The 144,179-nt window shown below is 40.1% G+C and overlaps 1 long non-coding RNA gene across 1 annotated transcript; it reads right to left on the bottom strand.

Moving 5' to 3' along the window:
- Positions 1 to 114,312: 114,312 nt before the first annotated feature.
- On the bottom strand, positions 114,313 to 117,198 carry LOC138746696 (uncharacterized). Its single transcript, XR_011347041.1, has 2 exons — positions 117,082 to 117,198; positions 114,313 to 114,605 (listed from the first exon to the last, which is right to left on the bottom strand). It is a non-coding gene; the product is annotated as an uncharacterized lncRNA (long non-coding RNA).
- Positions 117,199 to 144,179: the final 26,981 nt, after the last annotated feature.

Below are 144,179 nucleotides of genomic sequence, written 5' to 3' on the forward strand. Positions count from 1 at the left end.
TGTTCCAAACTCTTGCGTTTGGTCATCCTAAGGTTTGGATGATGTCTCTTACTGTTTTACAGCCTCATAATGGCTTCTTTGACTTTCATTGGTACAACTCTGCTCCTCGATGGCAACTACAGACTCCAAAGCTGATCAAAAGCTTAGAAGCAAGCCTAGCTCTCTTGTACCTGCACCAATGAAGCAATTAAACATACCTGAGTACTCACAAACACCTTTGAAGCCAAATGTTATGGTACCCTGAAGTGAGGGGACTTTGTATAAAAAGTGCTGTAATTTCGACATTGTCAAACCAAGATGTGTACAAATAACCTTGTACTAAATCTGGAATGTGCCCTTTAATTACATGCAAATTGTCTGATTTCAAATCTAGAACTGTGGACCACAGGGCAAATAAAGAAAAAAAGTGGGTTTGTTCTGAAAATTATAGGGGGGGGCACCGTAGCTACTAGCGTTAGTGTGGAACCTATTATATTGAGCAGTGCTCTTAAAAGGCAGCCTGCATCTCTTAAAGGAGAGAGGCCCAATGAAAAGGTCAGCTTGTTTTATGCAGTCGTGCTAGTGTAAATGTAGTTCTCAAGAATTCCAAGTGTGTCATTACAGTGTACCATTTCCACACATTGCTTAATGAGGAGCACAGGAGTCTACTGAGAATATCTAAAAGGAGACCTGTACTCTGATTACATGCTATTCAGGTGACTTGTTTTCCAAATAGGTTCCACTGAAAGCATCACAACATCATCAGCTGGGAGAAGTTTAACTGCAGTAATTTCTCAACTTGATCTGACACGAACCTCTGCATTTTACAGATCACTAAGAAATCAGTCTACTAAAGTACATTAGATATCAAGAATATTTTGATTTGAACTTTGCAGACACTCCTTTGCCATTAATCACAGAGGAACACCAAGTAATAGATAATCTAAACCTTTATGAAGCAGTGTCCCAAAAAAACCCAATGTTTTCCTACACTTTTGCTACCAAAATATTGTGCAGTCATAAAATCCAAAAGTTAGGCACATAGTTCCAAACTACTGTGGCTAATAGGAAACTCAGATGAGCATCTTATTTGCACACTGTAAGTCTTCTTTGTAAATATTTTGTATTTTACATTTATGCCAAATATAAATAAACCAATTCAAATAAAAAGAGAGAATGTAAAGAACTTTTCAATGGGTCTATACCTCCCGCCGATTCTACTTATTGTTGTATGGAAATTAATTTCTAGTAGATAGGGCTAAATATTCTTCTCATCTCTTTGGCTTGTTGTAGACTAGTTTTGACATCCATTCCATTGACTTAACAGAATGAATTTCAGAAGCAGAGTTCATGGGGTAGTCACGGCCAGATCACCTTTAGTCCTTCTGAGCAGTGATGAATTTCTCACCAGCCAGAGAGATTTACCAGATAATAATAAGTGGGTCTCACTTTAACATGGAGATAAATTGTTGTCAAGTCGTTGTGACTTGAGCACAAGAAGCTTAAGGATGAGAAGCTTGATTGAGAGTCCAACTCCAGACACTTGAAGACCGGCTGCATCACAGTCTGGCATGGGGAGACTAATGCACCTAGGCATAAAGCCCTGCAAAAGGTAGTGGACACAGCCTAGGACATCACAGGCAAAACCCTCCCCACCATTGAGACATCTATAGGGAACACTGCCGTCAGAGAGCAGAAGCAATCATCATGGATCCGTACCGCTCTCTTCTTGCTGCTGCCATCAGGAAAGAGGTCTAGGTGCCACAAGATTCTCACCACCAGGTTCAGGAACAGCTGCTACCCCTCTACCATCAGACTCCTCAACAACAAACTCAATCGGAGACTCATTTAAGGATTCTTACTTCTTCCCCTTATTGATTTTTTCTCTCTCTCTGTATTGAATAATCAATTTGTTTAGATTTCTTCATTTGTTTACATGTGCATGTTTAGTACAGTTTATTCGCCCTTCCAATAAGTGGTAATTCTGCCTCGCCCACAGTAAAAAGAATCTCAGCATTATATGTGTTGTCATGCAAGTATTCTAACAATAAGTCTGAAATCTGAATCTACTCATCATTTCCATCTCACAAAGGCAATATGAGCTGTGCCGGATTTACATATGGGTTGAGTGGGCCTCATAATCTAGGAAGGCCTTGGCCTCCTGGCAAAAAAAAAATTAAAAATTTACCATTAATTTTATTTCATTTGTAACAATTAAAATCAAGCGTGTGTCTAGGCCAAAATAAAGAGTAAACACACATTCAAAGTTCAGGAACATATTGATGGGAGTGCCAAACGCCCTTGCCCTTGATTTTACTTTCTAGGCCCAGTTGCTTAGTAACAGTAAACACATATGTATAACAGTTACACAAACTTTCTCGTGGGATTTTCCTGCATGGCCGATTCTCAACTTACTGGAATTCTGAACTCTTTGCGGGATTCCCACAATGGCACATGCTGGTAAGAGCTCTGATATTCATCATTATGGCGTGCATTTTGAGAACAAGTGAGGATTCTTATATATCATTGTGAATCGCAATCACTTAATTTATGGTCAACAATGTCCCAAGATCAGTTGTCTGATCTGAGCATTCTCTGCAGAGAAAATGATAAACTGCAACTTACTAATTTTAATGACATAATTGATAAGTTTGCATCCAAAATATCCTCGAAGGAAACTGTTCTGACTTGGTATATAGTGTACTGTTGAAACATAGCTACGAATATTCTGTGTGAACATCTTCATTAATTCCATAATTTTGTAAACTTAAAAATCTATGGACTATCTGTTTATCAATGGTAACATTTCATCAATGTTCTTCTTTCATTGAGTAGTAAAGAAGAGAACAAAGTTCTGTTTCTCATGATCAGATGCTATTAAGTTTGGGCCTCCCAAGGTCCCCTAGCCCAGGGCCTCCAGTTGCATTAATCCGGCACTGAATATAAGACCCAATTCGCTGAGAGGATTCAAAGTATATTCTTGGCTGCAAATAAAGCAGAGAGAAGAGGAAAGGTTCGGGATAGAAAACCTGGAATCAAGGATGCTAGATGCCCACTGAAATTAAAATAATCTGGATCGCTCAATAAATAGGGGAGCACCATGATGTACTTTTTCTTTTTTGGCCTCGATCACTGTTGTGTTAATGTATAAATTTTCATCTGTTTGATAAGAATGATCCTACCAACATCATTTGCTCCACTTAGTTCCCTATCTTGGATATGCCACTAACACTGATTTCCTGAAGCACATAAAGATTGATAAATCCTTGGGACATTAATATATCCGAAGACGATGTAGAAAGCCAAGAAAGAAATTGCTTGTGCTCTGGCAGAGATCTTTGTATTGTTGTAAGCCGGGAGTGAGGTACTGGAACACTGGGTCTTTCTGTGTCTGTCTGTCTGTGGCCCCCATCGGTCGTGGACGACCATAGATACTGCGCCTCTCGTAGTCACTTTGGAGTGATCTCATCAGAGCACAAGCCAGGCCAAAATGGTCTGTTCCCCATCCAGTGGGACCCCCCCCCCCTCACCCATGCTAATGACAGGTCCAAAAGTTGATACAGTTTGGTGCCGGCAGTTTTGCAGGAGTTGCTATGCTGGAGTTGGGTACAGCAGTCAGATGCCTGGATCACATGGATCCCAGGGTGAAGGAGCCAATTAGATACCACATTAGCTTAATGAAAAATTGCTATTTCCTCAAGGCTTACTCCCAAAGCCTTTCCCGTGAGTGGGTATAGCCACAAGGTTTGAAATCAGAGATTTCCCTCTCCTTACCATCTGTGGTTAATGAGCCCCCTCTGCCCGGAGCAACTGGTTTCAAGGTGCCAGTGGCCCGTCTTTGCCCCCTTCTCCTGACAGTGAGAATAGCTCCACTGGGCATAAGAACTAGGAGTTGGACTTGGTTGTCTGAGGCTCTTTTAGTTACACATCATGAAGAACATTTGTGCGGCAGTGGGAGCTAATGCACAGTACCATTCTTTAGCTATGACAACCTTTAGAACCAATTGTAGGTAATGTGCCTTTATTTAGGAAGGGCTGAAAGAACAAGCCAGGAAACTACAGACCAGTGAACCTAACATCAATGGTGGAGCGGATTATTAATGACAGGATCTATCTGCATTTGGAAAGGCAAGAACTGATTAGAATGGTTTTGTGCATGGGAAATTGTGCCTCAAGAATTTGATTTAGCTTTTTAAGGAGGTGGCCAAGATGATTAATGAGTGCAGACTGTTGGAGATGGACTTTGAGCCTTTAGATAAAGTGCAGGATGGTCGGTTTCTAGAAGGTTAGATCACATGGATCCCAGGGTGAAAGAGCCAATTTGATACAACATTAGCTTAATGAAAAATTGCTATAAATTACATTTGAAAAGAATAAATGAATTATTGAAAAATGAAGAGAAAGTGAGGTAGTGTCTATGTTTCATTGTCCATTCAGAAATCTGATGGCAGAGGGGAAAAAGCTATTCCTGTACCGTTGCGCATTCACCTTCAGGCTCCTGTACCTTCTTCCTGATGGTAGCAGTGAGAAGAGGGCATGGCCTGGATGCTGAGGATCTCTGAGGGTAGAGGATGCTTTCTTGAGACAGTGCTTCTTGTAGATGTCCTGAATGGAGTGAAGGCTGCTGTCCATGAGTGCGCTGGCCGAGTTCGCAACTCTCTGTTTCACTGTTCCAGTTATTTCCTCCATTGTGACAACGTACAAGATAACAGGTCTTTGACAACAACCAAACCCTACCATTGCCTCCCACAGCTTCACCCTGGACTGGTCTATTCTTTCATTCATCTACCTGTTTTAATGACCACATTTTAATTGTTTTAATTGTGGGACAGATAATTAACTGTTTCAAATATACACTCCATATATTTGATATTTTGTAGTGGCATTTCACTGAGACTGACAGAATATTCATAGCTGCAATTTGCCAGCTGATGGCCTTTGGAACCTACTTGTCACAAATTCTTCCAGATATGGAGATGACGGTGCAAAACAAATTGACAAATGTGCAGATCATAACAATATTTTATACGAGCAGTCCCATTTTTGTGAGTAATCTCCACAGTGATAAAATACAAAGCCTTGAACTTGAACCCAATGTGTCAGCTTTCTGAAGTATTTCAGATGGTACTAAAATAAAGCATAGAGCATGACATTTATAAACCTGAAAACATAATGGCCTGGATTTTGCTAGGTTTGTGGAAATGTCTGCATTTAATCTCATAAGTGCTGGCAAGCTCGAGACTCCCATGTGAATTTTTTAGCCCCAAACCTGTTGGCCGAACTCCACCGTTTATCACTGCTGGCTTTGTTCCACATGCTTTTGTGGGGATTTCCTCTATCCACCTTTACACTGGGAAAACTGTGCTTGGATCCTGGTTCATGCTTGTTTGGTCCAGGGTCTCCGAACCCATATTATATTTGTAGGGAAGAAATGTAAGATTAGTTAGTGTCTATACCTGTGTAATAGTCAATACGGAGCAAAAGTCAATTCCCCTATTTTTGGCCCCAGCTGTCCCTCACCACCCCACCTCCCCCACCCCCACACCAACCATGGACTTTCGCCTAGACCCCGGCCTCCCACCTTCCAGAGTCCCAATGTCCTGACCACGGACTCTCGCCTATGCCCCAGCCGCCCTCTCATCTGAGCTCCTGATGCCTCGAACGATGCAGATACTTAACGCAGTCAAAATAGTGTGCAGGTAACAGTCGACTCCCTAAATATTACCCAAAAAATTGGTCCACAAAATTATTACACGTGTACATATGGTACATTAAAAAAAGTGTTGGCAGAATAAATTATTTCCGTATTTTTAATTGTTCTTGGGTGATTGCTTCATTTGATATTTTTATATTTAAATTAGTTATTACATTTTATAATGTTTTGATGCTATATAACTCCATTGTAAAATGCATGACAACTTTGCCAGAGGAAGTAGCTGTGGATGGGAGGGCATTGCCCTGTCAAATATTTCAAGGATCTTTATAGGTGGGGCTTGTTCTGTTTCAAAATTGGGACAAGCTAAATATTAATCAGTGAAAAGTGTGAGTGACGGGCTGATTCTGAAATGTCCATGCCCAATGACATTAACTGGACAAGCAAAAGGTTCAGATGGGCACTCTGTAAGCCCGCCCTCACCTATATCATGCTTTCTTCAACAAATAATCTACAGAAATCAACAAAAGCACTGGGCTAAATAGTTCCTAAAGCATTAGGTACTGAAGAAAACAATGTTGGTTTCTATGATCCTTTCTATGTGAAACAAAAGCCATATATCTTCTAACTAAGTAGAGTTACAGCCTTGGATAATGCTTTTGTAGGGAACATTAAAGGTTTAGAGACAGATTAGCTCTGTAAAATTGCATCATATGGTCTCAATAATTTGTCCATAATTACTGACCCCCCCCCCCCAATGAACTATTTTTGTTATAAATGCTACTGAACTCTTGATTCTTACTGTTTCTCACTCATGAACAGAATAAAGACAGGTTATTTGCTGTTATTAAATCTTTGTTAGAAGCTTACACCATGTCCTGTGATGCCATGAAGTGAGCCATGATCCTTAGAGCAGCCAAGGCATTGGATGCTGTTAAAAGAACAGTATTGTTTTGTTTTGGAGACATTTAGCAATGCACCTGCTGGCCTGCAAATCTAGTGTTACAACAGCATATGAATAAGCTGTATTTATGAACAAAGTGAGCTCGTTTATAAAAGTCAGTGATATTGGTAATATATATATATATTTTTTTCCAAAAATAACTTTATTCACAATAAATAATTTACAAAATGGAATGCTGTCAAGTTATTTTCACATTGTAGTGTGAATAAAAGTTCTCATGACTGGAGGGAGAACAAACACTTTTATTAGCTTGTAACTAAGGATAGGGTTCAACAGTGGTCTTCAGGGTTCAGGCGGGAAACCAGGGTAATATGTGAACAGATGGAAGGCGGAGCCAGCCATCAGCACAAAACCCGACCAGTGAATCCCAGTTCACTCCACACATCCTTAGTGTTATATAATTTATTTCCATCAATGTACGTTGTTATATATGATCTCTAATTACACCATTACCAACCAACTGAAAAACCTCACAAAGATAAGCGTATACAGAGCCGTTGTCGTACCCACACTCCTGTTCGGCTCCGAATCATGGGTCCTCTACCGGCACCACCTACGGCTCCTAGAACGCTTCCACCAGCGTTGTCTCCGCTCCATCCTCAACATCCATTGGAGCGCTTACATCCCTAACGTCGAAGTACTCGAGATGGCAGAGGTCGACAGCATCGAGTCCACGCTGCTGAAGATCCAGCTGCGCTGGATGGGTCACGTCTCCAGAATGGAGGACCATCGCCTTCCCAAGATCGTGTTATATGGCGAGCTCTCCACTGGCCACCGTGACAGAGGTGCACCAAAGAAAAGGTACAAGGACTGCCTAAAGAAATCTCTTGGTGCCTGCCACATTGACCACCGCCAGTGGGCTGATATCGCCTCAAACCGTGCATCTTGGCGCCTCACAGTTTGGCGGGCAGCAACCTCCTTTGAAGAAGACCGCAGAGCCTACCTCACTGACAAAAGGCAAAGGAGGAAAAACCCAACACCCAACCCCAACCCACCAATTTTCCCCTGCAACCGCTGCAATCGTGTCTGCCTGTCCCGCATCGGACTTGTCAGCCACAAACGAGCCTGCAGCTGACGTGGACTTTTTACCCCCTCCATAAATCTTCGTCCGCGAAGCCAAGCCAAAGAAAAAATTACACCATTACCACCACTGCGGCACCTTGTCATTACACCCCTTCTGTTGTTACCTCTTCTGGTTATGGAAGAACTCTAGGCTGTTGTCCTTCCCCAGAGTGCCCTTATGTTGGCTGCACCGAGCCATAGTGCATTCCTCAGCACGTACTCGAACTGTTCCAGTCACAGCTTCTGAGGCCAAAGGTATTTCGTCTCTCCCGACTACAATTTCTCTCATTGTTGCTCCATTTTTGTTCTCACCTTAGAGTCCAACTGTAATATTTGATGGTAAATATTCAATATAATCTTTAATTGTTTGTGGTAAAAAATTAGAATCTAATGGATTTTTAACATTGCACAACAAAATGATTGCTGAAATTCTATTTAGTATTCCAAGATAATTGTTGCATTACGAAAGGCTAAGAGTTTACATAATTAAGAAGCGGGAACAGGTTCACATTTAATGACATTAATGTAAATATGAGCAAATGATGTAATTTTTGCATATTCACATTTAAAACACATTTACTCCATAGAGATGAACATTTTGAACAGAACGAGCCAGCTGCATTTTTTTTCTCAAGTAATTAAATCCGTTGTTTAGAGATCAACAAAGAGGTACTGGCACATTTAAAGCAACTTCTAACTCCCTTTTTACTTGGTGCTATTAAAGTTCTGTGTCAAAGTTTGCATCGTTTTGCAATTTATAAATACCAAAGTTCAGTGATACGGAAGCTGAGTATTTTCAATAAAGTAAAAATAAATATGCGAACTGTGAACTTAAAAAGGCAAACAAAAATTACTGTCAACATACTTGCAATTTAATTGGATGAATAGGCCTTAAAAACATAATCTGATACAGTAAAACCCCTGGTGTCCAGAATTCAAGCAATCAGCACCCTTAAGCAACGGTCAACAAATTGAGGAAAATAAATTAAAAAATAGAATAAAATAATAAATAAAAGTATATAAATTAAGCTAGTAAAAATCAAATGTAAAAAAAATTGAGAAAAGCAGCAATGTTCAATTCTACAAGCATTTTGAAGTTGTAATACCTTCATTTCAACACAAGGTGGTGATACAGGTACTGGAATATATTTAGGGAGAAAGTGGATTGTGTTGGAATAGCAATTTTACCTTGTCCCGGTACAGGTCATATATAAATTAACAACTAATCAGTGCCACCGATATTGATTCTTGTCTTATTGGTTATCAGTGGAGTGCCATCTTGAGAGTGGCCAGAACTCTGACTTTGGATGGAAATGACTGAAAATATTTCTGTGCATTTTAAAAGAAGGGGTGCTTCTAATGTAGAAATGCTGCTGGAAATTATTCTATGCTTATGAACGATGCAAAGGGATAGGTCAGACATGATGATTTTCTGTCAAGCCTCTGGGTTCCTGGTGGTGGATGAGCTGAGGAGCGTTCCAGGCACCTTCTTGGACAATAGCACTGAACAACAAAGATTTTGCTTTCTGAACACATTTGAGTGTATTTTATGGATTTTGAGCTGCTAATCACAAAAATCACCTTAAAATGTTCATATCACAGTACAATTTTTCTATATATAACCTAATTTTTGTGATTTCTATAATATTTTAAGTTGACTCGTATATTGCCTACAAAACGAGCTGTTTTGGTCTGTCCAAGCATGCCTGGATACCCACTCATTACAGGTGCTTTGCAAATGTTGTCTTAGGTCTTGACATGCTTAGTCAGGATAGATGCAGACAGGCTATAAAAGCTGCTGACATATACAGATGCTGTGCATTACATTGATATAGATGTTGATGTCTTCAAGCACAATAGCATTAATTGTATTCGCACTTGAACTTGCCTTCTGACCTTGGTGTAATCAGTGACGAACATGGTGAAAGATTTCACCAGGGCATTGCGACCTTGGAAAAGCGGTAGCGTAGCAACTGGAATCCATCAATACTATTGAGGGACAGTGACACGAGAGGCATCAGACATTGACTACAAACGAAAATCAGAAGCAAAACCTTTTTAAGTCAGTTGAACTAATGATATGTGCCAGCATCATTATGCGATTAAACATGCTAAGTTCAATTAAAGTTAATTTAATGTTTCTCCAAGTTGTTCCGTAATGCCGCACATCTGACATTATCTTTGTGTTCAGCTTGATGTTGCTTAGCATAATCCCCAATTTTGTTTCAGGAAGCACTTTTGGAAAAGAAAAATAGTTGTCCAGAGTAATAATTCAATAATAGGGGAAAGTCATACTTTTTTACCTGAAGTAAAGAATCCAGGTCTCAGATATTCCCATCTTCATATGTCTGTACTACTGCTTTGTGGACCACATCCTCATCACTCGTCGATTAGTGATGCCAATCCACCCAGTTGGCACAGCTGCAGATTTTTAACTCCAGCACCAGTCAGGCATCATGCCCCAGGCTGTCCCTTTAAGAGAACAGATTTAACAACCTTCCTGCAGGATTTGAAGTGACTGTGTTCCTAAATGGATATATTTGAAGAGAAGCAACACAGTGTCTCTAAAACCCAGGTGCAGAGACCATATGACTAACAGATTAAGACTGAATGCACAGGAGTGGCTTGAAGCCATTTTGAGGAAGCAGCTTAAGCGTCAACAACTCTTTGTGGGAATGAGAAACCCACTAGGCCTCATTGTGTGGTTGAAGATAGAATTGTCAGATTTCCTCCTTTTCATTACAGAGGAATGAGAGACCATTTCTACTGACCAACGAAAGGGGTTTTAAAGTTGCAGAAGGAATACTGCACTCAACTGACTCGCGAAAGGAGTTTTAAAGTTGCAGAAGAAACACTGCACTCTACTGATCCACAAAAAAGATTCTAATTCCTGAAAAAGGTACTCATCTAAAAAGGATACTTTTCTAAAGCACCTTAACCAGGGAGTCATGAGTAACTTCATCTTAAGGCCTGCGTGTCACCTCAATTTCAAGCCCAAGTTTGAAATTGAGGTGACACACAGGCCTTAAGATGAAGTTAACAGTTCCTGAAGTGAGTGAAAGAGACTGATGGGTGACAGAACATTGATTACTCATGGCTTGGATTAGGTAAAACTCAAATACCCTATTATGTGACTTTAAACATGTAAAGGATTAAAACATAATTGAATTGACATGTTTAAGATATTAATTAAAAGTTATTTTCTGTATTACTGTAATTTTGAATGATAAGCTTAATTAAGACATAAGCTTCATTTGGACTTCTTTCTTCTTTCTTTGGCTTGGCTTCGCGGACGAAGATTTATGGAGGGGGTAAAAAGTCCACGTCAGCTGCAGGCTCGTTTGTGGCTGACAAGTCCGATGCGGGACAGGCAGACACGATTGCAGCGGTTGCAAGGGAAAATTGGTTGGTTGGGGTTGGGTGTTGGGTTTTTCCTCCTTTGCCTTTTGTCAGTGAGGTGGGCTCTGCGGTCTTCTTCAAAGGAGGTTGCTGCCCGCCAAACTGTGAGGCGCCAAGATGCACGGTTTGAGGCGTTATCAGCCCACTGGCGGTGGTCAATGTGGCAGGCACCAAGAGATTTCTTTAGGCAGTCCTTGTACCTTTTCTTTGGTGCACCTCTGTCACGGTGGCCAGTGGAGAGCTCGCCATATAACACGATCTTGGGAAGGCGATGGTCCTCCATTCTGGAGACGTGACCCATCCAGCGCAGCTGGTCTTCAGCAGCGTGGACTCGATGCTGTCGACCTCTGCCATCTCGAGTACTTCGACGTTAGGGGTGTAAGCGCTCCAATGGATGTTGAGGATGGAGCGGAGACAACGCTGGTGGAAGCGTTCTAGGAGCCGTAGGTGGTGCCGGTAGAGGACCCATGATTCGGAGCCGAACAGGAGTGTGGGTATGACAACGGCTCTGTATACGCTTATCTTTGTGAGGTTTTTCAGTTGGTTGTTTTTCCAGACTCTTTTGTGTAGTCTTCCAAAGGCGCTATTTGCCTTGGCGAGTCTGTTGTCTATCTCATTGTCGATCCTTGCATCTGATGAAATGGTGCAGCCGAGATAGGTAAACTGGTTGACCGTTTTGAGTTTTGTGTGCCCGATGGAGATGTGGGGGGGCTGGTAGTCATGGTGGGGAGCTGGCTGATGGAGGACCTCAGTTTTCTTCAGGCTGACTTCCAGGCCAAACATTTTGGCAGTTTCCGCAAAGCAGGACGTCAAGCGCTGAAGAGCTGGCTCTGAATGGGCAACTAAAGCGGCATCGTCTGCAAAGAGTAGTTCACGGACAAGTTTCTCTTGTGTCTTGGTGTGAGCTTGCAGGCGCCTCAGATTGAAGAGACTGCCATCCGTGCGGTACCGGATGTAAACAGCGTCTTCATTGTTGGGGTCTTTCATGGCTTGGTTCAGCATCATGCTGAAGAAGATTGAAAAGAGGGTTGGTGCGAGAACACAGCCTTGCTTCACGCCATTGTTAATGGAGAAGGGTTCAGAGAGCTCATTGCTGTATCTGACCCGACCTTGTTGGTTTTCGTGCATTTGGATAATCATGTTGAGGAACTTTGGGGGACATCCGATGCGCTCTAGTATTTGCCAAAGCCCTTTCCTGCTCACGGTGTCGAAGGCTTTGGTGAGGTCAACAAAGGTGATGTAGAGTCCTTTGTTTTGTTCTCTGCACTTTTCTTGGAGCTGTCTGAGGGCAAAGACCATGTCAGTGGTTCCTCTGTTTGCGCGAAAGCCGCACTGTGATTCTGGGAGAATATTCTCGGCGACACTAGGTATTATTCTATTTAGTAGAATCCTAGCGAAGATTTTGCCTGCAATGGAGAGCAACGTGATTCCCCTGTAGTTTGAGCAGTCTGATTTCTCGCCTTTGTTTTTGTACAGGGTGATGATGGTGGCATCACGAAGATCCTGAGGCAGTTTACCTTGGTCCCAACAAAGCTTGAAAAACTCATGCAGTTTGGCATGCAGAGTTTTGCCGCCAGCCTTCCAGACTTCTGGGGGGATTCCATCCATACCTGCTGCTTTGCCACTTTTCAGTTGTTTGATTGCCTTATATGTCTCATCCAGGGTGGGAACCTCATCCAGCTCTAGCCTTAGGGGCTGTTGAGGGAGCTGGAGCAGGGCGGAATCTTGGACTGAGCGGTTGGCACTGAAAAGAGATTGGAAGTGTTCTGACCATCGGTTGAGGATGGAGATCTTGTCGCTGAGGAGGACTTTGCCGTCTGAGCTGCGCAGCGGGCTTTGGACTTGGGGTGAGGGGCCGTACACAGCCTTTGGACTATATAAATATTAAAAAAAACACAAAAAATTGAGGAAGCCAAAAATCCGCCCACAAAACTGTTAAATTCAATTAAAATGCCTAAACCAATTGATTTTTGTTTCAGAGAATGGTATAGAAATAGAAAAAATAGGAGCAGATGTAGACCGTACAGATTCTCACAGAAGCGCTGGAGTAACTCAGCACATCTCGCAGCGTGCTTGGGACTTCTGTGTTTTTACAACAGTCGCAGCTTCTGCAGACTTTTGAGTTGCACGCCATACAGATTCATTTCTTCCATCCAATATGATCATGGCTGATCACTGATCTCAATACTATATTCCTGCTCTCTCTTCATACACCTTGATGCTGTGGAGTCCATGAGTAAATGCAGATCAGTCAGGCCCTACTGAATGTGAAGGTCTAGCTGGCCTGCAACCTTTCTTTGTTGCTTTCTGCTCTTCACCCAAATAAAGCCAAATGTTTCAATAATTAAAAAAATTAAAATTCACCTTAAAGCCATAATTGTGGATTCTCTGTTTAAAAAAAAGGGCACTTTGATTCTCAGAGCAAATATGCATTTTTAAAGATTTAGTGAAATCTGAGCTTAAAATGTAAGGACAAAGCTATAAATGTGGAATCTGGCTTATTTCCTGTGTTCACTTGATCATTGATCCTTATTTTTTAATTGCTAACACTCCAAGCAGCAGATATGGTAAATCTACTTCCACCATACATGGTCTTGCCTTAAAGCAAATTGGAAAGAGATAATAGGCATTGTACTACCAGCTGAACTGAAGGAAATGTAATAGAAAGTTCAGAAATGCTCTATCAGCTGGTACCAATATACTTAGCTTCACAGATGAGAGAACAGGAGCGAAAAAAGATATGAATCACAGAATTTTGCCATTACTACAGAGAGGAGTAGCTCGGAGCATGATTTCCTGGAACTGCACCAATAATTGAGCACAACATGTGAGTATCTGTTCCCTCTTACATCAAGATTCACATCTCGAGATGGTATCAGATATTTTCTTCATTGCCTATCTAGTAAAAGGAGGAATCTGTTAGGTTTAAATGTATGTAAGAGTTGGGGTAAAATAACATTACTTCATGAATTATTTCCTCCTTATTCTAGTGAGGTACAATAATATTCAAGGATTACAGTGCAGTGTTAAGACCCCAGTTGAATTTTCTAATTGCACCATTGTGATCTAAACATTAATCAATTCTTATCAATATTACTTAATATTCATTCTACATAGTTGGACCATGCTAAAATGAATGTTTCATGAGATATTTTAGGTTCAGTGATGTCATGTGAAGGGATAAATCAGTAAAAATGCATGCAAGGCAGTCTAACATTGATAATGGGGAGTTATTGGAAACTATTGCCAAGAACATAATAGGCTCTTATTGTGGAAACATATATTCATCAAAATGGCGTTGGTACCGAGCAATTGCTCATCAAAAGGAGGTGTAAGGCACATCTTCCATCTGATAGCCTATAGATAACCCTTGGGAAAGATGTAGTACCTGTTTAGCTTCCAAATCAGGGTTACGTGAAGCTATGGATTGCAGATGGAGGATGATTTTTACAAGCAGATTCTACAAATTAGAATTTATGGTTGTAAAACTAAAAAAGCTGGACAGGAGAATCTGCTGATCAGTGGCCAGAGTTACCCATCCAGTATGGACACTGCAACTGAAGAAGGCAACGGGAAACCACTTCAGTATTTTCCCCTTGTATAATCATGAACATCGACTACGGTGTCAGCTCAAAGGTGGAGCCTTCACCGAAGGAGAACAGGGGAGGCAACAACTACAATACGAAGGGTCAGAGGTCGTGACAGATGGAGAGACGTGATTGCTCACGCCGAACGGCAAGGCACCTGAATGAATATTCGTCAAGGAGAACCAGGGTATCTTTGTGGTAGGGAAATCATGTTTCATTAGTTTGTACATTCTTTGATCGAATAAAAATGTTTATGAAGGTAGATAGCAATATGTAGGTGGCCAGAAGGCAAAATGACAATCAAACTATCTTTAAGAAGATGGGAGTTGGGATAAGAAAGGGCTTAACCAGCAAGACCAACTTTGTTTCTCTTTCAGCAGACAAAACTTCAAGTACAGCATTTTTATGTATTATTTTTATGTATTATTTTTATGTATTATTGCATGACAATAAAAGGAACCTTGAATATCCATCTTGAATTGTTCTTTTTAAATTGCCACACTGTTGTGCCAAGGTTTATATTTAGCAACATCATAGAAATGAAAATATATTCCAAATCAGAATATTGTGTGCCTTTGAGGAAAGCTTGTTGTTGATGGTGTTCATCTATATCTATTATAGATGATGGAAGACACGGATTGAAAGGTGCTGTCAAACTTTGAGTTGCTGAGTGCATATTGTAGATGGTACACATATTATCTAAGGTGAAACAACAGTGGAGGGACTGAATGTTTCGGATGCCAACTCTGGTTTTCATCAAATGGCTTGTTACGGTAGTTCTGAACATTGTTGATTTGCTCTGGCACTGTTAGAGCTCTGTCCTTTCAACTATGAGGAAACCATGTCATCATACTCATGGCTTTTGATTTCTTTATGGTGAAAACACTGAAGATTCAGGAGCCGAATCGTTTATCAAAGAAGACATATTCTCAAATATGCTCTTGTAACAACAGCAGAGCAAAAGCAAATATGTATTCTTAGCCTTGAAGAAGTCAGGCCCATAGTAAGTTTATGGTGAGAGGTGAGGTTGTCAGGAAAAGGTATTACAGCTAGTAAATCAGAAAACATCATGGATTAAAGTGGAAGTGGGAAGATCAGTTTAGATCTGGACATTTTCAGTGATTTCGACACCATTGCTACCCATGGCTAACAAGTGTTCCTTTAGGCTGCTAAGGAGCTGACTGAATTTCAGAAAAGGAAAACCAGAGGTGTTCGATCCAGTGATAATTGGGGGATCAGAGGTGGAGAGGGTGAGCAAATTTAAGTTCTTGGGAGCCACTATCTTGGAGGATCTTTCCTGGACCCAACACATTTATGGCAGCATGAAGTAAATGCATCAGCCCCTCTACTTCCTCAGGAGTTTACAGTGGTTTGGTGTGACGTCGGAAACCCTGGCAAATTTTGACAGATGTGTGGTGGAAAGTGTGCTGGCACTAATACCCCTGAGCGTGAAGCCCTGTACAGCCCAGGACATTACAGATAAAATCCTTCCCATCATCGAGAACATCCACAGGGAATGCAATGGAGAACAGCAGCAATCATCGAAGGTCCACACCACCCAGTGCACACTCTGTTCTCGCTGCTAACATCAGGAAAGAGGTATAGATGTCACAAGACTCGCACCACCAGGTTGAAGAACAGCTGCTACCCCTCCTCCATCAGGCTCCTCAACAACAATAAGTGATAATTCTGCCTTGCCCACAAGAAAAAGAATTTACTCAGACAATAAATCTCAACTTTGAACTTAAATGGACATGAACTTAGTCTCCTTCCAGTTTGCCACTGATGGCACTGATTGTGTCTGAATTTGGAAGAAAAGATGAGTGATGTTAGTGAACCATAATGTATTTAGATCAGTGGTTCTCAACCTTTTCTTCCCACTCACAGACCACCTTAAGCAACCCCTTACCAATCACAGAGCACTGATGGCGTAGGGAATTACTTAAAGAGGTAAATGAGTGGAAAGATAAAGGTTGAGAACCACAGATTTAGATGCTACGATTACTGTGGATGAATAACAATAATTATGAATATCTCAAGAAATGTTAAGAGTGCTTGATTAATGATAAGCGCAGAGGTATCTGGTGCAGAAATGCATTCATGTAGGCATTGGTGTAGATAGAGCTTTTTATTAGACACTTTGGATGTGATCCCAGTGTTTGGGATAGAATGTATTGATATTTTCTCTGACTTTGGCTGCATGTCCCAAAACCTCTTCTGGAGTTGCATCCCTAACCTGGAAGCTTTCCATTAACCAGTTAATGACAATCATCCATTTCAACATCATCCTGAACTCATCGTATAGATAATGCCGACGACTTCTGCAAGGTAATCTGCATCAAGATTTTAGGTAAATGAACCTTTAGGTTTTGCAGCAACACTCAATCGTGCAATAAAATTCAAGAATTGAAATTGACCAAAGAGTTTTTTATGAAACTGAGGTCAGATACATCTATACAACTTCAAAGACAACATAAATATAGGTTTGCATAAACCCAGTAACTGAAATGTTATGATAGCAAAGAAAAGGTCAGAATTTAAAGAAGTCTAAACATTTCATATCTTTGAACTGGTGGCTGTTTGATTAAAAAAAATAATTAATGCAGACCCTTGAAAATATCAAAGCAATACTTTGAGTTCACTGAGATTAAAAAAAAATCAAAAAGAGTACAAACACCAAAATAGGAGCGAACTGTCTGAGGATGAGCAACCCTATTTCTGGTGAAGGTCTGCGATGGGCTCTTTCACTGCTCCCCCCCACCTCACCCCCCCCACCCCGCCATCATTTCTCAATTCTGGACTTCCCAACAGAAAGACCACCATCTGTCTGGGTTAGTAGCAGAACGTCGAGCACTGGTGCTTCTTAGGGCTGTGTGCTCAGCCTGCTCCTGTTCATGCCATTGACCCTATCAGTTCTCATCTTGTTTCTCTTCTGCCCTCCCACCCACATCCACCAATGACCTCTTGTGTGTTGGTTTGTGCTCCTCCCTCTGAACCATCTTCCCTCCTCTCCCTGTGTATTATTCAGGTTCTGCTTGCTTTCTGTTCATACCTTGACAAAGGGCTCAGGGCCGAAATGTTGGTCATATTCCTTTGGCTCCTATGGGTGATGTGTGACCTACTGAGTTTCTCCAGCACTTCTGTGCACTGCTAGAATCACTGGGTCTGCAGACTTTCCTGTTTAACAGCTATTAGTGGTGGTCTTTCTCCATGCCTGCAGTATGTAACAATGAAGTGGGCATGCAAAATGCCGATCAGTGAGGTTCAGACAAGGCTAACAGCCACCATCATTCAACCTCCTCCAGGAGTTCTATCGAGAGTGTCCTTGCTGGCTGCGTCATAATGTGGAAAAGTTGCTGCAGAGAAGTGGATTGGAGGTTAATCCTCAGAAACATGAGTGGCGGAAAGGATCACTGGAGTCTCGGTGCACCACCAGGGGCAGTGAGAATGATGATCGACCAAAGGAACTACTCACATTAACCATCCGAGACTTTCATATTTATGAAACAATATTTATGTATCTGTATATATGAATACTGCATATATATTGTTTGGAAATATGTGTCTTATTCCTGGTTGTATGCCTGCATGCTTTGCACTGAGGACCAAAGAAGACTGTTTTTGTTGGGTTGTACTTGTGCAATCAGATGACAGTAAACTTGACTTGATTCCTGCCAGAATTTAAACTGCGTGAAGGAAGTTTATTTAGATCTTTGGTCTACAAGGGAGAATGAAGTTTACTTTTGCAATAAGTTTTCTAATTGTCTGGACAATTCTACCATTGCTTTGAAATGGAACTAGTCCCCTTTTGGACTTTGAGTTGGCACCAGGCACTCAGGACAAGCGTATACTGGCCATTTCAGGTATGGAGCTGTTAGCCAATATATATCCCTTCAAAAATAAATGAGTCTTGTCTGGGGGACAGGGAGAGGTAAAAGAGAGGAAGATAAAAGTTAAAAACTTCAAACCTGAGTGGAAAATGTTGAAATATGTAGAATATGGTTGCAATACAAGAAAGGCATGATTGTAATAAAACAGACAGAAACCGCATGTTGAGGGGGCAGGAGGATGAATACAAAAATTCAATTTTAAAATATAATTGTGTTTTAAGTGTTTTGTTCATGGCTGCTCTGATAATAAAGCAGACTTTTGATTTATGAGAATCTTTATTAAAGCAATTAGCTTTATTTCTATGTCACAATATGTGAATCATTAAGCAACAAATCTGCAGCTCAGGAATACAGTTTTATAGAAACTATTAACAATTTGTGGGTTAAATCATTGGGTTAGATAATATATGAATCAATCCAACACCTAAACTCGATCCCCATGCTAATCGCACAGCCACGTATCAACTCTGGCTTTACCAGGGGTGAACTGTGTTGGCGACATCAATCATAACTCTGTCTACAAGTCTAAGCTGGCTGCAAGCTGTGGTGGTGGAAACTGAGAACCAGCTCAAGCTTGCTGTTGTCAAAGGCATATTGCATTGATTTCAATGTCTTTAATATTGCAAAACATTAAAAAATGAATATAGTAATAAACATGTTAAAATATGGTTGGAAAAAATAATGAATCTAATTAAAATACCTTATGCTACTAATATTTATTTAATAGAAAAGTATACAAAAATAGCTAAATATAAGCAAACACCTTTTTAATGAAAGTAACAAAATGAATGGGGTCATCACATATACTTCGTCCATCTTTGTCATAAATCTGAGGGGCCAGGTGTGAAGTGCACCTGACCTCTCAACTCACAATGTTCTAGAGCTGCCTCCAGACTCTGTAGAGAGACTCGTGGCAGAGGCTAATTGCACCTGCACCTGACTCCATGTGTTCAATTTTTTGCACTGCGGTGGAGAATGGATGGCTGGTGATTCCCTATGATACCATTTTCCACAATCAATATGACCCAATTAATCTGTCAAGAAACAATTTTGAATAATGCCCAAGTTCAACAGTAACACTTTTTTCTCAGCTTGTTTTATATTTTAAACATTCAATGAATGGACACAAGTAAAATTACTAAATTTTGGATAATTCTGTCATTCTGAATTAATTGACTTGGAGAGAAATGTGTCTTGTTTCTGATCAGGGTGGTGAGTAGATTGACAATGGGGACATTGGTTTTTTTAAAAACAGACTGCTATAATTCTGATGTCAGCTATTACTTGGGTCAACCCACCCCTTTTCGTCAATGAACCCTTCAGGAATGAAGTAATACTGATCTGCAAAAATATATTATGATATTGCTATGTACACTTTGTCAAGACAATATTTTCTAGTTGTGTTCAAAATATAATCTTTTTCAAATTTCTCAGAAATTGATTGAACTGACCAGTAGATAAACTATGCTAGCCATTTAGAAGAAGAATTTTGGTGAGATGAAGTTAAAAAAAAATAGAAGTCACTGAGTAATAAAAAACTGGGAGCAATTCATCCCAGTAGAAGTGCAACATGAATGATATCACTTGAATTCACTGTTCTTTTCCCCGTGTGAAATTGAATTAAATTGCCATCAATGAATGAAAAAAAAGGTGTGTGCAATGGCCAGCTACGCTAATACAGTCAATTTTGCGCTATTGGGTGGATGATTTTCTACTCTTGGAATTCATAATATGAATACTTGCAAGCTATTGTAAGGGTTGTTAATTGCTTGGCAAGATGACTGACAGATTCCAACCTCTTCTATATGGCAACATTTTATATTGGACTTGCCTGTCATTCTGAATGAAGCATCAAATTACACATTGAGGCTGTCCCCAATCACTCTACAACAATCATTTATCTTGCAGTACAGTCACTATTGCTATCTGGACAAGTCCAACAGTTAATGTGCGAAAAGTCAGATACCACAAATAGTGGAGTGATCAAATAGGCTGTCTTGGTGATATTGATTGAGGTGAAAATAATGATGGGGCAGTGATCTCTCCTACTCCTCAGCAATTGCCTGAGAATAATAGCTGGTGCCTTATCTCATTCAAGTAGTGGAATGGAAGATGGAATTTAACTCGGACAAGTGCAAGATGTCGCATTTTATTACGTTAAAGCGGAGGTAGACTTGCGCAGTGAATGGTAAGACCCTGGAGAGTTGTAGAATAGAGAGACCCAGGGGTACAGGTTTGTATTCTCTGAAAGTGATTACAAGGTGGGCAGGGTGATGAAAAAAAACCAATTGATATGCCAGCCCTTCTGAACATGAGGTATCTCTTTATGCGGATGTCTGTTGCTCTTTATTTCAAATCCAGATGTTTCTATACTAAATATATTAACTATACTTGACCAATTTGACCAATTTTGGGGTTATAAATTAAATCTGTACAAAAATGTATTACCTTTAAAGGGATCTTTTTCAATGTATCCTAATCTTCCATTCAAAGTTGTGAAAGTAGCTATTAAAAAATGATTGAAAGAATGTCTTAGAATCACTTAATCAAATTAAAGTGTTATTATCGCGAGGGTCACATTGATTCGACGTATCAATTCAATTAAAATGTACATTTTACCTACATTTCATTCCCATATCTTCCTTTTACTTCATTAGATTTAGTTACGGAAAACAACCACTTATAAGTAAAGCCCATCTTCAAAAAAACTAAGAGGAACGGGGGATTATCACTTCCAAATTTTCGATTTTACTATTGGGCAATAAATATACGTAATTTACTTTTATTATTACCTTTTGATAAATTAGTGAATCACCCTTCTTGGGTAGAAATGGAACTGCAGTTTTCTAAAAAAATCATCCTTGTTGGCAATTTTAGGTTCCGTTTTACCCTTTTCCTTTTCCAAATTGACACATAATCCAATAATGAGAAATAGGTTGAGAATATGGACTCAATTTAGGAAATGTTTTGGTTATAACAGTTTATCTCTTGCTAGTCCCATTATAGATAACCATCTTTTTCAGCCATCTGTATTAGATACAGGCTTTTTATTCGAGATAACTTTACCTCTTCCGAACAACTGTCAGCTAAATTTAATCTTTCTTTCTTTTTAATATATTTTTATTGATTTGGAGGAGAGAAATATTACATGTTGCATATTAGCCACACATATAACACAGAATATGAATCAAAAGTAGTTTATATATTGTCTTATATAAAATGCTCGATACAGTGGAAATTCCCTTAGGAAAACTTCACCTCATACTCTAATATTGTATACTATGTATTCAAGGTAAATTATTATCTAATTAGAGTAATCTCGTCTACTTACAAAGAGAAAAAGAAGAAAAAAGAAAAAGGAAAGAAGTAAAAGAGAGAGAGGCAAAAAATACCCTCCCATTCTAATCCTACCCTGCCCATTAAACACAGTCACCAGCAAATACTATGTAAAGAATCAAGTTTTGGCTCCTGGACAACAGAGAGGAAACCCCCAGAGCACACCTGTCTATGTATTCAGTCCATAAATGCGCCCCATATCTTTTCAAATTCAACCATGAACTCTTTAATGTTATATCTAATTTTCTCCAACCTCAAGCAAGACATAATATCCTGTACCCCATTGCATAAGAGTTGGTGGTAAACTATCTTGCTACTTCATCATAATTGCTCGTCTGGCTATCAATGAAGTCAAGATTACAATTCTTTTTTTGAATTAAGTTCAAGGTATTTTTCTTTGTGTTGAGGATAACCAAACGAAGCAAAAAGCGGAAAGGTTCCACTTTAATCCTAAGAATCTCTGATAAAGTTTGGAAAAATTGTTCCCAAAAATCTTTTAGTTTTGGGCATTCCCAAAATATACATTTTACATTTATCACATAGTTGGATCAGCATCAGAATAAAAATGAGATAGTTTTGCTTTAGACCAGTGGTTCTCAACCTTTTTCTTTCCACTCACATCCCACCTGAAGTAATCCCTCTGCCATCGGGGCTCTGCGATTAGTAAGGGATTGCTTCAGGTGGTACGTGAGTGGGAAGGGAAGGTTGAGAATCACTGCTCTAGACCCAATTGTTACTGAGATATTTTCTTGAGAAAAATTGTCAATGGCCCATTTCCTTTGGAGTTATGAGATCGTGCACATAACGAGTCAATGAGGGATGAATAAAACAGTAGCTTTCAAACTTTTTATTTCCAACCGCATACCACCTTAAGCAATCCCTTACTAATCACAGAGCACCGACGGCATAGGGAATAGTTAAGGTGGTATGTGAATGGAAAGAAAAAGGTTGAGAACCACTGCTTTAGACATACGTATTCTATGTACCACTTTAAATTGTAATAAACAATGTCGCGCATGAAATGAGACATTGTTTGTCTCTCAACCGTAATATTCCAATCTTCATCTGGAATTGATCTATTCAAATCTTAGTTTGATTAATGATTCTTCATTTCGTGCAAGGCATGGTTTATTACAATTTAAAGTGTTACATAGAATACATATGCCCAAACTTACATGATCTCTTTTTTATGCAGATGTTGATCCATTATGCGAGAAGTGAAAAATTTTTGAAACTTCATTGATCCATATGTTTTGGGAGTGTCCCAATTTAAGAAAAATTGGGGAAAATATTTTTCAACCTTTATCAATAATTTTTAAGATATGCCAGCCATAGGAGTTGGGAAGTCATGTTATGCACTGTTCTGGTCACCCAGTTATCGGAAGCATTTCATTAAGCTGGAAGAGGGGAGAAAAGATTTCTGAGGATATTACTGGGGCTGGATGTCTTGTGTTTCTAGGAGAGATGGATAGGTTGGGACTAATTTCCCTGGTGTATAGAAGGCTGAGGTGTGATCTTATTGAAGTATATAAGATCATGATGGGAATGGATGAGGTGAACAGTGACAATATTTTTTCCAAGGTAGTGGAATCTAGAGAGAGAGAGAGATAGAGAGATTTAAAATAACTGAGGGGCATCCTTTTCATACAAAGGGTGGTGGGTTTGAGGGATGAACTCACAGCAGAAGTGGAAGATGTGGATACGATTGCAATGTTTGAAAGAAATGTAGATAGGTGTACAGTTAGGAAAGATTTAGAGAAATATGGTACAAAACCAGGCAAATATTATGAGCTTAGGTAGACCACTTGGTCAGCATGGACAAGGTGGGCTCAATAACTTGTTCCATGCAGTAAAGATCTATGACTGTGGGACTTGCTCAGATAGGCAACTGGTTGACATGAGCAAGTTGGGGAAAAGGGCTTGATTCCATTCTGCCTCACTCATGAATGGGGGTGTACCTGTAATTTGCACCTTTAATAGAAGAAAGCTACCAATTAAAAACATGCTGATATTCTTTTAAAAAAATCCTTCTACAGGTGCAAGCATACCATCATTAGGATGTAAAAATGAAGTTATTATCAAGATGTGCACTACATGAATATTTTGGCTGTGAAATTTTTTACATGGAATGAGTCAAGCCAACCAATAATAACAAAACAGTAATTTAGTGTTTCTGCAAAGTTGGTTTTAGTGCCAAACTAAGGGGCCATTAGATTTACTTTCAGAAGCAAATTTTGAGAAAATTTACACTTTTAATTTGGGCTCTGTAAAAAAATACCCCCACAAACACAAAACTTTACTAATGGGCACACATTTGAAAGCATAATTGCCAGGAACATATGTACATCAAAGCAACAAAATGACTTAGGAAATAGAATTTCTCCATATTATTCAGACATTTCACGTGGTTTCCCCTTAAGCAGTATGGGCTGTCAAATGCAATAGAAGACAAGAACTTTACAAGCAATAACACAAACATACATAAAGGTAAAAGAATAAAAAGAAGAAAGCTGCAGTATTGTTTGTGAATGACTTTCAGCTTTAGTTCAGAAGGTGAGCAAAGCAAAAAAAAAAACCCACCTTATTTGTCAAAGATTTTTGGACTCATTGCTAATTTTATTTTAAATAGCCAATGGCTACAAACAGAAGGTAGAGTAATGAGTGTTCAGTTGTGAATGCTGACCAGCGAGATTGCATGAAACTTTAATTGCTTTCATTAAAAATCACTTTAAGGTTCGTCTTTCAGCATTTTAAATATTTTACAGCAGGCCACATCAATTTCTCAAACTATATGGGCTATTTCTGTTCTGAAGCATGACTATCAGATGTTCCGTTGCCAGTCAGCTTATTAGTTCATCTTCCTTCATTAAGTCTTTCTGTAATCTTATTCCGCCAAATACTTGGATAAAAAAAAATCTGTGAAAATCCAGTGACAGGTGGACTCTGATGGACCTTCACCTAATCCGATTATCTGCTGCTTTTCTAACCTTGCACACATTTCTGTAAGCAATTACACCGTCAACTGCAGATTTTATCTTAGATTCCGTTTCCAAAGATTATGTGACTATATAATAGAAGGCTTTGTGAGAAGCGAGCTGTGTAACCAAGTGACTCTTGCTTAGAACTGATACCACATACAAGGATTAGAACTGTTGTAATTTCAATCACTTATATTAGTGGTATCAATATTAGGGTAAAAGATGCTTGATGAACAGTAGCCTGTGGAAACACAGAGAAATTGTGTGATTTTGTTCTTCAATTGAATCCCACTGCCAAAACCCAGTCATTGAAGTTGGACAAGATTTCCAGCTGTCATTTTCTAGCCTGCTATCTCAGCACATGGTACGATCCCACCTCTAGACACTCTGTAGTAAAAACACAAAATGCTGGAGAGGCTCAGCAAGTCAAACCGTGTCCTTTGATGTAGCGAAGGGAAAGATACATAAAGGACACGGTTTGACCAGCTGAGCCTCTCCAGCATTTTGTGTTTTTGTTTCAATCACGGTGTCTACGGATTTTTGTGATTTACGTTTCCACACACTGTGCTTTTCTAGATATATAAGCCTAGCATTATGTAGTCAGAGGGCTTGGGTGTCAAATCCTAAAGCTTCACCCTTGGAAATCCCTGAAACAAAAATTGTCTAGAATATATTAAAATAATTCAAAATATAATGTATTTTAAAAAAACACAGCTTAAAATGATACTATAAAACTATTAAAATGAAATTAAATGTGAACCATTTACCATCATGTAGATTTCTTACATCTCTCTGTGAATAGCATTAGCCAAAGAAATTAAAGTCTTGATGATAAATTCCTTTGGTTGCCAGAGTTACTAGGAGATTGATGTAGCTCTTCATCCTTGGTTACACTCTCTGACCTGCCATACAGGAGCCAATACATGCTGTACTCTGCTTCTAAAATTTGGTTTCATTGACCAAAGTCCCAAAGCACTTCACACCCTGTGAAGTATCTTCAAAGAGTTACTTCAATTCTAACATAAAACAAGAACAGTGAATCTAATCTGCATGTCTCCTTTTGTTTTAATATCCTTCCTACAAAGGAGTTCCCATGGACAATCTAAGATTGAAGAGAATTCAAAACCCAATTAATTGTTAAACCTGTGAAGTTGTAAAGGTACTTTTCACTCTTTTAAAGGGGAAATAAGTAACTGAAAAATGCAGTGACCTCCATAATGTATGGAACAGACACTTTTTCCCCTTTATTTGCCTCTGTGCTGCAGTTTTAAATTTGTAATTAAACAATTCAGATTTAATTAAACCCACATTCCAGAGTTATTTGTCGACATTTTGATTTGACCATGTAGAAATTACAGTACTTTTTATACATAGTCCCCTCTTTTCAGGGCATCATAATGTTTGGGACATTTGGCTTCACAGGTGTTTGTGCGTACCCAGCTTTGTTTAATTGCTTCATTGGTGCAGGTATAAGAGAGCTAGGCTTGCTTCTAGGCTTTTGATGACCTTTGGAGTCTGCAGTTACTATTTTTCAACATGAAGACCAGAGTTATTAAAAATTTTTTAGTTGTGTCAATGAAAGTCAAAGATGCCATTATGAGGCTGGAAAACAAGAATAAATGTGTAAGAGACAAATCCAAAACCTTAGGATTATCAAAATCACCTGCTTGGAACAACGTTAAGAAGAAAGGGCGCACTGATGAGCTCAGTTATCACCAAGGGACTGGTGAACCAAGGAAGACCTCCAGTGTTGATGACAGAAGAATTCTCATCATAATGAAGAAAAACCCCCAGACGTATATCCGACAGATCAAAAAAAAAGTCTCGAGGAGGTTGGTGTGGATATATCAATGACGACTGTACACAAAAGACTTTATGAACAGAAATACAGAGGTAGCACTGCAAAATGCAAACCATGGCAAAGGTGGCATGCTTTGGATCTTGAGTGGTTCCTTTACACCTCCACACTATGCTCTTGCCATCAGTCTGATACAGGTTAACTTTGGTCTCATCTGTCTACAAGCTCTTTTTCTAGAATTCTGTAGGCTATTGTAAATATTTCTTGGCAAATTGTAATCTGGCTAACTAATGGTTTGCTTCTTGCAGTCAAACCAAAATGTATACAAATAACGTTGAATAAAATATGGAATGTGCACTTTAATTATATGTGAATTGTTAGTTCACAGAGACAAATAAAGGAAAAAAGTGTCTTTGTCCCAAACCTTATGGAGGGCACATTATGTTTGGTATTTGTAGCATTGTGTGTACTTGTGAGAAAAAAAACGAGTCAAGACTTCCAGAACTGCAGGAAGACCATCAACGCCGCAAGGTGCACTTTGGTCTGTCCGAAACCTGTTGGTCCAGGAATGCTGTCAACTGGTACATCCAGGATACAGGAATACGTACCGAGGCTTGGTACAGCCAACACGAGGGCACTTGTGGGGAAGGGCCACAGTCCTCCCATTACTGGGCATTGAGGGGCTGAGACCGAGGGGAAGTTTTTCAAATAACGAGGGGAAGCCACAAAGTGTCACAGTGGTGTTAGTAGTGTAAATAGAATCAAATGTAACAATGCACAGTGATGGGAATGTATGGATGTGAAAGTAAGGGTGGGAATAGACTGGGAACTGTTTTCCTTTGGTAAACAATTTATTATGAATAAAGTCTATTTTTGATTTAAAAAACCCTCAAGAAACTAGAAACCTTTTGAGATTCTCTTTATTTCTCACACTTTACTATTTTACTGTATGTGGTTCCTCTTGGACCAGAAACCAACAGGAACACATATAACATTATGTTCTTCCAAGTGAAGAAATACTTGTGAATCTGCAGGGGATGTCTGTTGCATCCTGTAATTCTATTGTGGCCTCCTCCAATTTGGAGAGACTGTTTCATTAAAGCACCTTCATATTGCCGACTGTAATAACAGGGACCTCCCAGTGGCCAACTATTCCCACTCTGGTGTGTCTCTCCATGGGCGTCATGCACTGCCAAACTGAGGCCAGCTGCAAGTTGGAGGAATGATACTAATGTCGCACTCTCCCACCAGATGGGATTAACATCAACTGCTTCAGTTCCTGTTAAAACCTTCCCTCTCCTTCCCCGTCTCTCTGTCTCCCTTCCTCCAACTCTCCATCCCCTTCGCTTCCCTCTCCATTCAGACAGCCATCACCTCCTCCATCTCTTCTCAGCTTCTGCCTTCCCATTAACCTGTGCTCCTCCCTCCTCTCCTCTCCTCCCCTACCTTTTGATTCAGGTGCCTGGCCACTTTTTGGTTATCCCTTGACAAAGGACTCAGGCCCGAGATGCTGGGTGCCCTTTATTTCCTATAGATGGTGCGAGACCTGCTACGTTTCTCCAGCAGTTTTGTCCATTGCCCTATAAACCACAGTGTCTGCAGACTTTCCTGTTTAACTTCCTCAGGCAGCTACTCGGGATTGTAGATGACTTAATTCCACTCCAGTTCTGTGTGTTTAGATTTGGCAAAAGCCCAGAGTCTTCTACAGATGGGCTGCAATGTTCAATGTGGCAGTTGGGTAGATGATTTTTTGGCTCCTTTCACCACTTATGCAGGTGTCCTGTGTGCTCCCAGCTTATGAATTTGAATAGTACAATTCTGTGTAGTATAAGAATATATTATCGCATAAACAAATACCATGCACAGATGCACTAAAAAACAGTATAAATTAAATTACCATAATGTGCCATGAGATAGGAAAAAGATAATAAATATAAAAGAATAGATTCAAGATTCCTTCATTGTCATGCAACAAAGACAGAGCAATATTACACGGAATTTGCTTTTGTCTGCCATAAGGCAGACAGATTCGCCACCGACAGAAATTGCCTGAAGTGCCTCATAGCCAGAGAAAGAGAAGCAAAAGGAAGCCCCCTCAGGGACACCGAGTGTCTGCGAATTCGCCTCCAGCGCTGCTGCAGTCCCCTGCAGCCACACAGAGTCCAGTCCAAACCCTCGGCAGGTTGAGTTCCAGATTTGAACCTCTGACCTCCTCTCGCATCCTGCTTCTGACACCTGGTGCCCCTGGAGCCAGTCTGGAGCCAGTTCTCCAGTTGTCCACCACCTGGGCAGTCACCTGCAGTCTCTGCGGGTTCCTCGCCTCGAGTCACTGTCTGTGTTGTTCTTCATCCGTGGAACCCCTCACATTGATAGATAGATAAGTATTCACAGAATCTCAATAACGTCTTGATTGAACCTTCTTTACTTTAAACATTTACCATATGTGGCAAAGATTTTCCAGGATTTACCACCCACTGACCTGACTTCTGTTCAATTAAAAGCCAATATTACCTAATCTCAGGCATACCATGAGCTTCCTGGTTCAGTCGTTCTCAATGCATAATTGTGCTTTCAAAACTGATTACCAACTAAATGGTTCCCTTGAGAAACAAATCCCCTGTCTTATCAGGTTCAGGCAGAGAGGAGATGAAATGGCAGTGTGAGAACCCATTGACTCTCACCAGCTTCTGGGGGCAAAGAACAAGCTTAAAATTAAACAGCCACCTTCATGTCTTCAGAACATTGCAAAGACATGATTTAAATGTACAGTCAGTTGCAGGTATAATTTGAGCAATTAAGATATGAAAGAAAATGAATAAAAGCAGAAAATGTAGGAAATACAGTACATAGAAAGTAGAGAAATATCTTTGGTTAAAGCAAAAATGTTAACATTTTAAAACAATGATTTTTGTCAAAAGAAAAATATGATTTTTTCACTTTAGCCCTGTGGTGATAAACACACCCCTCTCACCCCGTATTTTCTGAATTTGGCCTTACCCCATGCAGTTAGGGATAAGCAGATTGAGGTTATTAAAATCCACAACTAACAGTTAATTTAATGGATTATTGCACTGGAAATAACTTGGAACCATGTACTCTTTCTGATTTAACATTATATTCCCTTTAACTTTAGATAATACCCACATATACACTTCCTTCCAATGATTTAAAACTAAACTCGTTCCAAAGAGATCACACATAGATCGTCAATGATGATCAATTCCATCTGCAGTTCCATTTGCAAGTCACTAAGGGTTGTCCCTATAAATATCCTCATAATACAAAATTTCAACCGAAAATCTTAACTGTGACATTTGATTGATGGAATCCCCCTTTTAAATGTATCATCTTAATCCTGTCTGTCTGCTGTATTTAGTGATTTTTTTTCTTTGTTGTCATCTTATAGAAATGTCATTGCTTGATGTATGAATATGACTTATCACACAAAGGTATTTTGATGGGAAAAGTTCTGCATTTTTCAGATCTGAAAGATTGGCGGGTTGGTTTTCTTCCAGCCACTACTCTGACATTAGCATGTTCAAAGGTTGTAGGTATCAATACTGTGGACACCGTGGTTGTGACTTCCTGCAAACCTCAGGACCAGCCTGACCACAGAGGTTTGATGGGCAGGACAAGGCTGTGAAGTTTACTGACTACTTTAGCCATTTTCCGATTTAATGTGCCCATTGGATCGGTAAATCATGCCTGAGCCTCTCAATGAAAGACTCTCTTTCCCTTCAGCTCACTTCTTGTTTTAATAGATCACTCAGAAGCCTATTGTTCTTTGTAATGGAGATGCGAATAAAGCTCAGTCGATTTTTTACGTGTGAGAGCCACCAAGCTGCCTTTGGAATATAATCACCAAAGTTCTTCAGCATTTGTTACTATAGGCTTCAAGGATTCAGCATCATTATTTAGTCAAGTCCACGTCAGATTAGGGTGTAACCAGGATAGACTCTTTTCACTTCTGGGCAGCAAGTATACATCTCTGGTCAGTACCTATCTAAAAATCATGGATGACAAGAGCTGTCTTGTTAAATTCAGATGCAAAACCCAAAAGTTTGTAAACACTGTGATTTTTGTAGTAAAAATACAGAAATGCTGGAGGAACGCATCAGGTCTTGAAGGTAAAGATATATTACTGACATTCCAGGCCTGAGCCCTTCTTCAAGTATGGAAAACTGAATAAAAGAAATGGCAAGGGGGAGGAGTGCAGACCATCAGACAAAAGGTGATAATTGGATATGGAGAGAAGGCCAGGAGAGAGAAAAGGTGAGAATTGATGGGGCAGGGGAGGTTTGGCTCTGTGCATGGAGACCTGAGGATAAGGAGACAGAGACAAAAGTGGGGGGGGGGGGGTGGGGTGGGGGAGAAAGGGAGGGAGAGAGAGAGAGAGAGAGAACTCCAGGAAAGGAGGCATGGGGGAGATGGTGGGGGGGGGGGGGGTGGGGGTGGTTTGGTGCCTGTTCAAATCACTCTCACCTGAATTTAACGGGTGCTTCAATCCAACAGTGATCAAACTCAAAGTTTACTGGGAAAAAAGCGGTAAATAAGCAGCTATATTTTAACTACTCAATATCTCCAATGATTTTGAGAAGTTGAGATTCATATGAATTAAGAGCATTTAGGGAATCTCAACCCCTCAACCCTTCTCTGAAATTTATTATAGATCATGTTGTGCTGACCTATGGAAACCTACTCCCAAATAATCTAATTGTTCCCTACTTCACACCAATAACCCTCTACATTTCTTATGGATATCTAATTCTGAGCTTTAGATAGGCACATGGATCTCCAAATTGGAATTAGAGTAATCTTACTACATTTATATATAAAAAAATAAAATGATAATAACAATGTGGTAAAGTATAATTATCTGGTCAAGTATGCCTATTGGCCGGTTGTACTTGTGACCCTTCCTCACAGGCTCCTGTATAAAGGTGGCTGTTCCACAGCCCCCTGCAACTCAGTGCAGGACAGTCGAACAGTTGGAACATGCTATGTTCTCAAGTGAATTAAAGCCTATTGGTTTCTCCACAATAATTTCCTGAGTGATTGATGGTCTCAAACAATAATAGTGTACAAAAAACAAGGCAGTGTCTTTGGTTAATTGATTATTCAGGAATCTGATGGCAGCGGGGAAGAAGCTGTTCCTGGGCCATCGAATGCACATCTTTAGGCTCCTGTACATTTTCCCCGATGTTATCAAGAGTGAAGAGGGCATGGCCTGGGTGGTGGAGGTCTTTGAGGATAGAGACTGTTTTTTTAAGGCACCACTTCGTATAGATATCCTCAATGGAGTGAAGTCTGGTGCCTGTGATGTCGCAGACCGAGTTAACAACCTTCTGGAGTTTTGTTTCGTCCTGAGAGTTGGCATCTCCATACCAGACATTGATGCAACCCTCCAATCCTCGGTGCAACACATGACAATGTGTTGGCACATAACCAGACAATACACACATATGGACAAACAATACATATGCAGGATAAATATTCATATATACCAGTGGTTCTCAACCTTTTTCTTTCCACTCACATAAGTATTTCCTATGCCATAGGTCCTCCATGATTAGTAAGGGATTGCTTAAGGTGGTAGGTGGGTGGAAAGAAAAAGGTTGAAAACCACTGTTTTAATCATAACTAATTAACTCATTATGTGCCAAGGAAAATGACAATTTTTCTCAAGCCAAATATTTCAGTAACAATTGGGTCTAGAGCAGTGATTCTCAACCTTCCCTTCCCACTCACATACCACCTTAAGCAATCCCTTACAAATGACAGAGCACCTATGGAATGGTGATCACTTAAAGTGGTATGTGAGTGGAAATAAAAAGGTTGAGAACCACTAATATATACAAATAAATATGTGAATATGAGTGTCTCGGAAGGAGTGTGTGAGCAGTTCCTTTGGTCGTTCAGCATTCACCCCGCCCATGGGAAGAGGCTGTTCATCAGCCTGGGCTGGTACTGATACACCTTTAACTCTTTACTGACGGGAGCAGCTGGAAAGAGATGCGTGAGGGGTGGAGACAGTCCTCAATGATTTTGTGTTCCTTCATCAGACAGCCATCCTGGTAGATCATGTTGGCGGAGGGGGTGGGGGGATGTGGTGGACCTTCTGGTCTAAACTTTGGGCCTCTCTAACAATGGTGCCTTACCTAAAATGGAAATAAAATCAAGCTGAGGACTCTACCCACTGATTTTTTTCCCTCACCTAAGCATAGTCAGCTATCTCAGGATTGTTTGGAGAACAAAGAATTTATTTGAATGGCTGTTAAATTTAACTGGTCTTTTATTTGGATACCTCACCACAGTTGTTTGCATTAGTGGCCTCTACTCTCTTCACATCTATGTATATACAAAGAACCTTTCCGCCACTTTTATCAGGTGCCTTTTACTGCATTATATATCTCCAGCTATTGCTCTTCAGCTCAGAATTTCAAGTTTCTGCTTGTCGTCTCTCTTCACCACGACAATGAATGCCTTGGTATATTAACGTTAGAAATTTTGCAGAAATAATCAATTGGATGTAATTTTGATTCATGGACTTTACAACATTGTCAAACCAATGTTGATAAATTCAAGAACTGTTGCAGAAAACATGTACAGACATTAACAAAGCATTGAATGGCATGGAAGAAAGAGGAGAAGAATCAAGCATGTACAGGGCATGAATTAGGGCTGTGCAGCTTCCATTTATTCGGTCCTACAAAGATGTATAACATGAAAATAGTAAAAGCACAGACATGCTGGAGGAGCTCAGCAGGTCTCACCGTGTCCATAGGAACTAAAGATATTTAACTGATGTTTCGGGCCTGAGCCCTTCTTCAAGGTATGAGTAAAAAGCTGGCAGGATCTGAAATAAAAGGCTGGGAGAGGGGGGAAAGAAAGGTCGGGTGGGGGGGATTGCAGGTCAACAGGCAAAATGCCTTAATTGGACAGAAGAGCAAAGGTGAGGAATTGATCATGGGAGGGGATCACTCTGTGATTGCAGGTAGGAAAGGAGACTAAGGGAAAGGGAAAGAGAGAGAGTGAGTCCCAGAGGAAAGGAGAAATAAGGATGGGGAGAGGTGAACAGAAACCAGAGGTCAATGTTAATTCCATCTGGTTCGAGGGTGCACAGATGGAGCCACTGTGTTATTTATGCATGTGATAAAGAGCTACATTTCCCAGCATGCAGTGCACACAGTTGTGCGAAAACCGGAAGTGACATATGATGGGGGTTGTCATCGGAAGTCGATTAGAAGCAGCTCAAGGAAAATAAGGTTGGTTAAGTGCTAAATCCATGTAAAGTCATTCTTCTTGAAAGAACAAACATAACATGGTGTCAGAAGTGTCTGAGTGAGTAAGAGAAGATAATAGTTTGTAAGCATGGATAAATTAAGTCCTCCCACACCGATGCAGTTTACCAGCAATCTAGCTAATAATTAGAAATGGTTCAAACAGCGATTCAGCATTCATTTAGAAGCTGGTGGAATGGGAGAGACCGATGAAAAACAAAAAGCATCTATGTTTCTGCACATGTTGGGTAAAGATGCCTTGGATATCTATAACAGTTTTCAAATTGATGAAACAGCTTTCACGTGGGACACTTTGATTACAAAATTTGAGGAGTATTTTGTTCCAAACAAAAACGTCATGTTTGAGAGATTCACGTTTTTTTCCTGTGACCAGAAACAAGGTATGAGCTTTGACCAATACTTAGCCGAACTTCACTCACTGAGTAAGTCCTGTGAATTTGGAGATTTGAAAAATTCACTCATCAAAGACAAAGTTTGTGGAATCCCAGATAATGGACTTAGAGAACAACTGTAGCATAAAAAAAAGATTTGACGGTAAGCTCAGACAGCAAATGCAACAGGTCGGGAGCTAGACATATTCCAAAGATGTGTCCTGCCTATGGAAAGTCCTGCTATAAATGTGGCAAGAAGAATCATTTTACAAAGTGATGCAAAGCAAGGGATACCAAGAGAAAGGTGCACACAGTGGACGAAAAAATGGAGGAATTCTTCATGGATTCACTACAAACTGCTGGTGTAAAAATGGAATGGATCGTCCAGTGACTGAATGAATCAGTAATTCCACTGAAGATGGACACTGGAGCCCAGGTGAATCTGTTATCTATGGATGATTACAAGACCTTCACTTTAAAAAGCAAGATTTATTCTGTGAGATTAAAAGTGACAGGCTAGACTGGAGAGAATGTTCCAGTAAAAGGAGGCTGTATGGTGACCTCCAAACACAAACGACGGCATCTAAAGTCACAGCTGGTGATTGTAGAAAAGAGAGTTCAGCCAATATTAAGTCTGCAGGCATGTGAAGAGCTCAACCTGATGAAAAGAGTTTTCATAGTGGCTTCACAGACTGAAGATAAGCACACAATACTCACGGAAGGAAGGATACCTACACCGGAGAAGCGATACCTTAATGTACAGAGAGAATAAACTTCATTACATGATATGAATGGCAAACTGGAAAATGAGTTGGCAAATAAGGATGCCTTCTTACGCCAGCCAGAAGACAAAAATAGAGTTAGGGGAACATCTGGAACTTGCTGAGCAGAAACTGCAGGAAATAATACAGTGAGCAGAAACATTACCAGAAGTAGAAACATAACTTGTTCAGCAAATTGTAGCTCTTACCACCTATGGGATGGTAAACATGGTGGTGGACCAGTGAGGAGCTCTGTGCCTGAAGAACACACAGGTGCCTGGCTATTGGCAACTTTTTCCATCAGTGATAGTGTTTGCTGGTCCCATATTGGCCTCATCAACCATCCCATGAACTTCTGGTGGAAGCTGATCCTAATGGATTAACACAAAAGGCGAAAGAATTACTTATTCAAGTTAAGTCAAGTCAAGTTTATTGTCACCTGATTGCACAAGTACAACTCGACGAAACAGCGTTCTCTGGTCCTCGGTGCAAAACACACAGACACACAAACAGACATAGCACACATGCAGATAAACAATACATATGCAGGACAAGTATTCATCTATACAAATAAATAAATATTGTTTTGAGAATAGGAGGGTTTCGGATGGTTTGCGTGAGGTGCTCCTTTGATTATTCAGCATCTTCCCTGCCCATGGGAAGAAGCTGTTTCTCAGCCTGGCGGTGATGGCTCTGATACTTTGAATCCCTTTCCCAACGGGAGCTGCTGAAAGATGCTGTGTGCAGGGTGGAAGGGGTTCTCAATGATTTTGCGTGCCCTCTCCAGACAATGATCCCGGTAGATCACGTCAGTGGGTGAGGGGGAGGTGGGTGGAGGGAGACTCCAGTGATCCTCTCTGGCACTCTTGTGGTCCTGTGGATTGGCCTCTGATCTATTTCTGTGCTGCAACCGTACCACATTGTGATGCAACAGCCAGGACACTCTCGATAGTGCTCTGCAGAAGGCTAAGATGATGGTGGCCGGTTCTCATCCCTCCAGAATTTTAATAACCAGCGATGAAAAGACATTATTGCTTCAGTGAATCAACACATTGTTAGATTTCATCTGTTGTCAGAATGAGACTATCAGCTCACAGTCCATACTAACTGGGTGAAATCAAGATTAAAAAATAGTCAATAATTTCATTAATAGTTGAAAAATTGAAATGAATGCTTTTTACTGTGAAGAGTCAGCTTATCAAAATATTATGTGAGCATATTATAAAGTAAAATTGTAAGCAAAAAAGTGAACAGAAGGGGCCTCACGATTAGCTTAGCGGTTAGCACAAGACCACTGCAGCACCAGCGTTTGGGACTGGGGTTTGAATCCCACATTGTCTATAAGGACAGTTCTCCCTGTGACTCCATTTTCCTCCCACCATTCAAAATATACCACTGTTGTGGGTCAATTGGGAGTAATTGGGTGGCATGGGCTGAAGGGCCTGTTGCCATACTGTATGTATGTCTGACTCTAAACAATAGAACATATCACAATTTTTCAAAAAATCAGAAGTAACTCAAATAGAGCCATGGTCTCGCGAGATATAAATACCAAACAACCTATTTTACAAGTACTCCTGCAATGTCTGTATCACTCAGGTGGCTTAAATCTGACTATTACGAGAGAGAATATAGCAGCTAGTTGGAAAAAGGAGGTTGCACATATACACTAATCTGTGTCTGAAGAGCACTTTGAGCCAACATTTTAAAAATGGGAATTTTGCTCTAAAGCTGCCTAGACCGCTTCCCAGCAGCATGGATTTATCTTGCAAATCACAAATGACATAAAAGGCATTCACAGCACCTGTTATTTAAATAAAATTTGGTGAGAACAATTTTTTTTGGTTCTATGAGAAACAAAGGGGTGGTGTCCCACAAATATAATTTTAATGTATAAATTAGGGAAACCTTGTCTCATGCAGATTATTAGTTGTATCCCTTGATCTTTTTTCCCAAGATTATGTTGCGTAATTGTGTTCAAATATGACAACATATGAGGAAAAAGTATGAGAATGGATTTGCTATCATTCAGAATAGCACAGTAATTAAACATAATCTGTTTTAATACCAGCTTGGTGCTGCATACTTATTCCACATGTGATTGTGTGTAAGCCAGTGCTCCCCACATTGTCAATTGTCTGTCATCAAGAACAACTGTCACAATATTGTGAGTTGTCTAACACTACATAAAGCTAGACTGCATTTTTTAAAGAGGAGGTGGCTGGAGGTCATGTTGAGATTGTTTGAATGTAAGACTTTCAATAATCTCTGGGAGAGAAGAAGACATAAAGCAATTTCAGACTTTCCATTATTACGTCCTGGTTATATATTTGGGGAGAGGATTGGGTGGGGTCAGGTTCCCGCACAAGCTCAGAAGATATTGTCAAGAGATAATGATGGTAATCAATGCCAGGCAAACAGCTTCGAGCACCTGGAGGCAGAGCATGATGTAGTTTAATGATTTCTCAGAATGGAAACATCAAAAGTGAATCTTTAAGTATATTACTCCCAACTCCACTATTTAGGCTAAGTCTTGCACCACCTCCAAACTATCCCCGATATTTACCAACCAGGACTCACACCAAGGTTTCAAGTTCTTTATCCCATTTTCAAATATCTCATACTACTGCAATCCTCGCGCCAAAATCTCACAGTTTGAACATATTCAACTTTGCAGCCAAAGCTAGCCAACTGGTAATTGTTCAACTTTGACAGCTGTATCATAGAACTATATTCATAACATTCGCTGATATACTTTCAGGTGAAGATGGCAGCAATGAGATACAGGTGGACAATAATAGGGAGGAAGGTATGGCTAGGCATCTTTACAAACACGGGAAAATTTTCAGGGCATCGTGGGAAAAAGTATTGCTGGGAGCCCTGTTTCTCTTCCTCCTTCATCTTTTGCAGTTTGATGGCCTTTCTGCTCATTTAATTATGCTCAGTGCCAGGAGAAAACCCTATTGAAACATTCAGATTTTGTAGAAACAACATTGTGTCACAAAGAAAGGCACTCTGGTAAGATATTAAAGCTTCAAATGATTATGGAAGTGTATCCAAAATGCATGGAATTCTAGCAACAACCAGAAGAATTAAGCCATCAGCTAACCTGAAAGTAATTGATTATCTCTTTAAATGGTTTGACTACTGGACAGGTAGAAGAATAGGCAGTAGGCATGGTTAGTGTAGTGGTTAGCACAACAGTTACTGCGGCACGGTCCCAGGTACGAATCCCAAGATGTCTTTAAGGAATTTGTACATTCTCCTCATGTCTGCATGGGTTTCCTCTGAGTGTTATGGTTTCCCCCATCCTTCAAAAACTATGGGGCTGTAAGTTAACGGTGTAATTGAGTGGCATGGGACTCATGGGACAGAAGGGGTCTGTTACCGTACTGGATGTCTAAATATAATTTTAAAAAAAATTTAGTCCTGTTTCTTTAATCATTGGGGTTACTGCACCTCAACGAAGTCAATAAACAGTTGAACCAGAGAGAGAGAGAATGAGGTGCTTCTTGTGTCCCATCAGACATCCTTGATGCAAGGTTTGTTTAGCATACATTCTCTCTGCATTTGGCCCACTTGAGCACAGGTGAGAGTCATGATATCTAACACAGAGGACATCATTAAATTCTGCTTTGACAATCCAGTGGACCATTCTATGTATTTTCTTTGAACAATCCTTGATCAGATTCAGACCAGGTGAGTACTTGCTTCCCATGGCCATCCTCCTTGGGATACCCATGCAGTAGGGTAACCATTCACAATGGGGGACACAGAACATTGGGGGGGGGGGGGGGAGGTGGCCATGTTGATAGGAGAGAAATACGGAAGAATCCAACTTTACTAATTGGTGAATCAGTGCTTCACATGGTATGGTGGCCATAAATCTTAAGCAGAGTCCTAAGAGGGCCTTAGCATAAAAAGCGGTAAAAATGGCTGCAGTAGAGAACCACCACTTTGACAATTCTCAGCAAGCTAGGAGACAGTTCAGGTAACTTTTCTCTAATCATGTGACTTCTGAAATCATCTAATTGCTGACAAGAGCACGCTGGGTTCCTTAAAACTATTCCACCAGAAGAAATTAGTGCAGGAACCCTGTGAGTGCCATTTTTGAAATATTTCTACAGGCAAATCAACTGAATGATGTTTATTGTCATATATACAAGTACAATGTACAGAGGCAATGAAATCTTCCTTGCTGCAGGTTCTCGGGTGCATGAAGCAGACAAAAAAAAGAGTAATATAAAAGAAAGAGAACCATAAATAATTAATATTCATAATTAATATTCAAAAATGTGCTGTCAGTAGTTCAGATAGCTCGTTGGTGGTCGTCAAGTAATATTATGGTTTCCAGTGCCATAGATGTTTCCCTCACCTGGAAATAATAGTTGGAAAAACTGTAATGCATCTGTATGCATGGTCAAAAGCTGTGCTTAGATAAGTCAGCCCAGAGGGCTTGTCTACAGATGCTATAAGGGTGGACCTGAGGAGCAGGAAAAGGGTGACCAAACTGAGAGAGAGATAGCAGACTGATGCAAGAAACAGAAAGTTGATTTTAACTTTCCAAATGTTGACTGGGACTCCCATACTGTGAAAGGGCTGGATGGCTTAGAGTTTGTGAAATGTGTTCAGGAACGTTTTCTAAATCAATATATAGATATATAAATCAATATATTGATTTTCTAAAACAATATATTTTCTAAATCAATATATATGAGAGAGGATGTAATGCTTGATCTCCTATTAGGAAACCAGACAGGTCAGGTGACAGAAGTATGGGTCCAGTGACCATAGTGTCATTCATTTCAAGTTAATTATGGGTAAGGTTACGTCTGGTCCTCAAGTTAAGGTTCCAAATGGGAGAAAGACCAATTTTGTGGAAATGAGAAAGGATCTGGGAAGAGTGGATTGGAATGTTGTTTTCTGGCAAGGATGTGTTCAGTAAGTAGAAGGCCTTCAAAGGTGAAATTTTGAGAGTACAGAATTTGCACGTTCCTGTCACAATTAAAGGTAAGGTTAACAGGCAGAGGGAACCTTGCTTTTCATAGGATATTAATAATCTGGTAAAGAGGAAGAGAGAGGTGTAGGCAACAAGGAGCAAATGAGGTACTAGAAAAGTATAGAAAATGTAAGAAAATACTTAAGAAAGAAATCAGGAAGACAAAAAGAAGACATGAGTTTGCTTTGGCAGATAATATGAAGGTAAACCCAAAGAGTTTCTACAAGTATGTTAAGAGTAAAAGGATAGTAAAGGACAAAATTAGTCCCCTAGAAGATAAGAATGGTCAACTATGTATGGAGCCTAATGAGATGGGGGAGATCTTAAACAGTTTTGTTGCATCAGTATTTACTCAGGAAACTGGCCTGGTGTATAACAGTAGTTCTCAACCTTTTTCTTTCCACTCATATACCACTTTAAGTGTTTCCTGTGCCATTCATGCTCTGTAAGGGATTGCTTAAATTGGTGGGTGAGTGGAAAGAAGTTTGAGAACCTCTGCTGTAGATGTTCTTGATGGTGGGGAGGGTTTCGCCTGTGATGCCCAAGGGTGTGTCCACTACCTTTGTGCAAGGCTTTCCACTCAGAGTTATTGGTGTGCTCAGACCATGATGCAATCAGTCAGCACACACAATGGATTGTTGCAACCTTTTTCAGTTTTGGTATAGGACAGAGGAATCTTGCAATGCCTGCAACATTCTGTTCAAGAAGCCAGTGAAACTGCTCCAAAGGGAAAGCATCAATAATTTGTATGCCCTGTGAATGACCCTAAATGGACTCTAGAAAGAAAGATGTAATATGGTAGGTTCTAAGTCATAAAGATCCTCATCAGGTTATCCTACATAATCATAGATGGCTGACTGAGAGATGGCATAAAGATCTTTGACTCCTGATTGAGGTCCTTGGGTTGTGGTTGTGGCTGCAGCAAACACATATTTTAGTGTGGACTTCCTTACTGAAGTTTGTTGTTCCTCACTGAGATGGTTCAAGAAGAGTTGATACTGAGCATCCTGGATGGAAATGGCCTCCTGCTAAGAACTGGATGGGCCAGGGTTATGCTCATTGGATATTGGAAGGGGATCTCATTGAAATATGTACATTCTGACAGGATTAGACAATTCAAATGCAGAAAGATGTTACCTAATGTTGGGTGAGCTCAGTACCAAAGATCAGAGCCAAAGAAGAAAGGATAAGCCATTTGGGGCAGAGATGAAGAGAAACCTCTTCACTCAGAGAGTTGTGAATTTGTGGAACTCACAACCACAGGAGGTTTTTTAATCTAGTTCTTTGGATATATTCCAAAGGGAGTTGGTTAAAGAGATCAAGGGATAGCAAGAATAGGAGGCTGAAGATGTGTGATCATCCATGATTGAACTAAACAGTGGTGCAGGCTCAAAGGGCTGAATAGCCTACTCCCGCATCTATCTTCTATGATTCTTTGAACTCAGCTCCTGCTCCTTCAGCTTCCAGCAGTTTGTTCCATCTAGCCTGATATCCTAGTCTGGATATATTCTGTGGGTAATACCAAACACACACACAAACCTAAGAGCTACTGGTTAATACAAAAGCCTCAAGGCCTACAAATTGTCTCATTGCGTCTGCCTCAGCACCCTCTACAGACATTTGTCACTTGCCATAAATATAAAAAGCAGTGATTATTTTGAAATTCTTTTTTAACAGCCAGAAGGAATCCACCAGGCACTAATATTTAAATATTGTAGGTGTTAATCCCTTTAAATTGTGCCAGTGAGGTTGCAGCGTTCCCTCTAATCTGTGCGCATGCCAGCATGCGCAAACAGTCTGTGGGTCGGCGAACACTCACACAAGGGGACAGTGTGCGCACGCACAAAGACAATCGAAGTGCGCACAGTTGAGCACGTGTGAGCACACACGGTCCATTTTGCACGTGCAGCGCACAGCCTAGGGGGAACACTGGCCCTGGTCCTGAACCACTGTCCTTTGGTGGGAGAGGGTGTTCACTGTAACATTGCAGGCTAAATTGGCATCAAATCACCTTTGCATGCTGATTCACATTGTGATAGCCTTGCTCTGCTTATTTTCAGTAGACAATCATTGTGAACTCCAACAAACTTTGTGATTGACTTAATTTCATTCTACAGATAAATGGATCTGCCAGAGAACATTTTTAGAATTCAAAGGCAACAAAACAATCGCAATTTCTTGCAGCACTTAACTCGCAAACAATTATTAATCATATCAATCAGACCACAAAGTTTCTCTGCTTTGCCACAATCTCATAACTTCTTATTTTTGCAAATAACTTTACGTAAAGCCCCCAGGAAGTCCAGACAGATAATATACACAAGCCTCGTCTTTTTCCTAGTAATAAAAATGGATCAATCAGTTATGATCTGTTTTTCTCAAATCAATGTCCATTCTCTTTGATTGGCCAATACATCAGGTATGTGCCCACTCTCTCTGAATATAGATTCTAGTTACATCCTCATATTAAGTTGGCAATCCTATTGCCACATGGTTTCTCACTCCATTCTCTAATCCCTGAATCAAGAGGCCTTTAGAACGTTATGACTAATGCATCTGCTGATTCCTCATTTATTTATTTTAATACCCTGCGGTGGAAACCATCAGTTCCTGGAGATTTGTCTATTTTAAGTTTCATTATTTTCACTAATGCCATTTTCTTTTTACAGGCTGGTTGCTTGGGGACAAAATTTACAAGAAAATGATTAAATTCCCCTGCACAATCGTGATTTCTGAGTTTGAAATTGCTCCACAAATGGTTTCTGTCAGAGATCATTGCCTTTCTGGAAAGAATGGCTCAGAGAGAGGGGCTGGCTCACAAGCCGTTTAAAGGAAAGCAAAGTTTTCTGAAAAGGCCAGAAAATGAGTATTGAGGAAGGACCGCTGTGGAAGTCAGGAGGCGTCATAATTTTCAAGGCAAAACACCAAAATAAAGAGAAGACAGAAAAGAGGAAAATTGACATTTTTAGGAGCAGAGTGACTGGTGGAAATCAGAAGATGAGGAGAAAACAGGAATACAGTGAGAGAGAGAGCAAAAATGAGAGAGGAATAGCAAGATGTCGATTTTGGGCATAAAAGCCAAAGCCAGATAATTAGTTGGGCTTGTTCGGTCGGTTTGATTCAATAATATTTTGCTCTGCAAATTGATGAAGGTGTGAGGTGGGAACAATGTGGGCCTTCTGTGCTGAACATTAGGGTGAGGGTTAGGGTCAGGCATCAGTGTTAACTTGGCAAAGAGCAACTTGAACTGGGAGCAGAAGCAAATTTATAAAGTTCAGCTGCTAAATGCATTGCACGTTTGATAATAAAAACTGAAGATAGATTTCATGTGCAAGACCAAAGGAAACTACTTGACCAATCATGTCATTATCACCTCCTTAAGCAAACAGCACAATTAGTATATTCTGAAACTAGAGGTGAAATTCTGGTAAGTATACAGCAAATGGAGCGGTTGCAATCAATGTTAGATTAGGCTCAGAAAGATAAATAAATTAACAAACAAACAAATAAAGATTGTATTAAAATAAGGCGGAAAATAAGTTATTAAGTTGTTAAACATATTGACTCAGAATCAGAATTAGAATTTATTGTCGTTAACATGTCACAAGATTTATTGTTTTACAGCAGTGCAAATATTGCTATAAATTACATTTCAAAAATAAATAAAGAGTGAACAAAAATAGGACAAAGTGAGTTGATGTCTGTGGTTCATTGTCCATTCAGAAATCTGCTGGCAGAGGGGAAGAAGCTGTCCTTTAGCCGCTGAGTGCTCGTCTTCAGGCCTCTGTACCTTTTCCCTGATGGTAGCAGTGTGAAGAGGGCATGGCCTGAGTGATGGGGCACCTTGAGGATAGAGGCTGATTTTTTAAGACACTCCCTCTTGTAGATGTCCTTGATGGAGTGAAGATGGGTGCCTGTGATGTCATTGGCCGAGTTAACAACTCTGGAGTGTTTTCCTGTCCTGTGCATTGGCGCTCCATACCATTCAGTGATGGAACCAGACAGAATGATCACCATGGTTCAAATTTTCGAGACTCTGGTGACATGCCAAATCTCCCCAAACCTCAACCCAGGAATTTGAAGTCTTTGATCATCTCCAGTGCTGACCCCTTGATGAGGACTGGTTCGTGTTCTCCTGATTTCCTCCTGAAGTCTACAACCATCTCCTTGGTTTTGCCAACCTTGAGCGCAAGGTTGTGGCACCACTCAACTAGCTGATCTACCTCCCTTTTGTAGGCTTCCTCATTGACAACTGAGATTCTGCCGATGATAGAGGTGTCATCGGCAAGTTTGTAGACAGCATTTGAAATGTGCCTAGCCACACTGCATCGGGTGTAGACTCAAGTGAGTAGAGCAGTGGTCTAAGCATGCTTCCTTGAGGTGTGCCTGTGTTGACTCCCAGTGAGCTCTGGCAGTTTTTGCTGTAATTTTGCAGTAAGCAATGAAAAAACAATGATGTATTTTACTACACTCATATCCATAAACTTCTCTTGGCTTTTAAACAGTGATTTAGAGTTAGGTACAGAATGATGCTTGTGAACTTAAGGTGTGACCAGGTTAAGCACATCGCTTAACTAGTCAGAATGCTGCAACTTTATTAGGGCAAACAGAAGTTAAACCTGAAGTACAAGTTAAAATACTTAGAGGCCTGGACACTGCAGACGCTGGAATCTGCAGCAAAAAGAAACCAATCTACGGGAGGAGGGACATTTAACTCATAAATCTGTAAAGACATATACAGAGAGAATAATAAAAATGAGATCAGATCAATGATGTTGAGAGGTAAAAGAGGATGAATAAAAAAGTCTAATAAAAATACTATTTTTCTATATTAAGGACTGAAAAAAAAGATTTCTAAACAAAATCTGTTTGAATAAAGATTCACATTTACAAAAACAAATCCCATTCCTTACTTTGGTCACTTTTTTTGGCTGCATGATTTACACAATGCTGTTACAGTACCAGAAACATGGGTTTGAATCCAGCTCTGACTGTAAGTGTTACATCACAGACCTTCTTCTTTGGCTTGGCTTCGCGGACGAAGATTTATGGAAGGGGTAGGTCCACGTCTGCTGCAGGCTCGTTGGTGACTGACAAGTCCGATGCGGGAGAGGCAGGCACGGTTGCAGCGGTTGCAAGGGAAAATTGGTGGGTTGGGGTTGGGTGTTGGGTTTTTCCTCCTTTGTCTTTTGTCAGTGAGGTGGGCTCTGCGGTCTTCTTCAAAGGAGGTTGCTGCCCGCCAAACTGTGAGGTGCCAAGAGGCACGGTTGGAGGCGATATCAGCCCACTGGCAGTGGTCAGCAGCAATAGAAATTCAAGAGCCTGTAATTGTTTTTCTTTTAAAACAAAATGTTTATTCATAACTACTAATAATATAGCATCTTACACAAGTTAATCCCAACTCTGTGTGTGTGTGTGTGTGTGTGTGTGTGTGTGTGTGTGTGTGTGTGTGTGTGTGTGTGTGTGAGAGAGAGAGAGGGAGAGAGATACCTAAACCATTACAGCTTAGGCACAATTTTGGGAAATCATTCCAAAATTCCAGTCTTAGAAATCCTGTGTTGAAACTCACACTTTTAAACTGATGCCCAGAATTAATCACGAAGGAGATGGGAGAGACTAAGTGATTGGATTGCTGAAAATTCACGAATCCTTGAGTTTCTTGCTGAGAAATATCCTTTCTGCCTAACAGTTGTCACATCACCCCTTTTCTTTGCGTGGGGGAAATGAACCGAATTCCACGATGCTTCCAAAATCCAGGCACAGGTCAGTTGAAATTACTATTACCTTGGTCACGATTCAATGCAGCAATTCTCCTTCTTCCTTTACCTAGATACGGGTCAATCAAAGTGACCTTTCCTTTGGTCACGGTGGTTCAATAATTCCTTTGACAGGGAGAATCATCTGAATTGACTATTTCATACCGAGCCATCCACTTCCGTGTTCGTCAGATGGCTGGAGGTTGAATTATAAAATTTTTGTTTCTTTAAGTGTCCTACTCGATGACTCTCTCACCACCTGTTTTCTTGAATGAACAACCATTGGTCTTTCTCTTCCTCGAGAGTGTTAACTTTGGGTATAGTCTGTATTTGATAGTGCCACCCAGCCTCTCCTCAACTGTGAATGGTTTCAGCCTGCACTAACCCTTAAAGTGATAGTTACACTAAATGAAATGGGAGCTCCTAATAGAAAGGAATTTGTACATTCTCCCTCCCATTGTCTGCATGTGTTACTTCCGGCTTCTCCAGTTTCCTCCGACCCTCTAAAATGTACATAGATTGTAGGTCAATTGGATGTAATTGATGGCATGGGTTCATGGGCCACAAGGACCTGCTACCATGCTGTATGTGTACATGAAAAAAACTTTTTTTGCAGCAATTAAGGTTGATTGTGCTGAGAAAAATAGATTCAGAATGGGCATGACCTGTTCAGGTATGGTATGGTTGCAGTAGGGTAGAGCGAATCTAGGAATGGGGATTGGAGTTGGGGTAGGATGAAGCCTGGCAGTTTACAGGCAGAACTAAATTCTGACTAGAAAATGGCTGAGAAATAATCGACAGCTGGATAAACGGTGTCTCAGACTTCACCTCATTGTTCTTTGTGCAAAGGCCCTAGTGTGTGCCCTGGAGAACTGAAACATAAATGTGTTCAGTAGCTGGAGTGTATGAAGAGTTTTATGTCAGAACGCAGTTAACAAGACTATATTTTTATTGTCCCATCTAATTCAGTTAAGTACTCTATACAGTAAAACTTCCGGTAAAATCAGGTACCTATGGGGACGGGTAGACGCCAGAAAAGATTGTGTGGCATAAATGGCGAACTAACCACGAGGGGGAGCCAATTTTAAACTTTTGTATTTTTTACCTATTTACTTTCTAGGATTTTTTTTGATGGTTGCTTGAGGCTGAATTCCGGATAACAGTAGTTTATTTTGAAAAAAGGTACCTGATTGGCTGAAGCAAGTAATGATATTCATGCATATGTAACTTTTACAATGTATTGTAAAAGTCCAGAGGACCCAAAAACCCAGCAGAAGTAGATATGCACCATGACAAGGGGTTACTTAAACTAAAGTTGCTTTTAATTATCTTTGAACATGAAAATAGAATCAAACTTTAACATCTCTATTGACTCACTTAATCCCCTTCTAATGCTAAGTGCATGTGTGTGTAATATGTGTGTAAGTTCAGCAAAGTTCTTTGGTTCACAGTTCAATCTCACTGATTGCAGGCAATGCTATACTGTGCACAGAAGTTAACATTAATGAAGTTCACCAGGCTTTGGTGCTTAACAGGTAAATGGTTATCATTCTGAAGGGTTCTTGTTGGTTTTCAGAGAGAGAATTTTTTTTGTTCCACGACATCCACAACTGATTCCTTTCTAATCAGTCACACCAGTGTCTTGCTGACAAAACTTTCCCACTTCAGGGTTCTCCAGATGATAACCTCTTTCTTTCAGGTCACCACAGAGTTCCTTTCTGATTCTCCTATTCCAAGGGAAACACTGGACATCCAGTCCTCTCCTTTGACCAGGCTGTCTTCCAAAGCTTGCCAGCTTGTCCATCTGGAACCGATGGATGTGTCTCTCCTCTCCCTCTCTCTCACTCCCTCCAATTCTGGGAGCAAAGCCTGTTTATTTCTGCTCTCTGCCTGCAAAGATCACATGACCTTCCAGACAGAAGTTCTGTTTCCAGACAAAGCTGTTGTTATATTTGTTGCCTTTTGCAAATGACAGTCCATCATGAGTCTGAGCATCTTGCAAAAGCTCCTGCAAAAAATCTGTGTTTTAAAGTGTTTGTGTGTGACCTTCTCTAACAAACCTTTCCCAATTTATCTCCCAAACACCTCTATATACTCTGTCACAGTATTTGACAATAAACTCATTCTCATTATCATCAAACACAAGCTAATAAAACTGGTGCACTCTCCTTCTTGGAGGAAATGTAATCATACTGGCTGGAACTGCCATAATTCTGAACAGGTTGTAGTTTAATGCTATCACCTCAGAGCTGAGAGATTTGAATTGACTTCAATTAATTTTTCATAGCATGCTTATTAGTTAATATTTCAAGCATATTTCACTTAGTACCACTTGAAGCATATTTTTAGTATTAGGAAGAATTGTGGTTACATTACCGGATTAGTAGGCAGACTTCTGCATCATTGATCCAGAAATCTGAACTTGAATCTCAATATGGCAGCTGAGGAGTTTAAATTCAATTGATGACATTGCAATGCAATTAATAAAAGTTTGTCTCCGCACTGATGATCAGATTATCATAAAGATCCATCTGGTTCGCTGACATCTATGAGAGGAAGAAATTTCCTGTCCTGATCTGACCTCGTCGACTTGTGGCTCCAACTCCATCTGGTGACTTCACCAAATTTGTGTCTCAGGGGCAAATAGGAATGGATAATATTGCATGTCCTATAAAGGTGTCAATATAATGCTGCTTTTGTCTAATTATTTATAGAAAGATGCATCTTGGATAGAAATTGTTGTTGCATAAGAATATAACTTGAAAATCAACGTGAAGTCTGCATATGTGTCCTTTGCATAAGCCTGTAGATGAGTTTTGGGATTACTTTATGGAGGCCAGAACATTGTTTCTCTATTTTATCTACTGTATATTTTGATCTATAAGTCACCTGCAGATAAGTCTACCCCACCCTCTATTTTAGCCTCATTTTATGATATATCTGGTGTATAAATATTCCCCCAATTTTTGGGCTGTCTATGCCTCCCAGCAACAACCCAATTTTTTTTTACAACACCATAATTGCCAAGGAACAAACCTGTAAGTTAAGCAAGTAAGTAAAAAAAAGGTTTTAAAAAACCCTTAGTTTCTGGCCAGGAAGATGGTGCTGGGTCTCCACGTCTTCAGCATTTGCTGCATCCGGAGAAGGCAGGAGCGGGAACCTTGGCCTACCGGGCAGAAGCAGCGATGGCTCACAGAGCAGGAGTGACAACATTGTTCTTCCGGCAGGAGCAAGAACCTCGACCCGTGGAGAAGGAGCGGCGACATCGTTCTACCAGTGGGAGCAGGAACCTCGGCCTACCTGGCAGGAGTGGTGACGGCCCACGGAACAGGAGCGGAACGGCAACTTCAGGTTCCCCGGTAGGAGTGGTGACCTCAGGCTCTTCAATTGTAGAATGTCTTGGGTGGGTTATGGCAAGCCCAGTGGTGGGGAGGTGTCAAGGAGCAGCTACACCAGTGGTGGGGAGGAGTTTCCAGCATCAACTTATGCATCGAATCCACCTCAATCTGTTTTTTTTTGTTGAATTTTTGGTCTCAAAATATATCCGGCATACAAGTCGATCCTCCCCTTTGGGAATTTTTTTTTAGGATTTCATGACTCCACTAATATGCCCAAATATAATTTCTTTATATCTAATGCTCTCTGTATTGGTATCATTTTCTGCTCTTCTATGTCTTTCTGACCAGTAAGCTCTCCATTTTTCTGTGACTTTCTTTGCATCCAACAACAATCCTTGTGACCATAACTTATTTTGCCTAAAATGGTCTTCTTTGCCATCCATTTACCTCATGATTCCCCAATTTTTTCCCTCTTCCTAACATTCCTCTTCCTTCTCAAATGCCATCATTCTGATTGGTGCCTTCTCACAAACTCGCTCTTCTCCTCCCAATATGATGCATGATGCACCACAACATCTTCCTGCATCTCCTCATCATGTTTTTTTTTCTTATGTATCAAATTTTGTATGATTACATTTCGAAGAGGCACTTTGGGATAATTTACTGCATTAAATCTGCTGCATTGCAGGAGGCTACAGCTGTTGTTCATGGTAAGATGAAATGAGAAAACTCTCTGAGATTTACAAATGCTTCCATGGCAAGCCTTCGAGGTCTTCTAATCGTTGCTAAATTACTCATTTCACCAGTGGTGGCTGCTTTTGATTAAGTTCTTTTCATTACTCCTAAAATCTCCCTGCCTCCTATCTTTCTGGAATAGTGTACGGTAAAACTCAAAGTATCCAGGGGAAAAAGTAAAATAAAAAAAAAAATCTAAGTTTGAATTTGTAAAAGTAAATGTTCTCTGTAGTAACACATAAACCTTTGGTTTAGATGGGACTCAATATTCAGCCACCGGAGTGACTTCATCATGCCTTATTCATTGCACTTAGATATTGTGACTATTTCCCTTTATAATCACTCAGACAGCATATGACAATATTGTTTTGGACATCCGTTCTAAAGTAGCATTGATAATTTCACTGACTCTTAAAAACAATTAATAAAAGAGACAATAAGGTTTAAAATGACTTAAGTGACTTGCAAACATATTTTTGGAAGAAACTAGCAGCTAGAATATTGTTTAAAATTTCATGGGTATATTACCTTAGTAACAGCCTTTACGCCAAGATATTTTCCTGTATGTTTGAGATAAACAATTGAGTTTAGAATTGTACTGTGTAGAACCAGAGCAAAATCAAGATGTCTGGACAATTCTCTTTGACCACTCCTTTGATGTATTAACATTTTATTGTCCATTTTATTAACTGTTTTACATATAGTTTAATTTTAAGAGTTCAAATAAATAGAAAAAACTCAATACTACTTTAGAACAGACTTCTCATTTAATGGGTCAAAACAACATCGTCTGTATGCTGTCTGAGCAACTATAAAGGGAGATAGTCACAATATTTAGTTAAAAAGAATTTGGATTATTGATTATTTAGTCAAAGAAACTTGACTATTGACTCGTTAGTCAATGGAAGATGGAATTGAAGACATAGAAGTTGGAAATTGGATTTGGAAGAAAAATCTGGATTGATTGGGCTCTGTTTAGAACAGATCGATAGGGAGACACAAACATCAACAACCAAAACCATTGAAGAAGCTGTAAGCCATTGGAAGTTCCTTCCGTGTGTTTATTACAAATTAGATTACAGTTAGGTGCAATTGCTGCTTGTCCTATGAGAAGTATTTTGGTTTTGGAGACATTGTTGTGCATGTTTGATGTCTGAGTGCAATAAATGACACAATGGAGGAAACAGCAGCGTCGAGAAGATGATGGCATCGGAACTTAAAGGTGAATGGCAAAGGCAGCAATTAGATACAAAGGGAATCAAAGCAATTTTTCGAGTAAGACTGAAGATTACAGTTGTGAGGGATACAGATCCCACAAAAAAATACTACAAAAACCATTAATAGAATTTGAGACCGACCTCTCAATAGTGGCTGAAGCTATACCACAAGATGGCAGTGTGGAGGTCGAACAATCCAAAATGAGACATGGTCAGAGATTAAAGCAACTCCTGATGTACAGGACCAAATAGGACCTAGCAATAAGCACATCAAATACTTCAAGCAGGAGGAGTAAGGGGAGCTCTAGAGAAAACTCCAGGGTTTCAAGTACTGAATCTATATGTTTAAAGATTCAAGCAGGTGCAGCGGCTTTTAAAGAAGAAAAAAAAACAAAGCTTCAGTTGATAAGGAGGAGTGGATGCGAATGACACAGACGCAGTGACAGAGAGGTGAAGAGCTACAGGAGGAGCAGCTAAGAATGGAGGAAGTGGACCCAATAAAGCAAAAGAAGCAAATGGAACTGGAGAGAAAAAAAAATTACTACTAATGAGGCACTAGATGGGTCAGTGGTATTTGGTGTTAGAAATAAATTATTAAATTATTGGTTGTTGATGTTAGAAACAAGCCTTAAAATAAAACAGTGGTACACAGAAATGAACAAGTACATTTTTCCATTAGAAAAAACTTACATACAATCTGAAAGACAAATATACATTGTTTGAACAACTTTGGGAATCATACATAAAATATGTCAGAGAATGCCGACCACAAACCTCCATCTCTTCAAACTATATGATTATGAGCACAAATAAAATTTAAACAAGTGAAAGTGGATGATACAACGTCTTTTGTTTTTTGTTATTTCTTTGTTTTATGTGTTTTATTATTCATTGGTTTTTGCAGGGGGGTGGAGAGGGGGTGAGGGATGAAAAGCGGGGGGGGAGAGGAAATGTCTCTGTGATGATCATTTGTGAATTTTGTTATTGATATAATTCATAGTGCAAGAAATTTAAAAAAGAAATAAATTATTGAAAGCATCACATTTTGATGGACTTCAGAAAAAGGAACTATTAAATACCAAAGTGAAAATCTCAGTGCTACTTTAGAAAGGAGTTCTCATTTAACAACAAAACAACACTGACTGTATGCCGTCTGAGTGATTATAAAGGGAGATAGTTGCAATATGCTGAGGTACAGGGGGAAAAAAAAAATCAGGAGAGGGGACTGAAGTCTTAATTGAGGAGGAGGGGGCGAGTAGTGAGCTAAGGGTCTGGAGGAAATTCCAGAGCTTCAGGCCAAAGTAAACGAGAGCCTAATGATCAGTGGTGCGATTAAAGTCAGGAGTACATAAGAAAGCAGAATTGGACCCAAAAAATCTTGTGGAGCTGGAGAAGATGGCAGCGAGGTTGTGTTGTAATGAGGCTGTGGAAGAGTTTTTGTATACAAGGGTGACAATCTGAAAACTGAGGTCTTGTCAGAGCAAGGGCCAAATGCATAAAGGAGCAACCTACACACGAGACGTGTCAAGAGTTAAGTCACAAGCACCAGAATTATGGACAAACACATATTTACGTAAAGCAGTATCGGGGAGGCCTGCCCTTTTACAACCCTATATTCGATTGAACAGTTGTTTCAATAGAACAGTCTGCTGTAGAGTATCAGTAAGATTTAGAGGGAATCGGCACATTTATATATTACTCTGTTGGCTAGAAATTGGACTAAATGTCAATAAAATACCAAACAGAGGCCCTCCAAGTCATCTAAATTCTTGCTTTAAACAACATTCATTTTAATGTTAAGAAACGTTAAAAGTCAGCTTGCAGTTTCACATCAGGCTATGACAGCGTCACCATCTCATTTTGTGCTGCCTTCAGGTCATGCTTAAATCAGCAGTATTAAAGTTATTGATCCATGGCAGCCCACACAGGTTGCTATAGAGATAAGTGAAACAGGAGGGTGGAATGCAGTGGGTTTAACGACACAGTCCTGCTGGGTTGCCTCTGCTACCGAGAAGTTTGATTGGGGCCCGGGCTGTTGTCAGGTTACATTTGAGTGCTGTCCCTTGTCTGCAGTTTCAAGAACAAAACTGCAGAGAAGTGTTGGGAAGCAGGAAGTGACAGCACATAGGAGACTCAACGTGACGCAGACAGCAGGCTAATCGTGCCCACGTTGTTGGTGGCCCAAACCACAGCAGACAGCACAGGCATTGGGGTCATAAATTGAGGCAGCTGTGACATGAGGGTATCAAATGGTGAGCTCAGGGAAAGGCCAACAGGAGGAACAGTACCTCAAATTCAGCATCGATAATCAACAAACCAATGGTATGAACATTGAATTCTCCAATTTCAGGTAATCTGCTCTCATTCTGTTCGAGTCCTCTCTCCTGCTGTCCCACCCAGGTCTTCTCACAGACACCTTTTGTAAAGAGACCCGCAGCCTCCGGTTCCCAGTTTTTTTCTAACCTGCCCCAACTGATTTCATCTGCCTATCGCCCAAACATTCCCCCCACTTGGTTTCCCTTTCCCCCTCTCCTGACTGTTCCCAAAAGCACACCATCCCTCCCTTTTCTTATTCCACTCATCACCTTTCTTTCTTTTTGGCTTCCATAATCTGCAATCTTTATCGCCTCCAGATCACCTTCCATGTGTCGCTGTTACTCCTGTCCTTCTCTTCTCTTCCTGCCTTCATTTGCCCGTCAAGTCTTCCTTACCTGGATCAACCTGTCACTTCCCACCGCCTGGTTCAATCCTTTCCATTATCTATCTTCCCTTTACACTCTCAGTCTTGATTCAGTCGCAACATGAAACGTCGACTTGTCCTCTGCCTCCACAGACGCTGCGTGGACCCACTGAGTTTCTCCATAAGCTAATTTTTTTTCCTTCATGTAACGCTAATTCCTAATTATGTTAGCTGAAAAGTGATCAAAAGCATTTATACGAAAAATATTTTGTCATTGAAATGTTAATTTTATTTCTGCACATGCTATTAAAATTGCATGAACTGCTTTCCTTTCTTAACAAATTTTGTTCAGTCTGTGACATTAACATTCCTACTAGTTCTGAAATTCCAGCATCTATTTTCTTGTAGGCTAATGAGAATAAATCACAGCAGAGATTTATTCAGGATTCAAGTTTGTGTATAATATACCAACTATGCGTATCGCCAGATCTTTAAATGATATGCTCTCGTCATAATGCACAACAGAATGTGTAGTACAATCAAGCAGTATGGTTTTTGGATCTGTGAATAGGAAATGTCCCTTTTGTCCAGCTGTTATTACATATTGAAAAAAGCAATATTGCATCTCTATTTCAGAATCAGAATTTATTGTCATGGACATGTCATGAAATTAGTTATTTTGCGGCACCATTTCAGTGCAAATATTGCTATAAATTACGTTTAAAAATAAACGAATTAGTGCAAAAAATAAGAGAAGGTGAAATTGTGTCTGTGGTTCATTTGTTTGCTGACTTTCACATGTTTTAATAAATAGTTGTTCAAATCCTCATTCTTTGTTATTTCTGTGAACACTGCATTGTTGATCAGTGTTATTTAATTGCCTACAAAGTGTGTGCAGAGGACTTTTTGGCACCATTTATTGCTTTAAAGACCTCTCTCTAATTATCTGTAGCTTTATTTGTTGGTAGTTTGACTCTGTCCACTGTGATCAAATCCTACCTCATCAGATCAAATCAGATTTACTTATCCTTAATGCCTGGCTTTCTGACGTGCTATCAATAACTCCAAAGACTAGAAGTTACCTGACTGACAGGGCTTTTATTACCATAAGCAGAAGGCACGTCCTATGTTGCTGACCTGAGATCCAAGCTTGTCTGGGGGAGGGGTATGGTGTTGCTGCCTTTATTAGGGGTATCAAGGGGGAGGAGCCACAGGTACAATCAACAAGGGGCGGGCCAGCCATACACATACAAACAGTATTAACAGTGGTTCCTCCACCCTCTCTTTTAAAACAAGTCTGGTGGGGTGGAGTAGGTTCCATGTCCATCACAGATTCAGGCTGTCCAGTGCTCTTGTCCACCATTGCGATCATCGTAGCACCGGCCATGGGTCAGCTGTTGACTCCTGGAAAGTCTGGTCCTTGTCAGTGGGTGGGGTGTCGGGCGACTGAACTGAGTTGGGGCGGAGGCTGGGGTAGGGTGATATGGTATGTACTTGTTGGTTGGCTGGAATCCTGTGGACTCCCGCGCAAGCCTGGTCTTGGATGGATACAGTGTCCTCACATCCTTCTGGGTAGGTCACATAGGCATATTGAGGGTTGGCTTGGAGGAGGTAGACCCTCTCAACCAGTGGGTCGGACTTATGGCTTCTCACATGGTTCCAGAGCAGGACTGGCCCTGGGGACATCAATCAGGATGCCAATGTGGTTCCCATTGAGGACTTCCTGGGGAAGGGAAACAACCTTTCATGTTGGGTGGCAGTGCACAGGAGAAATTTGATTGCGTGAAGTGCTTCAGGGTTGACCTCTTGCGAATGGAAGAGAGGCAGGCCTTTTGACCTCGTGGCTAAGAGGATGGCCTTCCAGACAGTGGCGTTCTCCCTTTCCACCTGGCCATTCCCCCGGTGGTTGTAACTGGTGGTCCTTCTCTTGGCGATACCTCTGGCCAGCTGGTATTGACGCAGCTCATCACTTATGAAAGAGAACCACCAATTGCTATGAATATAGCAGCGGTATCTGAACAGGGTGAATAGGTTGCGCAAGGCTTTTATGACGGCGGCAGCGGGTCAAGTCCAGGCAAAAATGGCAAAGGGGAAACATGGGTACTCATCAACGAAGTTGAGAAAGTACATGTTGCGGTTCGAAGAGGGCAAGGGCCCCTTAAAATCCATGCTCAGGTGCTCAAAGGGGTGGGGTGGTCTTCATCAGGTGCAATCTGTCTGTCAGGTAGAAGTGGGGTTTACATTCTGCACAGACATGGCAGTTTCTGGTCATCGTCCTGATGTCCTCTTGCAAAATGGAAAATCAATGACTAAAGTTAGAGGCTCCCTGGAGGTCCTTGTCAATAAACTTAGTGATCCCTTGTTCCAGTTATTATTTCACAAAAGGAGATATCCTGTCCTGTCAAATTTCATTACTTTAATTCAGATTTCATTGATAATTAAATGAAATGTTGTACTTCGGATACTTGTTTTGATTTATTTTGAAATTCCTGATTTTATTTGAAAAGCCCTGGAATGTAGCTCGAGCAATCACTGAAGCTAATGGGAAATACTTTTATAATTCACACATATATAGTGAAGGAGACTGTTTCCAGGAACGTAACCCTTTTCTAGGTCGAGGAAGCATTGAGACTGCTCCAGGTTTACATTGCAAACATCTCATGATCTTGCTTCTGTGGTGAGAAACCAGATGCACATCAACGGACTGGACCTCATTTCTATTTCCAACTGCTTCTATCTGAGGTCTGGGCATTTAAAAAGATTTGTAGAATTATAATGTTGGCCTATTAGAAGGAAGAAGTGAGCTTCATTAATAATGCACAAGGCGAAGGGCAGAAGTCAGAGATGGGGGAGGATTAAATTCACATTTTTGAAAAAAAAGAGTTGAGAAGTGACTTCACCATAATCAGAGAGAATACAAGAAGACAACACTTCTGCTAATCTTTTATGGGTTAAAATATTTTTACCCTAAAGTCTGTTACTTCAAAGATTAACAATATCCATTTTCCCCTAAGGAAGTAATCACCAAAAGAATTAAATACACTGCACAATTTTCCACTTAATGACTCTGTGACCATGCTGAACATTTTTTTAATTGCAAATAAATATGTTCAAAGCTATGCATTCTTAATCTACAATTAATTTATATATCCTTTCGTTTGCTTATTGCTAATCAATGCAATAGAAGAAATAAACTTCTGCTATGCCTGTATTAGATGGCACAGTGTCACTCAGGTTGTCCTTATCTGTGGCTGTATCAAGGACTGTAGATTTATCAGTGCAATGTCGTAGCAGAATTCTTTATATCCAAGAGTATTCGAGGATCACAATTTTTTAAAGGAACAGGACTGAATTATGCATGTGTGGGGTTTTTAGTTAAATTAGTAGCTATTTTGAGAAACAATCCTTGGTTGAGGATTTTCAATCAAACACCAGAATTTGCTAAAAAAAATTGAATATATTAATATCATATTCATGATGTACCAGTAAACTGTGGTGGACATTTTCAGGAAATTATGCTTAAACCATTATGTGTGTCATTCCAACACTTCTTGAATCAATTTTGAGGCAACAAGCTTCCAGACTATGTGGCGGAGGCAGGTTCGATATTAGAATTTAAGGATACGTTGGACAGGAAAGGAATGGAGGGTTATGGGTTGAGTGTAGGTCTGTGGGGTTAGTTTGGCATGGGCTAGAAGGGCCAAGTTGGCTTGTTTCTGTGCTGTAATTGTTATATGGTTATATCTGGTAACTCGACATGTTGATTCATATAACACGATTATGAGAATATTATGATTAAAATATAATTTAATTTTCATCATTAATACTCTTTTGTTTTTCCACTGTATTGCAGACAACCTTAAAATTATGGAGAGGAATGGCAGTGTGAGATTTAGGATTGTAAGCTTTAATTGGAAAAGGCACTGCCTTACTATCTTTATGGCAATTAACAGCACCAATTATATTTGTAGAATAAATGCAAATCAAGACATTGCTGTGCAGCTAACAGACCCAATGGAACAATAAATTTATTGGTCGAGTCAAATGGAATTTTGAACCTTTGCAAATAGGAAGGCCTTTAGCAATAACCTTAAAAAGATAATGATGGTTAATTCAGTTCAATGGTTCATGGCTTTATCTGGCAGCTGATTTCCAGACGGAGTTAAGCAAGAAAGTCTGCAGACTCTACAATTGTTGTTTAATACACAAAATGTTGGAAAAGCTCAGCAGGTCACACAGCATTCTTTATGGTAAAGATACCTAACCTGTGTTTTGGGCCTGAGACCTTTGTCAAGGTATGAGCATAAAGCAAGCAAGTGTCTGAATAAAACATTCAGTGGCGGGGGGGGGGGGGGGGGGGGGGAGGGGGGGAATCAGGGAGAGGAGCAGAGGCCCACAGGTGGATATGGGTGGGAGGGCAGAAGCTGAGGTGACATGGGGAGGGGGTAGCCGTCTGAATGGAGAGGGAACTGAGTGGAGAGCTGGAGGCAAGGAGAGAGAGGGAAAGAGAATGAGACAGGGGTGGGCACTGGTGTCACTAGCGGGGAGATGGACTGCACTGGGTGACACCATCAGTGGGGGTAACACCAAAATGACTGTCTATAAAATGTTCAGCAGACATCTATTTTTTAAAAATAAAAATATCCCTTTAGTTAGTTATATCAACAAAAGCGTTTTTTGTAAGCCCATCTTACATGTATCAATATACATACAAGGCTAAAACTCTATGCTAATTTATTTTTTGAACCTTCTTATCTGCTTCAGTCAGAGCTGTCATTATTACCCAATTACAATGATACTTTGAAGAAGCCAAATATTGGGCAATTTTAGACATTTTGACATTCATAACTGAATGGGACTTTGTAGGATTTCTCCCAACCCTTTCATTAAGCCTAAAATTATTTCTGACAATCTGTGTGTCTGTGGCTTCATGAGAGAGGAGCTTTTCAAAGCTGAAATTTATAAAAATTATTTGTGATCAACCATGTGACAGACAAGGCTTTTCTGATCTTGTGATATTATCAATAGAAAGTGAGTTGGCAAAAGGCATTGATTTCATTGAAGAGATTCACAAGTTCACAGCTTTGAAGGACAGGAAAGGAAAGTTCTGAATTAGTCAAGATGTTTACAAAGTGCTGAAATGCTTGTGCATTTGTTCCTGTTTATTTTTATGGTATTAATTACTTTGAGTTTATTTCCATAGGCATTTGTCTACAAGTTCTACATAATTTTGGTCATTATTCATTAAGAAGACCTAATCTATTAATGTATCTCATGTAACAATAAAGTTTAACATTAAAATCAACATATTTTTGATGTAGTTCTTAAACATTTTTATTTCAAATTCTATTGTTTTATTGCCAAATTTTCACTTTAACCACATGAAACTATATAAATGTAAATACATTTTTTTGAATATTTTATTAAAAATTTTACAAGACTCATTATTACATAGCTTTAGGCTGTGCATATGATATGGTAATTTAAAGGTGTAATTTTAATTTTGCTAGTTGTTTACCTCACTACTAGTGCCATTACGTTCAGTGATATACTGGAATTACGATTTACGAGTAGCATTATTACAAAAACCATTACTAAGGATTCTGTATGGCTTTGTATGGGAGGAGGTCCATGGGTGTGGGGTGACACCATGAGTTACTGCACTGGGTGACACCAATCCTAGTGACGCCACTGCGGGTGGGGCCTAATGGAAACCAGAGAAGTCGATGTTAATGCTATCTACTGTGAGAGTTTCCATAGGAATATTATATGTTGTTCTTACAATTTGCAGATGGCCTTGATTTGGCAATGCATGAGGTCATGGACATGCTGGTGTGGGTGTCAGTTGCTTAATTGAAATGGTTTTCCTGTGGGAGGCCCCTGCTATTGTAGCAAACAGAGTGAAGGTGCTCAACGAAATGATCTTCCAGTCTGCATCCAGTCTCTCTGATGTAGAGGAGACCACAATGGGTGCGCTGGATGTAGCAAATGACCGCTGCAGATTCACAAGTGAAATGTTGCTTTACTTGGAAGGTCTGTTGGGGCCCTGAAGGAGGAGGTGTGGACGCAAGTGTAGCATTTCCTGTGGTCACAGGGGTAGGTACTGAGGGGGTGATTAGTGGGAAGGGATGAGTGAATGAGCGAGCCATGGAGGGGGAAGTCCCTGCAGAAAGCGGAGATGGGAGGAGTGGAGAAAATGTGACTCCAGACATTGCCTGGTCATTTTCTCTCTCTTTTTTTTTTTTTTTTTTTTTTTTTTTTTTTTTTTTTTTTTTTTTACATTTTTTATTTTTCACACCATAAATCACAATAGCCATGATATACACTTTTTCTTTTCCACACATTTACAGTGACTTTGCCTGGTCATTTTCATTGGATCGGTGCTTTCCAGCAGATTATTTGTCAAGCTGACGCTATCCACATTGATCATATATTTGTGTTTCGCTTTGAATAAGCACCAAAATAATTCTTTGAAAACAGTGTGCTAATTGAAGATTGCTGCACCTCCTTAGTATTTATCTAGGAGGTTGATGGGACCAAAACGTTGCACATTGTCTCTCATCACTGTGCTATCTTTGAATAAACTCTCCAGCATATCCTGATCTAAATTTACATAACTGAAATCTTAGGATACACCATTGATTTGACTTACAGCAATTATTGGCCAACTTGACCATGAAACTCTAGGCCAAAGCCTCGATCTACTTCAATCATTATCCCTGCACAGAAGGAAAACGTGCATTTCTGCAATATCTGTCATTACCTTTGGATGTTGCACAGTGTTTCACGGCTGATTTTTGATGAGGACTCCTTTCCAAAATCTAGGCAATGCTGCAGCCACTTTGCATCCAGCAAGTATCACAAACGGAAGTGCAGTAGGACCTGTTACTTTAAGCGGTACTTTGAGAGTTAGGTATCCAAGCAAAGACACTGCAGTTCATTTCATTGCTTTGGATACCAGAATACCATGAAATTCCACCTGAGAGAGCAGGCAGGTACTGACTTCAATGACCTTTTGGAGAGACAGCACCTTTACCCCCTCAGTTATTGAATGCCAGACTAAAGTTGTGTTGCCCATGTCATTTCCTTGAGGAAATTAAATCTGATGTGAGAGTGAGACGGAATTCTCTAATAGATCAATGGTATTGCTCAGCACTTCATATTGTTCAGAAATCATTGGTTTGACGACACTGAAAAGCAATTTTAAGTTGGAAAGTAAATGGAAAATGAGCAGTGAAGGCCCACATTTTTGAGCTACCGCACAATTCATATGAATAGCATTAACATAATAAGGCGTGAAAACTAAAAAAAAACACGTGAAGAAACACGATAAAGCATAGCTTTCTTTTAATGTACATTTCCACAAATATTCTGTTGCTTTTTAGAGATTATAACACTGATATCCAGCAAGCTAAATGTTTGATTTAATTCCTAGCCAATTTGAAAGAATTTGACTAGTTATCTCTCAGTATGGAATGATTTATGGATGTGGGCAGGATTAACTATGACCCTTCAGTGAAAAATCGGTAGCCTTTCTCCGAACAAGTCAGCCAGTGCCTTAAAAAAAATTAAAGGAATAAATAAAAGTGACTTGCAACATCATTGAACTTTTAAAAGCTACAAGAAACAAATTGAGTAATTCATTCTTAAGAACAAAATAATGATCACCCAACAGAATTGTTTAGAAACATTGTTTATCAGGCAGTACTGATTTACTAGGGTGAACGAATGAGGCACACCCAAGGCACTGATGGATTGTAAAGTATATTAGGGGAGAAAGGATTCCTTTTCACTTTTTTCATTGGATTAACGGGACATATGTTTCACAGTAGCAATGAGATAGACAATGACAAACCCAATTTTCCACATTTTTCATAATGCATTGCAGTACCAGGGCTATGGAATCATAAAAAAATAATTCATTGGACAGCAGTTATTCATTTCAGCCACTATTTTAAGATTTGCACAGTCTAAGCAGGTAAATGATAAATGAACCCAGCTTTTCCCAATTTTCTAAGGAGCAGGAAAAAAAAATCCCTCCATGGTATTATCTTTTTTTTTAGTAAAAGATGAAAGGACCAGCAAAAAAGATAATTCACCTGAGTCGATAAATCACTTTGTCACCTTATTCTTTTATTGATCTCTGTAAAAATCATGTGCATTTCGTTATCAAAAGAAAAATTCTGCGGCATAAGATATTACTGACATACTATGGGGTGCTAGCTGGCAGAGGAAGTCTGCTTTCTATAATTAAAATGAATCACTTGTATTTGCAAAACTGAACCACAGAAATAAAGCCAATTCCAGCCATCTGCATGCTTTCTGGTTTTAATAGTAAATATAATATTATATTACCTGAAATGTAACACATGTGAAATAAATTATCAGTATGGTTGAGTTACTTTTAATTTGAAATACAATATTTTGGTACAAAATCTGACAACAGACTGCTGGATCATATTGCTTGGTTCATTTTGATATGGTGATTGCATTGAATTCTGCATCATTATTTGTTCAAACACTGAATCTTATTTGGCGGATGAAATACACTACTTAATTCACTGTTCTAATTCACTGCCAAGTTATACATGATGAAGATATTGTTTAAAAGTGGTAATAGGCAAGGAAAATAATTTTAAGGCGGTGGCGATAACAACCTTGACGAGAACAGCCTTAATACATTGGCAATATGCACTCATTCATATCTACAATTGCAATATCAGTATTCCCCTATAGGCTCTTATAAACTTTTTTTTTTAGCATTTATTTTGTAAATACAACACACTGCAGCACAGTTTTTGTTCAATAGCCATTATTTTAGCTACAAGCAGCCGCTGTTGGCACTTATGAGCAGAAGTTAGAATCAATTTCACGCGCATCAAGTAAATTATATGGTTACAATTGCAGCTTGGTAATTTTCCCTGCCAAAACATCAGGCATCTTTCATTTTTTTGGAGGAATAATAAATAAAGCCATCACAGTTCCAAATGGTTACATTTAGATGATATCGTATTCACCAGATGATGGAGAATGAAGTGAGAAAGGGGCAAGGAGATATTGATGAGAAAAATGAATTTATGAAATTTAAAGATCAGAGCATTTTCAGAATTGAACATTACATGAGTAAATCGTTTATCTTCATTGAATACTTAGGAGTTAATTTGAACCTTTCAGTCATATATATTTTCACAATTTCCAGGGGACACGAAATATCTTCAAGAAAAATATCTTCCAAACCAAAAATAACATTTGAGTTGAGTGGCAGGAAATTTAGAAAAAAGCAAACAACATATTTCGTTGAAAAGAATTTTAGATAACAAAATATCTTCAATCAAAATTAGAATCCTTCAATTTAACTATGAATGCACTGTAGACACACTAACAACTATTTTGAAATGATTTATAACTTGCTAAAACATAACATAACATAATTTACAGCATGGAAACAGGCCATTAGGCCCTTCTAGTCCGCACCGAACCAAACACCCCTTTCTAGTCCCACCTCCCTGCACAATGCCCATAACCCTAAAGTCAGATGAAAGTATAAAAATTATTTAGTCTGAATATAAACTGGTTATTGTAGCTCCTTTGGGATTTGGTTTTTCAAAGCCCACACAGAATTCAGCAGTCATCATGGTTTAATTGTTAGGGATGCCGATATTAAAATGATCTTAAGGTATGTGGAGATAGTGTAGAGAATAAAATGCATCCATAATTTGGCTTTATTAATGAGGTTCTGTCAAAATAAGAAAAATACACTGACGACAAAGGTGCCTCAAGCTTCCTATTGCTCAGTCAGTTACTTAAGCCTTAGATACCAGAATATGTAGATAACTGAATTATAGAGAATGCATCTCCATCACCGCCATCTCGTGATTACATACTGCTGTAGTGACTGAACTTTGAATAAAACAAAACAAACAGAATTTCTAACTGAATCATTTTATTTGTTCTCATTTTTTGTATCTGGCTAAAATAGGGCTGAAAAGGTCAGGATGTCAGCTCACCTCATCGGTCCAGAGGGTGGAAGACAGCATACTATACATGATTGACTTTCTTGTGTCACGTAACACCGTGGTGCGATCATGTTATTGTCAAACTGTGCTGTTATTTTATGCTCTTTTTCAAATGCTGCCTGTCTATTTCCTCTTCAAACATTGGAAATCTTGGGAAATTTCTATGTTCTGCAGATATGTGGTGGATCCTGGCTGTATCACGGTCTGGTATGAGGACACAAATTCCCCTGAGCATAAAACCCTGTAAAATTTAGTGGACACAGCCCAGGACATCACAAGCAAAAACCTCCCCACCATCGAGAACATCTTTAGGGAACGCTGCTGTCAGAGAGCAGCAGCACTCATCAAAGATCCACATCACCCAGCGCACCAACTTTTGAAAGAGGTAAATGTGCCACAAGATTCGCACCATCAGCTTCAGTAACAGCTGTGACCCCTCCACCATCACACAACTCAACACCAAACACAATCTGGGACTCATTGAAAGACTCTGCCTTTTGTTCTTTATTGATTTTGCTTCTCTCGCTCTGTATTGCAGTCAGTTCGTTTACATTTCTTTATTTGTTTAGATGTGTGCATTGAGGAAAGTTGGTTTACACTACCAATAAATGGTAATTTTGCTCGCCCACAGCAAAAAGAATCTCAGGGTGGTTTGTATGTGATGTCATGTATGCCTACCGACAATAAATCTGAAATCAGAAATCTCAATTCTGTTAATAGTTCTGAGCAGGCTTATATCTATTTGTCAGCAATAAAGAAAACAGCCATTGTTTATATAGTGGTCTAAAGTCAGTTGGCATAAGTGATAATTAATACGAGTTGAGAGAGACAAAGTTTTTTCCTGTTTCAGGGAATCTGTTACATTGGTCAGAGATCCTGTTGGGCATGGTCCTACTAGATGTAAAAGTCTCATGCAATGGAAGCCCAAATGGATGATAGGTGAGGATTGATCACTGGGTGATCTGATTTACTGCAGGGACCCTTATCCAAGTAGACAAATGAAGAAGGATTTTGAGGCTGTCAGGAACCAAGCAAATCAAACCAAGATTAGGAGTAGTTGCACTTATTGCCAGGATACATTTGAAACATCCTACCCAAAATATAGATGGTACACTTGATAAAGATAACACTGGACAACAAAGATTTTTTTCTCCCTGAACACTTTTGGGTGTATTTTATGGAGTTTGATCACGAAAATCATCTTATAATATTTCTATAGCGTACAGCTTTTTAAAATATAACCTATTTTTATGATTTCCTGTCATATTTTAAGTCTACTTCAAGCAGACAAAACCATGAATTGCAACGTGTCATGTAAAATACATTTTCGGCATTCGCACTTGGACTTCTTCCCTGCTGATCTTGGTGCAGTCAGTGATGAACATGGTGAAAGGTTTTACCAGGGTGTTGCAACCATGGAAAAGTGGGATCAGGGCAACTGGAATCTATTAATGTTGTTGGACACTGACATGAGAGGCATCAGATGCTGAGTACAAATGAAAATCAGCAGATAAACATTTTTAGGTTAATTGAACTAACGCAACGTGTCATCATCAATATGTGATTAAACATACTAAATTAAAAAAAATTATCCAGCTTCCTACCTAATACGGCAAATCTGAAATTATCTTTGTGTTCAATTTGAAGTTGTCTATCATAACCCTCAACTTTTTTTTTAGGAAGCAAATCTTTTGAAAAAATTTGTCATCTAGTGTAATGGGTTTATTGTCAATGTACATTTGCTGCTGCCAAACAGGTATTTCATGAAAAACATCAATAGTACACATTAAACACACAACGCTAGAGAAACTCAGCAGGTCAAACAGTGTACTTTATATAGCAAAGGGAAAGATACAGAACCAATATTTTGAACTTGAGCCCTTCATCATGTGAAAAAGACCCAAAATAAAAACATGTTAAATTAAAAATAGATAACCATAAAGATAAGATATTGTGATTTTTCAGCTCTGGTGATGTACTCTATATATGTAAGGAAAAAAACACAAAATGCTGGAGAAACTCAGTGTCTTTTATGTAGCAAAAGCAAAGATACATCACTGATGTTTTGGGCCTGAGCCGTTCATCAAAGTATGAGAACATGTCGGCAGGCATCCGAACAAAAGAGTGGGGGGGGGAGTGGAGGGGTTTGAGAAGGCAGGAGATGATAGGTGGAGAAAGGAAAGAGAGGACAGCAGCAATGAGAGGGAGGGGGGATGTCTGGGTGCGTAGAGGAACTGGAAGGACAGGAAAAGGGGGAGGGGAAAGAAAAGACAAGCAGGTTTACTGGAAGGCAGTAAAGACAATGTTAATGCCATCTGGCTGGAGAGGGCCCAGAGGGAAAATAAGGTGTTGTTCCTCCAATCTATGGGTGGACAGGGTGGGATTGTACACAAGGTCTTGGACAGACATGTGAGGGGGGAGTGTGACTTAGAATTGAACTTGTTGGCCACTGAGAGGTTGCAGTGGCTGCGAATGGAAAGGAGGTGCTGAGCGAAGCGATCTCCCAATCTGCGACCGGACTCTCCGATGTACAGAAGGCCACAAAGAGTGCACCTCGTGCAATAAATAAGTCCTCTGGATGTGCAAGTGAAGTGTTGCTTCACTTGAAAGGCCTGTTTGGGGCTCTGGACCTTGGTGAGGGAGAAGGTGTGGGCGCAAGTGTTGCACCTCCTGCAGGCACAGGGGAAGGTGCCGGGGGTGCGATGGGTGGGGAGGGATGAAAGCATGAGAGAATCGCAGAGGGACAGACGGAAAGATGGGGGAGAAGGAAAAATGTGTCTGGTGGGAGGATCCTGGAGTAGGTGCCAGAAATTCCAGCAGATAATGTGTTGGATGCAGAGGCTGGTGGGGAGGTAGGTGAGGATGAGGGGGAATTCTATGTCTGTTGTAGCTCAGCTGGTCAAACAGCATCCTCTATGCAACAAAGGCGCATAAAGGCACTGTGGACCTTCTGAGCTTCTCCAACATTGTGTGTTTTTTACTTGAACCGCGGCGTCTACAGAATTTTGTGATTTACTTTACTCTGTATCTGTCATTTGTTGGTAGAATCCCAAGAGCACTTCAAAGTATCATTTGCATTAATTCAGTGGTTCCCAACCTTTTTCTTCCAACTCACATACCACTTTAAGTATTCTCTATGTCATTGGTGCTCTGCGATTAGTAAGGGATTGCTTAAGGTGGTAGGTGAGTGGGAAGGTTGAGAACCACTGATCTAGACCCAATTGTTACCAAAATATTTTGCTTGAGAAAAATGGTCATGGGCCCATTTTCCTTTGGAGTTATGAAACCATGCACATAACGAGTCAATTAGGCACGATTAAAACAGTGGTTTTCAAATTTATTTCTTTCCACCCACATCCCACCTTAATCAATCCACCTTAAGCAATCACAAAGCACCTGTGGCATAGGGAATAGTTAAAGTGGGATGTGAATTGGAAGAAAAAGGATGGGAGCCACTGCATTAATTGATTAACCACCAATAAGGAATCACAAGAATTCTTATTGGTGGTTAAGTGGACCAATCAGAGTTTGCTGACACTGTCCCTTAAAATAGGAAGAAAATCCTATTTAACTCTGGATATGTGATCCAGATGTTCCTGTCAACTGTTTATTGCTAGGCTTGCAGTGGGGGCAGGAATGAACAAGACACCTGTCACTTAGGTTCCACAAATGGTGAAGAATCTTGTGCTAAATCAGGAGAAATTAATACCTATATCTTTTTTCTTCTTCATTTATAGAAAGGGAAAACAGGAAGAGCATCAGGAGGGTTGTTTCCATAAAATGAAGCATTCATACAGGTACTGATTGTAACTGCTCTCTTGATTTTCCAAGATACGTTTATATATTAAAAAATTATTTAGATTTTATGGCATTTATTGATGTTCATAAATATTTATAAGGGTTTCAAGTGTTCTTTAAGTTTTCCATTTCCCTGTTTAGTCAGAATTTCATTTGTAATGTTTTGTAAAGTTTTCATATTCTTAAATAATTTTGTGTGTTTTTCAATATCTCATGAACACTCATATTGAGCAAACTTTCTGACAACTGTGAATGGATTTTTCACTATTTTGCTGAGATGGGTTTGCTTTGGCTGCTTGCATGTAATCTGATTTACAGAGCAGAGGGTTCTTTAGATGCGGAAGACTTCATCTCCAGCGATTCCTGGAGGTTCGCCGAAAGGATGTGGCATTTAATTGGAGGTCAGCAGCAAGTATGGGCGGTCTGTTACTGACCACATTCCTGCTCTGATTAAACTCTGTTCAGAAGCTTAATGGATTGTTATAAGAGCAAACTCTTTCCATCCATGAAGATGAAGGAACTCTGGGGCCCATTTGGGTAAATTGAACTTAAAAAAATCTCTGCCATGTTGAGAGAACGGTGGGTTGTCATCTCCTCATCAATGTTAACCAAGATGCTATATACTAACCATTTGTTTTCTTCATGCGTCCACTACTGCCTCTCTAATGTGGCAGTCTTCTCTTTGATAGTTTGCAATCATTTCAATGGCAATGAAAGTTTTGCAATCTTTGTGGATATTGGAAGATTTCTCTCTCTGATCCAAACGCAAGCAATTTGCAAGTAATATAATGTGTGCGATGTGACATTTTGAAGCAAGAGAATTTGATGATAGATGTTTCCTATAAAACCTTCTACTTGGGGTGGGATCTTTAAAATATAGCAAGAAAAGATCTTGTAAGCAGTTGAAAAGTTTTCCTTGTAACAAAGGATAGTATCCAGTTTATGTCCTCTAAAGATCTTAATAACATGATGCATATTTTTGGTTATATAATAACCTGTTTTTCCTTTGCACATTGGTACGTCCTTCGTGCAGATGACGCTTTGCTTATAAATATCATACCTGACAGAAGGCTGTTCCATCGATCCTTTTAGCATTTCATTGCAGCACATTTGTGGATTTTATGCTTAAATTCATTGACGAAAATGACAGATAGCTTGCTTTCAGAGGATCATATTTTAAGATGCATTAGATGAGTAAGCTGAGACATGAAGGATGATAGTGGACTATATGGTGCGTTTGGGAGATAGAAAGCAACTTTGAATCTATAGTACCCAAAGCTCTCTGCTTCTTGGGGTTTTCTCATCTTATTTTTCTGTCAGTTGTCAACTAATTGATCGAGATTGATTGCTTGTGTTAGCCACAGCTGCACAGTACAATAGACCAGTTCCAGTATTGCTAGTTTCTCTGTATCTGAAGAAGTATTTTCATTCACAACTTCCTAATGTTACTGTGATTTCCTGGCAATGAGCTCAGGCCCAAAACACTGCTTGTCTCATCCTTCCCATGAAGGCTGTGTGACCTGCTAAGTTTCTCCAACGCTTTTGTGGATTGCACACGACACCAGCATCTGCAGATTTTCATAACTCAATTTGTTTGCACGAAAACAAGTTTTCTGCCTGGTCTCAGTTGAACAAATGAATACAGTATCTACTGAACTGATCCAACAAAGAATACTGCTGCGACCAAGAATCTTCCTCTATTTTTGTGTATTTCTCATTTATTTATGACAAAAAAAAAAGGAGGCCAGGCTACCTTTAAAATCCATGCTGGCTCACAAGGCAAATTCTATTATTACCAGAGGAATGTGAATAAAGGAAAAATCGCTAATCCAAAGTAAATAAAAAATGAAGGCTGATCAGTAAAAATCACCAATGAATAAAACAAGGTAGGTCAGACTTTAATTGAATATATATTTTCTGCTTCTACAATAAAATCTATCAGCTGCATTTGAAGATCCCATTTCAAAAAAAATCACCACCTCCTGAGTCATTCCAAACATGTTTCACTATGAGCCGAGATTTACCTGAAAACAGGAAATTTGTCAAGGGACCAAAGAGCAGACAAAACAAGAAATATTTGAATGAACTGGGAGCCAGACCTCGGCGGTTGCTGTTAAATTTGCCTGCTGATAATTGGTGCATGACAAATTGGTCTCATAAGGTTGGTGTTGGGCATTGGAATTTATCTCACTCCTTTAGGTTATCTATGAAAATTAGGGCTCAGAAGGCAACGATGCGTTATTTTGTAACAGACGATACAACATCAGTGTGAGGGACTTAGGTAACTCTTATAAAAGCAATTAAAATGGCGATCTTTCTTGCTGCCTTAAGTTTTTTTAAAAATGTTGATCAGGCTTCAATAAAATGACAAAGCTTAATAATGAGCATGTCACTTAAAAGAATGGCTATGATTTCATGCATATGACGACCTATTCAATTGCCTATAATTCAACAGTTTAACATTCATGCTTCTTTTGCGAGGAAGGGAGAACTGCAATTGATCAAGCAAGCTGAGTTAAAAGAAATAACTAAGTTTTTGATTAGCAACATGGTTAGAGGCTGAGGGAAGTCACACTAACAATGCAGAAGGTAATTTCACTTTTCTGATTACACTATAGTTAAAAGGGTGAGGGTACCGTTGTCAATATGCAGTTCATCAAGCAAAACCTGAATGATTGCCACAGGACCATAAAGAGAGGATCAAGATTGAATTTATTCTCATAATAATGAAACACTGACATATTACATGACATTTCTTTTTGCCTGCTGAAAGGTAGATAGATTTGCCACTGGTAGGAATTTCCTGAGTGCCTCTTACAGTCAGAGAGAGAGAAGCAAAAGAGCAGCCCCCCAGAGTCACCGAGGGTCCGAAGATTCACCTCCGGTGCTTCAGCAGCCCCCCTGCAGCCACACAGAGTCCAATCCAAACCATTGGCGACCCAAGCTCCAGATCCGAGACTCCGATGCGGTCAGGAAACCCTTGAGCACCCTCTGGCACCTCCTTGCATCCTGGTTCCGATATCTGGTACCCCTCCAACCAGTTCGAGCCGCTCTCCAGCAGTTGGCAGCCCGGCACGAGTCTCCCGGCAGCAGTCTCCAGCGGCCCGCAGCTTCCGCGGGTTCCTCGTCTCGAGTCACCAGCAGCCCACCGCATGCTCTGGTCCCGTCAGCCGCAGAACCTCCTCACTGGTCCGCTGCCGTGGCCGCCATCCCGGCGGGTTGTCTCCTCCACTTCTTCTCAGGGGCGGCATGATCCTCCCATCCTTTGTTTCCCTGCTCCAGACCTCCACTTCCCCAGTGTCTGCAACCCCTCATAGTTGCTGCCGATTAATAGGTGTCGCCATCCTGGGCGCAGACCCGCGGTTGTGAGATTTCAACTAATACCACTGTCGGCATCCCTCAATGAGCCATTCAAAGCTCAATTGGAGCCAATGGCAGTCAACTGGGCATCTCCGCTCCCTCATTCTCCTTGGGTCTGCACCAGTGGCAGTGCTGCCTTTACAGCGCTACAGTGGCTCTGTCATCATCTTTCCCGATCAGAATATATAGTCATGAACAATATATTGTTGTCTTGCAGCAGAATCACATTGCAAGCATTTCTATAAATCACTTTGCAAAATAAATAAAAGTTGTCCAAGAAAATGTCAAAGTAAGGCAGTGTCTGTGGTTCATCGTTCATTCAGGAATCTGAGATGGCACCGGGGAAGAAGCTGTCCTTGTGCCATTGAGTGCTCATCTTAAGGCTCCTGTACCTTTTCCCCGTGGCAGAGTGAAGTGAACATGGCCTGGGTGGTGAAGGTCCTTGAGGATAGGGACTGCTCTCTTAAGAATCTGCCTCCTCGATGGAATGAAGTCTGGTGCCCATAATATCGGAGCCAAGTTAACAACTGCCTGGAGTTTTTTTCTTGTCCTGAGCATTGGCACCTCTATAGCAGACAGTGATGCAACCAGCCAGAATGCTTTCCACAGTACACCTGTAGAAGTTTTCAAGAGTCATTGGTGACATACCGAATCTGCTCAAACATCTCACAAAGTATAGCCTTCTTCATGATTGCATCGACATGGAGACTCCAGGCCCGATCCTCGGAGATGTTGACACCCGGGAATTTGATCACTGGAGTCACATCACCACCACCTCTCCCCTCCCCTCAATCAACGTGATTTACCGGGATAGTTGTCTGAAGAGGGCACGCAAAATCATAGCAGACCCCTTCCACTCCACACACAGCATCTTTCAGCTGCTTCATCAAGAAAGAGATACAGGAGTATCAGGCACCAGGCTGAGGAACAGTTTCTTCCCAAGGGTAGTGAGATTGATGATCAATCAAAGGAAATGCTTACACTAACCATCTGAGACTCTTGTATTAACGAAGCAATATTTATTTATTTATTTGTATCTATGAATATTTGTCCTGCATAATTATTGTTTGTCTGCATGTGTGTTATGTCTGGTTGTGTGTCTGTGTGCTTTGTACCAAGAATGCTGTTTCATTGGGTTGCAACCAGATGACAATAAGCTTGGTTCGAATCCTGTACTGTCTTTTTGCTCTCCCCATGTCTGTATGGGTTTTCCCTGGGGGCTCCGGTTTCCTCCCACTAGTTGAAATGTACTGGGGATGTAAGTTAATTGAGTGTAAATAGGCCAGCACGGACTCGTGGGCCGAAATGGCCTGTTACCATGTTGTACGTCTAAATTTAAATTTAGAACTTGAAGCAAAAAGAGAAAATGGCAGGGATCTTTATCAGGACTGACTCTTGGTTCATGGGGTGTGGATTCTTTATCAGAATTGGAAGATTTCGCAGATGAATGACAGAACCAAAGGAAACCCAAGAACTTGAACAGCAGAACAAAGGAAATAGACTGGCATACAAAATATTTTGATGGAGACCTGTCAAATGTCCAGTTGTCCGTTGAAGATACAGAATGTGGTGGCTGGAACATATTGTAAAGGGAGCAGTGTGGGTGAGTCTAAAGGGTGCAGGAGGGGTTTGCTTTTGTAAAGTAGATTGCTAAGTGGCAATCAGTAGAAAGAATGTTGTCCATGGATGGGAAAGGAACTCCTGGCTAGTGATGGAAGAAGGTGGAGGGGAATCAAAATCAGGGAATCTATGGTGGAGGGGGAGGGGTAAACTGGTCGCCTTGGTAAGCAATTGGAAGCTCAGCAGCCCAGAATCAGAAGAGACATTGGTCACCAATGATTGGAAGGGAGATTTTCTGCCAGGGGTTGGTTGGGAGGCTGGTGATTGAGGATTGGTAGGAAGGACACTAGCCAGGGATTGGTAGGGAAATTGGCTGCTTGGGATTGGTTGGGAGATTGGCTGCCAAGGATTGGTTGGAAGATTGGCTGCCAGGGATTGGTAGGGAAATTGGCTGCTTGGGATTGGTTGGGAGATTGGCTGCCAAGGATTGGTTGGAAGATTGGCTGCCAGGGATTGGTAGGGAAATTGGCTGCTTGGGATTGGTTGGGAGATTGGCTGCCAAGGATTGGTTGGAAGATTGGCTGCCAAGGATTGGTTGGAAGATTGGCTGCCAAGGATTGGTTGGAAGATTGGCTGCCAGGGATTGGTAGGAGGGTTGGATGTTGGTAGTCAGGAATTTGTATGGAGATTATTAGCTTGAGATTATTGGGGAGGTTGGCAGCCAGAAATTTGTAGAGATATTGGTAGCTGAGGATTGGTTGGGAGGTCACTAACTGAGGATTGGTGAGGAGATTGGTGACTGACAATTGGTAGTGTGATGGCGGTTGGAATTAGTTGGAAGTGAAATATGTTTCTGGAGTCTAATATGGAAGGTAAAACCTCAGACGAGTTAAGGGAATATGCTAATAATTCACGTAGTTCCTCTTCATAATAATAATAATATATGCAAACTTCCAGTTTCCGTAAGTTCAACCTTTTTACAGAGGGAAGTTGAAAGGGAGCATTAAAAAAGATTGTCACCTGATTTCACTAAACTCTTAATCAGTTGTATTCATGAGCTTAGATTTATCTCCAAGCTCTCAAGTGTCCACTATAGTAAATTCCATGAATATTTTATGTTCAGGGAATTGGAGGTAGGGGTTACTTGTCCCGATTGTCTATACCATCTGTCAATTAGATCATGGATATTCTGTAATAATAATAATATATGCAAACTTCCAGTTTCCATAAGTTCAACCTTTTAACAGAGGGAAGTTGAAAGGGAGCATTAAAAAAGATTATCACCTGATTTCACTAAACTCTTAATCAGTTGTATTCATGAGCTTAGATTTATCTCCAAGCTCTCAAGTGTCCACTATAGTCAATTTCATGAATATTTTATGTTCAGGGAATTGGAGTAGGGGTTACTTGTCCCGATTGTCTATACCATCTGTCAATTAGATCATGGATATTCTGTATTTGAACTCATCTACCTGCTCTCTTTCCATATTACTTTGTTTGCTTACTTAACAAAATATACCAATCTTGGTTAGTCAAATTTTGTCGATTCCACTTCACCAGCTTTATTGAATAACATTTCCAATTTATGCAATCCTTGGGTGATGAAATGCTTCACATGGTAACATCAAGGAGAGACTGTAGCTCTGATGTTAACACGATATCTTTTGGATACTGTTACAAGCCCAGAGGACCCCTAAACCCAGCAGCAATAGATATTCATCGAGACAAATGGTTACTTTAACAAAAGTTGTTTTTAATTATCTTTCAACATGAAAACAGAATCACACTTTAACTTATCATTATTGACTTGCTTAACCTAACTTAACCCCCTTGTAATTCTAATCCCATGTGTATGTAATGTGTGTGTAAGTTCAGAAAAGTTCTTTGGTTCACAGTCCAATCTCACTTCTCATTCCTCCAAGTTCACCGGTTGCAGGCAATTCTTATACTGTGCTCAGAATTTAACATTTATAAAGTTCACCAGGCTTTGGTACTTGAAAGGTAAATGATTACTGCTCAGTAAGGTTCTTGTCGGTTTTTGGAGAGAGATTTGTTGATGAATGGACACCCAGCTACTTCAGTGTCTTACTGACGAAACTTGCCCCCTTCAGGTTTCTCCAGATGATAATCTCTTTCTTTCAGATCACCACAGAGTATCTTTTTGTTTCTCTTATTCCAAGTGAAATATTAGACAGTCAGTCCTCTCCTCTTGCATGAACCACGAGAGCTTTGACCAGCCTGAATCAAGTACTTACAACCTGTCTTCCAAATGGGGTTTTCCACAAGCTTGCCAGATGGTCCTGTTCCTGCTGAACTGTAGAACTGATCTCTCTCTCTCTCTCTCTCTCTCTCTCACTCTCTCTCTCTCTCTCTCTCTCTCTCTCTCTCTCTCTCTCTCCCTCTCTGAGAGAAAGCCTGTTTGACATTTTCTGCTTGCAAAACCACATGACCCTCTTAGAACAGGTCCAGAAAATCTGTGGCTCCAACAAGATCTTTCATCTGTTCCCTTTTTGTAAACAACATTCTATTGGTGAAGTCTCTTGGGCGCTCTCCAAAGCTCTTGCGAAAGCTGTGCAGCCAATACGTCTAGCATTAGCAGAGCTCCAGTATTTTAAATAAGATGCTTTAAAGTGTTTGTATGTGACCTACTCTAACAAACCCTTCCCAATTTATCTCTCAAAAAAATCTCTATATACTCTGTCACAGTACATTCCAGAATTATTCACTCTGTCCAGCCTGTTAGTTTTTTTTCCAAGGGAATATTAATTTAATTTAGGTATCCTGACCTCTTAACCTTGTAGTCCTGATATTATTCAGGTAAATCCTTATTGGACTTCTTCTCACTTCTTAGAGTTCCAACATCAAAAATCAGTACTCACAATGGGCAAACTCTACTGCTTTTCACTCAGCGTAACATTATTTCTTGCCTTTGGAATCCCAATCTCTTGGATTTTCATTTAATCATATCCTGCATTGTTGAAGATAAAGTTGTTCAGTTGTAATTTCAATGGCTATAAATATGAGACCCATATGACAGTTAGTCATCCTTTTACTTGGAATATATTTGGAGGAAAAACCCATAAATTTGACTTCATATTCTGTGCACGATTTATTTTCATAGTTCTTTTCTGCTCATTTTGACTCCATACTTGGTATCCATTAGTGGTCTTTTATATCTCTTCCAGTCAATGGTGTCTCTCTTGTTCTTTGTATTTCTATGTCCTTTCATTTACATTCACCCAGAAATCCATCCAGGTTTACCAGGACTGAATTTAAGATAGTATAATGGCTTCTGATTGCTTACATCATCCAAAATGGAAGCACCATTCCAAAAGAGTACAGCACACAGGCGCTAACAGAAAATTATTTTCTCGTGACTGAATCAATAATCAATTTTCGAGATGGATGTTATCTCTCACCTCTCTTTTTTTTAACCAAGGTTTTTTAATTCCGTAAGTATCACACTTATCTTTAAATATAAATAGTCTTGTATTTTGCAGTATCTTTTAGAAAATCACAAACTGTTCATCATTATTGTTAATATTTAATAGTTCTGCCTTGTGTGTCGTGTTCAGCTTCAACCTCATTTCTCCCAAAATCAGTTCTTGCTTCCATTTAAAAGTTATTTTGTGACTCATCGTTTTGTTTTGAAAACTGAACACCAAATCACATTATGCTTTGGTCAGTATTATCTTAGTGTTCTTTAATGTTTCCTAGCAGTATGACATTTGTCAAAATCAGACTTATTAATCCTCACTGCATTGAATAAGCCTTGTTAGTTCAGGAACATATTGTTCCATTAAACTGTCCTAGATTCATCTAGAAGTACTGACTGACTTGAGGGCGAGAAATGCTCAGCTTCCCACCGTCTGCATGAAAACATAAGCTTTCCGTTATAATTACTGATTTTGCATCAAGCTTCTGTCAGTTCAAGTTTATGTAATCCACTTTATGCTACTGGTACGAATGCCTAGAAGTTCAACTGAATGCATTTTGAGGTTTTCATTCCAGTTGTTTTACACATATTCATGCTCCTCTGTGTAAAATGCAATGAATGTCGAGGCACCCCTCAGTGGGAAGATGATACTTGGAGTTCTCAGGCATGGTGAAGAATGCTCCACTCATATATCCCAAGGTACCTGAGATTTACAGAATGAATCTATTTAATTTAATAAGGTAAAAGTCCTTTAATCTGGACTGCTCAGAAATTGGGTCCATCTGGATTTTCCGGATTCTGTGGTGCTTATGTAAGGCACACACACACGTATGTAATACACGCACACACACACAATGCATGCACTCACCCACACATGCAAAGTCTGGAGAAGTCCGGATTTCATGTGAGAGTTTTCAAGAAGTCTAGATTCTCAGATGGTCCAGAAAAATCTGGCATCCAGATTTTTGGACTTTTACTGTAGATATCATATCCATTGTCTCAAATATACACTCTCAAAATAGTGAAAAATATCATCAGTAACAATTTCTCCTAATTTCTGAAGAAAAATATTGTTATTATTGGGGTAATGCCCATGATTAGGCTGCCTTTATTTATTTTGTAATGTGCTTTATAGAAATGTTTTCACCGTGATGCCATTGCTGCTTTAAAGCTTTAGTGACCCTTAACTGAGAGGTACCTTTCCAACATTTAAGTGATCTCATTGTATTAGCTTCCAGTGTACATTGTACATCTACAGCGTGTAATGCTCTATGATGCAGACATTGGACACTGTTACATGGGTCATATGTAAACTGAACCATGGACAATAATTGTTCCATTACACAGAAGTGCTGAAGAAACACAGGTCACGCAGAATCCATGGGAAGTAAAAGGCATCAACATTTAGGGGCTGAATCCTCCGTCAGGATGTCACAACTCCTAGGGAGACTGGATGCAGACTGGGAGATGGTTTCGTTGAGCACCTTTACTCTTTTCGCTGCAACAGCAAGCCACCTTCCAGTGGCCAACTACTTAAATACTGCACACTATTGCCACACTGACATGTCTGTCCATGGCTTCATTGAGCCCATATGCAAATTGGATGAACAGCACTCCATATTCTGTCTCAGTAGTCGCCACCCAGATTTCCATGAACCCTCCTCCCTCACTCTCTTTTCCCTCTTCCCTCTGTCTCCCTTCCTTCAGCTCCCCACCTTTTTGCTTCCTTCTCTGAGCTGAGAGTAACCTTTCTTAGCTCTCTGCCCTCTCTCCCTCTAATCTCATCTTATTTCTCTTCTACCATCCCACCTGCATCCTTCTGTACCATTCCCCCTTCACCTTACCTCCTTCTCCACCTTTATATTGAGTCTGTCTGAATTTCAACACTCCTGTTGAAGGGCTCAGGCCCAAAACTTTGACTGCCTTTTATTTCCTATGGATGCTGTGTGAACTAACTGTTGAGCTTTACCTTTTTAAAATTATTTTTAAAGTTTAAATGTAGACATAGCACTTGTAACAGGCCAATTCGGCCCTACGAGTCTGTGCCACCCAATTTACACCCCATTAGTTTTTTGAAAGGTGGGAGGAAACCGGATCCCCCAAAGAAAACCCACACAGACACGGGGAGAACATACAAACTCCTTACAGACAGCACGGGATTCAAACCCAGGTCGGGTCCCGATCGCTGGCGCTGTAAAGGCATTGTGCTAACCGCTACACCATCCGTGGCTCCCAATTGATTATTAATTGATTATGATGAAGATTAATTAACACACATGTTTCTCCAGCACTTTTCTGAACAGCCCTTTACCCAGGCATCTTTTTACCACCTTTAATGTTGTCATCCCTTTGTCTCTGAATGAACTGCCGGGTGATTTTGCAACATAGTTCTGCTGAAAAAATTCTGTTTCCATTTCTTCTTTACCTATTCCTATATGTGCTCTTTTCCCTCTCTCTAACTTCTCTCCCCACCCTCCCCCCCCCCACCCCTAGCGATCACTGTCATTGCCTGTCCCTTCACCTCTCACACCTGCTATCCCAGTGGTTCTCATCCTTTTTCTTTCCACTCATACCCCACTTTAAGTAATCCCTATGCCATCGGTGCTCTGTGATTAGTCAGGGATTGCTTAAGGTGGTGGGATGTGGGTGGAAGGAAAAAGTTTGAAAACCACTAACTCCAAAGGAAATGGGCTAATGACAATTTTTCTCAAGCAAAATATTTCAGTAAAAATTGGGTCTAGAGCAGTGATTCTCAACCTTCCCTTGCTACTCACATCCCACCTTAATCAATCCCTTACTAATCACAGAACGCTGATGGCATAGGGATTACTTAAAATGTTATGTGAGTGGAAATTAAAAAGGTTGAGAACCACTGTTTTATCCTATACCCCATTACCTCTACGCTCCTCCTCCAGTATCTCTCCACCATTCTCTTTTTATCTTATCATAAAGGGTCCCAACCCGAAATATTTTCTACCCACAGATGCTGCCTGTCCTACTGAGTTCCTCCAGCAGTTCATTGCTTGCTCAAGATCCCAGCACCTGTAGTCTTGTTGCCTCTGTATTGTTCTGTACAGTTGTCTGTCTGGCTTCTAGAAAAATAAAACTGTTCAGCAGCTTGCTTAAGGAAATAGTACCTCTAAATCAATTTGAGAACTCAGAACAGTACACAAAAATGTGTCAGCTCATCCAGCAACTCCCTGGCGTGGTTTTACTGTTTGTACATTAATTGATTATAATGATGATTAATTAACAACACATATGGTCGAATGGGAGAGAATATGATACGAAGATACAAATGGAAGTTTGTGCCATTGAACTCCTTGATCATAACACTCAGTTGCATTATTTGCATAATTATGTGCTGAAGACATTGAACTGGCGCCTATCTCTCAAGAGTTTGATACTCCTCAACATTTGCTGAGATTAATTTTGTCTCTGCACTATATCAGAGGGTCCTCCGATTAAAATATGCCTTCCTGTTCTTATTTCCATTGGGCACATTGTTTCTCTGACAGTTGCAGGAAACCTTAGCTGTTCAGGTTTTAGTTAAAGTGGCAAGTAGCGACAAAACATTACACAAGACAGAATCATAGGCTTCTGCAGCCCTCGATTAACAGAGAATGAAATAAATTTCTGTTTAGTAGAGCTCCTGGGGTGAAGAGAATGACCTCTGACAAGATTTCTTCCGCAGCTTTAATTTTGTTGAGATGGCAATGTGCTGTTTATTGGCAGAAAGTTCTGCTTGGAGTAAATTACTTTTTCCATCCAATGTTATAAAATTGTTCCATTTCACTGATTCCGTGTGCACTGCACGTAAATGTTGAATGCTGTCTCCAGTTTGTGTCGTACTCTCCAGGGCTATTTGTGTTAATGAAGTAAACTGCACCCACAATTAACAGTACATTGGATCAATAGCTTCTGAACCTGGCTGTGTGTAATGGCATGTTATAAGTATCTAAATAATGTAGTTAATGTATGTGAGCAAAATAAAACAAAGAACATTTTAAAAAGGCTGAATTGCCTGCATATCAAGAAATTTGATAATATTGCTTTAATTGTTTTCTGTAAATACTCAGTACGTTTTAATCAAAAACCTGATTCTGAACAAAATTGATCATATTAAAAAATCCAAAAAAAGGAATCAAGCATTCTGTACTATTTTTAAATATTGCTTTATCCTAAGAGAAATACAAGAACCATCCTAGCAGATTTGTTATCTTGGGGCCAGATAAACGTTCTCTACCTGGAGGGCTGGTAATAATATATATATAAAAATATCTCTCTCTCTCTCTTTCTCTCTCTCTCTCTCTCTCTCTCTCTCTCTCTCTCTCTCTCTCTCTCTCTCTCTCTCTCTCTCTCTCTCTCTCTCTCTCTCTCTCTCTCTCTCTATATATATATATATATATATATATATATATATATATAAATAAATATATATATATCAATGAGGTCAGAATTGGTACAAAAACGCTCGTGTCTTGGAGTTTCTTTGCTAACCTTGAGATATTAGGTCTGCTCCCCAATCATTTCCAAAGCACAATATAATGTAAGTACAGTACCCAAAGATTGGGTCAGAATGTCATCAAACTTTCTTCTGCTGTATTGCCAGACCTTTTCACTGCAGTGAAATAATTAATTTCCATGTAGAAATCGAGTTTCAGCTGTGATGCAACTGAGGTGCTCAGCAACAGAGAGTTGATGGAAAATTTGGATCTTTGATTTTGGCTTTTAAAAAAAACCTAGTGTTAAGCAGATTCTTCTGTTCCCCACGGGCGAGTAGGGTTATGAAAAATAAATCTGTCTAAGCTGTACAGTTTTATTTGGAATAATAAAATCCAGGGGAGATTTAACAGAGAGGTCAGTGACTAGGGGGCACAGATTTACCTTAATTGATGGAAGAAGAAAAGCACAGATAAAAAAGAAAAAAAATATCAACTATCTGCTGAGGTCCAGAACTTTCTCCCTGGAAGGGCGGTGGAAAACAAAATCCTCTTCATGTTCAAAAACTAGCCAAAACCTCCAGCAAAGGCTAGGGAGTGATATCTACCTAAAGCCCATTTGTGGCCAGCATGTACACAGTTGTCAAATGCTGTCTCCTGTCACGAGTTATCTAAATATTCAAAGCAAAAACCAATAGACATCACTCCTTGGATTTGAATGATAATAGCCTTTGAAGCTTTCAGATCTATTGTCAGAGTACATACATGACATCACGTACAATCCTGAGATTCTTCTTCCTGTGAGTGAGGTAGAATTACTACTTATCGGAAGTGCAAAAACACTGTACTCAATGTACACATGTCAACAAACTGACTGTGAGAAAAGAGAATCAATAACGTGCAAACTTAAGAGTCCTTAAATGAGTCCATGACTGAGTTTGTTGTTGAGGAGTCTGATGGTGGAGGGGTAGCAGCTGTTCCTGAACCCGGGAGTGGAAGTCTGTGCCACCTACACCTCTTTCCTGATGGCAGCAGTGAGAACACAGCATGTGCTGGTTTGTGTAGATCCTTGATAATTGCTTCTGTCCTCTGTGGTGAAAGGGATTTGCTTAGATGCATGGACTCGCCAGTCCGAAGCTACCTGACCTTCCCTGACCTGCTCTAACCCCTCACTTGGCTCCTCTCCAGATTTCCCAATAAAGGCTGGCCCCCTCTTGCTCCTGTACCTGGAACCTGGCCAAGTTGTGCATCAGTAATGCTCAGGTTTTTGGTAATTAAACCCATTTAATCAGTCCACCATGTCGATGTGATTATCATGTGCACCACACTTTCCGACGGCAGCGTTCCTGTAGATCTTCTTGATGGTGGGGTGGGTTTTGCCTGTGATGTCCTGAGCTGTATCCGTTACTGTTTGTAGGGCTTTAATCTCAGGGGTATTGGTGTCTCCATAACAGACCATGATGCAGCTTGTCAACTCACATCTGTAGAAATTTGCACCAGGGCTTTTGGTGTCATACCAAATTTCCCCAAACTCCTGAGCAAGAGAGGCATTGCCATGTTTTCTTCATGATGCAATCAGTGTGTTGGGTCCAGGAAAGATCCTCCAAGATCGTGACTCCCTAGAGCTTAAATTTGTTCCCTCTCTCAACCTCTGATCCCCCAATGGATTGTACACCTCTGGTTTTCCCTTCCTGAAGTCAACAATCAGCTTCTTGGTTTTGGAGTGCAAGGTTGTTGTTGGTACACCTTTTCATCCTTATCAGCGATACCTAAAGTCAGATTAACAACTAATTCTGCAACTAGTAGAATAAACCATTGAAGTATAAATTAGCCATGACATTTTGTTTCATCATTCTGTTAAGCACACACACTCAATATTCTTTTAAAATACATCTGAGGTTTTTTTTTACAGAGACTGACCCAGTGCTTGACTGGAACGTATATTTGTTTTTAATATGAAAAACATGAGAAAGAAGAGAAGAGTAGGGTATCTGGCCTCTCGAACTTTCTTTGCCGTTCAATATCACCTGATCTGGCTGTGGGCTCAGCTCTACATATCTACCTGATCCCCATAACACTTAATTCCCCTCCTATTATATAAACCTATCTCTGTCTTGAATACATGCAATGAAGCAGCTTCCACTGCTTCCTTGGTCTCCCCTGAACCCTGTGGCTATGTCCTTTAGTTCTAGTCTCACCTGCCAGTGGAAACAACCTCCCTGCTTTAATCTTTTCATTTCATAATTTTATATATATCTATATCTCATCCTTTTCAACTTCAATGAGTGTAGTCACAGGTTACACAAAAATTCAAGATTCAATTTATTGCCATAGTAATAAAACAGTGTCGTATTACATGAAATTCTTTTTTGCCTGCTGCAAGGCAGACAGATTCGCCACCGGCAGGAATCTTACATTTCTTACTCCTTAGTGTATTACTCTCATATATACTAACCTCTTAACTTCCAGAATCAACCTGGTGAATCTCCTCTGAATCGCCTGCAACCCTAATCTATTGTTCCCTAAGTGAGGAGATATGAAATGCACACAATACATCAGGAGTAGCCTCACCAGTACCCTGTACAGCGGTAGCAGAACCTTCCTGCTCTAAAATCAATTCCCCGTAGCAAGGAAGGCCAACATTTCCATTTACCTCCTCAATTGCCTGCAAACTAACTTCTTGTGATTCATAACTAACCTTTTGCGATTATATATTTTGGTTACATTTTACAAACTGAAAGCAAAGTGCAGATGGGAATCCATGGTGTCCAAATGGCTGGGCCAATGGAAGGAAAATGAGAGGAAAGGAAAGGAACAAGTTTTACATTTGTAATGTTAGACATGTTTTATCTATCTTATATTTTAGGTCAATTTTTTTTCCCCCATTGACAATTTTATTATTTTCTACTGAGTGTCATTTTGCTTCCTACCCCCTTTATTGTTTTTACAAATTCAGTTCACCTTAAACCTTAGTTTGCCTGTTTTGTTCTCATAGAAAGTCAGCTTAATTCTTGCTGCCTGCATTATTGGTATTTGTGAGTAAATTGTATATTCCTGAGCTGTCTTTGTTGTTGGCAATTATAATGAATTCTCAAAGGCTTTGTTCCAATTGTTTCTCTCTTGTCAATGTCCTTTACCAGACATTCTTATGTTGAGTTTTACTTTGATAATTGTTCAGCTTTGTAAATCTTTCTTTGTTTCAAAAATCAGTATCTCTGCATTTTTGTGAGAAATCTTGTCTGTAATTTGTTAACCTTTGACTTCCATTTTTGTTTCTCAATTTAGGGATCAATGTTGCTTGATTGATTTTTTTTTGTGTGCTCAGTCTAACGCTGCTTTTGTTTAATGCTGTGGATCATGTTTTTGCTGATATGCAATTTTTAAAAATTATTTCATGGAGTCAAGAGTTGAAATTTTTTCATGCATTTTCATGGAAAATTATTTAACTCAAACAGAGGAACGCATTTGGAAAAGTATTTTATTTCGTAACTGCTCACGTATATCTATGTGGATTATGTGAAATAATAACTATGGCTTTGTCATGTGTCTATTTGGCCCATCGAGTCTGCTCTGCAACTCCACCCTGAGCTAAACTGTTCTCACATCCATTTCCAAATTCTGGCCTTTTCTCCATATCCCTTGTTACCCTGACTAATTAGATACCTATCAATCTCCCCCACCCCCCCTGAAACTCCCCCAATGATCAGGCCTTTGTAGGATCTGAAGAGAGTGTACCTTGCGACAAGGCTCTTTCTCAAATCAACTGCACCACTTCCAGTCGTTGCGTCAAGCATACGTTTGAATTCTTATTAACGGTTAGTGCAACACCTTTACAGCACCAGCGATTGGAACTGGGGCTCGAATCCTGCACTGTTTGTAAGGAGTTCGTATGCTCTTCCCATATCTGCGTGGGTTTCCTCCAGGGGCTCTGGTTTCCTCCCACCATTTGAAATGTACCAGGGGTTGTAGGTTAATTGGGTGTAAATTGGGCGGCATGGGCTCATGGGCTGAAATAGCCTGTTACCGTGCTGTTTGTCTATGAATGGATAAAGGCATGGAAAACGGCACAAAATATTTGAAACTATCGAATGAAGAGTTGCCTGGTTGATTGGATCCTTGTTATTGGACTCTACCTATCTACTCTATTATCATTAACATGTTATGATCAGACACTAACAAAATATACTTAATTATACTTTATAAAACAGAATCTTATTTCAGCAGAACTTCCAATTTTGTAACCAGAATGTAAGAGTAACGAACCAATGGAAATCCATCATGTAGTTTCCACTGCATGCCAGTGTGTTCCTCATCATCAGATCAAAACTGGGAACTTCATAATTATATCTCCTTGTGGGTGGGCCATTGCTGCAAGGAATACCACATTATGATCACATTGTGGTAAATGTTAATTACCAAATGTTAATTAGTCTGTACACGGAACCAGTCCGTTTTAGTTTGATAATGAACCAGGGGAATGCCTTGTAGGTTATGCCTCTTCAAACTTCCATTCAGGTAGACTTGACATTTTCGGTCCCATTTGTATTTCAGGGAAAGAGCTCCAGCTCTCTTCTCTTCAATTTCCTGTTCATCATTAACTGGGCACTCTCCTACCAGACGTTATTAAAATCGACTTCTCCAGTTTCGGTTAACCTCCTCACCCAAGTCTCTGTCTCTCCCTATTACTTTGTCTCTTTCCCTCCAGCTCTGCTCCCCACTCCCTTTCCTCCCTATCACTCAGCTTTTTTTCTCTTCTGCTCTCCTATCTCTATCCACCTCTTAGCTGTTAGGCTGTCCCCTTCCATCCTCCCCCCCCACCCCAATCCTACCTTTTAATTCAGACCCCTGCGTGATGTTTGCTCCTATCTTGACCAAGGGCTCATTGAAACATTGGTTACACTTTACTCTAATAGACACTGCATGACCTGCTGAGTTTCTCTTGCATGACAACCCCAGTATCTGCTTAACTCTTGGTTATCTTCTCCTTTGTGAAAAGGATTTGGTCATCCCCATTTACCCTTCTTAGAATTTTCATAATTTTATTTAAAAATAATTGAATCTCTTCTTGTTCTCATTTATTCCAAAATAAAGTAACCCTAGCCTACATAATCTCTCCATACATTAAAAAAAACTAAAAATGAGAAATTAGTTTAGTTTTCAAATCGTTGGGGTTTTTTTTCTCTTCATGTTTCTTTCTTTCCCTAACTCTGAAATTGGGTCTTTGAACTGAAACATAGATCCCACTATCGCTAACAATGTTATCTAACTCCATCTGAAATAAATTTAATGATCTGACTTCAGCTGCTTTCTATATGTTCTCTGCTTCATTTTCTACAAATCCTGCTGGACTCATTTGGACCAGCATTTTCTGTTCTTATTTCAGATTTTCATCATCTGCAGGAGGATATTGCTCTGGTAAAATTCATATAATTATCTTCTCAACTCTGTCCAACCCTTCCTAGTGCAATTTCTTCCACACACTTTTTGAAGGCATGGGAATTGGGAGAGCACTTCAATTCCACAAAGCATGAAAGGCTCCCTCACCCAATTGCTTCTCTATTTCCTTCTCACAAAAATTGATTTAAATGAATTGGCACTTGACCGTATTCCCAAGGTGGAGGTGGGTGGGAAGGATTGGTTTATTTTTCAGGTGGCGCACTTCAACATTTCAAGGATACACTCCAAAGAACAGATTTTATCCACTTATTGATTTAAGTGAATGACCTGGAGGTGATTTTCAAAACGATGCGTCACTTGGATACATGGCAAACAGTGGGAAGTGTAGCAGTTAGTGCGAGGCCATTGCAGCGTCAGTGACCTGGGTTCAAATGAGGTGTCATCTGTAATGTGTTGTACGTTGTCTTTGTGACCTGCGTAGGTTTTCCCAGAGTGCTTTGGATTTCTCCAACCCTCCAAAAAATGTAAGGGGTTTGTAGGTTAATTGGTGTATTTGAGAGGCACAGGTTCATGGGTCAGAAGGGCCTGCTACAGTACTGTAACTCTAAATTAAATTAAACAGGTGGGTGAATTGGAAGTGGCAACTTGTGAAGTGATATACTGTATTTCACCATGCAGAATTAGGATAGAAATAATGACACAACTTTAATGTGAATGTAAGAACTTGTAAACTATGTTACATGTGTAAACAAATCTTGTGGCACAGCAATTGCAGGGGCTGTTAAAACACATTTGAAATCTTTGGTTTTATAAAAACAGTAGAAAAGATTGAAACCTGCAAGAGTTTCACAAATAACTATTTTAGCTATGACATTTCATGACAGATGTCAAAGGCCGAGAGAAGATAACGCAGTGGTTGTCAACCTTTTTCTTTCCACTCACATACCACTTTAAGTAATCCCTACGCCATCGGTGCTCTGTGATGAGTAAGGGATTGCTTAAGGTGGAATGTGAGTGGGAAGGGAAGGATGAGAATCACTGCTCTAGACCCAGTTGATACTGAAATATTTTGCTTGAGAAAAATTGTCATTGGCCCATTTCCTTTGGAGTTCTGAAATCATGCACGTAACGAGTCAATTAGGTACGATTAAAACAGTGGTTTTCAAAATTTTTCTTTCCACCTACATACCACCTTAAGCAATCCTTTACACCTATGGCATAGGGAATACTTAAAGTGGTATGTGAGTGGAAAGAAAATGGTTGAGAACCACTGAGATGAAGGGTTATTTTCTCAACCATGACTCCTGTTCATATTTATTCAAAACAAAATGACCCAACCTCTTCATTCTCTCCTTACATCAAAAATTCAAAATGAAAATGAGAAACATAGTCAAGGTTTCAAATCTCTTGTTTTCTTGCAAATGATTTAAATGTAGAAAAATCAAAGAAGCGGGAGTTGTTCTCTTAAGAGTAGGATAGATTAAAAGCATATTTTAAAAGAGTTGCTGGTCATTTCAGTGAAAGTCAGTAATGAAAGGGCAGAGATTTATTTTAGCTGACTAAAGAACCCAGGAGATAATGAGAGAAACATTTCAATGATGCATGATTCTATTTTACACCCACTAATGTAGCCAGATTAGTTTCAAGAATTCATCTGCAGTGTTCTGCATTTGCACTGGACTATCATCTTCATAACATCATGGACAAATGACCAAACCAGCAAAACACACGCACAACAGAGATAACCAGATATCACATTTTCTGAAGAGCTGTGAAGCTAATGACTGTGCGTCACCTACAGACGGAAACCGTGATTGACCTGTGATTCTCTGGAAGTATCAAGATACTCTTAAACACAAATCTGCCATGGCATTATTGCTCGCAACAGATTATACATTACGAGCAAAGCGACTTTCTTCGAAGCTAGGAGGAATCTGCGCATGGATTCCTACATTACCTGTCAGCATATTAAATATCCATTTTTAAACTTGTGTAAGCATGGCACAAATGAGCCCTGCTCGCGTCGTAATCCTGGAAAGGCTCGGGTCCAGCCCAGCGTGGGGTAAGGATCTCAGAAGAGAACTTCAGCAAGCACTTCTCATACTTCTCCTAAAGCTCGCGCCAGCCTTTACTATTGTAATGCTATGGGAAAGCATTTATGACAGTTGGTTACACAAATTGAAAAAAACAACTTAAAGCCAGCTTTGGCAGGATTCTGACTGAGTTAGATCATTAAGAAAATAATTTGAACCCTGGACTGAAATGATGCATGAATAGGACTGCTGCCAATGTGCGACAATTTAATTTGGCAGAGAGTACCAATCAGAGTGATTTTGAAGGATTTCCAATTCTTTTCCCTCTATAAACAATGGCGCTTTGAACAGCATCTAATTTCACAAATTCGTATTGGTGTGGGAAAATTCTTCTTGCAATCTGCCAGCATATCTTCAATATTTCAACAAGTGCAAACATTGATTTCTCAAAGAGAAAGGTCCATAGGAATGATATTCAAACTCATACTGCATTGCCTCTCATATTCGGAATAAACAAAATTTAAATATAATTTAGTTATTAGCACTGGGGACATTTCTATGCTTCTATACAATGTTCCATCATTATTTGGAACTTGGCCTCACTCACAAATACACTGTTTATTGCCAATCTCTAATTGTCTTGGGAAGATAATGGTGGGCCACCATCTTCAAACATTGACGAACCTTACTCCCTCTGTGCTGTTGGATATGGAGTCCCACGATTGGGACCAAATGCAATGAGGAGCCCGTGATATACTTTTAAGTCAGTAGCAGTGTGATTTGAATGGGCATCCATAAGTTCCCATACATCTTCTGCCTTTTTCCTTCTTGGTCATGGTGTCAGGTTTGGTGGCTGTTGTTGGAGTATTGTGATGAAGTAAAAGATGAACACAGGAGCATCTGTGTGCTGGTGGAGGGAATGGATATGTAGAATAATAGATGAAGTACCTGTCAACAGGCTACTTTGTCCAGATGGTATCAAGCATTTTGAGTGTTATTGCACTTGAACTCATCAAGAAATATAAAGAGTATTTCATAGAGGAAGGGTGTTGGTGTGTCAGAAGAAGAGTGACTCACTACAGGACATCCAGTCTCTGCCCAGCTCCTATAGCTGGTATTTATGTGGACTGGCTTTTAGCTTCTGGTCAATGGTGCCCTCTGGGATGTCATTGGTGGAGCACTTGGTGATGCTTCTCCATGGATTGTCACCTTATCATAGGGGAGAAGCTTGTGTGGTCCTGTGATCCTGAGAGCGATGCTGTCTGGAGCGATGCTCCTGGTAGGGCCACCCATGGCAGTAAAGTCGAGAGTGAGCTCCCTGACATAGAACCATCCAACCAAGACCTAAACGGTGGAACAGGCGGAAGAAGTTACTTCAAATTCAATGGCTGTGATGGCGGATGAAGGCTGCAACAAATCCATAATCTCCAATCATCCCAGGTTTCATGCCATTGGAATTAGTTGGTTGATTGTGCTTCTTGGAATGCAACGTCAAGTACACGTTAAACAAAACACGCACAGGTGTCTTCGCTCAGTGGGCTACTTTCCAAGATTAGACTCATAAGCCACTTGAGAGCGTATAGGAATGAAGACCATCATCCTTGACCTTGAGGGATAGCCATGACGACAAAGACTTGGTGATGTCATAGTTGGTGGTTAAACTCTCATTTGCTGGGAATGGTCATTTATGGTGGAAATGTTACATGCCACTCTCCAGCCTATGACTGAATATGGTCTTCAGATGGTCAGAAATGCATTGCTTCATCTGAAATAGTTTTCTGAATAGGATTAAACTTTGTGCAATCATCAGTGAATATCCACCTTCTGATTTTATAGTGGAAAAAAGATAATTGATGAAGCAACTGAAAATGGTTGAGTTTGGGGCACATCCTTTTTTTTTAAAATTTTTTATTTTTCACACCATAAATCACAATAGCCATGATATACACTTTTTCTTTTTCACACATTTACAGTGACTTTTTCTCCCCCCCCTCCCTCCTCCCAAGCCACCCCCCCACCCCCCCCTCCCATCCATTTTAGGTATACAATCTAGGTTGCATTAATTCAGTCAGACAATGTTGTCATTCAACAAAAATACTTGATGAACGTCTCCAGTGTTGTTCACAGAACTTGGGTGACTGGACTCTAAACCTCACACCCACCATCAAAACTTGCTTTACTCCTTGATTTCAACCCCCTTTAGCAAACAAGTGATTTTGCCACACTTCTTCAAATATTCCCCTCGATGTCAAGGACAGTCATTCTTACTTCTCTTCTGGAATGTAACTATTTTGTTTATGTTTGGGCAACAAGGGCTGCACGGGAAGTGTAGCAGTTAGCTCAATGCTGTTACAGCGCCAGCGACCTGGGTTCGAATCCCGCGCTGTCTGTAAGGAATCTATACGTTCTCCCCATGTCTGCATGGGTTTCTTCCCACCCTTCAAAACATTCCAGAATTGTAGGTCAATTGGGTGGCAAGGGCTCATGGGCCAAAAGAGCCTGTTACCGTGCTGTATGTCTAAATTTAAATTCAGAAGTTTTACATTGTGATGGAACCAAATGATTCTTATGAAATCCAAACTAGACATTTGTGAGCAAATCCTAGATGACTGATTGAAAATCAAAGTAAACTGCAGATCCTGAAAACCTGAAACAAAAACAGAAAACGCTGGAAAAACTCAGCAAATCAGGAGGCATCTGTGGAAAGAGACACCATCAATGTTTCAGGTCTGCAACACTTTTTCAGAACTAACTGCAAGTTAGTTTCCAGCAGGAGAGAAGTAAAGGCATGGATGGGTAGAACAAAGGAGGTGTGTGAAAGGATGAGTAAGGATAGCTTAGTTACCAGAACATTAAGCTTCTTGGTCTGTGTAATGAGTTTGTTAATGGCAAACTGATTGAAATACGAAGTAGGTCAGGCAACATCTGTGGAAAGAGAATCTATGGATGGATGATGATGTGCCATCTGGTATTTAATGACACCTTCCATTACCACCTAGTGATCGAGAGCAGACTGACTGTGTAATAAATTATTGGATTGGGTTCAGGCTATCACAGGGAAATATTCCACATGGATGAGTAGATGCCAGTTTTTAAACTATGCTAGAAAAGTGTGGCTGAAATACAATCCTATCATTTGGGCCATCAGCAAGATAACAAGATTCAAGATTCAATTTATTGTCATGTAATAAAACAGTGTCATGTTACACAGAATTGCATTTGCCTGCTGTAAGGCAGACAGATTCGCCATCGGCTGGAATTGCCTAAAGTGCCTCTTACAGTCAGATAAAGAAAAGCAAAAAAGAGTTTTCCCCCTCAGAGTCACTGTATGTCATGGATTCGCCTCCAGCACTTCCTGCAGCCATGTAGAGTCCAGTTCAAAGCTGAGCTCCCGATCCGAACCTGCAAAACGATCAGGATCCCTTCAGCTCCCCCTCGCATCCCAGTTCCAGTACCTGGTACCCCTTCAGCCAGTTTTGAGCCAGTCTCCAGCAGTTCACAGCCTGGCGTGAGCCCCCCCGACAGCACTCTGCAGCCACCCATGGATTCCTCACCTCGAGTTCCCTGCAGCCTGCCGCATGCATGGGTCTTTCAACCTCAGATCCCCTCGCTGCTGTCACCGTCCCATGGGGTATCTCCTCTGTTTCTCTAACAGGGGTGGTCTCCCTGTTTTCTGGTGTCCTGAGCCAGTCCTCCACACCCCTAGAGCCTGCAACCCCTCATGGCTGATAAGAGGCACCGCCATCTTGGGCGTAGATCCCGCATCAGAGGATTTTATATTATAACTACTGTCAGCTCCTTTAACAGGCAATTCAAAGCCTGTTCAGAGCTGACAGCAGTTGACTAGGTGATTGGACCCCCATGGGGGTCTCTGCTCCTCGTTCACCATGTGTCTGTACCAGCGGTTCTAGCTGCTCTGCCATTTTCAATAACCCATTTCTTTGTATGAAGACACTCATTTTGAAAACTGCCTGACTATGCATGAACCTGATCAAGTTGGTCTTTATAGCTTCTGGCTTTGAAAAGCTTCAAGAACTTCTTTAATATCTTGGATAGGAAAGGTGGAGTCCATTTCATAGAGCATTACATCCAAAGAAATTCATCTCATGAATTAAATTTTAGTAATTTGTTTGGTGTTGGCATTTATCTTGATTTTGACTTTGGAAGTACTTTCAGTTTATTAGTCAAAAATCAACAAGATGCAAATGTAGCATTGATTAGGCCAGCTGTAGTTGGCTGTTGAAGATCCAACTGCGCTGGGTAGGTCACATCTCCAGAATGGAGGACCATCACCTTCCCAAGATCGTGTTATATGACCAGCTCTCCACTGGCCACCGAGACAGAGGTGCGCCAAAGAAGAGGTACAAGGACTGCCTAAAGAAATCTCTTGGTGCCTGCCACATTGACCACCGCCAGTGGGCTGATATCACCTCAAACCGTGCATCTTGGCGCCTCACAGTTCGGCGGGCAGCAACCTCCTTTGAAGAAGACCTCAGAGCCCACCTCACTAATAAAAGACAAAGGAGGAAAAACCCAACACCCAACCCCAACCCACCAATTTTCCCCTGCAACCGCTGCAATCGTGTCTGCCTGTCCCGCATCGGACTTGTCAGCCACAAACGAGCCTGCAGCTGACGTGGACATTACCCCTCCATAAATCTTCGTCCGCGAAGCCAAGCCAAAGAAAAAAAGTTGGTTACCCCACTATTACTGTCAGAGAAGCTGATTCAGATCTTTTGCAGTTTTAACAGAATAAATGCAAGACATACATAAATAGCATGGAGTTGTAGTTCCATAAAATGCAAAACATGTGATCTTGTTCAGTGGAGGATTTAAGTGTGAAGAAGTGTTGTGTTATGTTCTGCAGGTCAACAGGTGACTGTGAATGTTTATTCCCTCATCTATCATATAAAATACTTAATTATACTGACTTAACCATTTATAGCTCATCCAGAATAATATTTCAGAACATTGCGAAGAGCTGGGGTCCAAGTCCATTGTTGCCAACACTGGTCTACAGGAGGTGAAAAAGGTTTCTGCATGCTTGCCTTTATAAGTCAATGCTTATGGTTCAGAGTTTATGTTGCAAGTTTGCAAAATACTGGTAAGATCACACATGGAATATTGAGTGTGGTTATTGGAAGGGTATGATGGTGGTAGAAAGTATGCAAAAGAGACTTACCAGAATGTAGTGAAACAAGCAGGTCTGCTGAAGCTGTAATTGTAGTAAGTGCACAAAAATGCTGGAGGAACTCAGCAGGTCACACGACGACCTGAGCAAAAGGTAGACAACATCTGAATAAAAAGGTGGGGAAAGGAGGGAAGAAAGGGCAGTGGAAGAATGCAGGCCACAGCCTAAAGGCCATAATTGGACACTAATAAGTGGGCAAGAGAGGAAAGGTGAGAAACGCCTCCTATTCCATCTGGGAACCCTCCTAGCAGATGACATTGACTTCTCTGGTTTCCATTAGCTCCTCCCTCCTATCTCTCTTTCTCTTCTCCCCCTCCCCTATCCCTATGTCTCTTTTCCTCTCGCTCTCTTCTCACTCTCTTTCCCTCTGTTTCCTTTTACCCAGCTCTGCATCTACAAAGCTCCTCCTTCCCTCGATCATTTCTCAGTTTTCCACTCCTATTCTCTTACCCATGTCCAGTTATGGCCTTTTGCCTGTCCCCTGTCCTTTCTTCCGTTCTCCCCCTGCCTTTCATTCAGCGCAATCAAAACAAGAGGGCAAAAATTTAAGATGCGGGGAAGGAATACTCTAGGGGATCTGATGGTATTTATTTTACACAGAGTGTAATCGGGAACATGATGCCAGAGGAGTTGGTGGATTCAACCAAGACCTCAATGGTGGAACAGGGAGATGAAGATAAATTACTATGTTTAAGATGCATTTAGACAGACACTTAAATAGGCAAGGCATAGAAGTATATGGTCCTAACGTGGACAAATAATGATGATGGTCCTCCAACACTGCTGTTGAGTAATGAGCTGAAGTATTTAGGTCCAGTGGCAATGAAGGAACAATGATTTATTTTCAAATCATGGTGTGTAAGTAGGAGGAAAAATTACCTATGACAGGCTTCCTGCCTGTGTGTTTTACTATGAATATCTCTTTTGTTGGAAGAGGTTGTGAATTTAGGAGATATAGTTAGAAAAAAATTAGAAGAACAATTGAAATACACGAGGGCACTGCTGTGCGAATAATTCTGACGCAAAGTCCACAGGTTTTCATTAGCTTAAACTTGTATACACCAATCTCAGTATCTTTGCTGGCTCCATGCGTCTGATTGTCCCCGAACGGGCTGGCTCAAGTCTTTATACAGGCAGGTGATTGACAGCCGGCAGATGGGGCCAGCCTTCCAAATTGCCTACCTGCAGGTACAGTGTTTTCCCTCTGCAGTAGGCGGGGAGGAGTGCGGCCGGTGTAGTGGTTGTATCGCCACAATGCATTTAATATCTATATATTCTGATATATGCCTCAACATTGGTTAGGGTAATGAATGGGAAACAAATCAAGTTGACTGCTTTGTTCTGGATAGTATAAAGATTCTTCCATTAAAAAAAACTTTAACAAACTTAATAAATAAAGGAAAGCCGTTTTAAGATATGAATGCCAGATTGTGCTTGGACCCATATGGGAGCACTTGTGCAAGGCCAAGCTGTTCTGTGCAAACATATCTGTTGAAAATCTCTCCAGTTTGCAGGGTGATGTGACTGCCAAGGAGCTGGATACAGCAAATACTCAAAAGATTGAGAAATAGACCACGATGCAGTCCAACAGGTACAATGTACTCACAGCCAGGTTTTGGCCTGCATGGCACAGGAATATGTCAAAGGTTTTGTGGACCTGAATAGAAATGTGAAAGTGATGGCGAAATTATATAATTCAGCAGGTGTACGTGCTGGGGAGGAGTAGGTGGGATGGAGGAGGATAATGGGGTTCTCTGCAAGAACAATGATCCTTGACATCCATCACATCAATCACAGTGAGACCATGAGTACAAAATATGTTTTAATTACTCATTTAGGACATTCTAACATTCTAACACCACTGCCAGCAAAGATCAGGGCAGCAAATAATTTAATAACGTCTATCACCCAACAAATACCAAGGCAAGTGAACTCGGACAGGAAGGACTTAGTCTTGTTGTTACCCTAATTGAAATTCATTCTAGTGGTAGGATCAGAGAGGTTCAACTGAAAAAAAAGTATCAGGAGAATTGAAGGATAATAATCTCTGGATAAGTGCAAATTGTAGATAAGGTGAATCAAAAGAATTTAATGTGCAGTTAAAGGATGGATCTGGGAAACAGAACACTAGCACTAGTTCTGGAACTTGAAGGAGTTATTCACATAAAATGGTATCCTCCTCAATCAGGATGAGACTTGTGTAGGAGATGAAGGAGAAAATTATGAACTGACAAAGTCTTTAAACTAGAAAGAAGAGGGGAAGTATCTACAAGAAACATAATCAGCTGAAATAGAGAAGGGACAAAAGGGAGTATGGGAAGAATAGAGTAAGCAATGACTTTGACAGCAAGGTAGCAAAAAGAGTTAAACAAGAGGAGCCTATAAAGATGATGTACCATAAAATTGGAAACTGTCTTTTTAAAGACGAGTTAAAGTGCCTTGATAATAAAGTACATATCACACTCACAGTCAGTCTGTAATAAAGCAGGTGAGCTGGAGAAAACTATACATTGGGAGGGATTGAGACACAGTAGGAATAACTGAGCCATCAGCACTAGGAATTAAACATTAGAGAGTCCAACTTATTTCAAAACAAGGTGGATGTAAAAAGGAAAGATAGACAAGTAAAAATGATTGGAAATAACACAATGACAGAAGAAATGAGGAACACAATTGTAAGGAAGATGGAATTCATATGAATCAAAATAAAACATAATATAAAATCACCTGCACTAATAGGCATGGTGTACAGGGGACAAAGCAGAAAATGAGATGGAGAAAAGAGCATGTAGACAAATTAGGGAAATTAGTAATAAAAAAAAGTGAGAAGAATGGACATTTCAATGGCTAGTAATAATTGGATCAAAGTGTTAGCTAAAGGGAATAAAGAATGTTATTTCTTCAATGTGCTCCTTTCTATATACCAAAGGGCAGACATGGTTAGCATAGCGTTAGCACAACTCATTTACAGTACCAGTAACCCTGGGTTCGAATCCTGCACTATCTCTAAGGAGTATGTATGTTCTCCCCTTGTCTGTGTACATTTCCACTGAGTGCTCTGGTTTCCTCATACCCTTCAAAAATGTATGGGGTGTGGGGGTGGGACAGGCATGTGAGCCAGAAGGGCTTGTTTCTGTGCTATATGTTTACATTTGATTTTAAATTAAAAAAAAATTCACTATTGGATCCAATAATGAGGATAAACCACAAAGAGGAGGGATTAAACAAAAGGAAGTGTTAGGCATTAATGATGAAGTAGTGAGACAGATTCAGCAATGGTTGGATGGGAGATGCCAGAGAGTAGTGGTTAGTGGTTGAAAATTGTTTGTCGATTTGAAGGCTGGTGTCGAGTGAAATGCCTCAGGGATCAGTACTGGGTCCACTGCTATTTGTCATATTTATTAGCAATCTAGATGATAGGGTGGCAAATTGGATTAGTAAATTTGCAGATGATTGGGAGTGTAATGAACAGTGAGGAAGATTATCAAAGCGTACAGGATGATATAGGACAGTTAGAAGAGTGGGCTGAAAGATGGCAGATGGAGTTTAATACTGATAAATGTGAGATGCGACAGTTTGGTAGGACTAATCAAAATAGGACATGCTTGTTAAATGGTAGACAATTGAGGAGTGCAGTGGAACAAAGGGATTTGGGAGTTATGGTGCACAGTTCTCTGAAAGTTGAATCACATGTGAATAGGGTGGTGAAAACGGCATTTAGTATGTTGGCTTTCATAAATCAAAGTATAGAACACAGGAGTTGGGATGTTATGTTGAAATTGTATAAGGCATTGGTGAGGCCAAATTTGGAATATTGTGTGCAGTTTTGGTCACCAAATTACAGGAAGGATATAAACACTATAGAGAGAGTGCAGAGGAGATTTATGAGAATGTTGCTGGGGTTTCAGGGTTTGAGTTACAGGGAACGGTTGAGCAGTCTGGGACTTTATTCTTTGGAGCGTAGAGGTTGAGGGGTGATTTGATATTCAAAATTATAAGGGGGACGGATAGAGTCAATGTGGATAGACTTTTTCCACTGAGAGTGGGGGAGATTCAAACAAGAGGGCATGGATTGAGAGTAAAAGGGGAAAAGTTTAAAGGAAACATAAGGGGAAATTTCTTCATGCAGCAGGTGGTGGGAGTATGAAATGAACATCCGGCAGTGGTGGTAGAAGCGACATTGATGTTAATATTCAAGGATAGGTTGGATAGGTATATGGACGGGAGAGGTGTGGAGGGTTATGGGCTAAATGAGGGACAGTGGGACTAGATTGCAGATGATGTTCGGCATGACTAGTAGGGCCAAACTGGCCTGCTTTTGTGCTGTAAATGGTTATATGATTATATGGCTATCTACACAATGGTGATCATAGTTCAACATGTTTTAAGGTAAAAACAAAGGATATATAAGATGATAACTAATGAAGGACATCAGATTTTAAAATTAGATACATAGCGCAGTAACAGGTCCTTTCTATGAGCCAGTGCTGCTCAATTACACCCAATTGACCTACAATCCCCATACGTTTTGAAAGGTGGGAGAGAACCAGAGCGCCTGGGTCACTGAGAATATAATTTGGGATAATAAAATGTGGAATAATTTTGCAAATGATGAAGTTGACAATACTAAATATTTAAAGCAGGAAATGATCTCTATAACAAGAAAGGGAAAGCAATGGAAGAATACACAATGGATGAATAAAGTCAAGAAGGGTAAAATTACAAGAAAAGAAAAGGCAAGCATTATCAAAGGCGTGTGCATAATTGGAAAAAGTATGAAAGATCAGAAATATAAACAAAATAATCATAAAAGCCACAGGGAAATTAAATCTATTCATTCAATTACTTACACTGACCTTGGTCAGTTTATCCTTTGCAATCAGTTCTCAAGGGCTGTCAAGACTAAAGATTTCACACTGTGAGTTTGGGTAAATTGTTGTTTCCGACTGAAGAAAAAAATCTGTTTATGTTTAGTTCTCCGGAATGCAACACTTAAGTCACCCCGGGGACCCCTTTCTATATCAAAATAGGATGAATAGATTGAGTTAAATTATTCTTGAGGAAAAGCCAAAAATGACCTAACACATATCTTTAAAAAATGATGAAGGTTTTGATGGAAAGAGGGAGGGAAAAAAGTTTCTGTTTGCAGAGAAGAGATTAACTTGTGGCCATCAATGTGAGATTACATCAAGAACTCCCATCAGTAATTCAGAAGAAACATGTTGACCAAAACTGGGATGAAAATAAGGAACTCACCATAACAAGTGGATACTTAGTGAAGGATTTGAAGTAGGTCTGGACATACACATGAGGGAGGAGGGAATCGAGTGGTATGCTGATAGGTAAAGGTAAGAGAAGATATAGGCAGAGAAGACTTGAGGGAGCATAAATACTTTTGGAATGCTGAGGATGAATAGTTTGTTTCTGTACCATGTATAACAAATAACCCAGTGTAAATCACCTTCAGGTAGTTAATAAAACCTCTTTCCTATTCCATAAAACATCCCTTGTTGAGAGAGAATTAAAAAAAAAAAAAAAATGAAATATAAGTATGTAATGTAGAATAGAAACAAAAATAAAGTTTAAAATGAAAAATGCATGAGTGGTAAAAGGAAAAAGAGAAATATATTTTCAGTCTTTATTTGAGCTCATGATACAAATAAATTTACTAATGGGGTTTGATTTGTATTTTTATTAAAACATCAGTGATTTTCAGGATAAGGGCTATGAATTGAAAATAAGTGGGCATTTTGTTTTGCCCTGAAGCTGCCATCAAACAATAAGCATAAATGAGAATTCAAATCCTAATTTATGTCCCAAATTACTAATTTTACATCAAGTCCAGGAATCTGCAGCTACACTGAACAAAATAGTCTACCACATCTCTTAAAAAAGCTCCAACGTGAAAATACAGATTCCAATGCCTTGAGAGATGCGGGAATACAATTTAGGATGTGATGTCTACGCAGCATTCCTGCTATCGTTCCTTGGGATTTTCCCCAGAGACTTACAATGTGTCCAGGGATTTCCATCTCACACAGTGGCAATGGCTGCATTATCAGTACATCTAAAAGCATAATATTTATCGGGCATTGCCATGACAAATTTAGAAGTGGAATGATGGATGCTTCTAGGGCTGGCGAGGAACACTTTGATGTACATGGGTTACTTTGATTTATGAGGGATTCTGTTTTGAACCTGAATAAGGAGTAAATTATTCTTCATAAAACGTCCGTTTTGCACTATTGTACTAATTATTTCACAATTCCAGGGTCAGAATATGCGCTACCCAGTGTTCGTCACACACCCAACTTTGGGAATAATAAATTAAACATGGACTGGAAGAAAAATGACAAATCTAAGAGGGTTTGATCTATTTCCTTGCTCCCTGTTACCTATGCAGCGGATATTGACCTGATACAGGATGTGTTATTGGAAAATACATGGCTTTAATTGATTGGAGACTTTGCAGCTTTATAATAACATCACTGTACTATCAGCTTCTGTAAATTGATTTGCTGATAAAATGGTAACAACGGCTCTACCTTTCCTTGTCTTCCACATGCGTCGTTTTGAAGGGAAAGTATACTGAAATATAGATAATCTGTCTACTTGACAGAATTATTACTCCCAAATGTCATCAAAACCCCCCACCTTTGATCATTTCTCAAACCTTTAATGTCAATTTGCTTCACAAAAAAAAGGAAATTGATAGTATATGTGAATAAAAAAATAATCATGGCAAAGTCATTACCTTTTAATTTCACATGTTTTATGGTAAAACTGACTGTCAAAATACATTCGTGTTAGGAAAGGTTCTGAAAGAACAAAGAATGCACTGATTTATTTTATCTAAGCAAGCTAGGAATCCTTCTTTAATTCTTTGAAATATTTGAGAGTTTAAAAAACAGATGAATCCACAAAAATCGCATTACAGATGAATGAGACAGATGTTTGAGGAAAGAGACTGGAATCACTCAATTCAAACGGAACTAGAGAATGGTGCAATTATAGAATTCCACAGCAGAGAAGAGGTTCTGCAATTGTGTCCTTCCCCATAATTCTGTGAATTATTTCTTGGCAAGTGCATATCAAATTGCCTTTTGAAATCCCTTATGGAATCTGCTTCTACTATCTTTTCAAGCAGCAGATTTGAAAATGTACTCGTTCTGAATGGAGAAAATCTCTTTATTTCTCCTCTGCTCTTTGGACAATTATTTTGTTTTATTCAATCAAGTTTCTGAATACTGGCTCATTTTACTCCATGCATACCCTATCAAATCCCATATTTGATTTGCTGCCAGTGTAGAGTATTCCCCTATCCAGGATCATCATTATTCTGTTCGATGGCTTTTTTTTCCTGTTTTTATATCTGAAATGTCTCCACTACAAAAACACATTTTCTGTTTTGCCAACTAATTCATGATTCTAATCTATCTAGACCAGACCCCCTTTCAACTTACGGAAACTGTTCACTTGTGTAAAATTTTGAATTTGGTTAACCCGTGACTTATTCTATATTTCTGTATTTTTTATGATATTGTGATCACTTTTTACATTTGATTTATTTTATTCCCCAGAGCTAAACCCAAGTGTGCCTCCTTCTTCAAAGTATACTGATCAGGAATGGTTTCTAGTGCATTTATTTTTAAATTTGGGCACCCTGTTTATCCATTTTTGCTGATACTTTCAGTCTGTACTGACATAATTGATGATTTCCAGTATCATCTCTAAAATTGGTCTTTGTTCTTCAATTTGCCAATAGGTTTTCATTTCTAGTTCTCTCCCTCCTACTATGTAATAGCCTTTTAATTAGAATGGAGATACTTCATTTATTCATATGTTTTGGACATGCCAGAGTCTTGAGAAATACTTGGATCAAAGTATTTCAAACTTTCTCTGCAGTTTTTTAAGTAAATCCCTTAACTGCTTTATTTGGTATTGTTGGAGAGAGTGACATAAAGTTAACAACATCTGAACTACATGTATTAGCTTTTATTTCTCTTATGGCTAGGCGAGCAGTGTTGCTCAGATGGAAGGATGTTACCCCGCCTCATCACGCTCAATGATTACGGGACATCACATCATGTTTAAACTTAGAGAAGATTAGATGCTCAATTTCTGATTTGAATGCAAATCTTCAAACACTGTGGAGACACTTTTTGAATTATTTTTATAATCTTTGATTTGTCATGTATCTTTTTGAATTAGAACATATATCCAGATGCACTCTATAATTTTGGATGTGAGACCTTCATGTTAATAAAATATTGAAAAGAATCAAATGGATCCTCAGTTAGCGTAGCAGTTAGCGCAACATTAATACAATCCCAGCGACCCAGGTTTGAATCCAGCGCTGTCTGTACGTTCTCCATGTGTCTGCATGTGTTTTGTGTGGGTTCTCCAGTCTCCTCCCACTCTCCAAAAAATGTACGGGGGTTTGTAGGTTAATTAGGGTATTTGTAGGTTAATTAGGGTATTTGGGTGGCACGGGCTGCAAGGGCCTGTTACTGTGTTGCATCTCTCCATTAAAAAAAACAGATCAATACTTTAAATATGTGATTCCTTTATCAGCTTTTGATCAAAATTGCTATCTTACCCCTCGCTTTACCATCCTCTTTTCTGAATATACTTCCTTTTTACCAGCCTGATTTTTACCAATACTTTTTCTTTTTATCTGTTGATAGAAAAATTGTGTTAAGTTACCAGCAGATTTTCTTTTGATGCTTCACCCCATGTCCTCTTTCTTTCTGATTTGCTGTTGTGAGAACTTGATATTTGTTGCTTCTTTTTTTTCCTTGATTGTTTTGAATTTTTAAATTTAATTTAAGACAGTAACAGGCAGTTCCAGCCCAAAAGCACATGCCTCCCAAATACCCAAATTGAACCTACGACCCCTCATACATTTTTGAAGGGTGGACGGAAACCGGAGCACCTGGAGGAAACCCACGCAGATATGGGGATAAAATACAAACTCATTACAGACCCAGGTAATAGCGAGGCGCTATTTTATAGATAGTTGGAGCTTTTGATATTATATTGTTATGCGAACGTGTTGATTCATTTTGAAACTAGCTCTGCTTTCTAGTCTGTTCCTGAACATACTTGTTTTCTTGAACAGTCTTTGTACTTCATACACCTGCATTAGATACTTTCTTAACATTCTAAAGTGGGCTCTCTTCAAGTTGTAGACTTTTCATTTATAATTTATGTGACTCCTTTCTACAATAACTTTATATGCCCAGCTACACTACCATTACTATTACCTATCTGCTATATTGAAACATAATCCTTTATGCCAAGAAATTACAATCCCCAGTGCTATATTACTGCAGTACAAGTTTAATAAAATACAATTTAAAATCAAGAACTTCATACAAGTTGCATGAATTTTGTTTAACGTCTTCCTTGCATCTGTCCCTATGAGATACAAAAGACTTGGGGCATGCATTGTAGAAGAGCTCTCAAGGGCAGAGGAGTTTGCCTTGGGCAAAAAAAAATATAGCAAGCAATGCAGACACATTGCTTTGACATGGCAAACTTCTACTGTCCTTGAGGTCGGGATGAATGATTTAATCTATGTAACTTTAAGGTTCCACACTCAAAAATGTTCAGGATCAATACAATGGAAGTTCAGATGCTTCATTTTATAATGTGGCACTCAGCTGTTCCTGCCATGTTGTACTCTTCCCCAGTCACCATTTTAGCTCAAAAGCTATCCGTTAAATACCTTTTTCCTGACATCAATCAAGATTGAACACACAATACCAGGTTCATTCTTAAATGATATCGATGCAACCACAAGAAATATAGTGGAAGTTTGCTCAATCAAAGATTTAGTTGCCTGGATGGATCTGAAGGCATACCCATAACCATGACACAGAAGGTGTAATACTGCATTATGGTTAACTGTACTTAATGATCATTGAATCATGGATTCATATGGTGCAGACATAAGCCCTTCAGCTCGTGGGGTTTGTGCTAATCTTCAAGCTCCTGCTTATGTAAATCATACACCAATGCCCACATTCCCATCAACTCCCCCCAGACTCTACCACTTGCACTACGCACATGCAGTGAACAAATTGACAGCCAACATCTCTTTGGGATGTGGGAAGAAACCAGAGCAAACGGGACAAGGATGTGTGGTCACAAGACAAACCTACAAATTGCACAGAGGTTGATTCAGTTGGAAACTTGTTCTGCTAGTGGAGGACAGGATTGAAAATGGACTGATTTAGCTGTGAAGCAGCAGCTTTACTTACTGCACTTGACTCAGCTATCAATGGGAGGAAGCGGAAGGGAGGACACATCTATGAGTGGCCTTTTTGAAGCATGGGTGTATGCACCTAAAGTTGCCATTTAATTCCACGTAAGTATCCGAACACTTTCAACCGGTCTCAGAAACAGCTCCATGCCCATTTAAAGAAAAAGCTGAAAAAATATTCATGCAAAGGCTGAAAATGTCATACAAACCTTGTACCACTCAAATGCCAGGCAATGATTTTCTCCAGTATTATAGGTGTTAGATGTATTGTTGGAGTTTTAATCTGGAGACTTTGTAGTTTGGTGGGTGTGGTGAGTTAAGCTCCTTTGAGAAATGGGATTTGATGATGTCTATTCCCCAACCCTGGCCACATTTGTGAGATCACGGAAGTTATTGAAGCCCTCTTGAATGCCTCGCCACTGTGTTTTATCTTCAACGTAATTTCTTCTCTCTGACATTTCACTATGGATCTAGATAGGTGTCTAAACCTTTCCACATGGAGGATCTCTTTATGTTCATCACCAAGAGCTGCTTCTGAAAGTTGCAGGCAACTCCTAAACATGGAACAGACCCTGAATAATGAGAGGAAAAGAGCAGCTCTTTTTAAGATGGACAATCCATGTTGCCTAACTTCACCTGATACAAGATACTCAGGAAATTACAACCTGCAGTTTTGAATTGAGCTGGTGTCGGTTAAACACTGTAATCTTTAGCTTGGAAGGAAAAATTAATGTTTGTGTGCAACCGGTATGGAGTTCCACAGTCATGAGTAATCTCGTATCAGGATTGCAGTGCACACTTTCCAGCACGATCTCAGCTCTGCCCCGGAGAATTTTCCACTTACCACCCACTTCAACTCCACTGCAGTTCCAACGTGATAAGATGGCCAGTAATTGAACATTGGGTAGTATTGATGGACTAGAAAAATTGTAACCAATACTCATTTGGTTTCACAATTTATAACCATAAAGTTCTAACACATGGAATTTTCTCTTCACTGTACACCAGCATTTTTGCTACTTAGCTGTGACTCTTTAAAATGAAAATTGATAGCATTCATAAAGACAGCAAGATATCTGCTCCCTTTACCTCTGGAACCATAAATGTGTTCAATAGAGAGTGTGTATCCTTCAAATGAAATAATAAACATGATGAATGATATGTACTTCTATTTACTCTGTTTTCACCATATATTTCATACATCATTAAAGAACAGCTGTATTCTAAGTTCTTTTACAGATAAATTGCAAACAAACTTTCTGATTACACGGGAGTGGCCAAAGTCGCAGATGTCTCACCTGCAGCTGCAGGTTCCCTTTTTGATTTTGGATTGTCCTTGATTCACATTGCACCCTATTTAATGCTGAAGTAGAACTTTAACATTTGCGAACCCTGGCATCAATTCCATTTTGTACCTTGACTGGTGAGCTAGTGGCCGGAAAAAAAAAGCTGGGGAAAAAAACTCAGTCGACGAGGCAGCTTTTAAGGAAAGATAAAAACAGAGTTAATATTTTAGGTTGATGATTCCTGGGTCAGAACTGTTATTTTCTGCTGTCCTTGAAAGCCTTCCCACCACCCACCCCTCACCCCCCACCCCCCTCCCTCCCTTCCCCTGTGCTTGAACATCCGAAAAGGAAGTTACTGATTAGATAACCATTCCTGAATTATTTATGGGTTTTCTATTTCTTCACACATTAGCCTAGATGATGCCCAGAAACATAGGTTTTGTGACTACAGTTGGCATAACTTGGCTTAAAATTGAATCTTTATAGTGATGTTAAAACTAGTTCGATTTATATTATACATTTGTCAAAATACCCTTGACAACTTGAAAGCTCGGAAATGTTTTCAAGAAATCAAATGCATGCTGGATGATCTAATTTCTCTCCTTCATTGATAAAAATATATTAACTTTGATAATGAAGTGATTTGAAGCATTGGCTACTTTCTTTCTGGATGTCTGCCATGGGGCAGTGATTTAATCTGCTTTGATCCCAGGACATAATTGTGATTAGTACAGATTCTATCACCAATGTGTATATATACATATGTACAGATGGTCGTGTAGGTTGACTGTGATTGGCTGAGAGTGTAGCCACACCTAGATTCTATCACCAATGTGTCTATGTAGAGATGGTAGTGTAGGATGACTGTGATTGGCTGAGAGTGTAGCCACACCTAGATTCTATCACCAATGTGTCTATGTACAGATGGTAGTGTAGGATGACTGTGATTGGCTGAGAGTGTAGCCACACCTACTGGCAGGTCTTAAAGGATTGCTCCTAGCCAGACCAGGTCATTCTGGACCGGTTGACCTACTTGTGATAGGCTCCAGTCTTTTAGTTAATAAAAGCCTTGGTTTGGATCAACAAGCCTTTGGTTCTTTCGACGTGCATTACAATAATATAATGTCAAACTTCTCACAGGAAACTCACTTTCAATTATCAAGTTGGGAGAGACAAACTAAATGTGAAACGTCGGTAGTAGCACCTTGAAGATCAAATTAGTGTTATAAGTGGAGTAAAAGCAGCATGTTAAAATAAGGAACACCTTGGGTTTGGAACCTTCTCACCAAGATCATTACACTGGAAGTCATAAGAACCACGTTGCTATTGCAATGTCTCACTGATCTTTATCAAACTTTGATGGGAGGGCTGAGTACTATCTTAATGGTATCCAATTAGGAAAAGGGGAGATGCAAAAAGACCTGGGTGTCGCTGTGCATCAGTCATTAAAAGTGGGCATGCAGGTTGTAAGGTAAAAACATCATGAGATGGGACCGGAGAAGGAGTCACCCAGTACTAAGGAGTAACAGAATGCAGATGTGACCTTGTACACTCAAGATAAGCTTGGCACTAACAAGAATGATGTGCAGCAGACTAAGAGAAGGATAGCAATAGTTTATTCATTGGACAATGTCATGGTATGATCATTTACTAAGTACGTATCCTGAGGTATAAAAAAAACACCACTTGCTGATAACGGCAGAATGCGCCTTCTCCAACTAACACTGTTAGTTGCAAGTGTTACAATCCGGTAATAAAGAACAAAGAACCTTCATTTCGACTCAGTCTGGTGTCTGACTCACTCATTCATGAACAAAGCAGACCTAACAAGGTGCAGCAAGCAGTAAAAAGGGCGAATGGTATGTTGGCGTTCATATCAAGAGGATTCGAGTACAGGAGCAGAGAGGTATTGATGCAGTTGTATTGGGCCTTGGTGAGACCTCACCTGGAGTATTGTGTTCAGTTTTGGTCTCCTTATCTGAGGAAGGACATCATTGCCATGGAGAGAGTGCAGAAAAGGTTTACCAGATTGATACCAGGGATGGCGGGACTTGCATATGAAGAAAGGCTAGAACGACTGGGCTTGTACTCGCTGGAGTTTAGACGATTAAGAGGAGATTTAATAGAAATATTCAAAATTCTTAAGGGATTTGACAGGCTAGATGCAGGAAGATTGTTCCCAATGTTGAGCAAGTCTAGAACCAGCGGTCACAGTTTAAGAATAAAGGGGAAGTCCTTTAGGACTGAGATGAGGAAGAATTTTTTCACTCAAAGGGTGGTGAATTTCTGGAATTCTCTGCCACAGGAAGTGATTGAGGCCAGTTCCATAGCTATATTTAAAAGAGAGTTAGATTTTGTACTTGTGACTAGGGGGATCAGGGGGTATGGAGAGAGAGCTGGAACAGGGTATGATCAGCCATGATCAAAATGAATGGCTGTGTAGGCTTGAAGGGCCAAATGGCCTCCTCCTACACCTATGTTCTATGTTTTCTCTGTTTTCCTCAACTGAAGCTGGCGGTGTGTTAAATTCTTACCTGGGGGCAGATGATGGTTGGACAGGGACAGAAACTGGTAGCATTCACATGCACCAAGATGCAAATATATTTTTAGGTTCCTGTTGTGCTTTCTGGGTTAAATTAGCATTTATATATGGCCTTTCAGTCTTCTGTGTGGGGGCATGTAAAAACATTGCAAAGGCTGGCAATTCAGTAAAAACCACTGCTCTGACTTTGGTTCCACAACCTCCATTTTTAATAATTGTGGCTAGGATGGCAAAGACATAAAAATGATTCCTGCAGAATCTGGGCACATTCTTAATGCAAGCATTTGCTGGCATGATTTTGAATTGATAAATAAAAAAACTCACTGTATGCAAAAGAAAGTATGCCAGCTGGGAAATGTATTCACATCTGTAATTATTTAAATTGTGTGCAATTTTAGTAGATTAAGGGGAAAAAAATGTTAATGGAAGATCTTTCAGGGGATAATGTGCAAAGGATGATATTTTCCAAGATTAGTTGTTTCAGGTCAACCTGAGTGTTTGAAAATGAAAAAAGAAACATTGAAATTGACAGATAAGGAACAAAGCAAAACATGTGGAACATCTTCCTGATTCAATGTCAGAAGCATTATTTTGATGAATTGCTATCCATGAAGAGTTCACTGCCTTTGATATTAAATGTAAGTTAGATTTTACCTGCTCTTATTTGACACAAAATATATACAGTATTAGCTTTTCATTGTAGATTTGTTAGCCATATAATATAACCAATTAGATTTTCATTCAAAAGCTATTTCACTGACAGCTAAATATTGGTGCATCTTAAACAATAAGGATGTAGAAATTTTATGTGATTTTTTTTACACACATATACATATATATGTATACATATATATATATATATATATATATATATATATATAAAACATACTTTTACTGAACAACATTTTTAAGGTCAAAATGAATTCTTGTATACAAGAGAAGCATGAGTTACTTTTAAAATAGGTCACCTACATTGCAGTACAATTGATCTATGAGTTCAAATACAGTGAAACCTCTGGAATCCAGCATCTATGGGGATTGGTAGATTTCTGGTTGCTTGGGACTTATTTTACAATGCCTGACTAATACATCTGCATTAAGAATAAACAGTTTAAAAGGCAAAAAAAAAAGAGATTATATTGTACAAACTTCACTTGCATGAATATATAGACGTTAAAGCATTTTACTTTATTTTCAGTCACGTTCTTTGAAAACTGTCGCTTCATCTGCAAGGTTTCTCCTCATCCACAGAGCCACCAAAAAACGAACAATATATAATTAACCCCCCCCCCACCGCCAAAGTTTTATAGATAAAGCCTCTGACTGGGAGGACTGGGTAGCAGGGATAAGTAGACACTTTAAGAGAGTCGCCCCAACGGTGAGTAACATCAACCAAGCTCTTCATCCTGGGCAACACCATTATTCAACCAGCTAAGACAAGGAAAGCACGACCAAGACACTCCGCTGGCTGAAATATTTGCTCCCATCTTCACCAAAGATGTTACCATATGTTACTTCAGAGAGCATTTACTTTTACAATTTTAAATTTGCATATTTTATTAATATATATTTTAATTTTTTAAAGTTATTTTCCTTGATTATTTTTCCGGTTGTTTGAGACTGCCATTTTCTTGAATTCCAGACACCGGAGGTTTAACCTCTGTCGTTGAATCATCCAGCATGGAAAGAACTTGAGCTGATGAAAATTTCCCACTCATACTCGTTTCACCTGCCCACATTTGGCCCCTATTCCTCTAACCCTATCGTATCCATATAATCTATCCATTTTTTTCTTGACCTGATTGAGGTCACCAATAATGACTGAGGAGGCATCGGGATATACCACCATATTTGCTAAGTGGATGGATGCCGACTCCATTCAGGAGAACAGAGGTGAATTGTCTCAGGAGGAAAAACGATCAGGACATCAGCTCCAGATCTTCCAGATGAGGAGAGAAACTGGACGACAGAATCTACGTGCCCTGATCAAAAAAGATTGTTGGCTTCTCCTCGAAGAGTTAACCATGAAGCAGACACCACCTGAGGACACCATCCAGTCCATACGTTGTAGGGAGAAACCTTCAGGATGAAGAGATGAGTTCTGAGAGTTGGTGGGGTGGGGGGCGGGGTGGGGGGGTGAGCATCTCTCTGTGAAACAGTAAGCGGAAATTCCTCGTGTTCCTCTGATAGAACAAAACTGCCCTTAGGTCCTCAATTTCCCTCCCAGAATAAACAACAGTGCATATTTTGTTTGCATTATTCTTCATTTCCGCTTATGCTATTATGGACTCCTTATGTCCTCCACACAAACTTACTTTCCTGTATGTCTTATAAATGGCAAATAATGCTTCACCTTGATGTTGCTGGACAATTCCATGAATATAAGTATTCAGCTGAACTGCGCAATTTTTTATTAACTGACAGCTCAGGAAGCGGTGGATGTGAGAAAGGATTTGCCAATTCTAAAAATGTTAGAATCAATGCACAAGTTAAATATGAGAAGAATCATAACAATTTTAATTTCAAGCTTGCATCTGATATGTATTGTTTAAGGGGAAAAAAAATCCTCTTCTACTTGAATTGCTAATAAGCTAAAATTTTCCAGTCTTCACCTTGTCAAAGTTAATCGTCATGACATCAAAGGAAGATGTGCAAATTCAGCAAATTAAAAATTAAAATAGAAAGCATACTGTACAGGCTAAAGTACTGAAGAGAAAAAAACCAGAATGTGGAATGTGGCGCCTCTTTACAATGAGAAAGCCTGCCTGAGATATTAACCTGTCTTTCGGTCAGATGCTGGCAGACTTGGGTCTGTAACTCCAACAACATTCAGAGTATATTTGAGTTTTACATTTTTAGGCTCAGAGGTCTGGGTCATTATTAAACTTTTCTGAGCAATAAAACAGATGACTGGACCAACTTATTTTATCCTTTTACTCCTTCGAGTTAAGTGCTCATGGTTGCAGGAAATGTGACAGCCAAAACTGCAGATAATAAAAAATATCCAGCCTTCCTGACATTTAGATGGTGATTTGATGGCTGGTGATTAGTTGTTGTGTTTCAAAGCAGGAATTCTTGTCAGGCTGTATAATAGCCAGGTGTCTGGCAGTCTGTCATAAGTAAAGGTAGACTGCAAAAAATCAATTTTGTTGAACATTCTTTGCCTGTAATGTCAACTGCCACTTTATTGCAAAAGTAGGATCACATATCACTCTTTGCAAACAGCATCCAAGAAAATATTATCAGTATAATAAATCAATGACAAGGAGTAGTTATGAAGAGTTTCCTTACCTTTATATAACAGGCTGAAAATCCATTAGAATTGGCAGACCTTTTGAACTTCCTTGAAACTCTAGTTTGATGTTCAACACTCACAGAACCCACAGTTATCATTGAATGTTAACCGGTTTATAATAAACCGTAAACATCACAATTGTGCAGATTTCCCATTTTGCAAGACAATTATGCCTTTATTTAAAGCATATAAATTGCTCATCTACTTAGGCAGACTGTGGAATCTGAGCAAAGGCTAAATTCTGTTGGTTGGTGCAGTATCTGATCAATGTTTCCCATGCTTAATGAGTTGATAAAATGACTCAGCCCGTGTCCTCTGCCCATTATATTTCAACCAGGTTAACAACTCCAAGGATCTAATTTGCACATATTTTAAAAGTTTCTGCTTGACTGTCTTATTTACAAATAAATTGGAGGATCTTTATAATTTCCGTGAGCAGCAGAACTGACGTGTGCCAACGTTTCTCTGGGATCATCTGCAAAACTTGTACACTTACAGTATTAACTACTGTCACCTAAAATACATAGTTGCCTGGCAGGAGGTTATCTGCCCTGTTCTAAAGATTTCATTTTCTAATTAAGTTTTAATTTTATTTTATGGATTTAACAGAAACATAACAACTTACTTCTATTCATTCTTGTCCACTCATTTATCTCTTTTGGATCATTTTGATGAAGAACTAGTCTTTCCCTCAAGAAATCAAATTGAAGATCAAAACATTTTTAAAATTGAATTGACAATAATGGATTTTTTTTGGTCAAATGATAACATCATTAATATTTGTGTGAACAATTATTACACTTAGCTATCAGCAGAAATATGGCTGGTTCATTTCAAACACTAAACAGGTTTCTTACAATGTAGGTCATGGTTAACAGGATGATACTCTGTTATACAGCACAGTGTATCATGCTTACTGGGACTGACCTTGTGATTCCAGTGTGTGCCTCATCATTGCTACCCATGTTAGCCCTGTGGCTAAACAAAATCTTTTGCAACTACACAGCTCCTAATATTTGCTGGTGTTGCTATGGTGGCCCTGTCACAAGGCACAGGAACCACAATTTGTGGAAAGTAAATTTAGCCCATGGATTAATTGCCTTGAGGTCTTCCGATACTCCTTCCACCAAATGGCTTTTCACTCTCTCCAAAGGTCAGAGACATTTGAAACGTTAATAAAAAGTAAATTATTTAAAACAAAAACTAAACGCACAGAAATTATAAAACATGAAAAGCTCTACTGATGATTTAAGTATTTTAATTTAAAATATATGACCACTTTACCTTTTCGACAAGCGTTGGCGATTTATATAACACAATTGCAGCCTTGCTTGATATTCCAGCTATGGTTGATGGTGAGTTGAGGGACAAATATGGAGTGTTTCCAGTTTTTGAGGTCAATGGCGTCTAGTCAGAAGAGGGTAATAAAAGGAAGGGCTCAAGTGGTAAGGTGTGCCAGAAAGCTCAAAGAAGAGAGGGGAGGGAGAAGGAATGAGGATGAATTTTGTTTTTGATGACTTTGCTACTACAATAAAAGATTGTATTTTTAACATAAAGAAAATCGTTAAAGTATTTAATGGAAGACCTTTTTCATGTAATTCTCATCAGTTGAGTAATGTTCATGCACATCACAAGATGCGCACCAATTTGATCATGTCAGGGTTACCATTTCATTCTTGATAGGAAGTAAACAATGTAACCTCTTAGTAGGATGTATTACCAAATAGGAATTTCACTATGAGATATGTCAACTCTGGAATGGATTGCACACAACTACTTGAATTCATTATATTAGTTTCTTCCCCAGGTACAACAAAATAATTTGTTTTTCAGAACATTGTGCTCCAAGTTAAAAAGCTTTGTAATTTTCTAGTCCTTCCATTTTGTAGAAGTGCTGTCCCTAAAATATTACCAAGTGTATACTGTGAATTGGAGGTGGAGATCTTTCAAAGCTTTGTCTAGTTACATAGGTACCACTGAGTACAATGCTGATAAGAATTCAAACAATGTTAACGGGAGTGATTGGCAGGTAGGGTGGGAATGGAGATTGTCCTGATCAAGCCTAACATGCCACACTCTTCTGGAAACCTCTGACAAATGGCACAACTTTGCCTGCACCTTACCATTTGTCAAAGCTGTTAACTTCCTTCCATAGCTGTGAAATGTCAGATATTCTAATCTAATAAAAATGAACAATGTTTTATTTATTTTAATTTCATTAAAAAATACCAAATTAATAAAATTATCATTCATTTTTTTAAATACACCTCACATTATGTAGGAAGAGGTAGTTGCAGCAGGGTCAATTTTGTCATTTAAGAGAAGGTTGGATGAATGCATGGATGTGAGGAGTCTGGTGGGTTATGGAGATGGAGCAGGTAGGTGGGACTAGTGGAGTTCACTTAAATCGGTGCGGACTAGAGGGGCCGAGATGGCCTGCTTCCGTACTGTAATTGTTAGATGGTTATTCTTCTGCCTTCACCAATCTGACACAAGTCATTTTGAAGTAACTGGTCTAAGTGTGCCAAGCCTCACATTCTCAATGTAAAAGCCAACGAAGCTCTGCAAACTCTTGTTTTGCTGCCAGGCTCCTGAAAGGGTAGCTGTTAAATATCCAATGTACCTTGGCCAATTCTGAGCTTAGGTCCTGAAACCTGGCAGTAATTTGGCCAAAAACTGGTCGAATTAATTGCTTACAAAATCTTGACCACCTCCGTGATGAGAATCACACTGCTATGGTGCCTTTCTTAGAGCATTTTGCTGAGAGTGATACCTTCATAGAAAAGTAAGGAATTGCTATTTTTATGTTATATTTGGGTTTGGCCTTTGATGTGGGAGCTGAGAACTTTATTCTCATTGGCAAAAAATATGTAGAAAAATGATTCGGGAGAATCAAGAACTGACCACGCTGGATATTGACATATAATTCTTGATTCATGTGTTACAAGGATCCATTGGTTTAGATTCATGATTTGGAAAAATGAGTTAAAATTCCACTGTGAAAGATGTTGTGATTAATAATTGACAAAGAGAAAGATAAGTACATTCCTTAAAGAGAATCCATCCCTGTTGAGTCCCCAATGCCGGCAGGTACTTTAAAGTCACTCTGAAACTGTCCTGATGGCCACTATTTCTGAATAAGTGAACTGCACATACCTGAATGAAAATTACAGATACCTGTATATCATCCAATTGTGTATTGAATGTGGTTGGGTGGCACTACATCATACTGGGGTCTTCTATGTTTTCTAAGAACTCAAGATGAAAATTAGACACATGATTCATGTTGTAAGTTCCTGCTAACTTGTTTTCCTTAAATATTGGATTGATTTTAAAAAAAAAATAGATATACATTGCGGTAACAGGCCATTTTGGCCGATGAGTCCGTGCTGCCAAATTTACACCCAATTAACTTACACCCTTGGTACACTTCAAATGGTGGGAGGAAACCAGAGCCCCTGGGGAAAACCCACACAGACACTGGGAGGACGTACAAACTCCTTACAGACAGCGCGGGATATGAACCCCAGTCCTAATCACTGGCACTGTAAAGGCGTTGCGCTAACCGCTTCGCCCACCGTGCCGACCCAATTTTCCTTAAATATTGGATTGATTAACACACAAAATGGTGGAATAAAATACATCAACTTCTTGGCACAAGTGTGTTGAGCGGTGGAAGTTAGAGGGAAAGGGTAAGCTACAGAAGTCCTTGGACCCAAGAGTTGGTAATTTGTTGACAGGGATTTAATGGCTTGGATGCTGTTATCACTAAAAGTAAAACCCCTGGTATCTCGGGATTGGTAGATGCCAGATAAATGAATATTCCGATTGCTTGAGACTGTGTGTTGGATGATTGGTGAGAATTAATGGCAAGGGGCACCAATGTTAAACTTCCGTATTTTTATTTATTTATTTATTTTTGTCTGTCTGCTTGAGGCTGCTGGTTACTTGAATTCTAGATAGCAAGGGTTTTACTGGATTTGTTTGCCATCAATGAACAAACTCCTTACGGACAGAGCCAGATTTGAATCTGGGTCGCTGGCGCTGTAATGGGATTGTATTAACCGTGCCGCCCATTGCACCGGCATTTCCAGATCCAGGGTGAAAATTTAAGTCTTCAGGCAAGATATGGTTCAGAATCTCTGACAGGAGCTCTCCTTGTGATCACCCTACGAAGCCTGCAAACAAACTCACAAAATAAAGAAGTCACAACAATTGTGAATGACAGGAGCAAGCAAAAAAAATCAAAACAATTATTTTACCTTTGGAACAGAGCACCAATGGGTGCTGGATGTTTTTTGTTTAAATCTATGTCTATTAGTTGCCAGAAAATATTGTATTTTTTTTAAATCACTGGAACGGATGCCTTTGAATGTACAGCATGTAAAATTAAATGTACTGCATTAAAGCATAATTTAGATAAACAGTATTTGTTAACTGCGGAATAGCTAATGCAATGAGTCAGCCAGTAACAATCTGTAAGCTTAATCGATAATTCCTTTGAAAACAGAACTTGATCTAATGCAATCAAAACACCATTAGCCTCAAAAAGGCAAAAGAATATTTCTTCTGCTCTGTAGAATCATCTTTTTTTTTGGTGTTGCATTAGTATGTTCTTAGTTCAGATGCTGCTGTTCTTTGTTTCTATGGCAACACTTAATGTGGTTACCAAAATTCTGCCATCTTCCACTATCACGATCCTAATACTTTGTAAGCTGTAGTGGGGGTGGGGTGGGATTGGAAGTATTTTGAATTTGCCACCTAATCATAGATGATAAAAGTTGCAGAAAATGAAAGAATATAATTTTTTCGTTCACATTAAAAATTAAGTACATTTGCAGTCAAGATTAAAAATGAGCTTGTATGGTAGTTTGTGTCGCTCTGGGGTTTGGCTGCTCATGCTGGGTACTGAAGTCTCTGCTAGAAAAGCACATCAAACACTCGGGAGCTTCAGAGCCACCAGCAGGGTTCTGCTGCCTCAGTACATTGGCCTTGAGTAGCAGATTTTCAATATTCCATCCTGTCTCTCTGGTGGTTTCGGAGAACAGTGAGAAATACTGAAACACTGCAGATGAAAAAAAAGTGCTGAGTACTGACCACAAAAGAAAATGGACCATCTGCTCATTCTCTAAGTTTGTTGTAGGCAGTTTCTCATACATACTCATCATTTTTATGCTGTTCAGTAAATTTAATGTGGCATTTTCATTTAAACACCATTGTAAACTAATTTGATGGGTACTCGCAATATAGGTAATTGAAATTTGGGAGTAAGCCTGCACTTTGGTTCCAAAATTGGCATGCACCTCAAGAATGGCAAGTGAAACAATGGCCCAAAAATGGTGTCCAATGTGCCAAATTCATTCCGAAGGTCATTTTAGTGGAGGTCTGAATCACTGACAAAACTAAGAAGTCAGAGGATTTTATTGCACATTAACAGCCTCTTCAATCCAACTTGGCATTTGTCAACCTATTCTATTTATGCACCTGCCTCAATGTCCTTGGTTCATTGCAATGGTACTGCCCCCCTCTACCACTTCCTCTGCCTGAAAAATGTGCTCCACAGATCCCCGTCAAATTTTTCCCATCTCACCTTATCTCTGTCCCTTTTGAGTTTATGTATATCCTTGGGCATCTCCAATACTTCAGGGGAAATAGTCTGGTCTATCCAGTCTCTCCTTATAACTCAAGCCCTCCAGTTCCAGTATATCTTTGTGAATCTGTGTATCAACACTCTTTCCAGCTGAAGGATTTATTTCTTACAACTGCACATGATACCCCAAATGTAGTCTCACCAACATTTTGTAACATGTCATCTCGACTCCTCCATCCAGTACCCTGACTGATGAATGCAAGCATGCATCCTGTCTTGCCACTTTCAGGGAAAAAAGTGCTTGTACCCCTTCATCTCTCTGTACCACAATCTCCAAGGTCCTATCATCTACTGGGTAACTCCAGATCTACCTTGACTTACCAAGATGCATCATGCATTAATTTTGAATTAAATTCCATCTGGCATTCTTTGGCAGCTCCCCCAATTACTCTATATCCTATTGTAAACTGATCAATCTTCCTCGCTGCCCACAATACCAGAGTCATCCGTAAACGTACTAATCAGTTCCACCAGGTTGTCATCCAAATTGTTCATATAAACTGCTTTCACACCACCAATTCTGTGTGGGTTAACCGGCTAATTTATCGGGTCGATTTCCGATAATCATGTGGTGTGAAATGTCCCAAACCTGGCAGGGGTGAATTAAATACAACTGGGCTCTGACACTTGGTGTGGGCAAGTGTCAGAGCCCGGCCAAGTTAACTCACTAATCGCCTTCTGGCGGTGTGAAAGCACAACCTGCTTTCGCATTGTCACCACTGGAGGTGGCACCCCCCCCCTTAAAATGCCAGGTTGCCAATTGACTAGGTAAATCATGGTTCAGTGGGAATGATTCCCGGGTGCAGCATGGCCGGTATGTTCTCCTGCTTCCAAGAAGGATTGGCTGTGTGAAAGGGACTATAGATGACAAATAGTGGATCGAGCAGAGATCCTTGCAGCACCACAAAGGTGACTGGTCTCCTATTAAAAAAAAAAACCAATCCTTTGCTACCACTCTCTGATCCTTCCACCAAGTCAATTTTGAATCCATTTGGCTAGCTCACCTTTGATAATACTTTCTATACTTGTTTACCATGTTGAACCTTGTGAGAATTCAATGAAAACTGCTCTGTCCTGTCAACAGTATTTTGCAGTATAAACACATTGCTGGAGAAACTCAGCAGGTTACACTTTACATAGCAAGGATTAAGATACATAACCGATGTTTCGAGTTTGAGCCCTTTGTTACATCGCAGAGCAGCAGCAATGGAAATTCACAAAGGCAGTTTTTTTTTCTTTTAAACCACTCAATAACTACTAATAATATAACACATTAGTCAAATCAAACCAACTATGTGTGTGTGTGAGAGAGAGAGAGAGAGAGAGAGAGAGAGAGAGAGATACCAAAACCATTACAGATTAGGCACAATTCTGGAAAGTCATTCCATATCTCACTATTAGAAATCCATTGTCAAAATGCAGACTTTTAAACTGATGCACAGGCCTAATTATGAAGGAGATGGGGAGACTGAGTGATTGGACTGCCGAAAATTCACAAATCTTTGTCGAGTTTCTTCAAAAGAATTATCCTTTCACAACTCCCCTTTTCCTTGCATTGGGGAAATGAAACGTGTGACTTCAATGGTGCTTCCAAAACCCAGGTATGGATCAATTGAAGAAACCTTTCCTTTGGTCATGGTGGAGTTCCCCTGACAAAGAGAATCAGTCAAATTGTCCATTATCACACAGAGTCATTCCTGCTCCGTGTTTGATGAGATGGCTGCTGGTCATAAAGTGTGGTTCCTTCAGTGTTCCACCCATGTGACTCTCTCACCACCTGTGTCCCTGGAAAAAGCAACAAATGTTCTTCCTCCTCTCCAAAGTATTGAATTTGAGTACAGCCTGTACTAGCTGTTGCCACCCAATCTCTCCACAGCTGTAAATGGTTGCAGCCTGTACTAGCCCTTTAAAGTGATATTCACACTAAATGAAATGGGAGCTCGTAATACCTTCATCAAGGAATGCATTAACAGGTTTAGGTAATATTTTATCAAGATAATCTGTACATCAACAGTTTTATGTACAGCACTCATTCATGAAAGAAAGAGTGGCCAGATTAATGGAACCTACTATCAGAAATATAATTCAAGCACCTAGTACTGGAAATGTAGTAAATCTACAAGAACCAATCTCGAACCATTGGCTCAAACATATGCAATTTAAATCTTCATCCCCAATGTGAAGACATTTCCTCATTTGATGGTTGTGAATCTTTGGAATTCTCTAGTCCTGTGGGCCATGAATTCTCAATAGGTGAGTACATTCAAGGTGAAATTTGATATATTATTTTGTACTGAGGGAATAAATGGAAATGTTGCAGGTTTAGTTAAGTGATGCTAAGTAGAAAATCAATCGTATTCTTATGGAAGAGTGCAACATAGGGAAGAGACTGCAAGCCACATTCCTGCTTCAACTGCGTCAAACAGGAAAGTCTGCCGATGCTTTGATTGTAGTGCAATGCACAAAAGTGCTGGGGAAACTTAGCAGTTCACGCAGCATCTATAGGAAGTAAAGGATAACCAAAGTTTTGGGCACAAGCCCTTGGTCCAGATATGCTTCAGTTTCTTATTTTATGTAAGCCTTTTCATAGTGGGGAAAAAAAAACGAGTGTAAAGGTGGATATTCTCCACCCTTACCTCAATTAACCCTCCCGCATAAAACCTCTGAGGGCAGATCCAGCATGCCCTCTCCGATCCACCCTGAGGTCAATCTCAAAGGTGGAGCGGCTCACTCCACCTCTCTCCATAAAGGCACTGCCACTGCAAGCGGCTGTAAAGGGGCGGGCTGATGGCTTCGCGATGATGTCATCAGCTCGCAGTCCAGGAGCGAGATTTTTAAAACCTCATATGCGCGCATGGCCCTAATTACGGTGGACAAGATAGCTGCCTGCATACTAAGTCTGCCTGCACACATCGTAACCATTGTTCTTACCCAGCTTTACCTCTCGGCGCATATGCATGATGTCATGTTGACAGGCGGCACCACAGTAGCAGCCACCCAGCGCCACTCTCCATAAAAGCAATCCTGGATCAGCCTTACAGGCCTTGTCTATAAAAAGGCAAGTCCATTTTTCCCCCCAATGGAGGTGCCTCAATGCGGCATTACTCCATTAAAAACACCTTCCGATACTTACATTTTCCTTCATATTTGATCCCTGCTCTGGTTTCTTCCCATGAAAGCTGAATATCCCATGAAAGCCAGATATCCTTCCAGTCCAATTTCTTTCCTTAAACCTTTTGCCTCCCCTTCCCTTCAGAGCTGTATTATAATCTATCTCCTTTCAAGCGACTTTAAGTTCTCTTAATATTTATCTTAATTACTTATCTGTGAACTACATTGGGCCAATGTTCTGCATTATAGTTACAATATAAATTCAGCCTCTAATTTATTTGTCTTAATTCTTCAACATGTGTGTTCTATGAAAATTATTTTAAATTCCTATATCTTTTTGCTTTTCAATATTTTCCAAGGGTCGACGTCAAACCATTTAGTTTTCGTTATTTACCCATGATTAAAATTCAGAATTCAATACCATTCACTGAGAATTAGAACCGATTTTGGTGGAAACTTTACTAAATAAATCAAGTTGCTCAGAGTCATCCCGGCAACAATATTTCATCTGACAAATTTAATTTACTTTTCTGCACCTTTATTAATTAATTTTCACTAGTATTATTTAATAATGAAGAAAATGTTGGACAGCTGTGGTTGAGAAGACATCTCTTTTGGTTGTCTACATTATGTGTAGGGCTGAGTGGGATATGACCAAGCTTCATATTATCTAAGCTCACTGATCTAAATGTCTTTCTCAACAACTGTTCGATGCATATTCCTCTTGTTCTTGCATGGATTCCATTATAACCATGGACATTTACAATTAACACACATAAAAATTTACTAAAAAATACAGTTACCTTCCATCTTAAAAAGATCCACCACTGTCAATCTTCACACAGTTCTTCATGTCTACAGGGATCATTTCCAGAAATACTTTAGGTCGTCTTAACGGATGCCCGACCTTTCAATTTAAAATCATTTTGAGGCTCGGTTTAAATGTACATGGGTCAGGTGAACACTCAAAATGCAATAGCACACATGACTAGAACATCAGAGAGCAGTTCTTTAATTCAAACGATAGCCTCACTTTTCCTGACATTGCTCATCACAAATCCGCCACCCAGGAGAGTTTGACTTCTGACACTCTCCACAATTACTGTCAGAGCTATTTCTTGACTGACCAGCAGGAGGCATGAGCCAAGTGAGGCGAAGTGGACAATTTAAATTGTTTCATTCGTGAAATGGAATCCTTTGCTTCCCCGTGGAGTTCCATCCAGTAGCCCTGCTGAGAATTGATCAAAATCACCCAAGTGAGACAAGTTAACACAAATCACTTCCAACACTGGGTCTCAAGCCCATGACCTGACGACTGGTATCTGCAACAGGACGACAAACTCTGGGCCACCCATGGAAAAATATATTTCATTCATTTAGCTGGACTGTTAGCATGACTGACTGAGTCACAAAATGGTCAATTTTTATTTTGCTGAAGGGAATTTTCTCAGTGTAACCGAGTGAACATAAGTGGAAATAATGTTGTGGTGGCTTAACATTTTTTTGATCTTTGTTACGGTGGACAGTTCAAGTTCCAATTGTGTTAAGATTGGAATGGATGCATGTGCTCCTGTGTATAATGCATGGCATGAAAGCATTTACAGCAGTTAAAATATACCTGAAGAGGAGAAAATGCTTTTAGTTTTAAGAACTATTTGACAGAACTCATTCATTTCCTTTGCACAGTTTTCAAAGCAGTGGACGTTTAAAGTTTGAGTAGTTCTTGTTACCACAAATTGCTACTTCAGTAAATCTAAAACTGGATCTACATCCTACCTAGAAATATTCCTCACATCAGATCAAAAATAATAAAATGCATTTCAGATGCGGTAGAAAACATCAGCTATGAGAATTTTTTCCCTGATTAAAAATGAGACCGATAAAGAGAGTGGCACATACATAGCTGGGGTTAAAGATAGAGGAATTCTGCTCTCCCTCCAATTAATGGCTATCTCCCATTTCATCTACCTGAATACTCTGATACCGCTGACATTTAATGAAAAACTGGCTTCCTTAAAGTAGAAATTGTTTGATTTCATCCTAACAAACACCACAAGGAGAGGGAGAGGTCTTTGCCACACAAAACTGGAGTGGAGCTGAGACTGAAAAGATAGCATATATGTCAGGTCACCGAAGGGCAAGATGATCTACAGAGTTCTCTTTACATGCTGTAAAACTGAGCTTAACACTGACCTGGAGCTTTGCTGTGGTCACAAATACTTGGAAATCCTTTAGGTTGAGAAAGATATCAGACATACTTGAGGAATGATAATGGCAATAGTCAAGGTACAATTTAGTGACATCTTGCACTCTGGGGAAGCTTCCAATTTGGTCAGTGCAGGAGCTCTTAAATCTTGCTTTGTTCTGACCAGAGACAAAATGAAGTCAGATGCTTGCCAGCTTGGTGTGAATTGGTTCTGAATTCTGAATACAAACTGTGAACTGGTGCAGCATGAATAAACTCTGACATACAAGTTAATGGCCAATGTGGCCAAAAGATTTAAATGTAGACATACAGTACAGTAAAAGGCCCTCCGGCTCACAAGCCTGTGCCGCCCAATTACTCCCAATTGACCTACCACCCCAAGACATTTTGAATAGTTGGAGGAAACCCATGAAGATACAAGGAGAACGTACAAACTCCTTACAGACAGTGCCGGATATGAACCCCGGTCACTGGCATTGTAACAGCATTGCACTAAACACTGCTCTGACATACAAGTTAATGAACAATAAGATAAATTTAAACTTATACATACAGCACAGTAACAGGCCTTCCAGCTCAAGAGATCCTGCCACCCAGTAGTATTGGACTCCACACTCTGGTGAGAGATTATAGTTGGGCAGCCACAGAAAATGATGATCACCGAAACCTTTCTTTGGGAACACGTGCATCTTCAAATAGTGTGTAGAGAAAGGGGATGGTGCCATCTTTCTGTTCCAGATTATCACTGCTCCCTGATCTCTTAGCACTTCCACCATTCTGTAAAAGTAAAGTGAAATTAAATTGCTGCTCTCAGAAACCTGAATAAAAATTGTCCAGAGGTTAAAGAGCAATCCAAAAGAACGAACCGATATCTAAGTTGCACTGGAAATACTCCCTTTTAAAAAAAACACTAGGAAATGGACCTCGTCGTCACTTAGAGATCTGCAGTTATTTTTAATTTCATTTACTGCATAAATATATTTCTTCTCTTTTTACTTTTCTCATCCTTCTATGTTCTTCCGTATGTTATTTGTGATTCAAATTATTGGCCATAAGTAATATTCCTCAACCATTTAAGGTTCCCTATAAAATTGGTTCCACCTTTTGTCTGACAGAAATATCCATGTCAGAAAGCTGCCCAGAACTCAAGAGTGTATTTGATAAAGGAGGTCATGGAAGGTTCTACAAATGGGAAAGGGTGTAAATTTTCACCTGTGGCTCTTCTTGGAGTGACAATATCTATGTCGGTTATGTCTGTATGTGTTTTATTACTCTTTGCATTCCAAAATCGCTGTCTCTGGTCTCGACTTTAGCTGGTATCATTTGCCCACATATCAGAGCACCCATGAGATCTTGCTCCAGTTGACCCATTGTAACCAACAACTACTCTCTATCTCCCTTCCCACCTCTTCTCCTTTTCCCCCATATTACCTTCTCCCTTCCTCCACTTGCCCTTCATATTCTCTAATTCTCTTCTACTCTCCCCTCACCTCCCCATTAACCTCATTCTTCTCCCTATCTCTTTTTCTTTTATCTGAATCCCTTACACCTCCTCCCCTTCCCTCCCTGTCCATTTCTCCTCCCTGTCCTTCTTGACAATGTCTCCTTTCTCTGCCTCCTTATCCCACAAGGATCACCTCCAAGACTTTTGTTCTTTCCAGTCATCTGGCACCGAATGGTACTTGAAACTGGATGAGTCCTTTAACTAACAGCAACCAATTAAGTTTTGAATTTCTCTCCATCTCAGGAGCAACGACTCTATGAGGATTGTTATTATAGCCTCAAACCCACTCTGCATCTCTAATTATGGAGGAAGTCTACTGTGGGCAGTAGAGGATTCACAGGGCCAGGCTATATCTTATTCTCTCACTAACTGTGTGTGTGTGTGTGTGTGTGTGTGTGTGTGTGTGTGTGTGTGTGTGTGTGTGTGTGTGTGTGTGTGTGTGTGTGTGTGTGTGTGTGTGTGTGTGTGTGTGTGTGTGTGTGTGTAATTGCTGGGGTTCAGTGGACAATCTTGCATTGCAGCATTTATGTCAATAACCCTAAATTTGATAATCCTGCAAAAGATTTATGATGCTCTTAACATTGTACATCACACTATTTACTGAACTTGCAATAGATTTGAAACTGCCCATTGCTGCTAAGAAGCAAAACCTTCAATTTTATTTGCATCCTAATGATCCCGCATTGAGCCGACACCCTGAGCTGGCTTGTAAGGTACTGGAGCGGCCCGAAGTGGCCCGATGAGGTGGCGGAGCGACTGTGATTTCATTCTTGACAAAAATGGAGTTCATAGTTATTTTCTCATTCAAATGCTGATTAAATTATAGTTAGACACCAGTTCAGACTCTTATATGTATCTATTAATTTTCTCTCACCATTTAAAATAAAATTTTGGTTTCTAAGGATAATTTTGTTTCCAATGACACGATCTAGAATCGCATGATAACAATTTCCACAAGCACATTGTCTTACAACAGAAGTGCCCACAGAATAATTTGTGTGTCACAACTGAAGGGTTTCCACACATTTGCTCTTTACTTTTTTCCACAGATATTTCCAAAAGATTGGAAATAGTGCAACATACTGCAATCTCCAATTGTCTCTAATTTTCACTCTTCCATCTTGGAATAGAAAAATATCTAATTCAAAACAAAATCACTTCCATGCAACGATATATACAGGTATACCCAGCTTTACGAATACTCGAATAAGGAAGATTTGCTTTTACGAAGAAAGCTGTGTTCGCTTTTACAAAAGGATTTGAATGAGTTTTTGTTTTTACAAAAATAGCCTTCAATAGTGGTGAATGGGTCTTCACTTTATATTGTTTTGGCTTCATAAGAATGCTCTAGTTTCATAAAATGGAGTATACCCATATCTGTTATTTGTGATTAAATGTACAATGTAGTAAAATATGAACAAGAAATTTTGCCAGGATTTGTAGCCTGCTTTAAATGTTTAATTCCAATGAAGTCATTCCAAAGAAACATTTAAGCAGATACATGGATAGAATAAGTTTAGAGCGGTGGTTCTCAACCTTTTGTTTCCCCTCACCTACCACCTTAAGTAATCTCTTATTAACCACAAAGCACAGTTAGTAAGGGATTATTTAAGATGGTAGGTGAGTGGGAAAAAAAAGTTGAGAATCCCTGCTGTAGAGGGATAAGCAAGCAAATGGGGCTAATGTGGGTGGGACATTTTTGGTTGGGATAGGAAGATTGGGCAGAAGGATCTGTTTCTGCCCAGTATGACTTTCTAACTCTAAGTTAATAAAACCAATGGGTTGAATTTTGAAAGAATCCAATGTGCAGGAGTCACCTTATTTCACGTTTAATTACAGTACAACCCCAATTAATTCAATAGATTATCCAAAATCCTCATTTATCCAAAAAATCTTTTGACCCAGAAGTGGATAAATTAGGATATCTGAAAGAATCAAAAATCCTTAGTTATCCTAAACTTTTTCAGAGCCGAACTGACTTCACAGGTTAAAAACAAAATTCATTCGACATGAAATTAGAGTGACGATTGTCCTCGTTTCAGGCAACTCCCTCCCCTCTCTCTTTCCATTTATACTTTACCTTCCCCTTTTCTCTCCAACTTTCCCTCTCAAACTGTGGCCACCTGTCTCCCAGCCGCAAGCGGTCGAAAGAATCCCTTGTCCCTGCGCCGTCAAGGAGAGTGGCCTCCCGGGCAGAAGCAGGACAGGCATTTATGTTTCCCTGGTGCTGGCACTGGCAGAGCAGTTCCAGCTACTTGGGGGATTATGGGTAAAGAAGACAGCCATTGATCCCTGAGCTGGCTTGTGAGGTACTGGAGCGGCTCAAAGTGGCCCGATGAGGTGGCGGAGCGGCAGATGCACAGCCAGAACAGCCCCGATGGAAGGAGCCCATGGGGAGGCAGGAGCACCGCGACTCGCCAGTGAGTGTTCCATCTGCCCAGGGGATCGGCGGCAGTGTTGGGGAGGTGTCAGGAATTGGCAGTGGCCAGCATATTTTTGGTGAGAATTAAACATTATTTTAATGCTTAAAAAGCCTTCCCTGTTGTTTGTTGTTGCTTAAACACTGTTATAAGCGATTTACCGTTGCTACTGGGCTGTTTAAAAAAAAAAGACCAGTTATCTGAAAAATTCAGTCATCCGAAATAGGTTCGGTCCTGACCATTTTGGATAATCAGAGTTGTAATAATGTGACTGAGGACAAGTTTTCAAGATTGAAGATTTCTTTAATGTCATGAAATAGTACAGAACATGAAATTGCCTTCTCCCTGCCATAAGGCAGTCAAAGTGTTGCCCAGAATCCCTTAGTGTACAAGAAAAGAAGAAGCAAAAGGGAGTCCGTTCACAGACTCCTGCTCGATCCATGGGCAACCCGGGCTCCAAATCCAAACCTCTGATACAATGAAGAAACCTACAGCGCCCGAGGACCTTTGAGAACTCTTCCTGCCCTCAGCTCCCTCTTGAATCCCAACTCCAATACCTGGAACCCATGAGCCAACCTCCAGCACGTACGGATCTCCTGACTACAAGTCGTCTGCAACCTGAATGGGCCCCTCAGCTGCTGAGCACCTTGCCGGTTCACTGCCGTAGTCACCGTTCTGTAGGGTCATCTCCTCTGCTTTTTCTTCTCAAACAGGGGTGGGGGGAATCGTGATCTTTCCGTTTCTGGTGCCCTGCTGCTCACCGAGCCTGCCATCCCTCATGGCCACTGTCGAGCACAGGTCACGCCATCTTGGGCACAGACCTGAGCAGTTGCATGATTTTACTTACAACTCCTCGAAGAGACTGTTTAAAGCCTGGTACGGAGCCTCTGGCATTAGGATCGAACAGCTAACCCTTCGGAGCAGCACTGTGCCGCTGCTCTCCTAGGTCCGCACGAGGAGCCGTGCTGCCAATTTTTAAAATATTCTGTTCACTGGTTACCCAGATTATCTTGCTGAGGGCTTGGTAATGGAGATTGCATGTGCAAAATTGAATTTTTTGGGCAATTTTAACATTTGAAAATACACAGTGACCCTGAAATTCCCTTTCTTCAATCATGCAAAATTCAGTGGAAAATATTTCAGAGAGTAGGGCTAAATCCATCACCACATTTCCCTTCATTACATTCTCTCATTTCTTATTCTGTTGGGAACGCATGCTGTTGTCCAAATACGTCAATCAGTGGGTCTTGTCCATTGTAAGTTGATGACCCCAGATCACTGGGTATGGTCGCTTACCTTTCCACTTGTCTTGTGAGTTTGTGCACAATGTGGACTATAAAATGCTCTCTGGCACATCACCTGACCTCAGTATTTACAGTATGTCACTACATTTTTTAATGCATTGCAGCACTTGTCATTTCCATTCATGTCAAAAGTGACTAATTAAAGCAGGCAAGAGTTCACAGCTTCAAGGCAGCAGCAGAACGGCAACTCAAGCGTTCCCTTCTCAATTAATCCGCCAGTGCATGACACTTAGCTGAAAGAGATGTGTTATTACCCACAGATTAATGTCACGTTGTGCATCGGATGTTTTTTTTTGACTCATTCCAGGATAAAGCCTGACTTTTAACAAAAGGACAATTGTAATTTTACTGTGCAGGTTATTTTTTTGTTTTGCTATTGTTCGGGCCATTAAAAAAAACAATTATCACTTTCAAGATGCTCGACTGTATGTTGATTCTAAGAGGGTATTCATAAAAGGCTTGGTAATATAATGTGAGAGACCTGAAACCACTTCTTTAGGTCATTCAGCACTCAGAGAGAACATATATTAGATTTTTTTTTCCTACGTTTGTGACATTTACTTTTGAATAAGTGCATATATTCAGTGAATAAAACCCAGCACTAATTTACCACAAGACAAATAATTATCTTGTCAATTAAGTCTACAAATTTTGCTATTTTTAAAACACAGGAGCCCTGTCCGAATTAGGAAGCCATTAAAGCTTTTGTTTTACTGCTGAATCAAAGAAAAAGTTTCATCAAATTACCCTTTGGCCCAATTACATTTATTAGTACGTCCTATTCCATTCCATACGAGGACGTACCAATAAAGAATACACCAATCAGCCCCTCAAGCCTGGTTCTATCACTTAATTATCTTGTGGCTCATTTGTGTATTCACTTCACTTTTTTTTTGCCTTTGATCCAAATTAATTTGCACCCTGACCTTAAAGAAAACGATGCCTGCCTTTATGTGAAACAATATTCCAATCCTACTTCGGCACCATTCCCCAATCTTTCCTCCACTACGTCAATGACTGCATTAGCGATGGCTCAACGACTTTCAATGCTTGAAAGGTGATGTGCCGCAATGACCAGCGGCCGGTGGCTCTTACGCCAACTGTGATGAAGTGCTTTGGTTATGAAGTGAATCAATTTCTATCTCAGGAAGGATCTGGATCCACTTTACTTCACCCATTGTCACAACAGGTCAATGGCAGACATCATTTTGCTGGCCCTCCCCTCTGAATTAGATCACCTAGACCACAAGAAAGGGTGCTGATCATTGCCAAGAGCTCGGTATTCAACACCAATACACCTGCAAAGCTTATGATCAAGATAAAGAATCGAGGACATTATCCAGCCCTTTGCAAGTTGACCCTTTTAAAGGTCTTTGGTCGACTCCAAGCAGTGCAGATCGGCCACATCACCTCCTATTTCCCCAAGGCTGTGCGCTCCCCAAGGCTGCGTGCTCATTCCCCTACTCTATTCCCCGTACACCCAAGACTGTGCTGCCAAGTTCACCTCAACTTTATCTGATGATTTCTCCCCAAGGACAGCAGCTGTCACTCCATTCAGGACATCTACAAGAAGCACTGTCTCAAGAAAGCAGCTTCTATCCTCAAAGATCCTCATCCAGGCCATGCCTTCTTCTCACTGCTACCATCAGGAAGGAGGTACAGGAGCCTGGAGACGAGCACACAAATCAGCTTCTTCTCCTTCACCTTCAGATTTCTAAACGGACAATGAACCAGACACTACCTCACTCTTTCTCTTAACTTTGCAATATTTTTTTTTATTTTTAAATAATGTTATTTATAGCAGTTTTTGTACTTGTCCCGCTGCTGCAAAACAACCAATTTTGTGGTACATGTTCATGACAATAAATTCTGATTCTGAAATTTGTGAATTAGGAGCCAACAGGAGGTGATAGTTCCGTGCATTAGGTCCTTGTCTTTTTCTTGGTGGTAGTCATTTTGGGTTTGGAAGATGGAGTTGGAGTAGCCTCTGAACATTCTACAAACGGTACGTACTAAACATCCTGTGCACTGACGGTGGAGGCTATGGATATTTAGGATAGCTGATGTGGGACACTGATCCGGTGGATTATTTCATCCTGGATGGTGGAGAGCTTCTTGAGAGTTACCTGAGCAACTGGAGAGGTTTGTGCTAACATAGATGGAGATGAACGTTTGAGATGTCAGGTGAGACATTTGTTGCAGAATCCTCTGACCTGTTCTTGCACCCGCCATATTTGGTTGGTCCAGCTATGTTTTGGTTCATTGATGGCCAAAGGTCTATTAAGGGTGGGATCTCATTGATAGCAATGCTATTGAATCTTTAGGTTAGACTCTCCCTTATAGGAAATGATACTTGCCTGACATTTTTGTGCACAAAGGATATTTGATATTTATTAGCCCATAATTTCTAGGTCTTACTGCATGCAGGGAAAGACTGCTTCATTTGTTGAGAACAGAACATTAGAACCATGCTTTGAGCCTTTGCAGTTATGCATCAGTGAACTAATATCCTTGTTCTTACCTACAGAACTGCACACAGTTGGTGTGGCACAAATTCGCTCGTAAGTGGATTCACCCATGCCTCAGGAATGAAACATTGTATTACCCTGCCATAAAGTGCTACACACAGCAATAGTTAATTCCAGTACCACTGGCAAGGTAATTGTGACCTTGATGTGTGGATTTAACACACTGATTTAGGTGAGGAGCTCAAATGAGCAAAGACTCAATCCTTATTGCTGCCTCGTGAGCCGGCTGTTGAAGAATTGCTCTCATACTGCCCTGAAACCTTCTCCTCTTTTTCGATGCTGTTGTACTCTGATTCTTCTCCTTTATGCTAAAGGCTTGTAGGTACCACAACCAGCAAGGGGCAGCTCCTTCAGTCACGGCACATTAGTGCTCCAATATTATACAAATATCAGGTTGACACAGGCAATTCATCTGACAATCTACCATCCACCGAGAATCCTTTTGAAGTGCACAGGTTGAGGGATGAGATTGAGACTTTTATTACTTGAAAAAGCTGGATCCTCTGCTTTCCATTTATATGTGATGCTAACTAGATCATTGCAGTACAATTTTGCTGCAATGGCATTGAATTCATGTTGCACTAAGATTGGAAATGCTAATTCAATGCCATTAAGACATCAACAAGAGGAGATGTCTCAAGAAAGCCGTCTCCATCATCAAAGACCCTCACCACCCAAGCTATACCTTCTTCTCACTGCTACTACCATCAGGAAGGAGGTAGAGAAGCCTGAAGACAAACACCCAACCATGGTTGCAGTAGCGGTTAGCGCAATACCTTTTACAGCGCCAGCGATTGGAACTGGGGTTCGAATCTCGTGCTGACTGTAAGGAGTTTGTACGTTCTCCCCGTGTCTGCGTGGGGGTCCGGTTTCCTCCTCAGTGTACCAGGGAGGGGGGGGGTGTGGGTTAATGGGTTTTAAATTGGGCGGCACTGACTCGTGTGCCGAAATAACCTGTTACCGTGCTGTATGTCTTTTTTTTTAAAAACCTACAAAAGCAGCCTCTTCCCCTCTGCCATCAGATTTCTGACTGGACAATGAACCACAGACACTTTGTCACTTTGTCTCTTATTTTGCACTAATTTATTTATTTTTTTTAATGTAATTTCTAGCAATTTTATTTGCTGTAACACATGTTCAAGAAAAAATCTGATTCTGTGTCTTCTTTGAAGTTCCATCACCAGCCAACTAACTCACAGGCTGCGGATGTGTTTGATGCAGCAGATATGGTTTTTTTTTCAGCAATATTCATTCACTCCACAGAAGAAATTCAAACCAAATTGGCCACCATATCATCTATAAAGCAGGTGTTGCTGAGTCTTTTCTTGATGTCCCTTGTGTCTAACCTCCCAAACAATCACCAATAGGCCTCACAAGCTTTCCTCCAACCCTCTCCCTGCAGGCCATTTGCCTTCTTGAAAATAATACCCACCTCGCTGTCTAATAAAATTCAAGATTAGAAAGACGTGACCTTCTGTACTCTTTGCAACAAACACAACCTACATTTCCCTGCAAGCATTGCCTCACTTGAATTTAAAACTTTGTCCATCTCAAATCCAGCATTAAATCCAAATATATTATGCTCAGTATTTACTACATATTTATTTGGAGTCAGGTGGCTATCTCCTCCTATAACTGTATCCTATTACGAATAGATGCTGATATCTGCTCTTTGTACTTAAAAGGGCGTCAAGGAACCTGAGATGATGAGATGACAAAATCTGACTGCAGGTAAGAGTTGGGTCATGAAGCCTGAAAGAGTAGTCAAAACAAGTCCTATTATATTTCATGAAAGGGAATCAGATAAAAGAGAGAGATGTTTGTTGCGAGAAGTAGTAAATGGAATAAATGGTTTTACACCTGTGAGCCAGGTTGGGGGTGTCATGGATGAAAGGAGGGCTTCCCAAACTTTTAAAGCTCACGGAACCCTTCTGGGGAGCACTTGGAAATCACAGAACCTCAATCGTCAATTACAAGTTAAAAGATTAGTAAAAAAGTAAATAAACTCACCAGTAACTGCAACCTGGGCCTTAGACTGAGATTTAGTAAGGTCTCCCCTGACCTTGTCTCGCCATGGGCCTGGGCTACCCCAGTCACCCCTCGCTCCCCGCCACAGGCCTGGCTACCTGTGGCGCCCCTCGTTCCCCACCGTGGCCTGGGATTCCCCCACTGCCCCTTGTTCCCTGCCATGAGCCCAGGCTATCCCCCGCACCCCTCACTCCCCACTGCAGCCTGGCACACCTCCCGTTGTCCACTTATGGCATGTGACAGACTAGGCTGGGCATGGGTATTTCAGAGCCCCCTCCTCGCACACCCAAATCTTCATGTCGCCACCGCCAGCTCCCGAAAACCACTGCGCGCATCACTCTGGTGTCAGTGCAGCATCAACTCTGCCCCACATTCACCATCTTCACCATGCAGATTGCTATTACTCCCTGTCATTACTTCCGTGGAACCCCTGCACCTTTTCATGGAACCCTTGGGTTCTGCAGAACAGTTTGGGAAATGCTGGACTAAAGCATCATTTGCTGTTCTGTTGTTCTAGAATTCTACAACACATGTATCTGCATTTTTAAATACAGTTGTAGAGCTCGTCGAAAGAACCAAAGACTTGTTGATCCAAACCAAGGCTTTTATTAGCAAAAGACAGGAGCTCTTCACAGGTGGCCGACCAGTCCGGAATGATCCGACCTGGCTAGGGATAAAACCCTTTAAGGCCCAGACAGTAAGCATGGCTTAGCTCTCAGCCAATCGCTGTAAGCACAGTCTAGATACTGTAACTATATACACTATATACATTGGTGATAGATCTGTACTATCACAACCACGTATATGTTAAAATAATGAATATTACATTTGACAACAATATTTTTCAAAAGGTTTGCTTCCTGAAAGAAAATTGGGGATTGTGATAGACAATGTCATGCTGAACAAAAAGTTAATTCAGATTTGATGTATCAAGTTGGAAGTTGGAGAAACATTCAATTAACTCTAATTGCATTTAGCATGTATAATCGCTTAATGAACCTGTGATCCAAGCCCTCGTTTTGACTGCACATGAGGCACAACATATATGAGGTGCCCAGAGATTGTCTGGGACACCAATATTACAACTGAAGTAGTGCTCATAGGCTTTCTTAATAAGTGCGTCATGCTGTGTCTTTGAGCCTTAAGCATATACTCGCCACAAATATAACCATAGAGTATAAGAGTTGGGAGGTAATGTTAAGATTGTACATGGCATTGGCGAGGCCAAATTTGGAATATTGTGTTCAGTTCTAGTCACCAAATTAAAGGAACGATGTGAACTAAATCGACAGAGTACAGAGAAGATTCACCAGATGATACCTGGGTTTCAGCACCTAAGTTATAGACAAAGGTTAAACGTTAGGTCTTTATTTCTTGGAGCATAGAAGACTGAGGGGGGGGGGGGGTTGATAGAGGTTTTTAAAAATATTTTGAGGGGGATAGATAGAGTAGATGTGGATAGACTTGTTTCCATTGAGGATAGGGGAGATTCAAACTAGAGGACATGAACTGAGAGTTAGTGGGCAAATTTAGGTGTAACACAAGAGTGAGTTTCTTTACTCAGCATGTGGTGTCTGTGTGGAATGAACTTCCAGTGGAAGTAGTGGAGGCAGGTACAATATTATCTTTTAATAAAAATTTGAATAGCTACATGGATGGAAAAGGTATGGAGAGTTATGGGCAGAGCACAGGTCAGTGGGTCTTGGAGAATGCGAGTTTTGGCTTGGACTAGATGCTTTTTCCATGCTGTAATTGTTATATGAATGAATCGCAGCTGTTGCGATATTGACGAGACACTTCTGCTGCAGTTAATCTTCCTGAAGACAATAAGTGTTATTGTTAAGTACACTCACTATGCTATTACCTGGAGAACATCAACAGGCATTCAGTCTATATCAATGTAATGCACAGCATCTGAATATATGAGCTGCTTTTATATCCTGTCTGCATCTATTCTGACTGTGCATGACCAGGCCTAAGACAGCATTGCCTAGCACCTACACTGAGTGCATGCCCAACCATGATTGAACTGACTATAGGCAATATGCTAGTAGACATAAAATATGACAGGAAATCACAAAAATAGGTATATCTAAAAAAAATCAGTAGTTATAGGAAATTTTAAGGTGATTTTCATGATCATCTCCCAAAAACCATAAAATGGCAGTGAACTATGGAATTATCAGTTGGATGAAGGTTTCTTTCAGCATACTCAGGAGAAGTCCTTCTTGCCAGTGAATCCTGAAGGCAGCAAATATTTTCCTGGATGTTAAAAGGCATTGACTTCCTACCAGGGACACCAAGGGAGCACTGTGGAAATTCTCAGTCAGTGGGGAGTAGGCCTGTGAATGACAAATGGTGGAAGCATCAAAGCAACCTGAAAAGTCTACTTAGGATAAGGTATGACATGAGGTTGCATTCCTTCTTGTGGAATCTTCCAGAGGTGGCCCTGGAGAGGAGAGGATAGGATATGGATGGAGTTTGGTCCCAAGTTGAATGACCTAGAAGGACTCTTTCCTCTACTTTGTGGAAAATCTCTTCTCCAAGTTGGCTCTTCCGGTTCTGACCAGCTGACCACCTAAAACTGTTCAGGAAGCAAAATCTTTGTTGTTTTGTGTTATTGGCAAATTAAATTTTACCATATGGAGACTGAGTTCATTGTAAAAATATTTTTCAATCATTCCAGAAGTTCAGAAAATGCTCGATTTGTGAGGGCATTTATTGATCCTTTCATCAGTCTTCTGTTCAAAATGGAGATTATCCACTCAAGCCTCTGAATCGCAAGGACATGTGTGGTCCTCCCCTCCCAACTCTCACTTTCACTGCTTGAAAGAAAGTTTCATGTGTGAAATTTAAAAAAAAAATCGAAGTCACAATTCAAAAAGGCCTTGAAAAGATTTCTCCTGTCCTTGCTCCTGTTTCCTCTGGCTTTTCTTTCTGAACTGCATGATCTATTAATGTTGAGTTAAAGAGAAAAACACTTTGATATTTTAATACCGCAATCCCAGCAAATGTCTGACAATTGTTTAATGTTAATTTATGGGAGTAAAAATATTTCCCTCCCAACTAAATCTGAATTGCAAAGAAAAAAGATCACTGGATCTTTGAATTATTTGTTTCTTTTTAATAGGCAATAATGTGATTTTATTTTAAGACATTTAACAGTTTATAAAATCCAGAATAACCTATTCACAGTTATGTCAGGTTAAATCTCACATGGTGGTGTATAGGGCCTTGCCATGTCCTGAGACTTTTCCACTCCTGAGTTGGCCCATATTGTTCACCCCCAATCCTGAACAGAGATCCTGAGTTTGCTCTTTGAGTCAAATCTCATTTTCAGTGTGTCATAAGCCATGAGCATTTAGACATTTTCAAGTCTGTACTCCGCACCCATTGTGCTAAACCACTGTTATGCCATGATTGGCTGATGCTGGCTGGACACGCCTCCCGAGACTGATCCTACCCATAGCCCCTTGCACGCTCCTCTTTCTCTTTGCTTCAACCAGTCTTTAGTTTATAAAAGGCTGATAGTTTCACAACTTCAGCCATTTTGTGATTATTGATGGTACAAAACCCACAAAAAAAATATATGCCCACCTTTAGAAGTTGCTACTATAATATTGATGATGTTTGCATATTGAATTCATGATCATGTTTTATTACCTTTCTACTGTGCAACATCAAGTGACTGATATCAGTAAGTCAAAACTCAGCTTTGGGTCATGCCACATCTTAAGTGCTTACCTCAACACTTTAGCAGAATTCCTAACCAGAAATGCCTGAGGTTTTAAGACAGAAGGGGCCATCATCAAGGAGCTCTTTTACTTTATTGTTTTGTTGGCATCATTTTAATATCAGTCATGCACTCACCTAGAGAACTTTGCTTTTTTGTTTCTTTTTAATATTTACCTCAGGGAATGCGCAATTATATGGAAAATGTATTCTCCGGCATCAAACAGTTCAAGGAATGAGCAGAGAAGGCAACTAACATTGCAGGTTTAGTAGCAAATGGGGAAAATAGAACCAACAAACTTAACTCCAGGGGCATTCTGTCAGCAAGAAGAAAAATCTGGGGAAGTCAAATCGCAGCAGTTCAAAGATATCTTGACCCAAAATTCAGTTTGTATATCGCATCCATCGGTTTTTGCCGTCTCACAATGTTTCCTTTTCCCCCCTTCTCACATCTCACCAGTACTATTTGTTAGACTGTGTTGTGCTCATTCTGAAAAACTGCCTGTTCGTGTTAGTAAACTAAATGGTTGCTTAGTTCTTAAAATTGTGATTGAGGTTCCACAGGCTGCATCTTTTTCTCCCCCTCAGGAGTGGCTCATTTCTATACATCCACCCATCAGTATCAGAGTCTGGGTTACAGTGTAGCCTTTCATGGCAAACTACAGTTCACAGGTTCCATGGGACAATAATACTGAGAGACCAACCTGGCTTCAAAAAGTAAGACCTTAATCTTCCATTTATTTTGATTTGTACCACTCCTGGAAATGGCCAGCCCTTTGATTCCATTCATCAAATGAACATCGATGTAAATTATTCAAAAGGACAGCCAATTATCAATAGATAATATCACACCATACGGCACTTGTTGATCACAGACAGAGGTTTATTGGTTGGCCTGCCTATATCTTAAAGATCAAGATTGTACTCAGAAAATATTAGATAGAATTTTCTCAACTTCAAATCCCTATTGAAAGGGAGCATTTAGGACTAAATGGGGAGGTCTCATCACATAAATTTTTTGGAAAGAGGACTTTATTTCCTTGTATTTTGAGCTTAAAGCATTATGTTTCACATACAGATCAATTCCTGCATGTCTGCCTTAATACTTTTTGTTTCCTGTGGTCTCTGTGCAATAGTGCAATAGCTAATAGAATATAAATCCTGTGCATGCTGTTTTCTTTCTTATCTTAATTTTTATGTGCTCGATGAGACATAACAATCAAGCTCGTCTCCCTTTTGGGCCGATCAAAGATGTGGATGGATTTCATATTTACAGATTTCACATCTTCACCTCCAGAGACAATCAATCCTTGTTTGCCTTCGAGCTATCGGGGACATCTCAGATTCTTTTTCCAAAACCTTCATCTTATTATGAATAATATAAAACGTCACTTGTGTGTACCTGATCCTGTCTGAATGTTTGATGGCCTGCTTAAGGAATCCACAAAGCAGCTGGATCTACGTATTCATCCAATCTGAACATTATACTGTAGAGGGAATTTCTATTTAAGTTGTTCTTGGGATTTAAGTGACGGAAAGAGATAGAAGTAATTGAGGCAATGTCAATGCCAGAGTTGAATCCCAAGGACAGGCTTGCAATACCGTCGAAATATTCAATGAACTCTGTTAAGTTGACAAAACAAAGAGGCTGCTTTGAAGTGTCCCCATCTTATTATTCTCATTGTTTTTATCTCTTGGCTCCTCTTCATTTTCTGCAAGAATTATCGACAAAATGAAACAGGAACGTTTGCAGACACTTGTAGTGTTTGCAGTAAAAACACACCGAAATGCTAGAGGAACCTAGCTGGTTTTTCAGCGTCCATACGAGACAAAGATATATTGCCGACGTTTCGAGCCTGAGCCCTTCTTCAAAGACAAAGCAGAATGAGCCAAAAGCAGGAAATCTCAGAACTCAGACAATGCTAGTTGGCGGAGCTAACAAAAGCCAGAAAGGTTGATATTAATCCCATCTGGGTGGAGGGTGCCCAATCAGAAGATGAGGTGTTGTTCTTCTATGCTTCATTCCATCTCTATTGCCTTCAGCTCACGAAGTGTATAGCCTCACGATGGCAGCACAGTGACATGTCTAGTGGAATTGCTTCACATTGTCAGAAATTCATGGTTAATCCAAACCTCAGATGCTGTCCACCAGGAATTTGCACATTCCCCCTGTGTCCACGTGACTTTCTTCGTCGGCAATATATCTTTGTCTCGTATGGACGCTGAAAAACCAGCTAGGTTCCTCCAGCATTTCGGTGTGCTTTTACTGCAATCACTGTCTGCAAACTTTCCTGTTGATTTCCAACTACATTTCAATGACATGTGGGTTGCTAGATTAATTGTCCCCTGTTTCTGATGGGCAAAATCTGGTGAAACTGATGAAAATGTGAGGGAAGTTAAAAATAACGTGGACACAGGGGGAATGTGCAAATTCCTGGTGGACAGCATCTGAGGTTTGGATTAACCATGAATTTCTGACAATGTGAAGCAATTCCACTAGACATGTCACTGTGCTGCCATCATGAGGCTATACACTTCGTGAGCTGAAGGCAGTAGAGATGGACTGAAGCATAGAAGAACAACACCTCATCTTCTGATTGAGCACCCTCCACCCAGATGGGATTAATATCAACCTTTCTGGCTTTTGTTAGCTCCGCCAAACAGCATTGTCTGAGTTCTGAGATTTCCTGCTTTTGGCTCATTCTGCTTTGTCTTTGAAGAAGGGCTCAGGCTCGAAACGTCAGCAATATATCTTTGTCTCGTATGGACGCTGAAAAACCAGCTAAGTTCTCCAGCATTTCGGTGTGTTTTTACTGCAATCACTGTCTGCAAACTTTCCTGTTGATTTCCAACTACATTTCAATGACATGTGGGTTGCTAGATTAATTGTCCCCTGTTTCTGATGGGCAAAATCTGGTGAAACTGATGAAAATGTGAGGGAAGTTAAAAATAATTAATGGATGGTTAATGGTCGGCATAGATTTGATGGGCCGAAGAGCCTGTTTCTGTGATGTATCTTTCTATGGCTCTGTAATTCAATACTCCAGCTCTTACTTCCTAATTTTTTAAGCAGTCTCTCAGGATTTGGAGTGACTCACTTCTTCTTTGGTTTTGTGGGTCTGAGCAGACATAGGAGGCCAAAGTGGAATCACTGATGGGGCAAATGATAGCTTGTGGGATGGACTGCTTCTTCTGTCATTTGCTCAGAGTTTCTATATTTTCCTGATGCATTGCCTTTCTATTCTCAATGCCATCCTGACTCCTCTTTCTCCATTTTTGAACAGTCATAGGCTAGGATCTCCTGAGGTTGCCGGGAATGTTGTATTTCTTCAGGGAGGCTTGAAGCACATCCTGGATTATTTTCCTTTGCCCATCTGCTAACCTCTCTCATGACACAACACTACTCAGGGAGTTTGGTGTTTCCCATACAAACAATGCCGTCTGCCATTGGAAGTTGACTGAGTGGAAGAAGAACACAGAGAATGTAGGTCTAACAAACGATCTTCAGCCTGAAGCATTAACGGCATAATTTGCTGAGGATTTTCGGTGCATTTTGAGTGCTCCCCTGAGTGATAAATTATGGTGCAGAATCTCCAAGTCCATTCTTTAAAACAAAGATTTTTGGTAGTGACAAGGATGAGAATAAGACAAGTTTCATATTGTAGAGGTGAGGAGAGAACGACTGTCCCTGACACCATGGTAGCATTTGACCAAGTGTGGCATGAAAGTAGCATGCAAAAAATGAAGCTACTGGGTAACCAAGGGATAAACTTTGAGTGGCTGGAATCAAACCTCACACAAAGTAAGCTGGCTATGGCTGTTGGAGATCAATCTTCCTAGCCCCAGGTCATCGAGCGTTCCTTAGGGCCGTGCCCTGAGTCAACCATTATCAAATGCTTCAAGTTCTTTCCTTCATAAAGACAGAATTAAGGGTGTTCCTACATGGTTTCACAATGTCCAATTCTATTAGCAACTCTCAGAAACTGCAACAATCCATTCTTGCCTGTGCTGGAGCTAGACAATGTCCCGACAGGTGCTGAAAGGTAGCAAATATCATTCACACGACTAAAGTGCCGTGCCATCTCCAACAAAAGATTCAACCCTGAACATATAATGCTATTATTGTTACTCCTGACCACCACTGTCAAATCACTAGTGACCGGAAACCCAAATGGATCAGCTGCGGCTTCAAAGGCAGAGACTGGATATCCTGTAATTTGTAACCCAGTTCCGAACATTCCAAGACCTTTCTTCCATCTATAAGCCCAGGTCCGGAGTGTGATGGAAACCTCACCATTCCTTGAATGGGTGCAGCTGCAGCAACTCCCCAGACAAAGGAGCCACTTGATTGACAACCACTTCCCCTCCTCCATCTTCATTCTCTCCCCGACTGTTACCATCTATAAAATCTACTTCATTTTGTAGTCCTGGCTTTTCCAACAGCACCTTACAAACACACAACCCTCTGCCATTAAGAAGGACAAGGACAGCTGTTGTTCAAGACTCCACTATCTGCAGATTCCCCTCCAAGTTGGCAACCGTCTTGACTTGGACGATAGCACTGTGGGAGTTATTTCATTAGAATGACCACAGCTGTTCCAGAAGTTGGCTCACTACCACCTTCTAGGGACAATTACAGATGGATAATGAATCGTGGCCTCATCAATGATGCCCAGTCACACTTCCCCTTTATTGCACAATGCCCTGCCCTCACCCTTCCCCCTCACCATGCTTGCGCCACCTGGCATTATTTAGGATCGCTCATATGCCAACCAAAATTTAGGGTCCCCTTAAAATAAATGTTACAGGCCCTGCACTACCTTAATCCAGCACTGTGCAGCTGCTAGAATCTGAAGCCAAACACAAACTGCTGGAGGATCTCGGTGGATCAGTGGGAGAAAGTCTCGACGAAAGGTCCCAGCCCGAAACGTCAACCTTTTTTTTTTCCCAACTTATATTGCTCCTCCAGCAGATTGTGTCTGGCTATACAGGTAATTCCCGACTTGTGACCTATGTGACTCATAGCTATCTGCCCATACGACAAAATTTTTAAAATTTACATTTACATGGTTTATGTTGTATTTGACAAACTATAATAGGGATGAATTCAATATTGTCAGGGCACATAACTCTCGCAGATGCACCAACCTAACTCCAACACGTGAGTCCACTGCGGATGCGCCAACCAAAGACTCACGCACATGCACAGGAATCAAGATGGCCGTGACCAGCCTATGGACCCTGGGATGCCAACTAACAAAGTAAGTACGTGCATTTTGGCCCTTACATGCCCTGCTATAGTTTGTCAAATACATTTGATTAAAAAGTTTGCTTTAAGACCGGTACTCCATGCAAGAGAGCAAAATTCCAACTTAAGTCCATTTTGAGATACGACTGATCCTTCCATCCCAATTGCGGCCATAAGTTTGGGAGAACCTCTACTTTACACCTGTTGTTATTCTGATCTTCAATTATATTCACTTAAGTCTTTCAGCACAAGGCCAACATGTTATGATTTTTTAAAAAATTCTCTGTAAAAGAGCATTGCAAATTCTAGCCATACAGTCATGCTTCCTTGGGTCAAACCATTCTCCAGTTGCTTGTTGAGAGGGAGCAGTGGCCTGGCTCCCAGGAGAAATGGAATGGAGAAATGATGAGGAATGAAGACAGCAGAATTCCATTGAGAGTGGGTCTTAGAACTGCAGTGTTCTATTTGATGCACAGCAAGAAAGACACAATACAAATTCTCATGCAGCCTCCTTTACTTTAGACATTTGAAAGGTGTGGAGGATTAGTGTCAGTCCTCAATCCAGGTTCAGGAGTGAGATCTTGATCAGCAGTTTATTCTCCTGAGGAATGAAGGAATCAGACTTTTCTTTCACCAATTCCCTTGATTTGATACACAGGCCTGTGGGAGGTCTGCACCTCCGCAGAGGATCAAGGAGCTCCCTGGACATAAAAGTGCATGGGTTTAACTTCTCCAACACTATGTGACATTAACTAATCTCAAAACAATCACCTCATAAGCGGAAAGCATCATCCTATCAGCATTCAGCTATGCAATGTCCATATACATGACGCACCAGATTGTGGACCAGTCACATCGACATGTTCCCCCTCCCCTTAGGGAGTTTTACAGTTTCAGTTCCCTTATTCTTGTAAGTCACGCGATTTCAGAGAGAAACTACACCTTTGGAAATTTATCAGCTAGGCTGTTGTTATCAGGCCACTCACATTTCCAAGCTTTTTGCTGCCCTTGGTCAGGGCTAATGGAAATATGTGAAACATGATAGGCTGTGACTATAGTGAACACACAGAAATGCTGGAGGAACTCAGCCGATCTTTTCAGCATCTAAAGAGGACAAAGATATATTGCCAATGTTTCAGGCCTGAGCCATTCTTCAGGAGAAAAAATGGCTATGGAATTTCAGCTTGGCTGTCATTGCCAGGCAACACACATTCTAGGCCCCCCTCACTCTCCTTAGTTGTCTGCAACTGTCCCAGTGTAAGCATTAACCAAGTTGTATTTATGTATTAATAATTTGGTTAATTAATGGTGTTAATGTATTTGATGCATTAATCAACGTCAATCTAAACCAGAAAGACCCTTACTTTTACAAAGGGCATTGTTTGCTCTAAATGTGCCATAATAAGAGGGAACAGGTTTTACTAAAGATTTTTGTACAATCCAGATAGCATTGGAACAATATAATCACTGCTGTGATTGGACTTTGAACTAAGTCAATCAGCATTCATTATACCGTTAGCTGGCACAATTATTTTAAAAGGGAATCTCATGACTTCCCTTATAATGAGAAAGTTATGATTGTTGCGATTAAGATCGATTGCCATAGTTCAAGGAGGATGCTTTTATTGCCATACTGCTGGATGTAGTTAAGGACCTTTGCTAGCAACATCTGATCCTTGAGGCAAAATGCCTTTATCAAATATCCATTAACTGGAGCTGCTGCGGGTTTATTGTTATGTACCATCATGGATCTTGTACGTGACTCTTTCAGCAAAGGTATTTCAGCAGAAATACTCTTTATGGCCTATTATTTTTGCTGTGGAAAATCTAGAGGAGAGGACTTCATGACCATGGAATAGCTGAATTAATGACTGAATAATTACCTCCAATCACATGCACTGTTGAGATCCCCAATTTCACCCCCAAATCCTCACACTCTTTGAGAAAATTCTATACTTTTTTTTGAATTTGGAATATGTCCACATCTTCTTCATCCAGTCCAAAGGCTGATTTAAAGGGGACAATGACACCATTCTGCCTTCCTACACTCCTTACTCCACTGTAGGCTCCTAGATAAGCAGGGAACACACCTAGCATGGAGAAATATGCCAATGGAGAAACCCAGCATTTTTTTCAACCTCTGTCTGAAGATGAATTCCTGCACACTTTGGTCCGAGGCTGACAATTGGTGCTTGCTGCATCCTTGGCATACAAATGTCGTGCTGAAGGAGAAGAAAAAGGAGGCAGAAAGATGGAAGGAAAAGAGATGGCTGCAGCGGAGAGCTGGTGGAAAGCAGAACAATGAGAGGATATCACATTGCAGGGAATGGGAACTCAAACCTTGCAATACACAAATAGATTTACAGAGCGTTATACGGCTTGGAAATGGCCATTGTCAGATCACTCTGGAGAAAAAAAATAAAGAAGCTGCAAGGTGATGTTCTAAACTTAATATTGAAAGGGATATCCCTAATGCAGATGGTGACAATCTCCATTACTAAAAATAGTGCTTTCTAATATAGCATGTGATAGCCCTCAATTCAGAAAGCACTTTATTAACGAATATAATATTCTCTCATAGCAACGGTTGCTCTCTCTGATCCTCAAGGTCATGTTTCTTAAATGGTGATGGTAGTACAGAGAGAAATGTTGTCTAATTCATGTTCTCCAGTGCAACATGTAACATGTGCACAGCTTAACTGTTTTGGGTAAAGTTGGATTGTAATTTAATCATGAATCAATTTTCCTTAAAAATGCAGCAACATTTTTGCATACTATTATTTTATAGACAAATGTTCATTGCAATAATAAACATTATACATATTGTCCTAAGGTAATGGAAGAAACCCTTCATTATCTGAGATTGTAAAATTTCAAAGATATACACAAGAGCAAAACTGTTGAAAAAGTGATGACAAAACAATCGGCTCATTCAAAAATACTTTCAAAGAAAGAACTCTAACAATTCCAAATTATGAACACAGAAAATGCTTCATCTGTTCAAGAATTTTAATATGGGTAAATGTATATGCAGTATATTAAAGAAATCCCATTACAATCAAGTCTTCCACTCCACCTTCACTCCAAATTAAACAGGAGGAGAATGTGGAGGTTTTAAACTCTTGCATGATTCACACTTGGGGCCCAGCCCTCCTACCTTTTGCCCCTGCCAACAAGGAAGTCTGCTCGCAGTGTGGTGGAAGGGATTGTGATTCATACAACCATCTGTTCCTGATGCCTGCATTTCATGTCTGGGATTCTCATCTTTTTCATACAACCTGTTGTTTGATTTTAACATTACAGTAAGGTCGGAGTTCTGCTTGCAACCACTCTTAGTGATCGAAAAATTAGCTGCATGCCCTTGGTGAACCATATGTAGAACAGGGTATGGTTCATCATCCAACTCACCAATTATTGTGATGTAAGGAATAATGACGGCTGCCAAGCCTCACAAGATGATTTCAATCCATCCATGTCCTTTTGCATTTCTCATCAGGCCTGAACAATCAAAATCCAGACTTTCATTAAGCTACAAGGCATATACCAAGAAAGATTATATGGAAGAAATGGCATACCTTTCCTTTTAAAAGCAAGTTTGCCCTGAAAGAAGTAGGGGATTTTATTTGGCCCCTCCTCAGATATGTGACTGGTCTACCAATTAATTTTTTTAAAATTTAGACATACAGCACAGTAACAGACCGTTTCAGCCTAGGAGCTGTGTGGCCCAGTTACATCCATTTGACCTACACTCCCCCATGCATTTTGAACAATGGGAGGAAACTGGAAATTGAATATACCCCTATAAAGACTGATTCAAAAAAATTCTTCAGTGTTATTTAAATGCAATTGTGTGAAAAATTGATGAGTAACTTCCAAGCAGACAAAAAAAAGTTTTCCAAGAACATTTGGGTACTTTTTCCAGAATGCATGTAAATAAGGAATGTGCAGGTAACAGCAAAATAAAATTAATGCACTTGAGTAAATGAGTCAATATCTATGCCACGACACAAAATGCATTCTT

Source organism: Narcine bancroftii, chromosome 12, assembly GCF_036971445.1.
Source record: "Narcine bancroftii isolate sNarBan1 chromosome 12, sNarBan1.hap1, whole genome shotgun sequence".
Taxonomy (NCBI): Eukaryota; Metazoa; Chordata; class Chondrichthyes; order Torpediniformes; family Narcinidae; genus Narcine; species Narcine bancroftii.